This window comes from Somniosus microcephalus, unplaced genomic scaffold, assembly GCF_052327205.1.
Source record: "Somniosus microcephalus isolate GS21.2 unplaced genomic scaffold, FLI_Smic_1.0 unresolved_chr1, whole genome shotgun sequence".
NCBI classification, from domain to species: domain Eukaryota; kingdom Metazoa; phylum Chordata; class Chondrichthyes; order Squaliformes; family Somniosidae; genus Somniosus; species Somniosus microcephalus.
Window position 1 is genome coordinate 10,858,271 of NW_028225179.1, and position 144,179 is coordinate 11,002,449.

General features: G+C 48.2%; 3 protein-coding genes across 3 annotated transcripts; 2 read left to right on the forward strand and 1 right to left on the reverse strand.

Moving 5' to 3' along the window:
* The first annotated feature begins 13,584 nt into the window (after window positions 1-13,584).
* On the forward strand, window positions 13,585-54,105 carry LOC147093425 (uncharacterized). The gene is made up of 3 exons (XM_085973899.1): window positions 13,585-13,780; window positions 52,776-53,507; window positions 53,585-54,105. The coding sequence occupies exons 2-3, from the start codon at window positions 52,882-52,884 to the stop codon at window positions 53,997-53,999; spliced, it is 1,041 nt and encodes a 346-aa protein (XP_085830025.1). The 5' UTR covers window positions 13,585-13,780; window positions 52,776-52,881; the 3' UTR covers window positions 54,000-54,105.
* A 4,419-nt stretch (window positions 54,106-58,524) lies between these two features.
* Window positions 58,525-65,999, reverse strand: LOC147093426 (uncharacterized). Its single transcript, XM_085973901.1, has 2 exons — window positions 65,910-65,999; window positions 58,525-59,907 (listed from the first exon to the last, which is right to left on the reverse strand). Exon 2 carries the CDS (start codon window positions 59,092-59,094, stop codon window positions 58,780-58,782), a length of 315 nt encoding a protein of 104 aa, XP_085830027.1. The 5' UTR covers window positions 59,095-59,907; window positions 65,910-65,999; the 3' UTR covers window positions 58,525-58,779.
* Window positions 65,782-76,192, forward strand: LOC147093427 (uncharacterized). Its single transcript, XM_085973900.1, has 2 exons — window positions 65,782-65,855; window positions 74,336-76,192. Exon 2 carries the CDS (start codon window positions 74,602-74,604, stop codon window positions 75,724-75,726), a length of 1,125 nt encoding a protein of 374 aa, XP_085830026.1. The 5' UTR covers window positions 65,782-65,855; window positions 74,336-74,601; the 3' UTR covers window positions 75,727-76,192.
* Window positions 76,193-144,179: the final 67,987 nt, after the last annotated feature.

Genomic DNA, 144,179 nt, shown 5'->3' on the forward strand with positions numbered 1-144,179 from the left:
ATCCCCACGTACAGTCCCAGGGTTAGAATCCCCATGTACAGTCCCAGGGTTAGAATCTCCATGTACAGTCCCAGGGTTAGAATCCCCATGTACAGTCCCAGGGTTAGAATCCCCATGTACAGTCCCAGGGTTAGAATCCCCATGTACAGTCCCAGGGTTAGAATCTCCATGTACAGTCCCAGGGTTAGAATCCCCATGTACAGTCCCAGGGTTAGAATCCCCACGTACAGTCCCTGGGTTAGAAACCCCATGTACAGTCCCAGGGTTACAATCCTCATGTACAGTCCCAGGGTTAGAATCCCCATGTACAGTCCCAGGGTTAGAATCTCCATGTACAGTCCCAGGGTTAGAATCCCCATGTACAGTCCCAGGGTTAGAATCACCAGGTACAGTCCCAGGGTTAGAATCTCCATGTACAGTCCCAGGGTTAGAATCCCCACGTACAGTCCCAGGGTTAGAATCCCCACGTACCGTCCCAGGGTTAGAATCCCCACGTACAGTCCCAGGGTTAGAATCCCCACGTACAGTCCCAGGGTTATAATCCCCATGTACAGCCCCAGGGTTACAATCCCCACGTACAGTCCCAGGGTTAGAATCCCCACGTACAGTCCCAGGGTTAGAATCCCCATGTACAGTCCCAGGGTTAGAATCCCCACGTACAGTCCCAGGGTTATAATCCCCACGTACAGTCCCAGGGTTACAATCCCCACGTACAGTCCCAGGGTTAGAATCCCCACGTACAGTCCCAGGGTTATAATCCCCATGTACAGTCCCAGGGTTAGAATCCCCATGTACAGTCCCAGGGTTAGAATCCCCATGTACAGTCCCAGGGTTAGAATCCCCACGTACAGTCCCAGGGTTAGAATCCCCATATACAGTCCCAGGGTTAGAATCCCCATATACTGTCCCAGAATTGGAATCCATGCATTGGCAGTGAGCTTGTGCCCCAGCATATGCTCATCGGAAAACCCAGGCCAAGGGCAAAGCCAGTGTGCCCGCTCTGAACCCGGTTTGCTGCTCCCTCATGCCCAGCACTGCCTGCTCCCCCGGAGCATGGAAATGGAATTTCAGCCTCAGTGTTACAAGTTTTTTCGGTTACAGGTTGGAGAGAGGAATAATTCAAACTGACCCAGAGCTGTGTGATTGGTTCAGTCTGTATATCACTGACGGGCCCTTTTAAATTTGAGTGGTCAGGTATTTCTTCCAAAATTCTGTAGACTCTGGAACAGTTCCCATGGATTGAAGGGTAGCTAATGTAACCCCACTATTCAAAAAAGGTGGTAGAGAGAAAACGGGGAATTATAGACCGGTAAGCCTGACATCGGTAGTGGGGAAAATGCTAGAGTCCATTATAAAAGATGTAATAGCAGAGCACTTGGAAAGCAGTGACAGGATCGGACAAAGTCAACATGGATTTACAAAAGGTAAATACCCCTTGATCCCTTTAGCTTTAAGAAATATATCCAACTCCTTCTTGAATATATTTAATGAATTGGCCTCTACTGCCTTCTGTGGTAGAGAATTCCACAGGTTCACCACTCTCTGGGTGAAGAAATTCCTCCTCATTTCAGTCCTAAAAGGCCTACCCCTTATCCTTAGACTGTGACCCCTGGTTCTGGATTCCCGACCATCAGGAACATCCTCCCTGCATCTAGTCTGTCCAGTCCTGCCAGAATTTTATAAGTTTCAATGTGATTCCCTCTCATTCTTCTAAACTCCAGCGAGTACAAGCCCAATCGCCCCAGCCTCTCCTCAAACGTCACTCCTGCCATCCCAGTTATCAGCCTGGTGAATCTTCGCTGATCTCCTTCCATGGCAAGAATATCCTTCCTCAGATAAGGCGACCAAAACTGCACACAATAGTCAAGATGTGGTCTCACCAAGGCTCTGTACACCTGCAGCAAGACATCCTTGTTCCTGGACTCAAACCCTCTCACTATGAAGGCCAACATACCATTTGCCTTCTTAACCGCCTGCTGCACCTGCATGCTTACCTTCAGCGACTGGTGCACAAGAACACCCAGGTCTCGTTGCACTTCCCCTTCTCCCAATCTATTGCCATTCAGATAATAATCTGCCTTCCTGTCTTTGCCACCAAAGTGGATAACCTCACATTTATCCACGTTATTTTGCATCTGCCATGCTTCTGCCCAAGCACCCAACCTGTCCAAATCATCCAGAAGTTTCTCGGCATCCTCCTCACAGCACACACCCCCACCCAGCTTTGTGTCGTCTGCAAATTTGGAGATATTACATCTAGTTCCCTTGTCTAGATCATTAATATATATTGTGAATAGCTGGGGTCCAAGGACCGATCCCTGCGGTACCCCACTAATCACTGCCTGCCACTTGGAAAAAGACCCGTTTATTCCAACTTTTTGCTTTCTATCTGCCAACCAGTTCTCTATCCAAGTCAATACCTTGCCCCCCATCCCATGTGCCTTAACTTTACATGCTAATCTCTTATGTGGGACCTTATCGAAAGCCTTCTGAAAGTCAGTATAAATAGACCAGTGTTAGTGCAAGCAGCATGGAGTGCTAGCAGCAGAGAGTGCCTTTTGGGAGTTTGGTCTCAGGATTAGCAGACATTGTGGAGGCAGAGCAGCGAGGCGAAGCCCAGTCGAGGCAGCCGGGAGCAGCAGCGGGTGTCGAGTCGAGTCGGAGCAGCGAGGCGAGGCACTAAACAGGCTCCACAGGCAACATTCCAAAGGGAGGTCAGAATTCAAAAGTGACAGCACAGCCAAGCTGGTAGGTGATTGGCTGGTTGGTGAGTACTTTTCCTTCCCTTTTAAACCTTTATAAGTTGGTAAGTTCAATTAAATAGAGGTGTGATATTCATCATCTAGAATCGGGGCAGAGGGTATTTAAAAATAATAATAATTAATTTAATTAATTACATAGAATGGCAGAGCAGGTGATGTGTTACTGCTGCAATATGTGGGAGCTGGTGGACACCATTGATGTTCACGTTGATCACATTTGCAGTAATGCTGGCTGCTCAAGGAACTCCGGCTCCGTGTTGATGAGCTGGAGTCCGAGCTTCAAACACTGCGACACATCAGGGAGGGGGAGAGTTACCTGGACTCTGTGTATCAGGAAGTAGTCACACCAATTAGATTAACTAATTCAGATGTAGTCTGTGGTCAGGGACAGGAAGGTGTGACTATGAGTGAGGCAGGTACGGGGATCCAGGAGGTAGTGTTGGAGGAGCAGCAGAACTTGCTCTTGTCCAACAGGTTTGAGGCTTTTACTCCCTGTGGGGACGGGAGCGGTGATTGCAGGGAGGATGAGCAACCTGGCCACAGCACCGTGGAACGGGGGGCCATTCAAGTGGGAGGAGTAAAAAGAAATGTTGTAGGGGATAGTATCATTAGGGGGATAGATAGGGTTCTTTGCAGCCGAGAGCGAGAGTCCCGAAGGCTGTGTTGCCTGCCCGGTGCCAGGGTTAAGGGCATCTCCTCTGGGCTGGAGAGAAACTTGGAGTGGGAGGGGGAGGATCCAGTTATCGTGGTCCATGTTGGTACCAACGACATAGATAGGACAAGGAAAGAGGTTCTGCTGAGGGAATATGAGCAGCTAGGGGCCAAATTAAAAAACAGAACCACTAGGGTAATAATCTCTGGATTACTACCTGTGCCACGAGCAAATTTGGCTAGGACAAATAAAATCAGAGAGTTAAATGCGTGGCTCAAAGACTGGTGTGGGAGAAATAGGTTTTGCTTCTTGGGACACTGGCACCAGTACTGGGACAGGAGAGAGCTGTTCCGTTGGGACGGACTTCACTTGTCCAGTGCTGGGACTAGAGTCCTGGCGAATCGAATAACTAGGGCTGTAGAGAGGGCTTTAAACTAATTAGTGGGGGGGAGGTTTCAAGAGAGCAAAAAATAAAAATGTCAGCGGAGAAGGCAATAGAGCAAGGTGGGGGAAATAAAAACCAGAGCGTGTCAGGAAGGGACAGAATGTATAAAGATAAAGGTAAAGTAGTAAAGAGGTAAAATCAGGAATAAATTGTCACAAAGCATATTTAAAAGTTCTTTATCTGAATGCACGCAGCATTCGTAACAAAATAGACGAGTTGACGGTACAAATAACTACACATGGGTATGATCTGGTGGCCATTACAGAAACATGGCTGCAAGGTGACCATGACTGGGAACTAAACATCCAGGGGTATTTGACAATTAGGAAGGACAGACAGGAAGGAAAGGGAGATGGGGTGGCTATGTTAATAAAGGATGGAATCACTGCAATAGTGAGAAATGATATTGGGTCAAAGGATCACGATAGTGAAACAGTTTGGGTGGAGATAAGGAATAATAAGGGGAAAAAGTCACTAGTGGGCGTAGTCTATAGGCCTCCTAACAGTTGCAACTCTGTTAGTCGGAGTATAAATCAGGAAATAGTTGGGGCTTGCAATAAGGGAACAGCTATAATCATGGGGGATTTTACCTTTCATATTGACTGGACAAATCAAATTGGGCAGGGCAGCCTTGAGGAAGAGTTCATAGAGTGCATTCGGGATGGGTTCCTTGAGCAGTATGTTACTGAACCAACCAGGGGGCAGGCAATCTTAGATCTGGTCCTGTGTAATGAGACAGGATTAATAAAAAACGTCCTAGTGAAGGATCCCCTTGGAATGAGTGACCATAACATGGTTGAATTCCAAATTCAGTTGGAGGGTGAGAGAGTTGGATCTCAAACCAGCGTACTAAACTTAAATAAAGGAGACTATGAAGGTATGAGAGCAGAGTTGACTAAAGCAGACTGGGAAAATAGATTAAGGTGTAAGACGGTACATGAGCAGTGGTGTACGTTCACGGAGATATTTCACAACTTGCAAGAAAAATATATTCCACTGAGGAAAAAGGGGCGTAAAAGAAAAGACAGCCATCCGTGGCTAAGTAATAAAGGATAGTATCCGACTGAAAACAAGGGCATATAAAGTAGCCAAATCTAGTGGGAGGATAGAAGATTGGGAAGCATTTAAAAGCCAGCAAAGAATAACTAAAAGATTAATTAAGAAAGGGAAGATAGATAATGAAAGTAGACTAGCAAAAAATATAAAAACAGATAGCAAGAGTTTCTACAGTTATATAAAAAGAAAAAGGGTGGCTAAAGCAAATGTTGGTCCCTTAGAGGACGAGACCGGGAAATTAGTAGTGGGGAACATGGAGATGGCAGAAACGCTGAACAAATGGTTTGTATCAGTCTTTACAGCAGAGGAAACTAAAAATATTCCAACACTGGACAAACAGGGGGCTATAAGGGGGGGGGGGAGGAGCTAAATACGATTAAAATCACGAAGGAGATGGTACTCAGTAAGATAATGGGACTTAAGGCGCATAAATCCCCTGGACCTGATGGCTTACATCCTAGGGTCTTGAGAGAAGTAGCGGTAGGGATTGCAGATGCATTGGTGGTAATTTTCCAAAACTCCCTGGATTCAGGCAAGGTCCCAGCAGATTGGAAAACTGCTAATGTAACGCCCTTATTTAAAAAGGGAGGTAGACAAAAGGCTGGAAACTATGGACCAGTTAACCTAACATCTGTGGTTGATAAAATGTTGGAGTCTATTATTAAGGAAGCAGTAACAGGACATTTGGATAAGCATAATTTAATCGGACAGAGTCAGCATGGTTTTATGAAGGGGTAGTCATGTTTGACAAATTTGCTCGAATTCTTTGAGGATGTAACAAACAGGGTGGATGAAGGGGAACCAGTGGATGTGGTGTATTTGGACTTCCAAAAGGCATTTGACAAGGTGCCACACAAAATATTACTGCACAAGATAAAAGATCATGGGATTGGGGGTAATTTACTGGCATGGGTGGAAGATTGGCTACCTAACAGAAAGCAGAGAGTTGGGATAAATGGTTCATTCTCGGGTTGGCAATCAGTAATTAGTGGTGTTCCGCAGGGGTCAGTGCTGGGACCCCAACTCTTTACAATCTATATTAATGATTTGGAGGAGGGGACCAAGTGCAACACATCCAAGTTTGCCGACGATACAAAGATGGGAGGGAAAGCAGTGAGTGAGGAGGACATAAAAAACCTGCAAAAGGACATAGACAGGCTAAGTGCGTGGGCAGAAATTTGGCAGATGGAATATAACGTTGGAAAGTGTGAGGTTATGCACCTTGGCAGAAAAAATCAAAGAGCAAGTTATTATCTAAATGGAGAGAAACTGCAAAGTGCTACAGTACAAAGGGATCTGGGGGTCCTGGTGCATGAAACACAGAAGGTTAGTATGCAGGTACAGCAGGTAACCAGGAAGGCCAATGGAATCTTGGCTTTTATTGCAAGGGGGATGGAGTATAAAAGCAGGGAAGTCTTGCTTCAGTTATACAGGGTACTGGTGAGGCCACACCTGGAATACTGCGTGCAGTTTTGGTTTCCATATTTAAGAAAAGATATACTTGCTCTCGAGGCAGTTCAGAGACGGTTCACTCGGCTGATTCCGGAGATGAGAGGGTTGACTTATGAGGAAAGGTTGAGTAGGTTGGGCCTCTACTCATTGGAATTCAGAAGAATGAGAGGCGATCTTATCGAAACATATAAGATTGTGAGGGGGCTTGATCGGGTGGATGCGGGGAGGATGTTTCCACTGATGGCTGAGACTAGAACTAGGGGGCATAATCTTAGAATAAGGGGCTGCCATTTCAAAACTGAGATGAGGAGAAACTTCTTCACTCAGAGGGTAGTAAATCTATGGAATTTGCTACCTCAGAGAGCTGTGGAAGCTGCGACATTAAATAAATTTAAAACGGAGATCGACAGTTTCCTAGCTGATAAGGGAATTAGGGGTTATGGGGAGCGGGCAGGGAAGTGGACGTGAGTCTAGGTTCGGATCGGCCATGATCCTATTGAATGGTGGAGCAGCTCCGAGGGGCCGTATGGTCTACTCCTGCTCCTACTTCTTACGTTCTTATGTTCTAAATTCCCCTGATTCTGACTGTAAAGGACCTACGCTTGACTTCACCAATCTTTTTCTCTTCACATATGTATGAAAAGCTTTTACAGTCAGTTTTTATGTTCCCTGCAAGCGTACTCTCATATTCAATTTTCCCCTTCTTAATTAATCCCTTTGTCCTCCTTTGTTGAATCCTAATCTGCTCCCAATCCTCGGGTTTACTGCTTTTACTGGCCAATTTATATGTCCTCTCCTTGGATCTTATGCTATCCCTAATTTCCCTTGTTAGCCACGGTTGAGTCACCTTTTTTGTTTTATTTTTATGCCAAACTGGGATGAACAAATTCTGTCGTTCATCCATGCGGTCTTTGAATGTTTGCCATTGCCTATCCACCGTCAACCCTTTGAGTGACATTCCCCTATCAATCCTACCCAACTCGCGCCTCAGAAGTTATGCTAAACCTTTATAAAGCGCTGGAGTATTGTGTCCAGTTCTTGTCACCACACTTTAGGAAGGCTGTGAAGGCCATTGAGAGGGTGCAGAGGAGATTTACCAGAATGGTCCGGGGATGGGGGACCTTAGCTACAAGGACAGATTGGAGAAGCTGGATTTGTTTTCCTTAGAGCAAAGGCGTTTGAGGGGTGATTTGATAGAGGTGTACAAGATTATGACGGGTTTGAATAGGCTAGATGGGGAAAGACTGTTCCCACTAGTTGATGGTACAAGGACTAGGGGACACAGATTTAAGGTTTTGGGCAAGAGATACAGGGGGGACGTGAGGAAAAACTTTTTTACGCAGCGAGTGGCGAGGACCTGGAGCTCGCTGCCGACGGAAGTGCTGGAAGCGGAGACACTCAATGTTTTCAAGGGGAGACTGGATAGGCACTTGAGGGAAATAAACTTGCAGGGCTATGGGGATAGAGCGGGGGAATGGGACTGACTGGATTGCTCTGCAGAGAGCCGGCACGGACTCGATGGGCCGAATGGCCTCCTTCTGTGCCGTTATGACTCTATGACTATGACTAGAACAGTGTGAACTCGCTGGTGTCTCAGCAGGTTGGAGAACTGAGCGAATCCCTTCTCACACACGGAGCAGGTGAACGTCTTCTCCCCAGTGTGAACTCTCTGGTGTACCTTCAGATTCCTGGAGCTTTTAAAGCTCTTCCCACAGTCAGAACATGTAAACGGCCTCTGATCGGAGTGAACTCGTTGGTGCTGCTTCAGATCCCCAGAGGTTTTAAAGCTCTTCCCACAGTCAGAACATTTAAATGGTCTCTCATCACTGTGAACTCGCTGGTGTTCGAGCAGAGTCAAGGACTGGGTGAATCCCTTCCCACACACGGAGCAGGTGAACGGCTTCTCCCCAGTGTTAAATTGCTGGTGTCTCTTCAGCTCCTTGGACCTTTTAAAGCTCTTCCCACAGACAGAACATTTAAATGGTCTTTCATCAGTGTGAACTTGCTGGTGTACCTTCAGATCCCCAGAGGTTTTAATGCTCTCCCACAGTCAGAACATTTAAATGGTCTCTCATCAGTGTGATATCGCTGGTGTTTCAACAGGGTGGATGACTGAGCAAATCCCTTCCCACACACAGAGCAGGTGAATGGCCTCTCCCCAGTGTGAACTCGCTGGTGTGTCAGCAGGTTGGATGACTGAGTGAATCCCTTCCCACACATGGAGCAATTGAACGACCTCTCCCCAGTGTGAACTTGCTGGTGTACCTTCAGATCCCCAGAGGTTTTAAAGCTCTTCCCACAGTCAGAACATTTAAATGGTCTCTCATCAGTGTGATATCGCTGGTGTTTCAACAGGGTGGATGACTGAGCGAATCCCTTCCCACACACAGAGCAGGTGAATGGTCTCTCCCCAGTGTGAACTCGCTGGTGTGTCAGCAGGTGGGATGGCTGAGTGAATACCTTCCCACACACGGAGCAGGTGAATGGTCTCTCTCCTGCTCCCTCCAGCTGGTGTCCCTTCAGCTCCTGGGAAATTTGAAAGCTTTTCCCACAGTCGGAATGTTTCACCAGCCTCTCCCCAGTGTGAACTCGCTGGTGTGCCAACAGATTCGAGGACTGAGTGAATCTCTTCCCACACACGGAGCAGGTGAACAGAATCTCTCCTGCTCTCTCCAGCTGGTGTCTCTTCAGATCCTGGGACCTTTTAAATCTCTTCCCACAGTCAGAACATTTAATGTGAACAAGCTGGTGTCTCAGGAGGGTGGCAGAATGAGAAAATCACTTCAAAAACATGGAGCAGGTCAACGGTCTCTCATCAGCGTGGACAAGCTGGTGTCTCAGCAGCACGGATGGTGCAATTAATCCCTTCCCACACACGGAGCGGGTTAAAGGTCTCTCTCTAGTGTGAATTTGCTGGTGTATCATTGGAGTGGATGGCTGAGTGAATCCCTTCCCAGACACGGGGCCCGGGTTTCCCCCAGTGTGTGGCCATTGGTGTTGCTTCAGGTATTTGTAGATTTTGAAGCTCTTTCAGAACATTTAAAAGTTCTCTCCCCAGTGTGAACTCACAGGGGTGCCAGCAGATTGGAGGAGCGATTGAATCAGGTCCTGAGGAATCGCATAACTCTCAGATCTTGAGGTGATGTTTTGATTGAGCTTCCTGTCTGTAAATGCTCCACTTCTATAACCCTGTAAAAGGAGTATAGAAAGGGTAAGGGGGGGAGCAGGAACTTTTTTGGCTTATTTTGCCTCAAAGAACAAACAGGGTAGAGCCGGTCTCACTGGTGTCCAGCCATGCCCACAATAACCAGCGGGCCAGAAACAGCCCAATCCACCTCACTGACTTGGCCCTGAAGTCAAATCAAGTCTCATCAAATGACATCCTTTGTGACTGTGACAAAGGTAAACTATCCCTCCTCACCCTTCCTGACTTGTCTGCAGCCTTTGACACGGTTGACCACTCCATCCTTCTCCCAACGCCTCACCACCGTCGTCCAACTGGGTGGGACTGCACTCGCCTGGTTCCATTCTTATCTATCTAATCATAGCCACAGAATCACCTGCAACTGCTTCTCTTCCCGCTCCCGCATCGTTACCTCTGGTGTCCCCCAAGGATCTATCCCTGGGCCCCTCCTATTTCTCATCTAAATGCTGCCCCTTGGTGACAATCTGAAAGCACGACGTCAGTTTCCACATGTACGCTGACGACACCCAGCTCTACCTCACCACCACTTCTCTCGACCCCTCCACGATCTCTAATCCAGTTCTGGGTGAACAGAAATTTTCTCCAATTAAATATTGGGAAGACTGAAGCAAGACGGAGGGTCAGAGGGATCTGGGTGTGCAAGTACACAGATCCCTGAAGGCGGCAGAACAGGTGGATAAGGTGGTAAAAAAGGCATATGGGATACTTGCCTTCATTAGCCGAGGCATAGAATATAAGAGCAAGGAGGTTATGATGGAGCTGTATAAAACACTGGTTAGGCCACAGCTGGAATACTGTGTGCAGTTCTGGTCGCCACACTACAGGAAGGATGTGATAGATTTGGAGAGGGTGCAGAGGAGATTCACCAGGATGCTACCAGGGCTGGAACGCTTCAGCTATGAAGAGAGACTGGGCAGATTGGGTTTGTTTTCCTTGGAGCAGAGGAGGCTGAGGGGGGACATGATTGAGGTGTACAAAATTATGAGGGGCATAGATAGGATGGATACTAAGGAGCTTTTTCCCTTAGTAGAAGGGTCAAAAGCTAGGGGGCATAGATTCAAGGTAAAGGGCGGGAGGTTTAGAGGGGATTTGAGAAAGAACTTTTTCACCCAGAGGGTGGTTGGAGTCTGGAACTCACTGCCCGAAAGGGTTGTGGAGGCTGGAACCCTCACAACATTCAAGACGCATTTGGATGAGCACTTGAAATGCCATACATACAAGGCTACGGACCAAATGCTGGAATATGGGATTAGATTAGACATGGCGCGATGGCCAGCACGGACACGATGGGCCGAAGGGCCTCTATCCGTGCTGTATAACTCTATGACTCTATGACTAATTGTTTTCAGTCCCTGCCACAAACTCTGTTCCCTAGCCACTGACTCCATCCCTCTCCCTAACATCTCTCTGAGGCTGAACCACACTGTTCACAACCTTGGTGTCATATCTGACCCTGAAATGAGCTTCCGAACACATATCCGCAGCATAACAAAGACCGCCTATTTCCACCTCGGGAACATCGCCCGTCTCCACCCCTGCCTCAGGTCATCCGCTGCTTTGTTACCTCTAGACTCGACTATTCCAACACACTCCTGGCTGGCCTCCCACATTCTACCCTATGTAAACTTGAGGTGATCTAAAACTACCCGTGTCGTAACTCAACGCCAAGTCCCGTTCACCCATCACCCCTGTGCTCACTGACCTACATTGGCTCCCAGTTAAGCAATGCTTCGATTTCAAAATTCTCATCCTTGTTTTCAAATCCCTCCATGGCCTCGCCCCCTCCCTATCTTAGTTATTCCCTTCAGCCTCACAACCGCCCGCCCCCCGCGATAGAATCATAGAAATTTACAGCACAGAAGGAGGCCATTCGGCCCATCTTGTCCGTGCCGGCCGATTAAGTGCTATCCACACTAATCCCACTTCCCAGCACTTGGTCCATGGCCTTGTAGGTTACGGCACTTCAAGTGCACATCCAAATACTTTTTAAAATGTGATGAGTGTTTCTGCCTCTACCACCCTGTCAGGCAGTGAGTTCCAGACCCCCACCACCCACTGGGTGAAAACATTTCTCCTCAACTCCCCTCTAAAGCTCCGACCAATTACTTTAAATCTATGCCCCCTGGTTGTGGACCCCTCTGCCAAGGGAAATAGATCGTTCCTAGCTCAGCCCCTCAGAATTTTATACACCTCAATCAGGTCTCCCCTCAGCCTCCTCGGTTCCAAAGAAAGCAACCTCCTCCCCCGCCCCCCCCCCGAGACATCTGCATTCCTCCAATTCTGCCCTCTTGAGCATCCCTGATTATAATCGCTGCACCATCAGTGGCCGTGTCTTCTGTTGCCTCGGCCCAAAGCTCTGGAATTCCCTCCCTGAACCTCTCCGCCTCTCTTTCATAGAAAATAGGAGCAGGAGTCGGCCCCTCGAGCCTGCTCCGCCATTCAATGAGATCATGGCTGATCAAAACCCACCTCTGTGACCAAGCTTTTGGCCATCTGCCCAAATTTCTCCTCATGTGGCTCGGGGTCACATTTTTCAATGTCTTACAATACTCCAGTGCAGCACCTTGGGACGTTTTCCTATGTTAAAGGCGCTATAGAAATACAGGTTGTTGTTGTTCTCATTGTTGGAGGTGAGCTCTGAACAGGCCCCGCCCCCTCCCCCTACTCCGCATGCACCGCTCCAAGGTGAGCGCGGGCTCTGAACAGGCCCCGCCCCCTCCCCCTACTCCGCATGCACTGCTCCAAGGTGAGCGCGGGCTCTGAACAGGCCCTGCCCCCTCCCCCTACTCCGCATGCACTGCTCCAAGGTGAGCGCAGGCTCTGAACAGGCCCCGCCCCCTCCCCCTACTCCGCATGCACCGCTCCAAGGTGAGCGCAGGCTCTGAACAGGCCCCGCCCCCTCCCCCTACTCCGCATGCACTGCTCCAAGGTGAGCGCGGGCTCTGAACAGGCCCTGCCCCCTCCCCCTACTCCGCATGCACTGCTCCAAGGTGAGCGCAGGCTCTGAACAGGCCCCGCCCCCTCCCCCTACTCCGCATGCACCGCTCCAAGGTGAGCGCAGGCTCTGAACAGGCCCCGCCCCCTCCCCCTACTCCGCATGCACTGCTCCAAGGTGAGCGCGGGCTCTGAACAGGCCCTGCCCCCTCCCCCTGCTCCGCATGCGCCGCTCCAAGGTGAGCGCAGGCTCTGAACAGGTCCCGCCCCCTCCCCCTACTCCGCATGCACCGCTCCAAGGTGAGCGCAGGCTCTGAACAGGTCCCGCCCCCACCCCCTACTCCGCATGCACCGCTCCAAGGTGAGCGTGGGCTCTGAACAGACCCCGCCCCCTCCCCCTACTCCGCATGCGCCGCTCCAAGGTGAGTTCGGGCTCTGAACAGGCCCCCCCTGCTCCGCATGCGCCGCTCCAAGGTGAGCGCCGGCTCTGAACAGGCCCCGCCCCCTCACCCTACTCCGCATGTGCCGCTCCAAGGTGAGCGTGGGCTCTGAACAGGCCCCGCCCCCTCCCCCTACTCCGCATGCGTCGCTCCAAGGTGAGCGCCGGCTCTGAACAGGCCCCGCCCCCTCACCCTACTCCGCATGTGCCGCTCCAAGGTGAGCGTGGGCTCTGAACAGGCCCCGCCCCCTCCCCCTACTCCGCATGCGTCGCTCCAAGGTGAGCGCCGGCTCTGAACAGGCCCCGCCCCCTCACCCGACTCCGTACGCGCCGCTCCAAGGTGAGCGCGGGCTCTGAACAGGCCCCGCCCCCTCACCCGACTCCGTACGCGCCGCTCCAAGGTGAGCGCGGGCTCTGAACAGGCCCCGCCCCCTCCCCCTACTCCGTACGCGCCGCTCCAAGGTGAGCGCCGGCTCTGAACAGGCCCCGCCCCCTCACCCTACTCCGTACGCGCCGCTCCAAGGTGAGCGCGGGCTCTGAACAGGCCCCGCCCCCTCACCCTACTCCGCACATGCTGCTCCAAGGTGAGCGCGTGCTCTGAACAGGCTCCACCCCTCCCTCTACTCCACTCGCGCCGCTCCAAGGTGAGCGCGGGCTCTGAACAGGCCCCTCCCCGACTCCGCCTGCGCTGCTCCAATGAGCACGGGCTCTGAACAGGCCCCTCCCCCTACTCCACCTGCGCCGCTCCCGAGGATGAGCCGCTACCGTGCCTACACAGGGCCTCACATTCTGGGTAAGCCCGGGCAAACGCGAGAGTCCGGATCACCGGCGGAAAGTGAGTTTTATCCGGGTTTTTTATACATATAGCGGAGAGAAGCGTGGGCGGGGAGATAAATAAACAGAAAATACAAACCGGACCGTCCCAGCGGCCTCCCGGCACCGAGCGGAGCGGATTGAGCGGCCGCAGCCCCTTATCTTCTGCAGGGAGCCGGACTGGGGCACGTCATCAACTCCACGGCGGTGACTGACGGGAGCTCCGACCAATAGGGAGAGAGCGGGCGGAACTCGGAGGACTGACGTTGCGGCGGGTCCTCCAACCAATCGGGGTGTCCGAGGGGCGGGACTTCCGCCGCCTGCTTCTCCCGCTGCTGAGGCAAGTGTAATGCAGCAGAGGGCGCTCTTCTGAGTTTGGGGCTCAGGCCTGTGAGTGGAGCAGTGCAGAGGGAACTTTACTCTGCACTGGGCTTTACTCCCTCAGCACTGCACTGGAGGGGCAGCACAGAGTATTAGACTCGAGTCTCTGGAGTGGGACTTCAACCCACAACCTTCTGACTCAGAGGAGAGAGTGCTGCCGCCTGAGCCACGGCTGACACTCTGTATCTAACCCATGCTGCACCTGCCCTTGGAGTGTTTGATGGGACAGTGTAGAGGAAGCTTTACTCTGTATCTAACCCGTGCTGTACCTGCCCTGGGAGTGTTTGATGGGACAGTGTAGATGGAGCATTACTCTGATTCTAACACATGCTGTACCTACCCTGGGAGTGTTTGATGGGACAGTGTAGGTGGAACTTTACTCTGTATCTAACCCGTGCTGTACCTGCCCTGGGAGTGCTTGATGGGACAGTGTAGAGGGAGATTTACTCTGTATCTAACGCCGTGCTGTACCTGCCCTGGGAGTGTTTGATGGGACAGTGTAGAGGGAGCTTTACTCTGTATCTAACCTGTGCTGTACCTGCCCTGGGAGTGTTTGATGGGACAGTGTAGAGTGAGCTTTACTCTGTATCTAATCCGTGCTGTACCTGCCCTGGGAGTGCTGGATGGGACAGTGTAGAGGGAGATTTACTCTGTATCTAACCCGTGCTGTACCTGCCCTGGGAGTGTTTGATGGGACAGTGCAGAGGGAGCTTTACTCTGTATCTAAGCCGTGCTGTACCTGCCCTCACGAGCAAATTTGGCTAGGGTAAATAAAATCAGAGAGTTAAATGCGTGGCTCTAAGACTGGTGTGGGAGAAATGGGTTTTGTTTCTTGGGACACCGGCACCAGTACTGGGACAGGAGAGAGCTGTTCCATTGGGACAGAGTTCACTTGGCCAGTGCTGGGACTAGAATCCTGGCGAATCAAATAACTAGGGCTGTAGAGAGGGCTTCAAACTAATTAGTGGGGGGGGGGAGGTTTCAAGATAGCGAAAAATAAAAATGTCAGCGGAGAAGGCAATAGAGCAAGATAGCAGTGGGGGAATTAAAAACCAGCGCGTGTCAGGAAGGGACAGAATATATAAAGATAAAGGTAAAGTAGTAAATGGGGTAAAAGCAGGAATAAATTGTCACAAAGCATATTTAAAAGTTCTTTATCTGAATGCACGCAGCATTCGGAACAAAATAGATGAGTTGACGGTACAAATAACTACACATGGGTATGATCTAGTGGCCATTACAGAGACATGGCTGCTGGGTGACCATGACTGGAAATTAAACATCCAGGGGTATTTGACTATTAGGATGGACAGACAGGAAGGAAAAGGAGGTGGGGTGGCTGTGTTAATAAAGGATGGAATCACTGCAATAGTGAGAAATGATATTGGGTCAAAGGATCAGGATATTGAAACGGTTTGGGTGGAAATAAGGAATAATAAGGGGAAAAAGTCACTAGTGGGCGTAGTCTATAGGCCTCCTAACAGTTGCAACTCTATTGGTCAGAGTATAAATCAGGAAATAGTTGGGGCTTGTAATAAGGGAACAGCTATAATCATTGGAGATTTTAACTTTCATATTGACTGGACAAATCAAATTGGGCAGGGCAGCCTTGAGGAAGAGTTCATAGAGTGTATTAGGGACGGGTTCCTTGAGCAGCATGTTACAGAACCAACCGGGGGACAGGCAACCTTAGATCTGGTCCTGTGTAATGAGACAGGATTAATAAAAAATGTCCTAGTAAAGGATCCCCTTGGAATGAGTGACCATAACATGGTTGAATTCCAAATTCAGTTGCAGGGTGAGAGAGTTGGATCTCAAACCAGCGTACTAAGCTTAAATAAAGGAGACTATGAAGGTATGAGAGCAGAGTTGACTAAAGTGGACTGGGAAAATAGATTAAGGTGTAAGACGGTACATGAGCAGTGGTGTGCATTCAAGGAGATATTTCACAACTTCCAAGAAAAATATATTCCAGTGAGGAAAAAGGGGCGTAAAAGAAAAGAAAGCCATCTGTGGCTAAGTAAAGTAATAAAGGATAATATCCGACTGAAAACAAGGGCATATAAAGTAGCCAAATCTAGTGGGAGGATAGAAGATTGGGAAGTATTTAAAAGCCAGCAAAGAATAACGAAATGATTAATTAAGAAAGGGAAGATAGATTATGAAAGTAAACTAGCAAAAAATATAAAAACAGATAGCAAGAGTTTCTACAGTTATATAAAAAGAAAAAGGGTGGCTAAAGTGAACGTTGGTCCCTTAGAGGACGAGACCGGGAAATTAGTAGTGTGGACATGGAGATGGCAAAAACGCTGAACAAATATTTTGTATCAGTCTTTACAGTAGAGGACACTAAAAATATCCCAACACTGGACAAACAGGGGGCTATAGGGGGGAGGAGCTAAACACGATTAAAATCCTTAAGGAGATGGTATTCGGTAAGATAATGGGACTGAAGGCGGATAAATCCCCTGGACCTGATGGCTTACATCCTAGGGTCTTGAGAGAGGTAGCGCTGGGGATTGCGGATGCATTGGTGGTAATTTTCCAAAACTCCCTGGATTCATGTAAGGTCCCAGCAGATTGGAAAACTGCTAATGTAACGCCCTTATTTAAAAAGGGAGGTAGACAAAAGGCTGGAAACTATTGACCAGTTAGCCTAACATCTGTGGTTGATAAAATGTTGGAGTCCATTATTAAGGAAGCAGTAACAGGACATTTGGATAAGCATAATTTAATCGGACAGAGTCAGCATGGTTTGATAAAGGGGAAGTCATGTTTGACAAATTTGCTCGAATTCTTTGAGGATGTAACAAACAGGGTGGATAAAGGGGAACCAGTGAATGTGGTGTATTTGGACTTCCAAAAGGCATTTGACAAGGTGCCACACAAAAGATCACTGCACAAGATAAAAAATCACGGGATTGGGGTAATATACTGGCATGGGTGGAAGATTGGCTACCTAACAGAAAACAGAGAGTTGGGATAAATGGTTCATTCTCGGGTTGGCAATCAGTAACTAGTGTTGTTCCACAGGGGTCAGTGCTGGGACCCCAACTCTTTACAATCTATATTAACGATTTGGAGGAGGGGACCGAGTGCAACATATCCAAGTTTGCCGACAATACAAAGATGGGAGGGAAAGCAGTGAGTGAGGAGGACATAAAAAACCTGCAAAAGGACATAGACAGGCTAAGTGGGTGGGCAGAAATTTGGCAGATGGAATATAATGTTGGAAAGTGTGAGGTTATGCATTTTGGCATAAAAAATCAAAGAGCAAGTTATTATCTAAATGGAGAGAAACTGCAAAGTGCTGCAGTACAAAGGGATCTGGGGGTCCTGGTGCATGAAACACAGAAGGTTAATATGCAGGTACAGCAGGTGATCAGGAAGGCCAATGGAATCTTGGCTTTTATTGCAAGGGGGATGGAGTATAAAAGCAGGGAAGTCTTGCTTCAGTTATACAGGGTACTGGTGAGGCCACACCTGGAATATTGCGTACAGTTTTGGTTTCCATATTTAAGAAAAGATATATTTGCTCTCGAGGCAGTTCAGAGAAGGTTCACTCGGTTGATTCCGGAGATGAGGGGGTTGACTTTTGAGGAAAAGTTGAGTAGGTTGGGCCTCTACTCATTGGAATTCAGAAGAATGAGAGGCGATCTTATCGAAACATATGATTGTGAGGGGGCTTGATCGGGTGGATGCGGGGAGGATGTTTCCACTGATGGCTGAGACTAGAACTAGGGCGCATAATCTTAGAATAAGGGGCTGCCGTTTCAAAACTGAGATGAGGAGAAACTTCTTCACTCAGAGGGTAGTAAATCTATGGAATTTGCTACCTCAGATAGCTGTGGAAGCTGCAACATTAAATTAATTTAAAACGGAGATAGACAGTTTCCTAGCTGATAAGGGAATTAGGGGTTACGGGGAGCGGGCAGGGAAGTGGACGTGAGTCTAGGTTCGGATCAGCCATGATCCTGTTGAATGGCGGAGCAGGCCCGAGGGGCCGTATGGCCTACTCCTGCTCCTACTTCTTATGTTCTTATGTTCTTATGTACTCGCTGGAGTTCAGAAGATTGACAGATCTCATTGAAACTTATAAAATTCTAACGGGACTAGACAGACTAGGTGCAGGAAGGATGTTCCCGATGGTGGTGGAGTCCAGAACCAGGGGTCACAGTCTAAGGATAAGGGGTAAGCCATTTAGGACAGGGATGAGGAGGAATTTCTTAACCCAAAGAGTGGTGAACCTGTGGAATTCTCTACCACAGAAGGCAGTTGAGGCCAATTCATTAAATATATTCAAGAAGGAGTTAGATATATTTCTTAAGGCTAAAGGGATCAAGGGATATGGGGAGAAGGCAGGGACAGGGTACTGAATTTGATGGTCAGCCATGATCTCATTGAATGGCGGAGCAGGCTCGAGGGGCCGAATGGCCTACTCCTGCTCCTATCTTCTATTTTTCTATGTTTAATGGAATGGACGGACACGTGGCAGATGAAATTTAACGCAGTGAAGTGCAAAGTGATACATTTTGGTAGGAAGAACAAGGAGAGGAAATATAAACTAAAGGGTACAATCCTAAAGTGGGTGCATGAACAGAGAGACCTGGGGGATGTGTGCACGAATCATTGAAGGTGGCAGGGCAGGTTGAGAAAGTGGTTCAAAAAGCATACGGGATCCTGGGCTTTATAAATAGAGGCAGAGTCCAAAAGCAAGGAAATTATGATGAACCTTAATAAAACACTGGTTCGGCCTCAACTGCAGTATTGTGTCCAATTCTGGGCACCGCACTTTACGAAGGATGTGAAGGCTTTAGAGAGGGTGCAGAAAAGATTTACCAGAATGGTACCAGGAATGAGGGACTTCAGTTACGTGGATAGACTGGAGAAGCTGGGGTTGTTCTCCTTAGAGCAGAGAAGGTTAAGGGGAGATTGACCAGAATGGTACCAGGGATGAGGGACTTCAGTTACGCGGAGAGACTGGGGAAGCTGGGGTTGTTCTCCTTGGAGCAGAGAAGGTTGAGAGGAGATTTGATAGAGGTGTTCAAACTCATGAGGGGTCTGGACAGAGTAGATAGAGAGAAACTGTTCCCATTGGCGGAAGGGTCGAGAACCAGAGGACACAGATTTAAGGTGATTGGCAGAAGGCTAGCCATCTCCTTTACCCTTTTTCTCAACTGGCCGACTTCATTGAAGCCGGAGGGGGTGAAGGATGGTTTGCATGGCTGAAAACATTGGGACAGAAATTACTGTATGGTTTGATTGTTATAAGTGGCGTAATTTTGGGAATTATTATTTTTGTAACTATTATCAAATGTTGTATAAGTCGTGCAGGAGCTACTATACTCCCTCGCCTCTCCCGAATTAGGGTAGAAGTAGACGCAGCAGAGGAGGGGGAACCCCCAGAGGAAGCCTGTTCGGTCCTACACAGTTATCTGTAAACTCGAAATCAAAACCCTTTTGGTTGTGTTCATGGCCAGAACACAAACAAAACGGAGCCACGGGGTATGGTCTTGATAAAGTGCACTATCAGGAGGATACCTTGTATATAATGATTCTTGGAGATTGTACAAAGAATCAAAGGGACGAATGTGGAAATGTGAATAAAATAGACGATGAATTGGCTTACAAAAATGGCTTCGCACAAGGAAAGTCTAGATTAGATTAAAGAGCAGCCCCAGCTTTGCAAAGTGCAAAGCTAGCAGAAAAGAGAGACACCTGCCCCAGCCTACGGCCAAGTGTTAATGATCAATAAAGGTCACTGAAAGGGCTTAACTGCTAGCTAGAAGATGATTGACTAGCTTTGTGCGGTGCCCAATCACGATCCGGTACTTCAGGAAGGCATATGCAGCAGTGAGACAAGTCAGGACTTGCCCGCCAGACTGAAGACCAGATCATGGTGATAAACCTATCAATTCAGTTCATGAAAAGCGACGAGTTAAGTTAGTAACTATAGGTTTTTATTGGCGAAATAACAGAGCCCACCCTCGTGGGTGATCGGATCCAACAAGGAGGAATACCAGCCAGTCGACCACTTTATACCTGGGCAAGCAGGCAGAGCCATGGGCGGAGTCAGCTGTGGTCAGCCCAGGTATAACAGTGTGGCAAGAGGTAACCTTGTGTAGTGATACAACAGTGTAAACAGTGATAACCATAGTGTAACAATATAAACAGTGATAACCATAGTGTAACGATAGTGAACGATAAAAGTGGTTTACCACACATGGCCAAACTGAAAGGGCTTAATTGATCCCCATTGGAGAACGCTTGTTGCCAGGGAAGTGATGTAATGACCCTTGTCCCACTGTATAAAAGGGGCTTCCCTACCGGTATTCGCTTTTAGCCAGAAGACGTGTGGATCATCAAGAGAGTCAGACACCTCCCGGGGACGTAAATGCTGGCAACATGTGCCTAACCCGGTGTGACTCTCGGGACATGAATGTACTGTAAAAGACCTCAATATACTATGTGACCACTGCGAACAGTTGGAAGTAATAAAATGTTGTTTTAACTCTCCGAACCCTCAAGCCTGAAATCATTCTTCGTACTACGGAACTCAAGACGAGGACCAGGAAAACCCGGTTCTAACAGGACTCTCTCTGACCTTTCTCCCCAGTCCATCTCCAGGACCAGTGTGTATCTGAGTCAATGGGACTCTCTCTGACCTTTCTCTCCAGTCCATCTCCAGGGCCAGTGTGCATCTGAGTCAATGGGACGCTCTCTGACCTTTCTCCCCAGTCCATCTCCAGGACCAGTGTGTATCTGAGTCAATGGGACTCTCTCTGACCTTTCTCCCCAGTCCATCTCCAGGACCAGTGTGTATCTGAGTCAATGGGACTCTCTCTGACCTTTCTCCCCAGTCCATCTCCAGGGCCAGTGTGCATCTGAGTCAATGGGACGCTCTCTGACCTTTCTCCCCAGTCCATCTCCAGGACCAGTGTATATCTGAGTCAATGGGACTCTGACCTTTCTCCCTAGTCCATCTCCAGGACCAGTGTATATCTGAGTCAATGGGACTCTCTCTGACCTTTCTCCCTAGTCCATCTCCAGGACCAGTGTGTATCTGGGTCAATGGGACTCTGTCTGACCTTTGTCCCCAGTCCATCTCCAGGACCAGTGTGTATCTGAGTCAATGGGACTCTCTCTGGCCTTTCTCCCCAGTCTATCTCCAGGACCAGTGTATATCTAAGTCAATGGGACGCTCTATGACTTTTCTCCCCGGTCCATCTCCAGGACCAGTGTATATCTGAGTCAATGGGACTCTTTTTGACCTTCCTCCTAAGTCCACCTCCAGGACCAGTGTGTATCTGAGTCATAGAAACATGGAAACATAGAAGATCGGAGGAGGATTAGGCCATTTGGCCCCTCGAGCCTGCTCCGCCATTCAATGAGATCATGGCTGATCATCCAAATTCAGTACCCTGGCCCTGCCTTCTCCCCATATCCCTTGATCCCTTTAGCCTTAAGAAATATATCCAACTCTTTCTTGAATATATTTAATGAACTGGCCTCCACCGCCCTCTGCGGCAGAGAATTCCACAGGTTCACCACTCTCTGGGTGAAGAAATTCCTCCTCATTTCAGTCCTAAATGGCTTACCCCTTATCCTTAGACTATGACCCCTGGTTCTGGACTCCCCGGACATCAGAAACATCCTTCCTGCATCTAGTCTGTCCAGGCCTGACAGAATTTTATAGGTTTCGATGAGATCCCCTCTCAATCTTCTAAACTCCAGTGAGTATAAGCCCAGTCGACACAATCTCTCCTCATACGTCATTCCTGCCATCCCAGGTAGTAGCCTGGTGAATCTTCGCTGCACTCCTTCCATGGCAAGAACGTCCTTCCTCAGGTAAGCCGACCAAAACTGCACACAATACTCAAGATGTGGTCTCACCAAGGCCCTGTACAACTGTAGCAAGACATCCTTGTTCCTGTACTCGAACCCTCTTGCAACGAAGGCCAACATACCATTTGCCTTCTTAACCTCCTGCTGCACCTGCATGCTTACCTTCAGTGACTGGTGCACAAGAACACCCAGGTCTCTTTGCACTTCCCCTTCTCCCAATCTATTGCCATTCAAATAATAATTTGCCTTCCTGTTTTTGCCACCAAAGTGGATAACCTCACATTTATCCACATTATAGTGCATTTGCCATGTTTCTGTCCAATCACCCAACCTGTCCAAATCATACTGGAGTTTCACAACATCCTCCTCACAGCCTACCCTCCCACCCAGCTTTGTGTCATCTGCAAATTTGGAGGTCTTCCATCCAATTCCCTCGTCCAGATCATTAATATATATTGTGAACAGCTGGGATCCTCGGACCGATCCTTGTGGTACCCGACTAGTCACTGCCTGCCACTCGGAAAATGACCCGTTTATTCCAACTCTTTGCTTTCTGTCCGTCAACCAGTTCTCTATCCAAGTCAATACCTTGCCTCCAATCCCATGTGCCTTAATTTTGCATGCTAATCTCTTATGTGGGACCTTATCGAAAGCCTTCTGAAAGTACAAATACACCACATCCACTGGTTCTCCCTTATCTATTTTACCAGTTACATCCTCAAAAAATTCCAGTAGCTTAGTCAAGCATGATTTACCTTTTGTAAATCCATGTTGACTTTGTCCGATCCTGTCACTGCTTTCCAAGTGCTCTGTTATTACATCTATAATAATAGACTGTAGCATTTTCCCCACTACCGATGTCAGGCTTACCGGTCTATAATTCCCCGCTTTTTCTCTACCCCCTTTTTTGAATAGTGGGGTAACATTAGCTACCCTCCAGTCCATGGGTACTGTTCCAGAGTCTATTGAGTTCTGGAAGATGACCAGCCATGCATCTACTATTTCTAGGGCCACTTCCTTAAGTACCCTGGGATGTAGATTATCAGGCCCTGGGGATTTATCGGCCTTCAGTCCCATCAATTTTCCTAACACCATTTCCCTACAAATACTGATTTCTTTCAGTTCCACCCTTTCATCAGACCCTATGTTCCCCGGCATCTCTGGGAGGTTATTTGTGTCCTCCTTTGTGAAGACAGAACCAAAGTATGTATTTAGTTGGGCTGCCATTTCTTTGCTTCCCATTATAAATTCCCCTGATTCTGACTGCAAGGGACCTACGCTTGACTTCACCAATCTTTTTCTCTTCACATAACTATAAAAGCTTTTAGTCAGTTATTATGTTCCATGCCAGCTTACTCTCATATTCTATTTTCCCTTTCTTAATTAATCTCTTTGTCCTCCTTTGTTGAATCCTAAACTGCTCCCAATCCTCAGGATTATTGCTTTTTCTGGCCAATTTATATGTCCTCTCCTTGGATCTTATGCTACCCCTAATTTCCCTTGTTAGCCACGGTTGAGTCACCTTTTTTGTTTTATTTTTATGCCAAACTGGGATGAACAAATTCTGTAGCTCATCCATTCGGTCTTTGAATGTTTGCCATTGCCTATCCACCATCAACCCTCTGAGTGCCATTCCCCAATCAATCCTACCCAACTCACTCCTCAGACCATCGTAGTTTCCTTTATTTAAATTGAGGACCCTAGTCTCTGAGTCAACTACTTCATTCTCCATCTTAATGAAGAATTCGATCATATTATGATCGCTCCGACCCAAGGGGCCTCGTACAACAAGATTGCTAATTAATCCCTTCTCGTCACATAATACCCAGTCTAAGATGGCCTGATCTCAGGTTGGTTCCTTGACATATTGGTCCAGGAAACCATCCCGTAAACATCCAGGAATTCCTCCTCCACAGTATTGTTACTAATTTGGTTGGCCCAATCTATATGTAGATTAAAGTCACCCACGCTGACTGCTGTGCCCTTATTGCACGCTTCTTTAATTTCCCTTTTAATGCCATCCCCAACCTCCGCCTTACTGTTTGGAGGTCTATATACCACTCCCACTAATGTTTTTTTCCCCTTAGTATTTCTCAATTCTACCCATACAGAATCCACATCATCAGAGCTAATATCCTTCATTACAATTGTATTAATCAATGGGACTGTCTCTGACCTTTCTCCCCAGTCCATCTCCAGGACCAGTGTTTATCTGAGTCAAAGGGGCTCTCTCTGACCTTTCTCCCCAGTCCATCTCCAGGACCAGTGTGTATCTGAGTCAATGGGACTCTGACCTTTCTCCCCAGTCCATCTCCAGGTCCAGTGTGTATCTGAGTCAATGGGACTCTGACCTTTCTCCCCTGTCCATCTCCAGGACCAGTGTGTATCTGAGTCAATGGGATTCCCTCTGACCTTTCTCCCCAGTCAATCTCCAGGACCAGTGTGTATCTGAGTCAATGGGGCTCTCTCTGACCTTTCTCCCCAGTCCATCTCCAGGACCAGTGTGTATCTGAGTCAATGGGACTCTGACCTTTCTCCCCTGTCCATCTCCAGGACCAGTGTGTATCTGAGTCAATGGGATTCCCTCTGACCTTTCTCCCCAGTCCCATCTCCAGGACCAGTGTGTATCTGAGTCAATGGGACTCTCTCTGACCTTTCTCTCCAGTCCATCTCTGGGACCAGTGTGTATCTGAGTCAATGGGACTCTCTCTGACCTTTCTCCCCAGTCCATCTCCAGGACCAGTGTGTATCTGAGTCAATGGGACTCTCTTTCATCTTTCTCCCCAGTCCATTTCCAGGACCAGTGTGTATCTGAGTCAATGGGACTCTCTTTCATCTTTCTCCCCAGTCCATCTCCAGGACCAGTGTGTATCTGAGTCAATGAGACTCTCTCTGACATTTCTCCCCAGTCCATCTCCAGGACCAGTGTGTATCTCAATCAATGGGACTCTTTCTGACCTTTCTCCCCGGTCCATCTCCGGGACCAGTGTGTATCTGAGTCAATGGGACTCTCTCTGACCGTTCTCCCCAGTCCATCTCCAGGACCAGTGTGTATCTGAGTCAATGGGACTCTCTTTCATCTTTCTCCCCAGTCCATCTCCAGGACCAGTGTGTATCTGAGTCAATGGGACTCTCTCTCACCTTTCTCCCCAGTCCATCTCCAGGACCAGTGTGTATCTGATTCAATGGGTCTTCTCTGACCCTCCTCCCCAGTCCATCTCCAGGACCAGTGTGTATCTGAGTCAATGGGGCTCTCTCTGACCTTTCTCCCCAGTCCCTCTCCAGGACCAGAGTGTATCAGAGTCAATGGGACTCTCGCTGGCCTTTCTCCCCAGTCCATCTCCAGGACCAGTGTGTATCTGAGTCAAAGGGACTCTCTGACCTTTCTCCCTGGTCCATCTCCAGGACCAGTGTGTATCTGAGTCAAAGGGACTCTCTGACCTTTCTCCCTGGTCCATCTCCAGGACCAATGTGTATCTGAGTCAATGGCACTCTCGGACCTTGCTCCCCAGTCTATCTCCAGGACCAGTGTAATCTGAGTCAATGGGATTCTCTCTGACATTTCTCCCCGGTCCATCTCCAGGACCAGTGTGTATCTGAGTCAATGGGACTCTCTGACCTTTCTCCCCAGTCTATCTCCAGGACCAATGTGTATCTGAGTCAATGAGACTCTCTCTGACCTTTCTCCCCAGTCCATCTCCAGAACCAGTCTGTATCTGAATCAATGGGACTCTTTCTGACCTTTCTCCCCGGTCCATCTCCAGGACCAGAGTGTATCTGAGTCACTGGGATTCTCTTTGTCCTTTTTCTGTGGTCCATCTCCAGGACAAGTGTGTATCTGAGTCAATGGGACTCTCTCTGACCTTTCTCCCCAGTCCATCTCCAGAACCAGTGTGTATCTGAGTCAATGGGACTCTCTCTGACCTTTCTCCCCAGTCCATCTCCAGAACCAGTCTGTATCTGAGTCAATGGCACTCTCTCTGACCATTCTCCCCAGTCCATCTCCAGGACCAGTGTGTACCTCAGTCAATGGGACTCTCTCTGCCCTTTCTCCCCAATCCAACGCCAGGACCAGTGTGTATCTGAGTCAATGGGATTCTCTCTCACCTTTCTCCCCAGTCCATCTCCAGGACCAGTGTGTATCTGAGTCAATGGGATTCTCTCTGACCTTTCTCCCCAGTGCATCTCCAGGACCAATTTGTATCTGCGTCAATGGGACTCTCTCTGACCTTTCTCCCCAGTCCATCTCCAGGACCAGTGTGTAACTGAGTCAATGGGGCTCTCTCTGACCTTTCTCCCCAGTGCATCTCCAGGACCAGTGTGTATCTGAGTCAATGGGATGCTCTATGACTTTTCTCCCCGGTCCATCTCCAGGACTAGTGTATATCTGAGTCAATGGGACTCTCCTTCATCTTTCTCCCCAGTCCATCTCCAGGGCCAGTGTGTATCTGAGTCAATGGGACTCTCTTTCATCTTTCTCCCCAGTCCATCTCCAGGACCAGTGTGTATCTGAGTCAATGGGACTCTCTCTGACCTTTCTCCCCAGTCCATCTCCAGGACCAGTGTGTATCTGATTCAATGGGTCTTCTCTGACCTTCCTCCCCAGTCCATCTCCAGGACCAGTGTGTATCTGAGTCAATGGGGCTCTCTCTGAACTTTCTCCCCAGTCCCTCTCCAGGACCAGAGTGTATCTGTGTCAATGGGACTCTCGCTGGCCTTTCTCCCCAGTCCATCTCCAGGACCAGTGTGTATCTGAGTCAAAGGGACTCTCTGACCTTTCTCCCTGGTCCATCTCCAGGAGCAGTGTGTATCTGAGTCAATGGCACTCTCGGACCTTGCTCCACAGTCCATCTCCAGGACCAGTGTAATCTGAGTCAATGGGATTCTCTCTGACCTTTCTCCCCAGTCCATCTTTAGGACCAGCGTGTATCTGAGTCAATGAGACTCTCTCTGACATTTCTCCCCAGTCCATCTCCAGGACCAGTGTGTATCTCAATCAATGGGACTCTTTCTGACCTTTCTCCCCGGTCCATCTCCAGGACCAGAGTGTATCTGAGTCACTGGGATTCTCTTTGTCCTTTTTCTGTGGTCCATCTCCAGGACAAGTGTGTATCTGAGTCAATGGGACTCTCTCTGACCTTTCTCCCCAGTCCATCTCCAGAACCAGTGTGTATCTGAGGCAATGGGACTCTCTCTGACCTTTCTCCCCAGTCCATCTCCAGAACCAGTGTGTATCTGAGTCAATGGGACTCTCTCTGAACTTTCTCCCCAGTCCATCTCCAGGACCAATGTGTATCTCGGTCAATGGGACTCTCTGACCTTTCTCCCCAGTCCATCTCCAGAACCAGTCTGTATCTGAGTCAATGGCACTCTCTCTGACCATTCTCCCCAGTCCATCTCCAGGACCAGTGTGCACCTCAGTCAATGGGACTCTCTCTACCCTTTCTCCCCAATCCAACGCCAGGACCAGTGTGTATCTGAGTCAATGGGATTCTCTCTGACCTTTCTCCCCAGTGCATCTCCAGGACCAATTTGTATCTGCGTCAATGGGACTCTCTCTGACCTTTCTCTCCAGTCCATCTCCAGGACCAGTGTGTATCTGAGTCAATGGGACTCTCTCTGACCTTTCTCCCAGTCCATCTCCAGGACCAGTGTGTATCTGAGTCAATGGGGCTCTCTCTGACCTTTCTCCCCAGTGCATCTCCAGGACCAGTGTGTATCTGAGTCAATGGGACGCTCTATGTCTTTTCTCCCCAGTCCATCTCCAGGACTAGTGTATATCTGAGTCAATGGGACGCTCTATGTCTTTTCTCCCCGGTCCATCTCCAGGACCAGTGTGTATCTGAGTCAATGGGACTCGCTCTGACCTTTCTCCCCAGTCCATCTCCAGGACCAGTGTGTATCTGAGTCAATAGGACTCTCTCTGACCTTTCTCCCCAGTCCATCTCCTGGACAAGTGTGTATCTGAGTCAATGGGACTCTCTCTGACCTTTCTCCCCAGTCCATCTCCAGGACCAGCGTGTATCTGAGTCAATGGGACTCTCTGACCTTTCTCCCCGGTCCATCTCCAGGACCAGTGTGTATTTGAGTCAATGGGACTCTCTCTGATCTTTCTCCCCAGTCCATCTCCAGGACCAGTGTGTATCTGAGTCAATGGCACTCTCTCTGACCTTTCTCCCCAGTCCATCTCCAGGACCAGTGTGTATCTGAGTCAATGGGACTCTCCCTGCCCATTCTCCCCAATCCAACGCCAGGACCAGTGTATATCTGAGTCAATGGGATTCTCTCTGACCTTTCTCCCCAGTGCATCTCCAGGACCAGTATGTATCTGAGTCAATGGGATTCTCTCTGTCCTTTCTCCCCAGTCCATCTCCAGGACCAGTGTGTATCTGAGTCAATGGGACTCTCTGACCTTTCTCCCCAGTCCATCTCCAGAACCAGTGTGTATCTGAGTCAATGGGACTCTCTCTGACCTTTCTCCCCAGTCCATCTCCAGAACCAGTGTGTATCTGAGTCAATGGGACTCTCTCTGAACTTTCTCCCCAGTCCATCTCCAGGACCAATGTGTATCTCGGTCAATGGGACTCTCTGACCATTCTCCCCAGTCCATCTCCAGAACCAGTCTGTATCTGAGTCAATGGCACTCTCTCTGACCATTCTCCCCAGTCCATCTCCAGGACCAGTGTGTACCTCAGTCAATGGGACTCTCTCTGCCCTTCCTCCCCAATCCAACGCCAGGACCAGTGTGTATCTGAGTCAATGGGATTCTCTCTGACCTTTCTCCCCAGTCCATCTCCAGGACCAGTGTGTATCTGAGTCAATGGGATTCTCTCTGACCTTTCTCCCCAGTGCATCTCCAGGACCAATTTGTATCTGCGTCAATGGGACTCTCTCTGACCTTTCTCTCCAGTCCATCTCCAGGACCAGTGTGTATCTGAGTCAATGGGACTCTCTCTGACCTTTCTCCCCAGTCCATCTCCAGGACCAATGTGTATCTGAGTCAATGGGGCTCTCTCTGACCTTTCTCCCAGTCCATCTCCAGGACCAGTGTGTATCTGAGTCAATGGGGCTCTCTCTGACCTTTCTCCCCAGTGCATCTCCAGGACCAGTGTGTATCTGAGTCAATGGGACGCTCTATGTCTTTTCTCCCCGGTCCATCTCCAGGACTAGTGTATATCTGAGTCAATGGGACTCTCCTTCATCTTTCTCCCCAGTCCATCTCCAGGACCAGTGTGTATCTGAGTCAATGGGACTCTCTCTGACCTTTCTCCCCGGTCCATCTCCAGGACCAGTGTGTATCTGAATCAATGGGACTCTTTCTGACCTTCCTCCTAAGTCCATCTCCAGGACCAGTGTGTATCTGAGTCATAGAAACATGGAAACATAGAAGATAGGAGCAGGAGTAGGGCATTTGGCCCGTCGAGCCTGCTCTGCCATTCAATGAGATCATGGCTGATCATCCAAATTCAGTACCCTGTCCCTGCCTTCTCCCCATATCCCTTTAGCGTTAAGAAATATATCCAATGCTTTCTTGAATATATTTAATGAACTGGCCTCCACCGCCCTCTGCGGCAGAGAATTCCACAGGTTCACCACTCTCTGGGTGAGGAAATTACTCCTCATTTCAGTCCTAAATGGCTTACCCCTTATCCTTAGACTATGACCCCTGGTTCTGGACTCCCCGGACATCAGAAACATCCTTCCTGCATCTAGTCTGTCCAGGCATGACAGAATTTTATAGGTTTCGATGAGATCCCCTCTCAATCTTCTAAACACCAGTGAGTATAAGCCCAGTCGACACAATCTCTCCTCATACGTCATTCCTGCCATCACAGGTATCAGCCTGGTGAATCTTCGCTGCACTCCTTCCATGGCAAGAACGTCCTTCCTCAGATAAGGCAACCAAAACTGCACACAATACTCAAGATGTGGTCTCACCAAGGCCCTGTAGAACTGCAGCAAGACTTCCTTGTTCCTGTACTCAAACCCTCTCGCTACGAAGGCCAACATACCATTTGCCTTCTTAACCGCCTGCTGCATCTGCATGCTTACCTTCAGCGACTGGTGCACAAGAACACCCAGGTCTCTTTTCACTTCCCCTTCTCCCAATCTATTGCCATTCAAATAATAATTTGCCTTCCTGTTTTTGCCACCAATGTGGATAACCTCACATTTATCCACATTATAGTGCATTTGCCATGTTTCTGCCCAATCACCCAACCTGTCCAAATCGTACTTGAGTTTCACGGCATCCTCCTCACAGCTTACCCTCCCACCCAGCTTTGTGTCGTCTGCAAATTTGGAGATCTTCCATCCAATTCCCTCGTCCAGATCATTAATATATATTGTGAACAGCTGGGGTCCTAGGATCGATCCTTTCGGTACACCACTAGTCACTGCCTGCCACTCGGAAAATGACCCGTTTATTCCAACTCTTTGCTTTCTGTCCGTCAACCAGTTCTCTATCTCAGTCAATACCTTGCCCCCAATCCCATGTGCCTTAATTTTGCACGCTAATCTCTTATGTGGGTCCTTATCGAAAGACTTCTGAAAGTCCAAATACACCACATCCACTTGTTCTCCCTTATCTATTTTACAAGTTACATGCTCAAAAAGTTCCAGTAGATTAGTCAAGCATGACTTACCTTTTGTAAATCCATGTTGACTTTGTCCGATCCTGTCACTGCTTTCCAAGTGCTCTGCTATTACATCTTTTATAATAGACTCTAGCATTTTCCCCACTACCGATGTCAGGCTTACCGGTCTATAATTCCCCGCTTTTTCTCTACCACCTTTTTTGAATAGTGGGGTAACATTAGCTACCCTCCAATCCTTGGGTACTGTTCCAGAGTCTATCAAGTTCTGGAAGATGACCAGCCATGCATCTACTACTTCTAGGGCCACTTCCTTAAGTACCCTGGGATGTAGATTATCAGGCCCTGGGGATTTATCGGCCTTCAGTCCCATCAATTTTCCTAACACCATTTCCCTACAAATACTGATTTCTTTCAGTTCCACCCTTTCATCAGACCCTATGTTCCCCGGCATCTCTGGGAGGTTATTTGTGTCCTCCTTTGTGAAGACAGAACCAAAGTATGTATTTAGTTGGGCTGCCATTTCTTTGCTTCCCATTATAAATTCCCCTGATTCTGACTGCAAGGGACCTACGCTTGACTTCACCAATCTTTTTCTCTTCACATAACTATAAAAGCTTTTAGTCAGTTATTATGTTCCATGCCAGCTTACTCTCATATTCTATTTTCCCTTTCTTAATTAATCTCTTTTTCTCCTTTGTTGAATCCTAAACTGCCCCCAATCCTCAGGATTATTGCTTTTTCTGGCCAATTTATATGTCCTCTCCTTGGATCTTATGCTATCCCTAATTTCCCTTGTTAGCCACGGTTGAGTCACCTTTTTTGTTTTATTTTTATGCCAAACTGGGATGAACAAATTCTGTAGCTCATCCATTCGGTCTTTGAATGTTTGCCATTGCCTATCCACCATCAACCCTCTGAGTGCCATTCCCCAATCAATCCTACCCAACTCGCTCCTCAGACCATCGTAGTTTCCTTTATTTAAATTGAGGACCCTAGTCTCTGAGTCAACTACTTCATTCTCCATCTTAATGAAGAATTCGATCATATTATGATCGCTCCGACCCAAGGGGCCTCGTACAACAAGATTGCTAATTAATCCCTTCTCATCACATAATGCCCAGTCTAAGATGGCCTGATCTCAGGTTGGTTCCTCGACATATAGGTCCAGGAAACCATCCCGTAAACATCCAGGAATTCCTCCTCCACAGTATTGTTACTAATTTGGTTGGCCCAATCTATATGTAGATTAAAGTCACCCGTGATGACTTCTGTGCCCTTATCGCACGCTTCTTTAATTTCCCTTTTAGTGCCATCCCCAACCTCCGCCTTACTGTTTGGAGGTCTATATACCACTCTCACAAATGTTTTTTTCCCCTTAGTATTTCTCAATTCTACCCATACAGATTCCACATCATCAGAGCTAATATCCTTCATTACAATTGTATTAATCAATGGGACTGTCTCTGACATTTCTCCCCAGTCCATCTCCAGGACCAGTGTGTATCTGACTCAAAGGGACTCTCTCTGACCTTTCTCCCCAGTCCATCTCCAGGACCAGTGTGTATCTGAGTCAATGGGACTCTCTCTGACCTTTCTCCACAGTCCATCTCCAGGGCCAGTGTGTACCTGAGTCAATAGGACTCTCTCTGACCTTTCTCCCCAGTCCATCTCCAGGACCAGTGTGTATCTGGGTCAAAGGGACTCTCTCTGACCTTTCTCCCCAGTCCATCTCCAGGACCAGTGTGTATCTGAATCAATGGGACTCTCTCTGACCTTTCTCCCCAGTCCATCTCCAGGACCAGTGTGTATCTGAGTCAATGGGACGCTCTCTGACATTTCTCCCCAGTCCATCTCCAGGACCAGTGTGTATCTGAGTCAATGGGACTCTCTCTGACCTTTCTCCCCATTCCATCTCCAGGACCAGTGTGTATCTGAGTCAATGGGACTCTCTTTCATCTTTCTCCCCAGTCCATCTCCAGGACCAGTGTGTATCTGAGTCAATGGGACTCTCTCTGACCTCTCTCCGGTTCATCTCCAGGACCAGCGTGTATCTGAGTCAATGGGACTCTCTCTGACCTCTCTCCGGTCCATCTCCAGGACCAGTGTGTATCTGACTCACTGGGACTCTCTCTGACCTTTCTCCCCAGTCCATCTCCAGGGCCTGTGTGTATCTGAGTCAATGGGACTCCCTCTGACCTTTCTCCCCAGTCCATCTCCAGGGCCTGTGTGTATCTGAGTCAATGGGACTCTCTCTGACCTTTCTCCCCAGTCCATCTCCAGGACCAGTGTGTATCTGAGTCAATGGGACCCTCTCTGACCTTTCTCCACAGTCCATCTCCAGGATCAGTGTCAATCTGAGTCAATGGGACTGCCTCTGACCTTCCTCCCCAGTCCATCTCCAGGACCAGTGTGTATCTGAGTCAATGGGACTCTCTGACCTTTCTCCCCAGTCCATCTCCAGGGCCTGTGTGTATCTGAGTCAATGGGACTCTCTCTGACCTTTCTCCCCAGTCCATCTCCAGGACCAGTGTGTATCTGAGTCAATGGGACCCTCTCTGACCTTTCTCCACAGTCCATCTCCAGGACCAGTGTGTATCTGAGTCAATGGGACTCTCTCTGACCTTTCTCCCCAGTCCATCTCCAGGACCAGTGTGTATCTGAGTCAATGGGACTCTCTCTGACCTTTCTCTCCAGTCCATCTCCAGGACCAGTGTGTATCTGAGTCAATGGGACTCTCTCTGACCTTTCTCCCCAGTCCATCTCCAGGATCAGTGTGTATCTGATTCAATGGGACTCTCTCTGACCTTTCTCCACAGTCCATCTCCAGGACCAGTGTGTATCTGAGTCAATGGGACTGCCTCTGACCTTCCTCCCCAGTCCATCTCCAGGACCAGTGTGTATCTGAGTCAATGGGACTCTCTGACCTTTCTTCCCAGTCCATCTCCAGGACCAGTGTGTATCTGAGTCAATGGGACTCTCTCTGACCTTTCTCCCCAGTCCATCTCCAGGACCAGTGTGTATCTGAGTCAATGGGACTCTCTCTGACCTTTCTCTCCAGTCGATCTCCAGGACCAGTGTGTATCTGAGTCAATGGGACTCTCTCTGACCTTTCTCCCCAGTCCATCTCCAGGACCAGTGTGTATCTGAGTCAATGGGACTTTCTCTGACCTTTGTCCCCAGTCCATCTCCAGGACCAGTGTGTATCTGAGTCAATGGGACTCTCTCTGACCTTTCTCCCCAGTCCATCTCCAGGACCAGTCTGTAGCTGAGTCAATGGGATTCTCTCTGACATTTCTCCCCAGTCCATCTCCAGGACCAGTGTGTATCTGAGTCAATGGGGCTCTCTCTGAACTTTCTCCCCAGTCCATATCCAGAGCCAGTGTGTATCTGAGTCAATGGGACTCTCTCTGTCCTTTCTCCCCAGTCCATCTGCAGGACCAGTGTGTATCTGAGTCAATGGGACTCGCTCTGACCTTTCTCCCCAGTCCATCTCCAGGACCAGTGTGTATCTGAGTCAATAGGACTCTCTCTGACCTTTCTCCCCAGTCCATCTCCAGGACCAGCGTGTATCTGAGTCAATGGGACTCTCTGACCTTTCTCCCCGGTCCATCTCCAGGACCAGTGTGTATTTGAGTCAATGGGACTCTCTCTGATCTTTCTCCCCAGTCCATCTCCAGGACCAGTGTGTATCTGAGTCAATGGCACTCTCTCTGACCTTTCTCCCCAGTCCATCTCCAGGACCAGTGTGTATCTGAGTCAATGGGACTCTCCCTGCCCATTCTCCCCAATCCAACGCCAGGACCAGTGTATATCTGAGTCAATGGGATTCTCTCTGACCTTTCTCCCCAGTGCATCTCCAGGACCAGTATGTATCTGAGTCAATGGGATTCTCTCTGTCCTTTCTCCCCAGTCCATCTCCAGGACCAGTGTGTATCTGAGTCAATGGGACTCTCTGACCTTTCTCCCCAGTCCATCTCCAGAACCAGTGTGTATCTGAGTCAATGGGACTCTCTCTGACCTTTCTCCCCAGTCCATCTCCAGAACCAGTGTGTATCTGAGTCAATGGGACTCTCTCTGAACTTTCTCCCCAGTCCATCTCCAGGACCAATGTGTATCTCGGTCAATGGGACTCTCTGACCATTCTCCCCAGTCCATCTCCAGAACCAGTGTGTATCTGAGTCAATGGGACTCTCTCTGACCATTCTCCCCAGTCCATCTCCAGGACCAGTGTGTACCTCAGTCAATGGGACTCTCTCTGCCCTTTCTCCCCAATCCAACGCCAGGACCAGTGTGTATCTGAGTCAATGGGATTCTCTCTGACCTTTCTCCCCAGTCCATCTCCAGGACCAGTGTGTATCTGAGTCAATGGGATTCTCTCTGACCTTTCTCCCCAGTGCATCTCCAGGACCAATTTGTATCTGCGTCAATGGGACTCTCTCTGACCTTTCTCTCCAGTCCATCTCCAGGACCAGTGTGTATCTGAGTCAATGGGACTCTCTCTGACCTTTCTCCCCAGTCCATCTCCAGGACCAATGTGTATCTGAGTCAATGGGGCTCTCTCTGACCTTTCTCCCAGTCCATCTCCAGGACCAGTGTGTATCTGAGTCAATGGGGCTCTCTCTGACCTTTCTCCCCAGTGCATCTCCAGGACCAGTGTGTATCTGAGTCAATGGGACGCTCTATGTCTTTTCTCCCCGGTCCATCTCCAGGACTAGTGTATATCTGAGTCAATGGGACTCTCCTTCATCTTTCTCCCCAGTCCATCTCCAGGACCAGTGTGTATCTGAGTCAATGGGACGCTCTCTGACCTTTCTCCCCAGTCCATCTCCAGGACCAGTGTGTATCTGAGTCAATGGGACTCTTTCTGACCTTCCTCCTAAGTCCATCTCCAGGACCAGTGTGTATCTGAGTCATAGAAACATGGAAACATAGAAGATAGGAGCAGGAGTAGGGCATTTGGCCCATCGAGCCTGCTCTGCCATTCAATGAGATCATGGCTGATCATACAAATTCAGTACCCTGTCCCTGCCTTCTCCCCATATCCCTTTAGCCTTAAGAAATATATCCAACGCTTTCTTGAATATATTTAATGAACTGGCCTCCACCGCCCTCTGCGGCAGAGAATTCCACAGGTTCACCCCTCTCTCGGTGAGGAAATTACTCCTCATTTCAGTCCTAAATGGCTTACCCCTTATACTTAGACTATGACCCATGGCTCTGGACTCCCCGGACATCAGAAACATCCTACCTGCATCTAGTCTGTCCAGGCATGACAGAATTTTATAGGTTTCGATGAGATCCCCTCTCAATCTTCTAAACACCAGTGAGTATAAGCCCAGTCGACACAATCTCTCCTCATACGTCATTCCTGCCATCACAGGTATCAGCCTGGTGAATCTTCGCTGCACTCCTTCCATGGCAAGAACGTCCTTCCTCAGATAAGGCAACCAAAACTGCACACAATACTCAAGATGTGGTCTCACCAAGGCCCTGTAGAACTGCAGCAAGACTTCCTTGTTCCTGTACTCAAACCCTCTCGCTACGAAGGCCAACATACCATTTGCCTTCTTAACCGCCTGCTGCATCTGCATGCTTACCTTCAGCGACTGGTGCACAAGAACACCCAGGTCTCTTTTCACTTCCCCTTCTCCCAATCTATTGCCATTCAAATAATAATTTGCCTTCCTGTTTTTGCCACCAATGTGGATAACCTCACATTTATCCACATTATAGTGCATTTGCCATGTTTCTGCCCAATCACCCAACCTGTCCAAATCGTACTTGAGTTTCACGACATCCTCCTCACAGCTTACCCTCCCACCCAGCTTTGTGTCGTCTGCAAATTTGGAGATCTTCCATCCAATTCCCTCGTCCAGATCATTAATATATATTGTGAACAGCTGGGGTCCTAGGACCGATCCTTTCGGTACACCACTAGTCACTGCCTGCCACTCGGAAAACGACCCGTTTATTCCAACTCTTTGCTTTCTGTCCGTCAACCAGTTCTCTATCTAAGTCAATACCTTGCCCCCAATCCCATGTGCCTTAATTTTGCACGCTAATCTCTTATGTGGGACCTTATCGAAAGCCTTCTGAAAGTCCAAATACACCACATCCACTTGTTCTCCCTTATCTATTTTACAAGTTACATGCTCAAAAAGTTCCAGTAGATTAGTCAAGCATGACTTACCTTTTGTAAATCCATGTTGACTTTGTCCGATCCTGTCACTGCTTTCCAAGTGCTCTGCTATTACATCTTTTATAATAGACTCTAGCATTTTCCCCACTACCGATGTCAGGCTTACCGGTCTATAATTCCCCGCTTTTTCTCTACCACCTTTTTTGAATAGTGGGGTAACATTAGCTACCCTCCAATCCTTGGGTACTGTTCCAGATTCCATCCAATGTTGGAAGATGACCAGCAATGCATCTACTATTTCTAGGGCCACTTCCTTAAGTACCCTGGGATGTAGATTATCAGGCCCTGGGGATTTATCGGCCTTCAGTCCCATCAATTTTCCTAACACCATTTCCCTACAAATACTGATTTCTTTCAGTTCCACCCTTTCATCAGACCCTATGTTCCCCGGCATCTCTGGGAGGTTATTTGTGTCCTCCTTTGTGAAGACAGAACCAAAGTATGTATTTAGTTGGGCTGCCATTTCTTTGCTTCCCATTATAAATTCCCCTGATTCTGACTGCAAGGGACCTACGCTTGACTTCACCAATCTTTTTCTCTTCACATAACTATAAAAGCTTTTAGTCAGTTATTATGTTCCATGCCAGCTTACTCTCATATTCTATTTTCCCTTTCTTAATTAATCTCTTTGTCCTCCTTTGTTGAATCCTAAACTGCCCCCAATCCTCAGGATTATTGCTTTTTCTGGCCAATTTATATGTCCTCTCCTTGGATCTTATGCTATCCCTAATTTCCCTTGTTAGCCACGGTTGAGTCACCTTTTTTCTTTTATTTTTATGCCAAACTGGGATGAACAAATTCTGTAGCTCATCCATTCGGCCTTTGAATGTTTGCCATTGCCTATCCACCATCAACCCTCTGAGTGCCATTCCCCAATCAATCCTACCCAACTCGCTCCTCAGACCATCGTAGTTTCCTTTATTTAAATTGAGGACCCTAGTCTCTGAGTCAACGACTTCATTCTCCATCTTAATGAAGAATTCGATCATATTATGATCGCTCCGACCCAAGGGGCCTCGTACAACAAGATTGCTAATTAATCCCTTCTCGTCACATAATACCCAGTCTAAGATGGCCTGATCTCAGGTTGGTTCCTCGACATATAGGTCCAGGAAACCATCCCGTAAACATCCAGGAATTCCTCCTCCACAGTATTGTTACTAATTTGGTTGGCCCAATCTATATGTAGATTAAAGTCACCCATGATGACTTCTGTGCCCTTATCGCACGCTTCTGTAATTTCCCTTTTAATGCCATCCCCAACCTCCGCCTTACTGTTTGGAGGTCTATATACCACTCTCACAAATGTTTTTTTCCCCTTAGTATTTCTCAATTCTACCCATACAGATTCCACATCATCAGAGCTAATATCCTTCATTACAATTGTATTAATCAATGGGACTCGCTCTGACCTTTCTCCCCAGTCCATCTCCAGGACCAGTGTGTATCTGAGTCAATGGGAGTCTCTCCGACCTTTCTCCCCAGTCCATCTCCAGGACCAGTATGTATCTGAGTCAATGGGACTCTCTCTGACATTTCTCCCCAGTCCATCTCCAGGGCCAGTGTGTACCTGAGTCAATGGGACTCTTTCTGACCTTTCTCCCCATTCCATCTCCAGGACCAGTGTGTATCTGAGTCAATGGGACTCTCTTTCATCTTTCTCCCCAGTCCATCTCCAGGACCAGTGTGTATCTGAGTCAATGGGACTCTCTCTGACCTTTCTCTCCAGTCCATCTCCAGGACCAGTGTGTATCTGAGTCAATGGGACTCTCTCTGACCTTTCTCTCCAGTCCATCTCCAGGACCAGTGTGTATCTGAGTCAATGGGACTCTCTCTGACCTTTCTCCCCAGTCCATCTCCAGGACCAGTGTGTATCTGAGTCAATGGGACTCTTTCTGACCTTCCTCCAAAGTCCATCTCCAGGACCAGTGTGTATCTGAGTCAATGAGACTCTCTGACCTTTCTCGCCAGTGCATCTCCAGGACCAGTGTGTATCTGAGTCAATGAGACTCTCTGACCTTTCTCCCCAGTACATCTCCAGGACCAGTGTGTATCTGAGTCAATGAGACTCTCTGACCTTTCTCCCCAGTACATCTCCAGGACCAGTGTGTATCTGAGTCAATGGGATTCTCTCTGACCTTTCTCCCCAGTCCATCTCCAGGACCAGTATGTATCTGAGTCAATGGGATTCTCTCTGTCCTTTCTCCCCAGTCCATCTCCGGGACCAGTGTGTATCTGAGACAATGGGACTCTCTCTGACCTTTCTCCCCAGTCCATCTCCAGGACCAGTGTGTATCTGAGTCAATGGGACTCTCTCTGACCTTTCTCCCCAGTCCATCTCCAGGACCAGTGTGTATCTGAGTCAATGGGACTCTCTCTGACCTTTCTCCCCAGTCCATCTCCAGGACCAGTGTGTATCTGAGTCAATGGGATTCTCTCTGACCTTTCACCCCAGTCCCTCTCCAGGACCAGTGTGTATCTGAGTCAATGGGACTCTCTCTGACCCTTCTCCCCAGTCCATCTCCAGGACCAGTGTGTATCTGTGTCAATGGGACTCTTTCTGACCTTCCTCCAAAGTCCATCTCCAGGACCAGTATGTATCTGAATCATAGAAACATGGAAACAAAGAAGATAGGAGCAGGAGTAGGCCATTTGGCCCGTCGAGCCTGCTCCACCATTCAATGAGATCATGGCTGATCATCCAAATTCAGTACCCTGTCCCTACCTTCTCCCCATATCCCTTGATCCCTTTGGCCTTAAGAAATATATCCAACGCTTTCTTGAATATATTTAATGAACTGGCCTCCACCGCCCTCTGCGGCAGAGAACTCCACAGGTTCACCACTCTCTGGGTGAAGAAATTCCTCCTCATTTCAATCCTAAATGGCTTACCCCTTATCATTAGAATATGACCCCTGGTTCTGGACTCCCCGGACATCAGAAACATCCTTCCTGCATCTAGTCTGTCCAGGCATGACAGAATTTTATAGGTTTCGATGAGATCCCCTCTCAATCTTCTAAACTCCAGTGAGTATAAGCCCAGTCGACACAATCTCTCCTCATACGTCATTCCTGCCATCCCAGGTATCAGCCTGGTGAATCTTCGCTGCAGTCCTTCCATGGCAAGAATGTCCTTCCTCAGATAAGCCGACCAAAACTGCACACAATACTCAAGATGTGGTCTCACCAAGGCCCTGTACACCTGTAGCAAGACATCCTTGTTCCTGTACTCGAACCCTCTTGCAACGAAGGCCAACATACCATTTGCATTCTTAACCACCTACTGCACTTGCATGCTTACCTTCAGCGACTGGTACACAAGAACACCCAGGTCTCTTTGCGCTTCCCCTTCTCCCAATCTATTGCCATTCAAATAATAATTTGCCTTCCTGTTTTTGCCACCAAAGTGGATAACCTCACATTTATCCACATTATAGTGAATTTGCCATGTTTCTGCCCAATCACCCAACCTGTCGAAATCGTACTGGAGTTTCACGACATCCTCCTCACAGCCTACCCTCCCACCCAGCTTTGTGTCGTCTGCAAATTTGGAGATCTTCCATCCAATTCCCTCGTCCAGATCATTAATATATATTGTGAACAGCTGGGATCCTAGGACTGATCCTTGCGGTACCCCACTAGTCACTGCCTGCCACTCGGAAAACGATCCGTTTATTCCAACTCTTTGCTTTCTGTCCATCAACCAGTTCTCTATCCAAGTCAATACCTTGCCCCCAATCCCATGTGCCTTAATTTTGCATGCTAATCTCTTATGTGGGACCTTATCGAAAGCCTTCTGAAAGTCCAAATACACCACATCCACTGGTTCTCCCTTATCTATTTTACCAGTTACATCCTCAAAAAATTCCAGTAGCTTAGTCAAGCATGATTTACCTTTTGTAAATCCATGTTGACTTTGTCCGATCCTGTCACTGCTTTCCAAGTGCTCTGTTATTACATCTATAATAATAGACTGTAGCATTTTCCCCACTACCGATGTCAGGCTTACCAGTCTATAATTCCCCGCTTTTTCTCTACCACCTTTTTTGAATAGTGGGTACTGTTCCAGAGTCTATCGAGTTCTGGAAGATGACCAGCCATGCATCTACTATTTCTAGGGCCACTTCCTTAAGTACCCTGGGATGTAGATTATCAGGCCCTGGGGATTTATCGGCCTTCAGTCCCATCAATTTTCCTAACACCATTTCCCTACAAATACTGATTTCTTTCAGTTCCACCCTTTCATCAGACCCTATGTTCCCCGGCATCTCTGGGAGGTTATTTGTGTCCTCCTTTGTGAAGACAGAACCAAAGTATGTATTAGTTGGGCTGCCATTTCTTTGCTTCCCATTATAAATTCCCCTGATTCTGACTGCAAGGGACCTATGCTTGACTTCACCAATCATTTTCTCTTCACATATCTATAAAAGCTTTTAGTCAGTTTTTATGTTCCATGCAAGCTTACTCTCATATTCTATGTTCCCTTTCTTAATTAATCTCTTTGTCCTCCTTTGTTGAATCCTAAACTGCTCCCAATCCTCAGGATTATTGCTTTTTCTGGCCAATTTATATGTCCTCTCCTTGGATCTTATGCTATCCCTAATTTCCCTTGTTAGCCACGGTTGAGTCACCTTTTTTGTTTTATTTTTATGCCAAACTGGGATGAACAAATTCTGTAGCTCATCCATTCAGTCTTTGAATGTTTCCCATTGCCTATCCACCATCAACCCTCTGAGTGCCATTCCCCAATCAATCCTACCCAACTCGCTCCTCAGACCATCGTAGTTTCCTTTATTTAAATTGAGGACCCTAGTCTCTGAGTCAACTACTTCATTCTCCATCTTAATGAAGAATTCGATCATATTATGATCGCTCCGACCCAAGGGGCCTTGTACAACAAGATTGCTAATTAATCCCTTCTCATCACATAATACCCAGTCTAACATGGCCTGATCTCAGGTTGGTTCCTCGACATATTGGTCCAGGAAACCATCCCGTAAACATCCAGGAATTCCTCCTCCACAGTATTGTTACTAATTTGGTTGGCCCAATCTATATGTAGATTAATGTCACCCATGATGACTGCTGTGCCCTTATTGCACGCTTCTTTAATTTCCCTTTTAGTGCCATCCCCAACCTCCGCCTTACTGTTTGGAGGTCTATATACCACTCCCACTAATGTTTTTTTCCCCTTAGTATTTCTCAATTCTACCCATACAGATTCCACATCATCAGAGCTAATATCCTTCATTACAATGGTATTAATCAATGGGACTGTCTCTGACCTTTCTCCCCAGTCCATCTCCAGGACCAGTGTGTATCTGAGTCAAAGGGACTCTCTCTGACCTTTCTCCCGAGTCAATCTCCAGGACCAGTGTGTATCTGAGTCAATGGGACTCTCTCCGACCTTTCTCCACAGTCTATCTCCAGGACCAGTGTGTGTCTGAGTCAATGGGACTCTCTCTGACATTTCTCCCCCGTCCATCTCCAGGACCAGTGTGTATCTGAGTCAATGGGATTCTCTCTGACCTTTCTCCCCAGTCCATCTCCAGGACCAGTGTGTATCTGAGTCAATGGGATTCTCTCTGACCTTTCTCCCCAGTCTATCTCAAGGACCAGTGTGTATCTGAGTCAATGGCACTCTCTCTGACCTTTCTCTCCTGTCCATCTCCAGGACCAGTGTGTATCTGTGTCAATGGGACTCTCTCTGACCTTTCTCCCCAGTCCATCTCCAGGACCAGTGTGTATCTGAGCCAATGGGACTTTCTCTGACCTTGCTCCGCAGTCCATCTCCAGGACCAGTGTGTATCTGAGTCAATGGGCTCTCTCTGAACTTTCTCCCCGGTCCATCTCCAGGACCAGTGTGTATCTGAGTCAATGGGACTCTCTGGCCTTTCTCCCCAGTCCATGTCCAGGACCAGTGTGTATCTGAGTGAATTGGACTTTCTCTGACCTTGCTCCGCAGTCCATCTCTGGAAGCTCTTTGAATCGGAAGGGTTCTCTGGTTGGTGCTCACAATCCTGTGCTGGTTCACCTGCTGTCGTTCCTCATTCTACAATCCCTGTTTACTTCGAGCTGAGCACCTTCCTCAATCACAGCATCATTCACCTGGACATCTAATTGTGGCAGAGCAGAAAATAAGAAGAATATTTAAAGCATGAAGTAATATAATGTAGACTTTTAATCTGCTTACTAATAATTCAATTTCAAGGCCGAGTATTTGTTTGATTTTGTCCCTTTCCTGAGATCCCCAGTTCGAGGGCTGTGTGCATAGTTTGGAGATTTTCCTCACAGTCAATTTCCGGCCCCCTGAGACTCCCCCAGTTTCACTGCTCTGGGCGGAAATGTGCCATTTTCTGTGCGGAGTTACTGCCCGGAGCGGTGACCCTGTGAGCCTCCCTCGCTGTGATCTAAACTCGGGGCTGAGCAGCCACTGTCGGGCCGGGTGCTGAATGGAGCCGAGTTCCCTCAATCACAGAGCGGGCCCTGTAACCTGGGCAACCAGCCTGTTTCTGACCCTCACTCACCGATCAACCCGCGCCACCCAGCACTGCATGGGACAGCAGCGGAGTGGCACTGCGCCTGCGCGGGAGAGAAAGGGAGCAGCACTGCGCCTGCGCAGGAGAGAAAAAGGGAGCGGCATTGCGCCTGCACGGGAGGAAGAGAAAGGGAGTGGCACTGCGCCTGCGCGGGAGAGAGTAAGTGAGTGACACTGCGCCTGCGCGGGAGTACAAGGAGCGGCACTGCGCCTGCGCGGTGGGCAGGAGTGCGGCACGGCGCCTGCGTGGGAGAGAGAAAGGAAGCGGCACTCTCAGTGGTGGGAGGACTACATCGGAACATATTAATATGTTCCGATGCAGTTCTCCCACCACTGGGAGCGATAATGATGCGTTCGTGCGACATCGCTGTCCCGCGCAGGCGCAGTGCCGCACTCTATCTCTCCCGCGCAGGTGCAGTGCCACTCCCTTTTTCTCTCCCGTGCAGGTGCAGTGCCGCTCCGCTGCCGTCCCACGCAGATGCAGTGCCGCTCCCTTGTTCCGCGCCGGTGCAGTGCCGGGCGGCGCGGGTTGATCGGTGAGTGAGGGTCAGAAACAGGCTGGTTGCCCGGGTTACAGGGCCTGCTCTGTGACTGCGGGAACTCGGCTCCATTCAGCACCCGGCCTGACAGCGGCTGCTCAGCCCCGAGTTTAGATCACAGCGAGGGAGGGTCACCGCTCCAGTTAGTAATTCCGCACAGAAAATGGCCCATTTCCGCCCAGAGCAGTGAAAATGGGGGATTCTCAGGAGGCCGGAAATTTACAGTCAGGAAAATCTCCAAACTAAATACACCGCCCCGAACTGGGGATCTGAGGAAAGGGACAAAATCAAACAAATACTCGGCCTTGAAATTGAATGATAAGTAAGCAGATTAAAAGCCTACATTACATTATTTCACGCTTTCAATATTGTTCTTATTTTCTGCTCTGTCACAGTTAGATGTCCCGGTGGATGATGGTGTGATTGAGGAAGGTGCTCAACTCGAAGTAAACAGGGATTGTAGACTGAGGAACAACAGCCGGTTAACCAGCACAGGATTGTGAGCACCAACCAGAGAGAACCCTTCCGATTCAAAGAGCTTCCAGAGATCAACTGGGGAAAAAGGTAAGAGAGAGTCCCATTGACCCAGATACACACTGGTCCTGGAGATGGACTGGGGAGAAGGGTCAGAGAGAGTCCCAGTGACTCAGATACACACTGGTCCTGGTGATGGACTGGGGAGAAAGGCCAGAGAGAGTCCCATTGACTCAGATACAAACTGGTCCTGGAGATGGACTGTGGAGAAAGGTCAGAGAGTCCCATTGACACAGATACACGCTGGTCCTGGAGATGGACTGGGGAGAAAGGTCAGAGAGAGTCCCATTGACTCAGATACACACTGGTCCTGGAGATGGACTGGGGAGAAGGGTCAGAGGGAGTCCCATTGACCCAGATACACACTGGTCCTGGAGATGGACTGGGGAGAAAGGTCAGAGAGAGTCCCAGTGACTCAGATACACACTGGTCCTGGAGAGGGACTGGGGAGAAAGGTCAGAGAGAGTCCCATTGACTCAGATACACACTGGTCCTGGAGATGGACTGGGGAGAAAGGTCAGAGAGAGTCCCATTGACTCAGATACACACTGGTCCTGGAGATGGACTGGGGAGAAAGGTCAGAGAGTCCAATTGACTCGGATACACACTGGACCTGGAGATGGACTGGGGAGAAAGGTCAGAGAGAGTTCCATTGACTCAGATACACAATGTTCCTGGAGATGGACTGGGAAGAAATGTCAGAGAGAGTCCCATTGACTCAGATGCACACTGGTCCTGGAGATGGACTGGGGAGAAAGGGCAGAGAGAGTCCCATTGAGTCAGATACACACCGGTCCTGGAGATGGACTGGGGAGAAAAGTCTGAGAGAGTCCCATTGACTCAGACACACACTGGTCCTGGAGATGGACTGGGGAGAAAGGTCAGAGAGTGCCATTGACTCCGATACACACTGATCCTGGAGATTGACCCTCCCGCACTCGCCCCCTGACCCTCCCGCACTCGCCCCCTGACCCTCCCGCACTCGCCCCCTGACCCTCCTGCACTTGCCCCCTGACCCTCCCGCAATTGCCCTGATGGGGCTCTTCTCAAGTAAACCAAGCGGTGCAATAAAACACCCCCAGAATCAAGGCCCTGCTCCTGGTGAAGGTGATCAGGCCCCAGGAACCAGTACAAGTGAGCAAAGTCAGGGTCAAGGCCCTGCTCCTGGGTAAGGTGATCAGGCCCCAGGAACCAGTACAAGTGAAGCGACTCCTTCTCCCGGAGATTTATTAAACGTGAATACTCAGGAGTTGACCAAAAATCAGGTTCGTAATATTAATCAAGGAGTCAATTTCTGCTGTAAGGAGAGATGATTCCTTAGCAGGTTCCTCTAATGAGGCCATATGGGTAGAACTTAAAGACAAAAATGGGGAAAGCACTTTGCTGGGAGTGTACTATAGGCCCCCAAACAGTAAGGGGGAGATAGAGGAACAGATATGTAGGCAAATCTCAGAGAAGTGTAGAAATAATAGGGTAATAATTGTTGGGGATTTCAACTTCCCCAATATTAACTGGGATAGTCAGAGTGTGAAAGGCTTAGAGGGTGTGGAATTCTTAAAGTGCATCCAGGAGAGCTTTTTCAGCCAACATGTAGAAAGTCCTACAGGAGATGGGGTGGTTCTGGACCTAATTCGAGGGAATGTAGCAGGGCAAGTGGTAGAAGGGTTAGTAGGAGAGCATTTTGGTGACAGTGACCATAATTCGGTGAGATTTAAAGTAGTTATGGAAAAGGACAAAGATGGACCGGAAATAAAGGTTCTAAATTGGGGGAAGGCCGATTTTAATATGATAAGGCAGGATCTGGCCAAAGTGGACTGGGATCAGCTACTTGTAGGAAAATCCACATCAGAGCCGTGAGAGTCTTTCAGAAAGGAAATAGAGAGAGTACAACGCCAACATGTTCTCGTAAAGGTCAAGGGTGGGACCAACAAGCCCAGGGAACCCTGGATGTCAAGGGACATACAAGAATGGTTTAGGAAAAAAGGGGAGGCTTTTGGCAGATACAAAGGACTAAAAACAGTGGAAGCCCTAGAGGAGTATAGAAAGTGCAGGGGGGTACTTAAAAAAGAAATTAGGAGAACGAAGAGAGGTCATGAAAAAACACTGGCAGGCAAAATAAAGGAAAATCCCAAGGTGTTTTATTAGTATATTAAGGGCAAGAGGATAACCAGGGAAAGAGTAGAGCCCATTAGGGACCAAAGTGGCAATCTGTGTGTAGAGCCAGAAGATGTAGGTGAGGTTTTAAATTAATATTTTGCATCTGTGTTCACTATGGAGAAGGACGATGCAGGCATAGAAATCATGCAGGGGGATTGTGATATACTTGAACAAATTAGTATTGAGAGGGAGGAGGTACTAGTGGTTTTAGCGGGTTTAAAAGTGGATAAACCCCCAGGCCCAGATGAGATGTATCCCAGCCTGCTGTGTGAGGCAAGGGAGGAGATTGCAGGGGCTCTGACACAAATTTTCAGAACCTCTCTGGTCACAGGGGAGGTTCCAGAGGACTGGAGAACAGCTAACGTTGTACCATTATTCAAGAAGGGTAGTAGTAGGGATAAACCAGGGAATTACAGGCCAGTGAGCCAAACATCAGTGGTAGGGAAATTATTGGAAAACATTCTGAGGGACAGAATTAGTCTCCACTTGGAGAGGCAAGGATTAATCAAGGATAGTCAGCATGGCTTTGTCAGGGGGAGATCATGTCTAACCAATTTGATTCAATTTTTCGATGGGGGTGACTAGGTGTGTAGATGAGGGCAGTCCAGTTGATGTAGTCTACATGGACTTCAGTAAGGCTTTTGACAAAGTCCCACATGGGAGACTGGTCAAGAAGGTAAGAGCCCATGTGATCCAGGGCAATTTGGCACATTGGATCCAAAATTGGCTTAGTGGCAGGAGGCAGAGGGTGATGGTCGAAGGTTGTTTTTGTGACTGGAAGCCTGTGTCCAGTGGTGTACCACAGGGTCTGGGTCCTTTGCTGTTTGTAGTGTACATTAATTATTTAGATATGAATGTAGGAGGTATGATCAGTAAGTTCGCAGATGACACGAAAATTGGTGGAGTGGTAAATAACGAGGAGGGAAGCCTCAGGCTACAGGAGAATATAGACAGGTTGGTTAGATGGGCAGCACAGTGGCAAATTAAATTTAACCCTGAAAAGTGTGAGGTGATGCATTTTGGGAGGACTAACTAGGGAATACACAATGAATGGTAGAACCCTAGGAAGGACAGAGGATCAGAGGGACCTTGGTGTGCATGTACATAGATCCCTGAGGGCAGCAGGGCAGCTAGATAAGGTGGTTAAGAAGGCATATGGGATACTTGCCTTCATTAGCCGAGGCATAGTATATAAGAGCAGGGGGGTTATGATGGAGCTGTACAAAATGCTAGTTAGGCCACAGCTGGAATACTGTGTGCAGTTCTGGTTGCCACACTATAGGAAGGATGTGCTTGCATTGGCGAGGGTGCAGAGGAGATTCACCAGGGTGTTACCTGGGCTGGAGCGCTTCAGCTATGAAGAGAGACTGGACAGGCTGGGGTTGTTTTCCTTAGAGCAGAGAAGGCTGAGGGGGGACCTGATTGAGGTGTACAAAATTGTGAGGGGCATAGATAGGGTAGATAGAAAGGAACTTTTCCCCTTAGTAGAGGGGTCAATAACCAGGGGGCATAGTTTCAAGGTAAGGGGCAGGAGGTTTAGAGGGGTTTTGGGGAAAAGCTTTTTTACCCAGAGGGTGGTTGAAATCTGGAACTCGCTGCCTGAAAGGGTGGTAGAGGCAGGAACCCTTAGAGCATTCAAGAAGCATTTAGATGAGCACTTGAAACGCCATAGCATACAAGGCTGCGGACCAAGTGCTGGAAAATGGGATTAGAATAGACAGGGCTTGATGGCCGGCGCGGACACGATGGGCCAAAGGGCCCCTTTCTGTGTTGTATAAATCTATGACTCAGGCACAAGGTTGTGGGTTCAAGCCCCACTCCAGAGACTTGAGCACAAAAATTCAGGCTGACACTCCAGTGCAGTACTGAGGCACTGTCAGAGGTGGCGTCTTTCGGATGAGATATTAAACTGAGGCCCTGTCTGCTCTCTCAGGTGGATGTAAAAGATCCCATGACGCTATTTTGAGAAAGAAAGACTTGCATTTATATAGTGCTTTCATGACCAGCAGACGTCTTGAAGTGCTTTACAGCCAATGAAGTACTTTTGAGGCGTAGTCACTGTTGTAATGTGGGAAAGAGCAGGGGAAATATCCCCGGTGTCCTAGCCAATGTTTATCCCTCAATCAATGTAACAAAAGGATAATAGCAAAATACTGCGGATGCCGGAAATCTGAAATAACAACAGGAAATGCTGGAAACACTCGGCAGGCCAGGCAACATCCGTAGAGAGAGAAACAGAGTTAACAAAAAGATAGATTATCTGGTCATTATCACATTGCTGTTTGTGGGAGCTTGCTGTGTGCTATTTGACTGCCGCATTTCCTACATTACAACAGTGACTACACTTCAAAAGTACTTCATTGGCTGTAAAGCACTTTGGGACGTCCGGTGGTGGTGAAAGGCGCTATAGAAATGCAAGTCTTTCTTTCTTCACTGGTCTCACCAGCGACCTCTTCTGGCTGATGGTTGATTGACAGATGATAGTCCGCGCATGCGCACAGGGAGCGGCGGTTTGGGCTGAGGGTAATAACCGCGCATGCCCAGAGGACACCAACCCCCCTCCCCCCACTCGGAGCTGCGCCTGCGCACTCGGATCCTGCCGGACGGAGTCGGCGCGGGCCATTCCGGGGAAAGGCCTTGGTGTCGGGTCCAGAGTCGCGATCGGTGATGCAAAGTGAGTTTTCTCCGCTCCGATTGGGTGGAGAATCACGCGGGGTGGGGGGAGGGGTGGATCGGGAGAGAATAAAGAGAAATAGAAAAACCTGAGAGTCCGTGAGGCCCCGGACCGAGCGGCATCAGTTGGATGGAGCACGTGACCTCCTCGGGGACACGTGACCCGGGCCCAGGGCCTGTGATGGGAGCTTCCAACCAATAGGGAGCGAGTGGGGCGGGGCTGGAGGAGCGAGCCGGCGGCGGGTCCTCCAACCAATCGGGGAGCCCGAGGGACGGGACTGGCGCCAGCTGATTGTCTGATCCACAGGGCAGCGAGTTTCTCCAGTCCCTTGTTCAGGGTCCGGGGCCAGGGGAGGCTGTGGGCCTTTATTCCCCTCACTGGACACAAGGCTCTTTGGCTCACAACACACTGGCTCCGGTTTTAATAGAGACATTTTAAATTCATCAATAAAAGCAGATAAACCTTGTGCTTCTGTGGAACAAACTTTCTAATATTTTATAGAATCAGAGAATGGTTACAGCACAGAAGGAGGCCATTCGGCCCGTCGAGCCCGTGCCGGCTCTCTGCAGGACCACTTCAGCTAGCCCCACTCCCCGCCCTTTCCCTGTAACCCTGCAAATGTCTTTACTTCAGGCACTTATACAATTCCCTTTTGAAAGCCATGATTGAATCTGCCTCCACCTCCCTCTCAGGCAGTGAATTCCAGATCCTAACCACTCACTGAGTAAAAAAGTTTTTCCTCATGTCGCCTTTGGTTCTTCTGCCAATCTCTGTTACCTCATCAAAAACTCAATCAGATTCAGAACGGCCGGGCCCTGCAGACGTGCGGCCAGGGCCCTGGCACCTCGAAACCCAGGGTGCAGCGCCTCCCCCATCCGAGCCGCCGCTTCCCGGTTTCTTCAGCAGGTTCCACCAAGCCTGAATTGGGAAAAGGACAGGAGCCAGGCTCCCAGAATGGCCTGCGGCCCCGGGGAGCATGCGCACTCTCAGCGGGGAAATCGGCACGTTGGATAGAGCGGTTTCTGGGGCGCGGGGAATTGTGGGTGCTGCGGCCGCCATTAGTCAGCAGCTGTGGGGAAGAGTTTTATTGCAGGCTGACGGAAGGTAGGTCCCTGGCCGCCTGTGTAGGACTTTTTGTTGCTTCATTGTTGAGGATGTAACTAGTAAAATAGATAAGGGAGAACCAGTGGATGTTGTGGATTTGGACTTTCAGAAGGCTTTCGATAAGGTCCTGCATAAGAGATTAGTGTATAAAGTTAAGGCACCTGGGATTGGGGGCAAGGTATTGGCTTGGATAGAGAACTGGTTGGCAGACAGAAAGCAAAGAGTTGGAATAAATGGGTCTTTTTACGAGTGGCAGGCAGTGACTAGTGGGGTGCCATAGGGATCGGTCCCTGGACCCCAACTATTCACAATATATATTAATGATCTAGACAAGGGAACTAAATGTAATATCTCCAAATTTGCAGATGACACAAAGCTGGGTGGGCGTGTGTGCTGTGAGGAAGGTGTCGAGAAACTACAGGATGATTTGGACAGGTTGGGTGATTGGGCAGAAGCATGGCAGATGCAATATAACGTGGATAAATGTGAGGTTATCCACTTTGGTGGCAAAAACAGGAAGGCAGATTATTATCTGAATGGCAATAGATTGGGAGAAGGGGAAATTCAATGAGACTTGGGTGTCCTTGTGCACCAGTCGCTGAAGGTAAGCATGCAGGTGCAGCAGGCGGTTTAGAAGGCAAATGGTATGTTGGCCTTCGTAGCGAGAGGGTTTGAGTACAGGAACAAGGATGTCTTGCTGCAGTTGTACAGGGCCTTGGTGAGACCACATCTTGAGTATTGTGTGCAGTTTTGGTCGCCTTATCTGAGGAAGGATGTTCTTGCCGTGGAAGGAATTCAACGAAGATTCACCAGGCTGATACTTGGGATGGCAGGAATGACGTATGAGGAGAGATTGGGACGTTTGGGCTTGTACTCGCTGGAGTTTAGAAGAATGAGAGGAGATCTCATTGAAACTTATAAAATTCTGACAGGACTGGACAGACTAGATGCAGGAAGGATGTTCCCGATGGTCGAGGAGTCCAGAACCAGGGGTCACAGTCTAAGGTTACGGGGTAAGCCATTTAGGACAGAAATGAGGAGGAATTCCTTCACCCAGAGAGTGGTGAACCTGTGGAATTCTCTACATCAGAAGGCAGTAGAGGCCAATACATTAAATATATTCAAGAAGGAGTTGGATATATTTCTTAAAGCTAAAGGGATCAAGGGGTATGCGGAGAATGCGGGGACCGGGTACTGAATTTGGATGATCAGCCATGATCGCATTGAATGGCAGAGCAGGCTCGAGGGGCCGAATAGCCTACTCCTGCTCCTATCTTCTATGTTTCTATGTTTGTATGTTTCTATGCTTCAGTTTGAGCTGGATTGGAGATGGAGGAGAAGCTGCTGGGTTTAACCCCCCAGTACTTCTGAGCCCAGGAGGACCCAACAATTTCCAATGTGAGACTGTCAAGGGAGGTGGATTCTAGGGGAGATTAGGTTGTTACACAGACACTGTCCGTACCATGTAAAAGAGTATTGTTTTAGGAACAAGTATTTCTGTACAGGCTTTTAATCCAGTTTACATCTACAGATTTGTTTTAATTAATTCTTGGGATGTGGGCGTAGCTCGCAAGAGCAGCAAATACAGGAAACTTTCTGGTATCCGGCACTGACGGGACCGAGCTGGTGCCGGTCGATCAACACTGCCGGAGAAACGCGCGCTATAGTTAAAAGATACGGAGCTTCTGAGTTCCGTCTGAAGCAACAAACCCTGTAGCTAAGCAACAGCTTCAGCTAGACGCTTGCAGAGCCACAAATGGAGAAAAAAAGCAGCTAAAATTAAAAAATGTTATCTGAACTGACTCCTGAATTTTGCCGGTGGATAGAGCATTCCGGATATTTAACCTCCGTTTAAACGAAAGTTTCCTGTATTGCCAATCCCCAGTTTCCCGTTGAGAAGGGGGTGGTGAGTCACCTTCTTGAACTACTGCAGTCCGTGTGGTGAAGGTATTCCCACAATGTTGTTCGGTAAGGAGTTCCAGGATTATGACCCAGCAATGATGAATATATCTGAGTCAGGATGGTGTGTGACTTGGCGGGGAACTTGGAGGTGATGGTGCTCCCATACAACAGCTGCCCTTGTCCTTCTAGGTGGTGGAGGTTGCGGGTTTTGGAGGTTCTATCAAAGTTCTGGTTGAGTTGCAGATGTATAAAGTTCCTTTCCTTCGCCCCCTCCCCCTCCCACACCCACCTCTCTCTCTCTCTCGCTCTCTCTCTCCTCCCATAGAGGCCAGAGTCTTGTGTAGGCCCAGACCAGGTGGTGGATTCCCTTCCCTGAAGGGCATCAGTGAACCAGTTGGGTTTTTATGACAATCCGGCAGCTTTCATGGTCACTTTTTTCTAGTGCCGGCCCAACAATTGACCAGATTCATTGAGCTCAATTTCACAACCTGCCTTTGTTTTCTTGTGGGTTGTCTCTCATGCTCCCTGTTTAATATTAATTTTATAGGACACTGGAAGGGGAGGATTTGCAGAGAGGAAACTCAAACCAAACATCACGTCAAGATCTGACAGTCACTCGACTCATCAGATCTGAATATCATCGGCCTCTGAACATGGAAGCAAAAAGCACCGTTCACAGCGGGGAGAAACCGTACACGTGTTCTGTGTGTGGACAAGGCTTCAGCCGACCCTCTGGCCTATCGAGACACAAGTGCATTCACACCGGGGAGAGGCCATTCACCTTCCCTGAGTGTGGGAAGGGATTCACTCAGTCATCCCACCTCCTGACACACCAGCGCACTCACACCGGGGAGATGCCATTCACCTGCTCTGAGTGTGGGAAGGGATTCACTCGGTCATCCAACCTGCTGATACACCAGCATGTTCACACCGGGGAGAGGTCATTCACCTGCTCTGAGTGTGGGAAGGGATTCACTCAGTTATCCAACCTGCTGATACACCAGCGTGTTCACAGTGGGGAGAGGCTGTTCACCTGCTCTGAATGTGGGAAGGGATTCACTCAGTCATCCACCCTGCTGACACACCAGCGTGTTCACACTGGGGAGAGGCCGTTCACCTGCTCTGTGTGTGGGAAGGGATTCACAGAGTTATCCCACCTGCTAAGACACCAGCGAGTTCACACTGATGAGAGACCTTTTAACTGCTCGGACTGTGGGAAGTGCTTTAAAAGTTCCAGGGAACTGATGCGCCATCAACATGTTCACACTGATGAGAGACCGTTCAGGTGCTCGCACTGCGGGACTGGGTTCAGGCGATCATCTGAGCTCACAATAGACCAGCGCACTCACACTGGAGGACGTTCACCTGCTCCATGTGTGGGAAGGGATTCACTCGTTCATCCACCCTGTTGATACACCAGCGAGTTCAAACTGGGGAGAGGCCGTTCACCTGCCCTGAGTGTGGGAAGGGATTCGCTCAGTCATCCCACCTCCTGACACACCAGCACACTCACACCGGGGCGAGGCCATTCACCTGCTCTGAGTGTGGGAAGGGATTCACTAATTTATTCCACCTGCTGACACACCAGCGAGTTCACACTGGGGAGAGGCCGTTCACCTGCTCCATGTGTGGGAAGGGATTCACTCGCTCATCCAACCTGCTGACACATCAGCGCGTTCACACCGGGGAGAGGCCATTCACCTGCTCCGTGTGTAGGAAGGGATTCACTCGCTCATCCCACCTCCTGACACACCAGCGAGTTCACAAGTGACTGCAGGGGTTGGATTCTGTTGTTGCTGCTGTTAATCACATCCAGGACTGAACCATGTTCATTCTGACAGGTGGGGATTGTTTCTGCTGATGTTAATAACTCCGGGAACTGGGCTGGAGTTTAATATTCTGGATATATGTCCAATAAATCAACTTTGTTTTAAACACATTGTTGTAGATTTTTGTCTTTCCCACCTGAGTGTTTAGCATCACCTGGCTGAAGCTCAGAAAGGACAATCTGGGGGAGGATCGTACGATGGGAACAGAACTCTAGCCTGGACACAGTCCTTCAGGGCCACACTGAGAGGGGCAAATGGCACTTTGGTCTTTCTTGTCTCTCTTCACTGACGGCAAAGTTGCCGTGCGGGTTAATCTCGAGGTGTGTGAGAAACGTGTCCTAGCCGCTCTCTGCCATGGTTCAGAGCTCCTAGGCACGGAACAGAAGGCTCCGTTAGGAATGTACCCCAGTGCTTTTTTTTTAATGGCCTTATTAACGTGTGTCGCTACTTTTAGTGATTTGTGTATCTGTGTCCCTGGATCTCTGCTCCTCCAGTCCATTTAGACTCTTGGGGGGAAATTTGGTGGTGCCCCCTTTGGGTCGCTAACGTGACCAGGACTAATTTTAGCACCCCAAAAAAGTTAGCACCCTGTGCATTATATTCAACTGTAGCACCCCAAGCAGGAGGCAGGGTGCTACTGGAAGCACTCCCCTCCATCTTGAGGTGCTACCAGTGAATTTCACGGCTCTTCATGTAACAGCGCCACGCCCGTCGGCACAAAGCACCGTGTCATAGCAGACCTCCCTTCCTGATTAAAGGGGAGGGGCCTAGCACTGCGCACACCGAGGCTCTGCTGGACCACCGGGGAGTGGGGTGTCGGATCAAGAGGAGCGCCGGGCTGTGCGATCGCGTCCGACACCCCGAAGAAGAAAGGGGAAGGGGGCAGGTGCTGGCAGTCGGCCAAAATAAAAAGTTGCCGCCAGCCACCTGCCCTTTAAGTGGCGTCGCCGCGGCTGCAGAAATTACCCCTGACCCTGTCGGTCATATCGTCTGGCGATAGGTCAGGGGTCGCAACCCAAGGTTGCAGCCGGGGTGCTGCGCGTGGCGATGACGTCATTGCCGGCGGTGCAGTGCCGCGGGGAGCTACCGACTACCTTTGCCGCTAACCTCCCGCTGAATATCACAGGAGGCACAAAGCAACCCTATTTCACCCCCTTGTCCAAGTAGTGAGTGCCCTCCTCATTCTTCCCACCAAAACACACCGCCTCACACTGATCTACAGTGAAATTCATTAACCCACCGCCTCACACTGATCTATAGTGAAATTCATTAACACACCACCTCACACTGATCTATAGTGAAATTCATTAACCCACCACCTCACACTGACCTATAGTGAAATTCATTAACACACCACCTCACACTGATCAAGTGAAATTCATTAACACACCACCTCACACTGATCTATAGTGACATTCATTAACACACCACCTCACACTGATCTACAGTGGAATTAATTAACACACCACCTCACACTGATCTACAGTGAAATTCATTAACACACCAACTCACTGATCTATTGTGAAATTCATTAACACACCACCTCACACTGATCTATAGTGACATTCATTAACACACCACCTCACACTGATCTACAGTGAAATTCATTAACACACCCCCTCACACTGATCTACAGTGTAATTCATTAACACAGCACCTCGCACTGATCTACAGTGAACTTCATTAACACACCACCTCACACTGATCTACAGTGAAATTCATTAACACACCCCTCACACTGATCTACAGTGAAATTCATTAACACACCACCTCACACTGATCTACAGTGAAATTCATTAACACACCACCTCACACTGATCTATAGTGAAATTCATTAAAACACCACCTCACACTGATCAATAGTGAAATTCATTAACACACCAGCTCACACTGATCTACAGTGAAATTCATTTGCCAATTACATGCCCATTCTGAAATTTATTAATGTCTTCTTGCATTTTGTCTTCTTCAGTATTAACTCTACCTCCCAATTTGGTGTTATCGACAAACTTTGAAATTGTTCTTCTGATTCACGAGTCCAAATCGTTTATGTAAATGGTGAACATTAGTGATACCAGCGCCGATCCCTGTGGAACACCACTTCCCACCTTTTGCCAGTCTGAGTAGCTACTCTTAAACCCCACTCTCTGTTTTCTGTTTTGTGACCAGCTTGCTATCCATAACAGTATGTAAAATCGACAAGATGACCAAGGGCAGGCCATGTGGAGGGAAGGGCCAGGCAGCAGAATGGATGGAAAGCTGGCTACAAAACAGAAATCAGAGGGTTGGAGTTAAGGGAAGTTTGTAGCGATCTTTCCATCCATTCTGTTGCCTGGCCCTTGACTCCACACGGCCTGACCATGGTCACCTTGTAGACCGTACATACTGCAGACACAGTGCACCAGTGGTGGAAGGGGTGGATATTGAGTCCTGTGGCAGGGGCGCTGATGAAGTGGATTTCTCTGTCCGTGAGTTTTGAGGCATCGCTAGTTGCATTTTTCACCTTTCCACCTTTAAAAAAAACCTTGCTGCCAGTTTATTAAAGCTATTAACAGCCGCTCGGGTGGGACACACCAATAAATGAGGCCTTGTTTCCCTCAGAATGACAGGCCTGAACCCGAGTTAGAAAACATTTAGTAATTAAACCAGGCTGGGCGGGGCCTAAGGTGCGAGTTAGTAACGGAAAATTGGTGGCCAGCGTACTTCACACCAGGGCTGAGGATCTGGGGACTCGGGTTTCTGTGTCATTTATTGATTAATTTTGTTTATTGCCGAATTTCAATCAGACTGGCGGGTCATCTTGCTGTCTGATGGAGGCGAGGGTCCCCAATGGAGGGCTCTCTATGTGGGAGTCCTTCCCAGCACCATTGGGGATCTGGGGTGGAGACTGTTGCAGGGAGCTGTCATGTGCAACAGTTTAAGATCCTTTATGGACTCCAAGCTCAGATGTGTTTTCTGCGGCCTAGAGGAGTCCCCGGGCCGTGTATATATTCAGTGTGAGAGGTTGCAGCCCCTGTATAGTTACCTGAAGGGGCTGCTCCTCAACTCTTGGTTACACTTTAGCCCCACGCTCCTAATCTTTGGCCGCCCGGTGCGGAGGGGGGTGGGTAAGTCGGAGGATCTTCTGTTGGACCTACTCTTGGGCCTGGTGAAAACAGCAATTTGTAGGGCCTGGATGGGTGGGGCCCATGGGGGGTTCACTCTGGCTGCCTGCCTCTCTCCCATGGTCTTGTCCCTGCCCGGGTGGCCCTGGAGAGGGAGCAGGCGGTGTTCACCAGTTCAATTGATACCTTCCTCGACTGGTGGACACGGAAGTTATCAAGAGGCGATAATCGATCCTCAAAATCACATTGTGATTTAATGATTAATTGTGTGTGTGTCACAAATACATTTCTTCTATTTTGCTACAAAAGCTCTACTAGACATGTTAAACTACTAGTTATTTAATCAGGGCTGCAGCTGCTGAAAGGTTGTCTGCACTGAGGTTTGTGGCCAGAGCTGGCAGACGTGTTGTTCTGAAGTCTGATGTCTCACACCTGAAGAGTCTGTTTATGTCGTGTTGTAATGACCTTTTTCTGTTGCCTGGTGTCAGAAATAGAAATCAAAGGAAGATGATGCCCCACTCTGTTAATCAACTCTTTGACACATTTCCATTTCTTAATTTACAAAGATCACAACTCCATTAGTGAACAATGGATTGCCAGTCTGCCACTTTTTAGTGAGGCTTGAAAGGATTCGCTGTGAAGCTACACCTGCCCATCTGTCTGTGTGTCACTGTGTTTGGATTGTGTTAGACAACAGTCCTGATATCTCGCCTACATCCATTACAATTTTTGAAATGTTAGATTGTACTTGGAAGAAGTTGAGTTTGAATCTAACAATTCTGAAATTGGGAGATTTTAATGATTTCTGTTTTTCACATAACTATATAGCGATGTGATCAGTCAAAGCGAATTAACAGATGGTGCTATTTACTGAACACAACTGAATAATTCTACAAGGATGCTATCGCAGTCTTCCTCAGTATTAACTACACCCCCCAATTTAGTGTCATCAGCAAATTTTGAAATTGTACTTCTGATTCCCAAGTCCAAATCATTCATGTAAATGGTGAACAACAGTGGTCCCAGCACTAATCCCCGTGGAACACCACTTCCCACCTTCCGCCCATCTGAGTAAATACCTTTAACTCATCCCATCACTATAACTGGACTTGTCTCCATTCCCGTGCCGAGGGGATTGCTGTACCAGATGGGAGGGGCAACATTTGGGGACTCTCGATTCTCCACCAATTCCCATTCCCCTTCTTTCTGGTGGATAATGGAGGTGCCACTGTGTGTAATGTGCAAGTCAGTAAGAGTTGTCAGTGAGGATTAATCAGCACTTTCTAATTGGAGATGATAATCAATGGAATCTTTCAGACAATGAATTGTAGATTTTATAGCAAAGATTAATATACGATTGAAGTAAAAGTTCATAATTTTATTGTAAAATATTTCAGGGACACACATCAGAAATTAAGGGGAAAGATCAGACAGCAGTACTTAAAGGGACACTGTTGCCCCGACAACTCAATCAGCTATATATCCAGAATATTAAAATCCAGCCCAGTTATAGGGGTTATTAACATCAGCAGAAACAAACCCCAACTGTCAGAATCAACATGGTTCAGTCCTGGATGTGACTAACAGCAGCAATAACAGCAGAATCGAACCTCTGCAGTCACTTGTGAACTTGCTGGTGTCTCAGCAGGTTGGATGACTGATTGAATCCCTTCTCACACACTGAGCAGGTGAACGGCTTCTCCCCGGTGTGAACTCGCTGGTGTGCCAGCAGGTTGGATGAATGATTGAATCCCTTCTCACACACTGAGCAGGTGAACGGGCTCTCCCCGGTGTGAACGCGCTGGTGTGTCAGCAGGGTGGATGACTGATTGAAGCCCTTCTCACACACTGAGCTGGTGAAAGTCCTCTCCCCAGTGTGAACTCGCTGGTGTGTCAGCAGGTTGGACGATTGAGTGAATCCCTTCCCACACATGGAGCAGGTGAACGGCCTCACCCCAGCGTGAGCTCGCAGGTGTGTCAGCTGGTTGGATGACTGATTGAATCCCTTCCCACACACGGAGCAGGTGAATGGCCTCTGCCCAGTGTGAATGCGCTGGTGTCTGAGAAGGTCAGAGGAATTAGTGAATCCCTTCTCACACACGGAGCAGGTGAAGGGCCTCTCCCCAGTGTGAATGTGCTGGTGTCTCAGAAGGTCAGAGGAATTAGTGAATCCCTTCTCACACACGGAGCAGGTGAATGGCCTTTCCCCAGTGTAAAGCGCTGGTGTCTCAGAAGGTCAGAGGAATTAGTGAATCCCTTCTCACACATGGAGCAGGTGAATGGCTCTCCCCAGTGTGAATGTGCTGGTGTATCAGCAGGTTGGATGAATTAGTGAATCCCTTCTCACACACGGAGCAGGTGAATGGTCTCGCCCCAGTGTGAATGTGCTGGTTTATCAGCAGGTTGGATGAATTAGTGAATCCCTTCCCACACTCAGAGCAGGTGAACGGCCTCTCCCCGGTGTGAACTCGCTGCGTTGATGAGTTTCCAGCTGGGACATGGAGCTGAATCAGTTGAAGCCTCATCCACACACACACACATGTACGGTTTCTCCCCACTGTGAACGGTGCGATGTTTTTTCAGACTGAGTAACTGTTTAAAGCTCTTTCCACAGTCAGTGCACTGGAACACTCTCACTCGGGTGTGTGTGTCTCGGTGCTTTTCCAGTCACACCAATCTTCGAAATCTTTTCCCACAGACAGAACAGGCAAACATTTCTCCTTCCACATTCAAAGGCCGATATTCCCTGTAAAAGCAGTTTACAAAAGAGAGCACTGTAAGTTCAGGATTAAAATTTGGAACAGATAATTCTAGTTTCTATGGAACATTCTCTCTTCTCTTATTACATAGAATTACACAGATTGTACAGTACAGAAACAGGCCATTTGGCCCAACTGGTCCATGTGGTGTTTATGCTCCACACGAGCCTCCTCCCATCTCTCTTCATCTCACCCTATCAGCATCTCCTTCTATTCCTTTCTCCCATGTGTTTATCCAGCTTCCCCTTAAATACATCCATGCTCTTCACCTCAACTACTCCCTGTGGCAGCAAGTTCCACATTCTTAGCACCCTCTGGGTGAAGGACTTTAATCTAAATAGGACTTCCCTGGGCAGCCAATCAGCACTGCTGCCTCTTTTGTGCATTTCCTGGTGAGGCGAAACAGTTGATATTTTCTGATCAAAAAGAGCTGAGCTCGGCAGCATTAGTCCTGTTTTGCCTCCTTTGGAGACCAGGGCCTAGAAATTCAGTGGGTTGCGCCAGCCGCTAACGCCATAAAAGGGCTATATTTCCGGCGCTAGACACTTAGCGCCTGAACGCAGACCGATCTGCGCCGACGCCCAAATTCAGTTGACATTTAGCGCCGGCGCAAAGTGTTTGCGCCCGTTCAGGTGCGCGCGCAGCTTATGATGTCATATCATCACGCAATGCTGTTTGTGCGCCCCAAACTGGAAATTCAGTGGCGCCCGCCCAATGTGGGCGTGGCGCTGCTAAGAACTGTGAGGTGGAACGCAAAAGAGGCCCTGTGGGCCTCGGGGAGCGCAAATTAAAGGGCACTTACACTGACCTATAAAGCCCAGCCATTTTGCTGCAATTACTTTACTGCTTTGGATTTCTGGACAGAGACCAAGGGACAGAGGTTACAGATTTGGGACAACATAGGAGAGGTATTTTTGGCTTCTGGCCAGTGCTTTGACATTTGATTCATTGTGATTTATCTGTTCTCCACTTTATTATGGGGGCTGTATGGGGGGCCAACCCTCAGATGCAGCATTATGTGCGAAGGGCTCGCAGACGCTGTGAGAGAGGGCCAGCCATGCCTAGACGCAGATGGGCCATCAGGCATCGGCAACGTAGGCCTTACCCACTCAGGCAATACCGGCAGCAGGTGTCCTATCTCACCATGACTGCGGCGCATTGTGTGAAGAGGCTGCGCTTCAGAAGGGAGGTGGTTGCAAAGATCTGCCAGCTGCTTCACACAGATCTGCGTCCACAGCTGATGTGCAGGACGTCTCTGTCGGTGGAAGTGAAGGTCACGGTGGCTCTGAACTTTTATGCAAGCGGCTCCTTCCAAGCCGCTGCTGCGGACATAGTGAACATCTCCCAGTTCGCCGCGCATCGCTGCATCCGGCAGGTCATTGATGCACTTTACGCGAGGAGACACAATTCATCTCCTTCCCCATGACCCGACAGAGGCAGGAGCAGCGTGCAGTTGGATTTGGCAGGATCGCGGGCTTCCCCATGGTGCAGGGCGCCATTGACTGTACGCATGTGGCTATGCGGGCACCTATCCACAATGCCGAGGATTACCGCAACTGGAAGGGCTACCATTCCCTAAATGTACAGCTGGTGTGTGACCACAGGCAGCGCATCCTAGCTGTTAATGCCCGCTTCCCAGGAAGCAGCCACGATGCATTTATCCTGCACCAGACTACTGTGGCTGACATGTTCGAGGCACAGCCTCCACCAAGGGGATGGCTTATCGGGGACAAGGGCTACCCTTTGTGTACATGGCTCATGACCCCGCTCCGCGCGCCCAGGACCCCAGCGGAGGAGGCATACAACGAAAGCCATCAAGCCACAAGGAACATCATCGAGCAAACGATAGGCATCCTCAAGCAACGGTTCCGCTGCCTGGATCATTCCAGAGGATCTCTTCAGTATTCGCCGGATAGAGTCTCCCAGTTCGCCGTCGTGTGCTGCATGCTGCACAACCTGGCTATCCGCAGGACTCAGGCACTGCCACCTGGCATTGCACCACCACCTCAGGAGGACGAGCAGGAGGAGGAGGAGGAGGAGGAGGACCAGCCCAGGAGGGAGCGACAAGGGCCAAGGGCCGTCCGCCGGGGGCTTATTGATCGACACTTCTAGGCCCCCTGTCAGGGAATGGCCTCTGGCAATGAACGCACCTGAGGCAGCCGCTCCGCAAGCCCTCAGCCGGTTAATGCGACAACCACTTCAAACATGACACCTGGACATGCTGAATAAATCAAAAGCTTTATTTCACAAACTCAGGGCCCTTCCCACATGAAACAGAAAAACAGACAAGACCCCCAAAAAACAGTCAAAAACATCTGTCACTCCCAAAACCTGGGGAGGACTAACAAAACTTGCCCATCCAAGAGGCCTTCAACAGCGGCCTTACAAAAATAAGCCCCCCCTCCACAACAGAGACACCCCCATGAAAACAAAAAATGCCTTGATCCTCGGCCTTAACAAAATAATGCCCCCCACAACACAAGTCCCCCAATATAAAAGAAACCGCTGTCACCACACTCTAATGGGTGTTCCAAGAGGGCGAGTCCTTAGACAGGCTTCTCCGGCCCCTGGCCGACCTGCTGCTCCACCTCAACCTGGGCCCTGTGGGTGTGGCGAGGCTGGGGGAAGGCTCATGAGGGCCACAAAGCGTGTCGGCAGACGCCCTTGGGGGTCGGCCTAGACGAGGCCTGGCCCGGGAGGGGCCGGCTGCTGACTGCTGCAGCTGTGGCTGGGCAGCATCAGTCTTAGCAGCAGCTCGTCGCACCTTGACTGGGGGAGTGGCAGTGTCGGCAGCACCATTGGGGGCAAGCTGGCTGATGGCAGGTGCACGCTGCTCGCCAGAGACACTGGCACTCGGCCGGGCTGGCAGTGCAGCAAGCGCAGCAATGTGGGGGAGGCCAGACCGCTGTGCTGCAGCAGGGTGATGGGTGCCATGGCGATGCCTCCGTGCCACAGCGAGTGTGACAGAAGTGAGTGCCCGAACTGCCCTGGTATGTGCCCGCATCAGCTCTGCCAGTGTGTGGACGGCACCACTCATCTCGCGAGTCGCGTCCTGCGCTGCCGCCAGTTGCTGCACACCCGCGTCCTGCGCTGCCGCGAGTTGCTGCACACCCCTGTCGTGCGCTGCGGCCAGTTGCTGGACACCCCCGTCGTGCGCTGCCGTGAGTTGTTCGAACCCCCTGGCCTGTGATTCCCCGAAAGCCACCACACTCTGAGCCAGGGACTCAATGGCGTGAGGCATCTGTTCGACCACCCCCATGAACTCTTGGTGGCGCCGCTCAGACGCCGCCGACATCTCATCGAGGACGCGCACCTCCTGGGCGAGGACCGTGTCCGGACTGGAGGGCGGACTCTCCCTCCGGGGAGAAGGCCGCTGAGCTGGCCGACCCTTCCCGCATGCGTCGACCCCACTTGGGCCAGGTTCAGCCCTCCCCTCCAACACCTCCCCCTGGCTCTCCTGCAGGCCAGATGTCTCCCCTCCATTGCCATCCCCTGGCGCGGAGGAGGGTTCCCCCGATGTGCCGCCTTCCTCCTGGTCCTCGACGTCCTCCTCCTCCAAGGGCCTGGCTCTCTGCGCTTCAGGGACCACCTCCTCCTCAGCAGCTGAAAGCAGGAAGGCACAAGAGTAGCTTTAGAGTGAGGACAGGCCGTCAGTGAGGGAGGCCTGAGTGGTGCATTATGCGCATTTGTTGGTCAGTGGGAAAGGATGTAGGTCTGAAGCGTGAGGGCAACGAGAGAGGTGCAACCGGTCATGTCCTTACCAGTGGGTACCAGTACAGGGTCCGCCTCGCCGATCGCGACAGGGCCAGTCACCCGGCCACGCAGGAGTCATGCCACGCTCTCCTCCAGATCAGTGAGCGCCTGGTACTCGGGATGGCCTCCACCAGTGACAGCCTGGCTCCTTACATTGCTTGCCAGCTTGGCCTGCAAGAGAAAGGACGGCCTCTAAGTACAGTGTGGTGCCCTGTCGCTGTGTGCACTGCCTCCCATGGTGGAATAGCTTGGCCAGTGTGGTGCCCTGTTGCTGGGTGCACTGCCTCCCATGGTGGAATAGCTTGGCCAGTGTGGTGCCCTGTTGCTGGGTGCACTGCCTCCCATGGTGGAATAGCTTGGCCAGTGTGGTGCCCTGTTGCTGGGTGCACTGCCTCCCATGGTGGAATAGCTTGGCCAGTGTGGTGCCCTGTTGCTGGGTGCACTGCCTCCCATGGTGGAATAGCTTGGCCAGTGTGGTGCCCTGTTGCTGGGTGCACTGCCTCCCATGGTCGAATAGCTTGGCCAGTGTGCTAAGTGCAGAAAGTGCTATTGATGAACATGCAAGTGCCATTGATGCGGGTGGAGGGCTGGCCATTAGGCCTTTGAGGTCCCTTTGCCCATAATGTGAGGTGCACATGCAAGGATGAGGGGGACACTGGAAAGGGTACTCACCCTGACCAACCGAGTGAGGTCATTGAACTTCTTGCGGCATTGGTCCGCACTCCTGGGGACATCACAGGTGGATGACACCCTGCGGGCGATTTTGCCCCAGGCTCTCCTGTACTGGCTCCTGGGAGCCTTCCTGCCACTGTCCGGGCACAGGATCTCTCTTCTCTTCTCCACACCATGAATGAGCACACTCAGAGCATGCTCTGAGAAGCGCTGCACTCACTCACGGGCCCTCTCCATTGCTCCAGGTGCTATTTTGCCACACCAGTAGTGCTGAGGCCTAGCTGCAGGGCTCCAGTATGCAGGGCGTGGCAGCAGTCAAAGTTGACCCTTCCCCCTTTAAGAGCTGGCCGGCGTCAGGGTGTCTGCTGTCAATCAAAACATGACCGCACCTGCGCTGCGCCCGGCTTCGGCATTATTAGGCCGCATCGCCGGCTTAGCGCCGGAACACAGCATTTCAACGCTAGTTTCAGCGCTCGGCCAAACTTAGGGCCAACTCTACTGAATTTCGGCGATGTGGCCTACACTTTCCGGCGGCCGCTAACTTTAGCGAGCGCCCGACTTTAGCGCCCCAAAAGTGTCCAGACTGAATTTCTAGGCCATTATCTGGTGATTATCACATTGCTGTTTGTGGCAGCTTGCTGTGCGCTGCCGCATTTCCCACATTACAACAGTGACTCCACTTCAAAAAGTACTTCATTGACTGTAAAGCGCTTTGAGATGTCTGGTGGTCGTGAACGGCGCTATATAAATGCAAGTCTTTCTTTAATTATGCTACTCTCTTCCTTTTTGATGCTTCTGAATTAATTTTTAAACATTTAATAAATTATTGCAGTGACAAAGGCTGTCTCTGAAACTGCAGGGAATTTGTCTTTAAATAAGCTTTTTAAAAATTTATTATATATATATTTTTTTTCGTGAAGCTGCTGTCACTCTGGCCCTTTGCCAGGCCCACTGCCTGCAGCCCCTCTCCCAGATACCAGCCCTAGCTCTGTGCTGACTGTGGCCCCTCTCCCAGATTCCAGCCCCAGCTCTGTGCTGACTGTGGCCCCTGTCCCAGATTCCAGCCCCAGCTCTGTGCTGCCTGAGCTGCTCTCACCTGGGGACAGCGCGTCACAATCGGCCCCAGCGCACCTGAGCTGGAGAGGAGGCCCCGCCCTCTTGCCGCGCCACCATTGGTTGGAGGACCCGGGCCCGCCCCCATCCTATTGGCCAGAGTTCCCGTCAGTCACAGGCCGGGTCGAGCCTTCATCCACCTGATTGGGCCTCTTCCTCTGAAGACGTCACAATCGGGCCCCAGCCTCAGCGCAGGGGAGGAAGGTCCCGCCCCCTTGCCGCGCCGCCATTGGTTGGAGGACAAGGCCGCCTAGTTCAGTCCTCCCAGCTCAGCCCTCTTCCTATTGGTCCGCACTCCCGTCAGTCAGAATCACACTGCTCCGGGTCACACTGCCACCCCGCGCGACTCAACCGCTGCGTTCGGCGTTCGCGGAGGTCCCGCCCGCCCGACTCTCAGGTTTGGTTTTTCTCGTATTTTACTTTATAATCTCGCTCTCCGCTCCCCCCTCACCTCGATTTAAATCGATTCCCCAACAGTTTACCCGGCCGCTGATTCTGCTTCCTCCCGGGCCTGGCTTTCCGTGTGCTCGCCGGAGGACCCGCGCAGGCGCACTGGCAGCCTGGTTTTTGATGGGGCCGAATGAGCATGCGCGGCCCCGCCTCTCCACATTTAAAGGGACACCCACCCACTCCCCATTTAAAGGGATACAAACCCCCTCCACATTTAAAGGGACACCCACCCCTCCATATTTAAAGGGACACCCACCCCCTGCACATTTAAAGGGACAGCCACCCCCTGCACATTTAAAGGGACTCCCTCCCGCCCTCTCATGTCCTCTACTGTGGAGGAGGAATTCCTGGAGTGCTTACGGGATGGTTTCCTGGACCAATATGTCGAGGAACCAACCAGAGATCAGGCCATCTTAGACTGGGTATTATGTAACGAGAAAGGATTAATTAGCAATCTTGTTGTATGAGGCCCCTTGGGTCGGAGCGATCATAATATGATCGAATTCTTCATTAAGATCGAGAATGAAGTTGTTGAGTGAGAGACTAGGGTCCTAAATTTAAATAAAGGAAATTACGATGGTCTGAGGAGCGAGTTGGGTAGGATTGATTGGGGAATGTCACTCAAAGGGTTGACGGTGGATAGGCAATGGCAAACTTTCAAAGACCGCATGGATAAACTACAGAATTTGTTCATCCCAGTTTGGCATAAAAATAAAACAAAAAAGGTGACTCAACCGTGGCTAAAAAGGGAAATTAGGGATAGCATAAGATCCAAGGAGAGGACATATAAATTGGCCAGAAAAAGCAGTAAACCTGAGGATTGGGAGCAGTTTAGGATTCAACAAAGGAGGACAAAGGGATTAATTAAGAAGGGGAAAATAGAATATGAGAGTAAGCTTGCAGGGAACATAAAAACTGACTGTAAAAGCTTTTATAGATATGTGAAGAGAAAAAGAACATAAGAACATAAGAAGTAGGAGCAGGAGTAGGCCATATGGCATCTCGGGCCTGCTCCGCCATTCAATAGGATCATGGCTGATCCGAACCTAGACTCACGTCCACTTCCCTGCCCGCTCCCCGTAACCCCTAATTCCCTTATCAGTTAGGAAACTGTCTATCTCCGTTTTAAATTCATTTAATGTCACAACTTCCACAGCTATCTGAGGTAGCAAATTCCATAGATTTACCACCCTCTGAGTCTAGAAGTTTCTCCTCATCTCAGTTTTGAAACAGCAGCCCCTTATTCTAAGATTATGCCCCCTAGTTCTAGTCTCACCCATCAGTGGAAACATTCTCCCCGCATCCACCTGATCAAGCCCCCTGATAATCTTATATGTTTCGATAAGATCGCCTCTCATTCTTCTGAATTCCAATGAGTAGAGGTCCAACCTACTCAACCTTTCCTCATAAGTCAACCCCCTCATCTCCGGAATCAACCGAGTGAACCTTCTCTGAACTGCCTCGAGAGCAAGTATATCTTTTCTTAAATATGGAAACCAAAACTGTACGCAATATTCCAGGTGTGGCCTCACCAGTACCCTGTATAACTGAAGCAAGACTTCCCTGCTTTTATACTCCATCCCCCTTGCAATAAAAGCCAAGATTCCATTGGCCTTCCTGATCACCTGCTGTACCTGCATACTAACCTTCTGTGTTTCATGCACCAGGACCCCCAGATCCCTTTGTACTGTAGCACTTTGCAGTTTCTCTCCATTTAGATAATAACTTGCTCTTTGATTTTTTCTGCCAAAGTGCATAACCTCACACTTTCCAACATTATATTCCATCTGCCAAATTTCTGCCCACTCACTTAGCCTGTCTATGTCCTTTTGCAGGTTTTTTATGTCCTCCTCACTCACTGCTTTCCCTCCCATCTTTGTATCGTCGGCAAACTTGGATATGTTGCACTCGGTCCCCTCCTCCAAATCGTTAATATAGATTGTAAAGAGTTGGGGTCCCAGCACTGACCCCTGCGGAAAACCACTAGTTACTGATTGCCAACCCGAGAATGAACCATTTATCCCAACTCTCTGTTTTCTGTTAGATAGCCAATCTTCCACCCATGCCAGTATATTACCCCCAATCCCGTGATTTTTTATCTTGTGCAGTAATCTTTTGTGTGGCACCTTGTCAAATGCCTTTTGGAAGTCCAAATACACCACATCCACTGGTTCCCCTTTATCCACCCTGTTTGTTACATCCTCAAAGAATTCGAGCAAATTTGTCAAACATGACTTCCCCTTCATAAAACCATGCCGACTCTGTCCGATTAAATTATGCTTATCCAAATGTCCTGTTACTGCTTCCTTAATAATGGACTCCAACATTTTACCAACCACAGATGTTAGGCTAACTGGTCTATAGTTTCCAGCCTTTTGTCTACCTCCCTTTTTAAATAAGGGCGTTATATTAGCAGTTTTCCAATCTGCTGGGACCTTGCCTGAATCCAGGGAGTTTTGGAAAATTACCACTAATGCATCCGCAATCCCCACCGCTACCTCTCTCAAGACCCTAGGATGTAAGCCATCAGGTCCAGGGGATTTATCCGCCTTAAGTCCCATTATCTTACCGAGTACCATCTCCTTAGTGATTTTAATTGTGTTTAGCTCCTCCCCCCTTATAGCCCCCTGTTTGTCCAGTGTTGGGATATTTTTAGTGTCCTCTACTGTAAAGACTGACACAAAATATTTGTTCAGTGTTTTTGCCATCTCCATGTTCCCCACTACTAATTTCCCGGTCTCGTCCTCTAAGGGACCAACATTCACTTTAGCCACCCTTTTTCTTTTTATATAACTGTAGAAACTCTTGCTATCTGTTTTTATATTTTTTGCTAGTTTACTTTCATAATCTATCTTCCCTTTCTTAATTAATCTTTTAGTTATTCTTTGCTGGCTTTTAAATGCTTCCCAATATTCTATCCTCCCACTAGATTTGGCTACTTTATATGCCCTTGTTTTCAGTCGGATACTATCCTTTATTACTTTACTTAGCCACGAATGGCTGTCTTTTCTTTTACGCCCCTTTTTCCTCAGTGGAATATATTTTTCTTGAAAGTTGTGAAATATCTCCTTGAATGTACACCACTGCTCATGTACCGTCTTACACCTTAATCTATTTTCCCAGTCCACTTTAGTCAACTCTGCTCTCATACCTTCATAGTCTCCTTTATTTAAGCTTAGTACGCTGGTTTGAGATTCACATCGCTCACCCTCCAACTGAATTTGGAATTCAACCATGTTATGGTCACTCATTCCAAGGGGATCCTTTACTAGGACATTTTTTTAAAATCCTGTCTCATTACACAGGACCAGATCTAAGATTGCCTGCCCCCTGGTTGGTTCAGTAACATACTGCTCAAGGAACCCGTCCCTAATGCACTCTATGAACTCTTCCTCAAGGCTGCCCTGCCCAATTTGATTTGTCCAGTCAATATGAAAGTTAAAATCTCCCATGATTATAGCTGTTCCCTTATTACAAGCCCCAACTATTTCCTGATTTATACTCCGACCAATAGAGTTGCAACTGTTAGGAGGCCTATAGACTATGCCCACTAGTGACTTTTTCCCCTTATTACTCCTTATTTCCACCCAACCCGTTTCAATATCCTGATCCTTTGACCCCATATCATTTCTCACTATTGCAGTGATTCCATCCTTTATTAACACAGCCACCCCACCTCCTTTTCCTTCCTGTCTGTCCTTCCTAATAGTCAAATACCCCTGGATGTTTAGTTCCTAGTCATGGTCACCCTGCAGCCATGTCTCCGTAATGGCCACCAGATCATACCCATGTGTAGTTATTTGTACTGTCAACTCATCTATTTTGTTACAAATGCTGCGTGCATTCAGATAAAGAACTTTTAAATATGTTTTGCGACAATTTATTCCTGCTTTTACCCCCTTTACTACTTTACCTTTATCTTTATATATTCTGTCCCTTCCTGACACGCTCTGGTTTTCAATTCCCCCACTGCTACCTTGCTCTATTGCCTTCTCGGCTGACATTTTTATTTTTCACTCTCTTGAAACCTCCCCCCCACTAATTAGTTTAAAGCCTTCTCTACGACCCTCGTTATTCAATTCACCAGGATTCTAGTCCCAGCACTGGCCAAGTGAAGTCCGTCCCAACGGAACAGCTCTCTCCTGTCCCAGTACTGGTGCCAGTGTCCCAAGAAGCAAAACCCATTTCTCCCACACCAGTCTCTGATTTTATTTACCCTTGCCAAATTTGCTCGTTAGGGCAGGTACAGCACGGGTTAGATACAGAGTAAAGCTCCCTCTACACTGCCCCATCAAACACTCCCAGGGCAGGTACAGCACGGGTTAGATACAGAGTAAAGCTCCCTCTGCACTGTCCCATTAAACACTCCCAGGGCAGGTACAGCATGGGTTAGATACAGAGTAAAGCTCCCTCTATATTGTCCCATCAAAAACTCCCAGGGCAGGAACAGCACGGGTTAGATACAGAGTAAAGCTCCCTCTACATTGTCCCCATCAAACACCCCCAGGGAAGGTACGGCACGGGTTAGATACAGAGTAAAGCTCCCTCTACGCTGTCCCATCAAACACTCCCAGGGCAGGTACAGCACAGTTTAGATACAGAGTAAAGCTTCCTCTACACTGTCCCATCAAACACTCCCAGGGCAGGTACAGCATGGGTTAGATACAGAGTAAAGCTCCCTTTACAATGTCCCATCAAACACTCCCAGGGCATAAAGAGCACGGGTTAGATACAGAGTAAAGCTCCCTCTACACTGTCCCATCAAACACTCCCAGGGCAGGGACAGCACGGGTTAGAATCAGAGTAAAGCTCCGTCTACACTGTCCCATCAAACACTCCCAGGGCAGGTACAGCACGGGTTAGACACAGAGTAAAGCTCCCTCTACACTGTCCCATCAAACACTCCCAGGGCAGGTACAGCACGGGTTAGATACAGAGTAAAGCTTCCTGTACACTGCCCCATCAAACACTCCCAGGGCAGGTAGAGCACGGGTTAGATACAGAGTAAAGCTCCCTCTACACTGTCCCATCAAACACTCCCGGGGCAGGTACAGCACGGGTTAGAAACAGAGTAAAGCTCCCTCTACACTGTCCCATCAAACACTCCCAGGGCAGGTACAGCACGGGTTAGATACAGAGTAAAGCTCCCTCTACACTGTCCCATCAAACACTCCCAGGGTAGGTACAGCACAGCTTAGATACAGAGTGAAGCTCCCTCTACACTGCCCCATCAAACACTCCCAGGGCAGGTACAGCACGGGTTAGATACAGAGTAAAGCTCCCTCTACACTGTCCCATCAAACACCCCCAGGGCAGGTACAGCACGGCTTAGATACAGAGTGAAGCTCCCTCTACACTGCCCCATCAATCACTCCCAGGGCAGGTACAGCATGGGTTAGATACAGAGTAAAGCTCCCTCTACACACTGCCAGGGCAGGTACAGCACGGATTAGATACAGAGTAAAGCTCCCTCTACAGTGTCCCATCAATCACTCCCAGTGCAGGTACAGCATGGGTTAGATACAGAGTGTCAGCCGTGACTCAGGCGGTCGCCCTCCTCTGAGTCAGAAGGTTGTGGCTTGAAGTCCCACTCCAGAGACTGGAGTCTAAAACTCTGTGCTGCCCCTCCAGTGCAGTGCTGAGGGAGTAAAGCCCAGTGCAGAGTAAAGTTCCCTCTGCACTGCTCCACTAACAGGCCTGAGCCCCAAACTCAGAAGAGCGCCCTCTGCTGCATTCCACTTGTCTCAGCAGTGGGAGAAGCAGGCGGCAGAAGTCCCGCCCCTCGGGCACCCCGATTGGTTGGAGGACCCGCCACCACCTCAGTCCTCCCAGCTCCGCCCGCTCTCTCCCTATTGTCAGAGTTCCCGTCAGTTGATGACGTGCCCCAGTCCGGCTCCCTGCAGAAGACACGGGGCTGCGGCCGCTCAATCCGCTCTGCTCGGTGCCGGGAGGGCGCTGGGACGGTGCGGTTTGTATTTTCTTTTGATTTATCTCCGCACTCACACTTCTCTCCGCTATATATAGAAAAACCCTGATAAAACTCACTTTCCGGCAGTGATCCGGACTCTCGCGGTTGCCCGGGCCAACACAGAATGCGAGGCCCTGCGCAGGTGCGGTAGCAGCTCATCCTCGGGAGCAGGGCCCGGCGGAGTAGGGGGAGGGGGCGGGGCCTGTTCAGAGCCGGCGCTCACCTTGGAGCGGCACATGCGGAGTAGGTGGAGGGGGCAGGGCCTGTTCAGAGCCCACGCTCACTTTGGAGTGGCGCATGCGGAGTAGGGGGAGGGGGCGGGGCCTGTTCAGAGACCGCGCTCACCTTGGAGCGGCGCATGCGGAGTAGGGGGAGGGGGCGGGGCCTGTTCAGAGCCCACGCTCACCTTGGAGCGGCGCATGCGGAGTAGGGGGAGGGGGCGGGGCCTGTTCAGAGCCCGCGCTCACCTTGGAGCGGTGCATGCGGAGTAGGGGGAGGGGGCGGGGCCTGTTCAGAGCTCACCTCCAACAATGAGAACAACAACAACTTGTATTTCTATAGCGCCTCTAACGTAGGAAAACGTCCCAAGGTGCTGCACAGGAGTATTGTAAGACTTTGAAGAATGTGACCCCGAGCCACAAAAGGAGAAATTAGGGCAGATGGCCAAAAGCTTGGTCACAGAGGTGGGTTTTGATCAGCCATGATCTCACTGAATGGCGGAGCAGGCTCGAGGGGCCGAATGGCCGACTCCTGCTCCTATTTTCTATGAAAGAGAGGTGGAGAGGTTCAGGGAGGGAATTCCAGAGCTTAGGGCCGAGGCAACAGAAGACACGGCCACCGATGGTGCAGCGATTATAATCAGGGATGCTCAAGAGGGCAGAATTGGAGGAGCACAGATATCTCGGGGGGAAGGAGGTTGTTTTCTTTGGAACCGAGGAGGCTGAGGTGAGACCTGATTGAGGTGCATACAATTCTGAGGGGCTGAGAAAGGAAGGACCTACTTCCCTTGGCAGAGGGGTCCACAACCAGGGGCATAGATTTAAAGTAATTGGTTGGAAGTTTAGAGGGGAGTTGAGGAGAAATGTTTTCACCCAGTGGGTGGTGGGGGTCTGGAACTCACTGCCTGACAGGGTGGTAGAGGCAGAAACTCTCATCATATTTTAAAAAGTACTTGGATATGCACTTGAAGTGCCGTAACCTACAAGGCTACGGACCAAGTGCTGGAAAGTGGGATTAGTGTGGATAGCACTTAATCGGCCGGCACGGACAAGATGGGCCGAATGGCCTCCTTCTGTGCCGTAATTTTTCTGTGATTCTATCGCGGGCGGCGGGTGGTTGTGAGGCTGAAGGGAATAACTAAGATAGGGAGGGGCGAGTCCATGGAGGGATTTGAAAACAAGGATGAGAATTTTGAAATCAAAGCCTTGCTTAACCGGGAGCCAATGTAGGTCAGCGAGCACAGGGGTGATGGGTGAACGGGACTTGGCGTTGAGTTACGACACGGGTAGTTTTGGATCACCTCAAGTTTACGTAGGGTGGAATGTGGGAGGCCAGCCAGGAGTGCATTGGAATAGTCGAGTCTAGAGGTAACAAAGGCCCGGGTGAGGGTTTCAGCAGCGGATGAGCTGAGGCAAGGGCGGAGACGGGCCATGTTACGGAGGTGGAAATAGGCGGTCTTTGTTATGCTGCGGCTATGTGTTCGGAAGCTCATTTCTGCGTCAAATATGACACCAAGGTTGCAAATAGTGTGGTTCCGCCTCAGACAGATGTTAGGGAGAGGGATGGAGCCAGTGGCTAGGGAACAGAGTTTGTGGCAGGGACCGAAAACGATTGCTTCAGTCTTCCCATTATTTAACTGGAGAAAATTTCTGCTCACCCAGAACCGGATTAGAGACCGTGGAGAGGTCAAGAGAAGTGATGGTGAGGTCGACCTGGGTGTCGTCAGCGTACATGTGGAAACTGATGTCGTGTTTTCAGATGATGTCGCCAAGGGGCAGCATTTAGATGAGAAATAGGAGGGGCCCAAGGATAGATCCTTGGGGGACACCAGAGGTAACGATGCGGGAGCGGGAAGAGAAGCCATTGCAGGTGATTCTGTGGCTATGATTAGATAGATAAGAATGGAACCAGGCGAGTGCAGTCCCACCCAGCTGGACGACGGCGGAGAGGCGTTGGGAGAAGGATGGAGTGGTCAACCATGTCAAAGGTTGCAGACAAGTCAGGAAGGATGAGGAGAGATAGTTTACCTTTGTCACAGTCACAAAGGATGTCATTTGATGAGACTTTGATTTGACTTCAGGGCCAAGTCAGTGAGGTGGATTGGGCTGTTTCTGGCCCGCTGGTTATTGTGGGCACGGCTGGACACCAGTGGGACCAGCTCTGCCCTGTTTGTTCTTTGAGGCAAAATTAGCCAAAAAAAATCCTGCTCCCCCCTTACCCTTTCCACATTCCTTTTACAGGGCTTCAGAAGTGGAGCATTTACAGACAAGAAGCTCAAACCAAACATCACCTCAAGATCTGACAGAGTTCCGCGATTCATCAGGACCTGATTCAATCACTCTTCCAATCTGCCTGTACACCCGTGAGTTCACACTGATGAGAGACATTTTAAATGTTCTGAAAGAGCTTCAAAATCTACAAGTACCTGAAGCGACACCAGTGGCCACACACTGGGGGAAATCTGGGCCCCGTGTGTGGGAAGGGATTCACTCAGTCATCCACTCCGATGATAGACAAGCAAGTTCACACAAGGGACGGACCTTTAACCCACTCCGTGTGTGGGCAGGGATTAATTGCACCCTCCGTGCTGCTGAGACACCAGCTTGTCCACACCGATCAGAGACCGTTGACCTGCTCCGTGTCTTTGAAGCGATTCTCTCATTCTGCCACCCTCCTGAGACACCAGCTTGTTCATAGTGATGAGAGACTGATTAAATGTTCTGACTGTGGGAAGAGATTTAAAACATCCCAGGATCTGAAGAAACACCAGCTGGAGAGAGCAGGAGAGATTCTGTTCACCTGCTCAGTGTGTGGGAAGAGATTCACTCAGTCCTCGAATCTGCTGGCACACCAGCGAGTTCACACTGGGAAGAGGCTGGTAAAACATTCCGACTGTGGGAAAAGCATTAGAAGGTCCCAGGAGCTGAAGGGTCACCAGCTGGAGACATTAGGAAAGAGACCGTTCACCTGCTGTGTGTGTGGGAAGGGATTCACTCAGCCATCAAGCCTGGTGAGACACCAGCAATATCACACCGGGGAGAGGCCGTTCACCTGTTCTGTCTGTGGGAAGGGACTCACTCAGTCATCCCACCTACTGACACACCAGCGAGTTCACACTGGGGAGAGACCGTTCACCTGCTCTGTGTGTGGGAAGGGATTCACTCAGTCATCCCACCTGTTGAGGCACCAGCGATATCACACTGATGAGAGGCCATTTAAATGTTTCAACTGTGGGAAGAGCTTTAAAACCTCTGGGGATCTGAAGGGACACCAGCGAGTTCACACCGATGAGAGACCATTTAAATGTTCTGACTGTGAGAAGAGCTTTAAAAGCTTCAGGGATCTGAAGCAACACCAGCGAGTTCACACTGATGAGAGACCATTTAAATGTTCTGACTGTGAGAAGAGCTTTAAAAGCTCCGGGAATCTGAACGGACACCAGCGAGTTCACACCGGGGAGAGGCCATTCACCTGCTCTGTGTGTGGGAAGGGACTCACTCAGTCATCCCACCTGTTGGCACACCAGCGGGTTCACACTGATGAGAGACCATTTAAATGCTCTGACTGTGGTAAGAGCTTTAAAAGCTCCGGGGAGCTGAAGAGACACCAGCGAGCTCACGTTGTTCTGTAGCACAGGGCACTGTAGACAGTTGGGGTGACATGAACGTGGAATGGATGAATGTTTTATAAATTCTTGGATTGCTGTTTAATCTTTAAGACTGTTGTGCTGATGATTCCCTTTGATTGACTGTTCATGGTGTTACTTAGAATGTACAGCACAGAAACAGGCCATTTGGCCCAACTGGTCCATGGCAGTGTTTATGCTCCACACCCACCCTACTTCAATTAACCCAATCAACACACCCTCCCATTCCTTTCTCCCTCATATGCCTTCCCCATAAATGCATCTGTGCTGTTTACCTCAACTGCTCCTTGTGGTAGCGAGTTCCCCATTCTCACCATTCTCTGGGTAAAAAAGTTTCTCCTGAATTCCCTCCTGGATTTATTAGTGACTATTTTAAGTTTGTGGCCTCATAAATATGATGAGATTCTGTTAATCTGACCAGTATGTTGTTGTACTTTGTCTTTTTCTGATGAATTAAACATTACTGAGCCCTTGTACGCGTGTTATGGGATGACTTTTTTATGCGTTCATGGGATGTGGGCGTCGCTGGCAAGGCCAGCATTTATTGCCCATCCCTAATTGCCCTCGAGAAGGTGGTGGTGAGCCGCCGCCTTGAACCGCTGCAGTCTGTGCAGTGAAGGTACTCCCACAGTGCTGTTAGGGAGGGAGTTCCAGGAGTTTGACCCAGCGACGATGAAGGAATGGCGATATACTTCCAAGTCAGGATGATGTTTGACTTGGAGGTGGTGGTCATAGAGTCATAGAGCTATAAGCACAGAAAGTGGCACTTCAGCTCATCGTGTCCGCGCTGGCCATCAAGTCCTGTCTATTCTAATCCCATTTTCCAGCACTTGGTCCGTAGCCTTGTATGCTTGGCGTTTCAAGTGCTCATCTAAATGCTTCTTGAATGTTGTGAGGGTTCCTGCCTCTACCACCCTTTCAGGCAGTGAGTTCCAGATTCCAACCACCCTCTGGCTGAAAAGATTTTTCCTCAAATCCCCTCTAAACCTCCTGTCCCTTACCTTGAATCTATCCTCCTGGTTATTGGTCCCTCTACTAAGGGGAAAAGTTCCTTTCTATCTACCCTATTTATGCTCCTCATAATTTTGTACACCTCAATCAGGACCCCCCTCAGACTTCTCTGCTCCAAGGAAAACAACCCCAGCCTGTCCAGTCTCTCCTCATAGCTGAAGCGCTCCAGCCCAGGTAACATCCTGGTGAATCTCCTCTGCACCCTCTCCAATGCAATCACATCCTTCCTATAGTGTGGTGACCAGAACTGCACACAGTATTCCAGCTGTGGCCTAACTAGCATTTTGCACAGCTCCATCATAAACTCCCTGCTCTTATATTCTATGCCTCAGCTAATGAAGGCAAGTATCCCATATGCCTTTTTAACCACCTTATCTACCTGTCCTGCCGCCTTCAGGGATCTATGTATTCTATCAGGTGTTCCCAGGCACCTGCTGCCCTTGTCCTTCTAGAAACATAGAAACATAGAAGATAGGAGCAGGAGTAGGCCATTCGGCCCTTCGAGCCTGCTCCGCCATTCAACGAGATCATGGCTGATCATCCAAACCCTAGCACCCGGTCCCTACACCAACAGCCATCCCACCCAAGCCCTATCCCCGTAACCCCACGTATTTAATCCCCCCTAACACTAAGGGCCATTTTTTTTTTATCATGGCCAATCAACCTAACCCACACATCTTTGGACTGTGGGAGGAAACCGGAGCACCCGGAGGAAACCCACGCAAACACGGGGAGAATGTGCAAACTCCACACAGACAGTCACCCGAGGCCGGATTTGAACCCGGGTCCCTGGCGCTGCGAGGCAACAGTGCTAACCACTATGCCACCATGCTGCCCATAAGGTGGAAGAGGTCGCGGGTTTGGTAGGTGCTGCCGAAGAAGCCTTGGCGATTTGCTGTAGTGCATCTTGTAGATGGAACACACTGCAGCCACGGTGCGCCGGTGGTGGAGGGAGTGAATGTTTGAGGTGGTGGATGGGGTGCCAATTAAGCGGGCTGCTTTGTCTTGGGTGGTGTCGAGCTTCTTGAGATCCCCTCTCATTCTTCTAAACTCCAGCGAGTATAAGCCCAATCGACCCAATCTCTCCTCATACGTTATTCCTGCCATCCCAGGTATTAGCCTGGTGAATCTTCGCTGCCCTCCCTCCACGGCAAGAACATCCTTCCTCAGATAATGTAAGGGGGGGCTTCTTTTAACTGGTTTATGGTAATTTACCTGGCCTCTTCAGCCTTTGCCTCTGAGCTCTGACCAATTCCAACCTTTTACCTGGTTTACGGTAATTCACCTGGTCAGCAGGCTTTTGCTGCTGCACTCTAAACCAATTTACAAACAGCGGTTTTGAATCGCTACACCTCCTTCAGTTCTGAGTGGAGGAACTTATAATTAATGATATTAAAATGGACAAGTGGTTTGGATGAGAGATAAATCAAGTTTTATTACCTAAATAAAGTACAATCAAAAGAATAAACTATACCAGACGAACACAGTAATTACAGTAAAACTATATAACAGGGGGTTGCAGACGGCGAAAACGAGGGATAAAATGACTCCAATGTTACTTAAACAATCTTAGCAATCACCCTCAAATCACCACCCCCTAACTCCTGCTAGGTTGCCTTGCCGAGGAGTCAGAACACCCTGCTCACCTGTGGTCCAGCGAAGTAAAGAGAGAGTGATAGCTTCTCAGCAGCTATCTTTTATACCTGGTGAGGTCCTGCCGTTCTGCCCTGCAAGGGCTGTGTGCAAAATTCCCCGCCCAAAGGGTCCAATACACAAGAGAAAGCTGTGATTGGCTAACTCAAAGTGGTTGGACTGGGTTAGAGTCTGCACTGTGGGGCCGAAATGACCCCGCCCACATCCGGAGTTCACCTGGGCTAAAACAAAAGAGAATGCAACAGCCCTATTGTCCAGTGCTGGGTGATTTAAAAACCCATTCAATTCTTAAACGGTTCCCATTCAAGATACAAAAGTCTCTTTTGCAGTTTAGATGTATCCACTCGATATACAAATAAATGCTAATAGCATTCAATTGCTTTGTAAACAAAGCATTGTCCTGTGGTAACGTTTTGTAAACAGACATCGATTGTCCTGCTGCAGGGCGGGTGGGGACACCCCTTTAATTGGCTCCATTGAACCTTACTTCCAGACACAGAAAGCTGCATTCCAAGCCTCTTTGTCTTCGGCCATGTGGTGCAACAGCCATTTTTTATCCCTGGAAATTTAAAAGCACAACACCCAGGGATTCTTTAATCAAAAACATTGATCTTCAGAACTGTAAATTATTGCGAATTCTTACAGTCCGCCCTTGGATACTTCCAGCTTGCTTGTAGTATCCTCTTGAAGAAATGAGCAATAATTTCTGACCCCTCACAAACAACCATCCCCTGTATTTACCTAATAGCTATCTGCCACTGATCCCCATCCCGTCTATTCCCCTTAAATTCAAGAAAAAAAACCATGGTACGGTAGGCATCTTACAGATACTTCAGTTTTCAACACGGGGTCTCATACCCCTACACGCTTGTAAAATTATACAGTGTAAACCAAATTTACAATCACTTTTTTACATCATAAGTTATTACAAAATGTTGCAATCTTAGTTACACAATGTAATCAAAATGATCCCAAGCACGGAGAGGGTCCTCCGCCTCTGCTCAACTTGGGGCTGCAACACAAAATACAAAAAATCATTAAACAACATGCTTAAATGAACCCCGATCATCACGTGCCGATGATGGGTCGTGAAATTCGAGTGGGCATTGCTCCTCCCACTTGGGCAGTAAAAGTACCTTCCACCTCCTTTTGATTGTCTTTAACTTTAAAACAGGCAGAATGGATTACAGACCAGCCTGCTCCGCCAGCCCCGAGCCGTTCCCTTGTCCTTTTGTGGAGGCGGGGTACCCCTCACGTTTAAAATTACCTTGGCACAAACCGAGACTGAGGAGTATGGGATCATGACTCCCAGTCCCTCCCCCTCCCGTCTTCCCTCGACTGGCTGCAGGAAAAATGATGGGTGCCTGTGTGGCGGCTCTCCCTGGCCCCACCCAGATTCGGCCACCCACTCATCCTTCCCAGCCACACTTACCCTCTTTGCCCGTGGGCCCCCGGGTGAGTTCCTCCCTTCCCCGAACACACCCACGCGACTCTTGGGTCTCCCCCTCCTCTATACAATCTTTCCCGGGCCATCACCACCCACCCCCGGGGAACGCGTCCCTATGACCAGGCGCCCGCGCTTCCCCATCATGACTCCTCAACAGCGAGGTCTCCCGCAAGTGAACTTCGGTCAGGATAGTGCTGGGTTGGGGGCCATGCCCCACCCAGCTGGGGCCATCTCCTCCCCGTAGGAGGAGTAGGCAAGTTCCTCCGGACCCTGTCCGGTTTTTCCCGAAGATCGCTGCGGGGTCTCCTGGATTCGTCCAGTGGCGAGGTGATCCCCAATATTCCGTATCCGTATCTTCATTCGATGCCCAGCTCGGGCTGGGCGAACATGGCTGCTTCATTTTCCAATCTCCTGCAAAACTTAAAAGGACATGCAGCCAGGTCTCACTAACCTGCTGCCTTAGGTGGAGACATGGTCGGGTCCCTGACCTTGGACCAAAATACAAACATTCGGCACGCATGTAAACTTAAACTCTTTAAACTTAAGCTTAAAACTAGTTATATCAACAAAACTTAAAATACACCTTAAAGCAAGCTATATACACACACATAGCTATAATACAAATGCCGCCCGTCTCCGGACGGCCAGGCTAATCTCTGGCACTGTCGCAGATTGCTGCTGGCTGCAGCGAAGCTGGACTGCCTCCTGTCTCTGGTGCCTCGCAGCTTATGGCTGTTGAGTGGGGGCCTCTGTTCTTTGGCTTCTCCCCGGTTCGGGAGACCGCCTTACTCCACTGTAAAGTGGGTGACCATCTTTTTTCGGGCTTGCGGGCCCACGGAGACCTTCTGAGGGGTGTCTCAGTGGGGGAAACTTTGGCTGGCGGACCCTGAGCTTGGGTCACAGCCCTAGCTGGCTGGGAGCCTTCTCCCCCATGTCCAAATAGCCCGCACTGTATAATGTACCTGGCAGCCTGCCGGTGTAAATCTCTCTCTGGGTTTGTCTGCTCTTCCCTGCCCACTCCTGTGCTGGGGGCAGGTCTACTCTCACCACCTGCTGCTGGTGGCTGGAAATTTTCCTCCCCATGTTTAAAACCTGGTGTTAGCTCCCTCCCTATGTCTCCTGCAAGAGCGATTGCTATCCCTGCCCCCCCAGGGTCCCACATCATGGGGGGCACCACTCTAGAAGTGGGCTGGGAAGCTGGTCCCTTTAAACAGGCCACAGTGCCTGTCTTTACAGGCGGTGAACTTGAACTTGCATGGACAGCAAACTCATGTTCCCTCACCCAGGTGGCTTTAACTGGGGAATTTTGGACCTGCCTTTTTTCTGGGGCCAAAACTATCCCCTGTGTGCCTCCCTTGTCCCGGATTTCTGCTACTGGACCTGCTCTACAGGGGTCCCAGAACTCTCCTTCCCTGTTCCCTGGCTTAAACAGCTTACTCTGAACATGAATGGCTCCTCCCCCCACACAAGCCACAGTGCTTGCCTGTGAACTCGAACTTGCTGTGGGCTGAGGATTCCTATTCTCAGGCTCACTCCTCACGGGCGGACCGTACCTCCGTTGTTGGAGGGGGTACACTGGTCCTGGTCCCCACCTGCCTAGCAGGACCTGCTGGCATTCTCCTACCACCCCATTGTCTGCCCCATCTTGCCGCCAGAGCCCCTGGAGACTCGGGGCTGTGGGCTGCGGTCTTGGGATCTCTAATTCCCTATCCAGCCCCGTTCTGGGTGCTGCCTGTGGGATGGTTTCACTTGGGCTGCCAGTAAAATCCGGCTGACCTGCCTTTGGGATGATCATGCAAATCATTCCCTTTGATGCCTTTAAAGCCATGTTAAGGCTTTCTATCTCTGCCCTACAGGGGCCATGATCTGCTTCCTCAAACCTTTCCTCCTGCTCTTTTACTTCTGAGATGAGGCGGTCATTCTCTTCCCGCAGTCTCATCTCACTGTCTCTGGCCTCAGTGACTTCCTGCACAAGGTGCTCTATAACCTCCTCCTGCTCTCTCTTCACATCCTTTCTAACCCAGCCACCTATACCATGATAGGTCAGCCTACACACTGCTGCTAACATCCGCAGGGCTACCCACATACTGAAAACGAGAGAAACAAGAGCTGATGCTTTCTCCAGATCCAGACCACTTATTAAATCAAAAACTGCCTCCACTCCTACCTGGCTCGCCATTTGTAAGGGGGGGGGGCTTCTTTTAACTGGTTTAAGGTAATTTACCTGGTCAACAGCCTTTTGCTGCTGCACTCTAAACCAATTCACAAACAGTGGTTTCTAATCACTACCCCTCCTTCAGTTGTGAGTGGAGGAACTTATAATTAATGATATTAAAACGGACAAGTGGTTTGGGTGAGAGAAAAATCAAGTTTTATTACCTAAATAAACTACAATCAAAAGAATAAACTATACCACACGAACACAGTAATTACAGTAAAACTATATAACAGGGGGTTGCAGACGGCAAAAACGAGGGATAAAATGGCTCCAATGTTACTTAAACAATCTTAGCAATTACCCTCAAATCACCACCCCTAACTCCTGCTAGGTTGCCTTGCCGAGGAGTCAGAACACCCTGCTCACCTGTGGTCCAGCGAAGTAAAGAGAGAGATAGCTTTATACCTGGTGAGGTCCTGCCGTTCTTGGATAGTGATGGCCTGTTCTGGGACTATTTTGAGGGGGTGCAAGAGCAGAGGGACCTGGGGGTCCATATTCACAAGTCTTTGAAAGTGCCACGGCACGTTGGTGAGGCAGTTCAGAAAGCGTATGGGATACTTCGCTTTGTAAATAGTGCCATTGAATACAAAAACAAGGAAGTTACACTAAACCTTTACAAATCACTAGTTAGGAACATAGGACAGGAGGAGGCCATTCAGCCCCTTGAACCTGTTCCGCCATTCAACGAGATCATGGCTGATCTGTGACCTAACTCCATACACCCACCTTTGGCCCATATCCCTTAATACCTTTGGTTAACAAAAACCTATCAATTTCAGATTTAAAATTAACAATTGATCTCGCATCAATTGCTGTTTGCGGAAAAGAGTTCCAAACTTCTACCACCCTTTGTGTGTAGAAGTGTTTCCTAATTTCACTCCTGAAAGGTCTGGCTCTAATTTTTAGACCATGCCCCCAGTCCTAGAATCCCCAACCAGCGGAAATAGTTTCTCTCTATCTACCCTATCTGTTCCCCTTAATATCCTGTAAACTTCGATCAGATCACCCCTTAACTTTCTAAATTCTAGGGACGACAACCCTAATTTATATAATCTCTCCTCGCAACTTAACTGTAGTATATACTTTAGTTTATGTTAGAATATGTATAAGGTAGCACCAGTGTACAGGGTGGAGGTAGCAAATTAATTCATACCTTGAGTTAAACGGTAGATAGGTCTGAATTTATTGTATTTATCCAGCTAAACTCTAAAAGACAAGTACTGAGATGATGGAAATTAAACTGCGGAGTCAGCTGCAAAGTCTGGCTCGTGGGAAGATTCAGCCAGGCCGGGTAGCACGCATACAAGATAACATACATAAGAATTGAGTAACAAGGCGGTCTTCGCTTGCTTGTGAAGCTACAACATGGTTGTCTAAAAGACAAAATGGCTTACATCAAAGTCTGGTGGAACTAATTACACATATGCTTGCCTTGCAGAAGTAACATGAGCAGGTTACAAGGTCAGAATCTGTGCTTTGCAGAGATAGTTCGGACCAGTAGGCCGATTGAACAAGATCTGTTACCTTGTGAAAATATGTTACTGAGCCAGACCATCTGGCAGAGATAATGGACGGCTGTGGCTCCAGGCTACAAGAGTAGATAAGAAGAAGGCCACGGTGATAGAGGAGTTGGAATAAGTCAAACAAGCAAAAAACATGATTAACTGCGGGATATGGGGAGAAGCGTAAAAATGTCACGCGGTAGAAGCAATGGATATAATGGAAAACTCGAGACTATGATTGATAGATTTGTATCCGCCCCTAGGGCAGGATATGACTGATAAGATTATGTATAAGAATGTAACTCACTAAACTTTCGGTGGAGTCAGATCTGAGAGCGGTCTCAGAAGGTTCTCCCTAGGCCTGTGAATAAAGACCGTTTTCAACCTCCGATCGAAGTCTGTCATCTGTACTATAGCTCAGCGTCGACCTTGGATATCACTTGGTCTGCCTGTAGCTTACATCATTAACCCTTGGAGTCCAGGTATCATTCTGGTAAACCTACGCTGCACTCCCTCCAAGGCCAATATATCCTTCCTAAGGTGTGGTGCCCAGAACTGCTCACAGTACTCCAGATGTGGTCTAACCAGGGTTTTGTACAGCTGCAGGGTTTTGAGGATGTAACTAGCAGGGTATATAAAGGGGAACCAGTGGATGTAGTATATTTGGATTTCCAAAAGGCATTCGACAAGGTGCCACATAAAACGTTATTACACAAGATTAGGGCTCACGGGGTTGGGGGTAATATAGTAGCATGGATAGAGGATTGGTTAATGGGCAGAAAACAGAGAGTAGGGATAAACGGATCTTTTTCATGTTGGCAGGCTGTAACTAGTGTGGTGCCGCAAGGATCAGTGTTGGGGCCTCAGCTATTTACAATCTATATTAATGACCGAGATGAAGGGACCGAGTGTCATGTATCCAAGTTTGCTGATGATACAAAGCTAGGTGGGTCAGTAAGCTGTGAGGAGAACACAGAGTCTGCAAAGGGATATAGATAGACTGAGTGAGTGGGCAGTAAGGTGGCAGATGGAGTATAATGTGGGGAAATGTGAGGTTATTCACTTTGGTAGGAAAAATAGAAAAACAGAATATTTTTTAAATGGTGAGAAACTTTCAAATGTTGGTTTTCAGAGAGATTTGGGTGTCCTCGTGCAAGAAACACAGAAAGCTAGCATGCAGGTACAGCAAGCAAGAAGGAAGGCAAATGGCATGTTGGCCTTTATTGCAAGGAGGTTGGAGTATAAGAGTAAGGAAGTCTTGCTCCAATTGTACAGGGCCTTGGTGAGACCACACCTGGAGTACTGTGCACAGTTCTGGTCTCCTTATCTAAGGAAGGATATACTTGCCTTGGAGGCGGTGCAACGAAGGTTCACTAGATTGATTCCTGGGATGAGAGGGCTGTCCTATGATGAGAGATTGTGTAGAATGGGCCTATACTCTCTGGAGTTTAGAAGAATGAGAGGTGATCTCATTGAAACATATAAGATTCTGAAGGGGATTGACAGGGTAGATGCTGAGAGGTTGTTTCCCCTGGCTGGAGTGTCTAGAACTAGGGGTCACAGTCTCAGGATAAGGGGTCGGCCATTTAAGACCGAGATGAGGAAGAATGTCTTCACTCAGAGGGTTGTGAATCTTTGGAATTATCTGCCCCAGAGGGCTGTGAATGCTGAGTCTTTGAGTATATTCAAGGCTGAGATCGATAGATTGTTGGACTCTAGGGGAATCATGGGACATGGAGATCAGGTGGGAAAGTGGAGTTGAGGTCGATGATCAGCCATGATCTTATTGAATGGCGGAGCAGGCTCGGGGGGCCATGTGGCCCACTCCTGCTCCTATTTCTTATGTTCTTATGGACTTTCAAAAGGCATTTGATAAAGTACCACGTAAGAGACTTACTCGGAAAAGAGAAGCACATGGTATTAAAGGGCTGATGGTAATTTGGGTATATAATTGACTGAGGGATAGGAGACAGTGAGCAGTGCTGAGGGATGTTTTTCTGACTGGAGGGAAGTATGCAGTGGGTTCCCCCAGGGGTCGGGATTAGGACCATTGCTTTTAGAGTCATAGAGTCATACAGCACGGAAAGAGGCCCTTTGGCCCATTGTGTCCGCGCCGGCCATCAAGCCCTGTCTAATCTAATCCCATTTTCCAACATTTGGTCCGTAGCCTTGTATGCTATGGCATTTCAAGTGCTCATCCAAATGCTTCTTGAATGTTGTGAGGGTTCCTGCCTCTACCATCCTTTCAGGCAGTGAGTTCCAGATTCCAACCACCCTCTGGGTGAAAAAGTTTTTCCTCAAATCCCCTCTAAACCTCCTGCCCCTTACCTTGAATCTATGCCCCCTTGTTATTGACCCCTCTACTAAGGGAAAAAGTTCCTTTCTAGCTACCCTATCTATGCCCCTCATAATTTTGTACCCCTCAATCAGGTCCCCCCTCAGCCTTCTCTGCTCCAAGGAAAACAACCCCAGCCTGTCCAGTCTTTCTTCATAGCTGAAGTGCTCCAGCCCAGGTAACATCCTGGTGAATCTCCTCTGCACCCTCTCCAAAGCAATCACATCCTTCCTATAGTGTGGCTACCAGAACTGCACACAGTACTCCAGCTGTGGCCTAACTAGCGTTTTGTACAGCTCCATCATAACCTCCCTGCTCTTATATACTATGCCTCGGCTAATGAAGGCAAGTATCCCATATGCCTTTTTAACCACCTTATCCACCTGTTCTGCTGCCTTCAGGGATCTATTTACATGCACACCAAGGTCCCTCTGCTCCTCTGTCTTACCTAGGGTCTTACCATTCATTGTGTATTCCCTTGCCTTGTTAGTCCCTCCAAAATGCATCACCTCACACTTTTCAGTGTTAAATTCCATTTGCCACTGTTCCGCCCATCTGACCAACCCATCTATATTGTCCTGCAGACTGAGGCTACCCTCCTCGCTATTTACCACCCCACCAATTTTCGTGTCATCTGCGAACTTACTGATCATACCTTTTACATTCACATCCAAATCATTAATGTAGACCACAAACAGCAAGGGACCCAGCACCGATCCCTGCGGTACCCCACTGGACACAGGCTTCCAGTCACAAAAACAACCTTCGACCATCACCCTCTGCCTTCTGCCGCTAAGCCAGTTTTGGATCCAATGTGCCAAGGCACCCTGGATCCCATGGGCTCTTACCTTCTTGACCAGTCTCCTATGCGGGACTTTATCGAAAGCCTTGCTGAAATCCATGTATACCACATCCACTACACTACCCTCATCCACACACCAAGTCACCCCCTCAAAAAATTCAATCAAGTTAGTCAGACATGATCTTCCCTTGACAAAGCCATGCTGACTATCCCTGATTAATCCTTGCCTCTCCAAGTGGAGACTAATTCTGTACCTCAGAATTTTTTCCAATAAATTCCCTACCACTGATGTTAGGCTCACTGGCCTGTAATTCCCTGGTTTATCCCCACTACCTTTCTTGAATAATGGTACTACGTTAGCTGTTCTCCAGTCCTCTGGCAAATCCCCTGTGGCCAGAGAGGTTCTGAAAATTTGTGTCAAAGCCCCTGCAATCTCCTCCTTTGCCTCACACAGCAGCCTGGGATACATCTCGTCCGGGCCTGGAGATTTATCCAATTTTAAGCCTGCTAAAACCGCCAGTACCTCCTCCCTCTCGATGCTAATATGTTCAAGTATATCACAGTCCCTCTGCCTGATTTCTATGTCTGCATCGTCCTTCTCCATAGTGAACACAGATGCAAAAAATTCAGTTAAACCCCACCTACATCTTCTGGCTCCACACACAGATTGCCACTTTGGTCCCTAATGGGCCCTACTCTTTCCCTAGTTATCCTCTTGCCCTTAATATACTTATAAAACACCTTAGGATTTTCCTTTATTTTGCTCGCCAGTGTTATTTCATGGCCCCTCCTCGCTCTCCTAATTTCTTTTTTAAGTATCCCCCTGCACTTTTTATACTCCTCTAGGGCTTCCTCTGTCTTTAGTCCTTTGTATCTGCCAAAAGCCCTCCTTTTTTTCTTAATCCATTCTCGTATATCCCTTGACATCCAAGGTTCCCTGGGCTTGTTGGTCCCACCCTTGACCTTTACGGGAACATGTTGCCATTGTACTCTCTCAATTTCCCTTCTGAAAGACTCCCATTGCTCCGATGTGGATTTTCCTACAAGTAGCTGATCCCAGTCCACTTTGGCCAGATCCTGCCTTTTCATATTAAAATCGGCCTTCCCCCAATTTGGAACCTTTATTTCCGGTCCATCTCTGTCCTTTTCAATGACTACCTTATATCTCACCGAATTATGGTCACTGTCACCAAAGTGCTCACCTACTAACACTTTTTCCACTTGCCTGGCCACATTCCCTAGAATTAGGTCCAGTACCGCCCCCTCTCTTGTAGGACTTTCTACATGCTGGCTCAAAAACCTCTCCTGGATGCACTTTAAAAATTCTGCACCCTCTAAGCCTTTCACACTCTGACTATCCCAGTTAATATTGGGGAAGTTGAAATCCCCCACTATTATTACCCTATTATTTGCACATTTCTCTGAGATTTGCCTACATATCTGTTCCTCAATCTCCCCCTGACTGTTTGGGGGCCTATAGTACGCTCCCAGCAAAGTGCTTACCCCCTTTTTGTTTTTAAGTTCTACCCATATGGCCTCATTACAGGAACCTGCTAATATATCATCCCTCCTTATAGCAGTAACTGACTCCTTAATTAATATTGCGACACCCCCTCCTTTTACGCCCCCCCCCCGTCTCGCCTGAAGATTCTATACCCCGGAATATTGAACTGCCAGTCTTGCCCCTCCCTCAACCATGTCTCTGTGATAGCAACAATATCATACTCCCATGTGTTCATCAACACCTTCAGTTCATCCACCTTATTCGCAAGACTCCTTGCATTAAAATAAATGCCATCCAGCCTTGCCCTACTCCCTTGTGCCGTTACATATTTGCTCTGCCTTCCAAGCTGACTTGTTTTTTCCTCTATATTTGGCTGTACATCACCCCCTATTATCGCTCCACTCTGTATCCCATCCCCCTGCCAAGTTAGTTTAAACCCCCCCCAACAGTGCTAGCAAACCTCCCCGCAAGGATATTTGTCCCACTCCGGTTCAGGTGCAACCCATCCGAATTGTACAAGTCCCACCTTCCCCAGAAGCAGACCCAGTGATCCAGGAAACTAAACCCTCCCTCCTGCACCAACTCTTTAGCCATGCATTCATCTGCTCTATCCTCCTATTCCTATACTCACTAGCACGTGGCACCGGGAGTAATCCAGAGATTACAACCTTTGAGGTCCTGCTCTTTAATCTGCTACCTAGCTCCCTAAAATCTTGCTGCAGGACCTCATCCCTCTTCCTACCCATGTCGTTGGTCCCAATGTGAACCACGACCTCTGCCTGTTCACCCTCCCCCTTCAGAATGCCCTGCAGCCGTTCAGTGACATCCTTGACCCTGGCACCCGGAAGGCAACAAACCATCCTGGAGTCACGTCTACAGCCACAGAAATGCCTATCTGTTCCCCTTACGATAGAATCCCCTACCACTATTGCTCTCCCACTCTTTTTCCTCCCTTCCTGAGCAGCAGAAGCACCCCTGGTGCCAGGAAGTTGGCTGCTGCTGCCTTCCCCATGTAAGGCATTCCCCTCAACAGTATCCAAATCGGTATACCTTTTTGAAAGGGGGATGGCCACAGGGGTCCCCTGCACTACCTGCCTGCTTTTATAGCTCCGCCTGATGGTCACCCATTTCCCTTCTGCCTGTGCAGCCCTAACCTGCGGTGTGACCAACTCACTAAACGTGTTATCCATGACCCTCTCAGCATCGCGAATGCTCCAAAACCCATCCATCCGCAGCTCCAGCGCCTCAATATGGTCTGCTAGTAGCTGCAGCTGGATGCATTTCTGGCACACATGGCCGTCAGGGACACTGGCAGCGTCCCTGAATTCCCACATAGAGCTAGAGGAACATAACACGGGGCTGGGCTGTCCTGACATGACTTACCCTTTAATTTTCTTGTTATATATAACTGACCTGGACTTCGGTATAGGTGTACAAGTTTGAAGTTTACAGATGATACATAGATACATAGATACATAGAAGATAGGAGCAGGAGTAGGCCATTCGGCCCTTCGTGCCTGCTCCGCCATTCAATGAGATCATGGCTGATCCTTTAATTCAGTATCCCGTCCCCGCCTTCTCTCCGTAACCCTTAACCCCTTTTGCCCGTAGAAATATATCTAATTCCCTCTTAAATATATTTAATGAGCTGGCGTACACTGCCCTCTGTGGCAATGAGTTCCACAGGTTCACCACTCTCTGAGTGAAGAAATTCCCCCTCATCTCTGTCCTAAATGGTTTAGCCCTTATCCTTAAATTATGTCCTCTAGTTCTGTTCTCACCCGCCAAGGGAAACATTCCTTCTGCATCCAGTCTGTCTAGACCTGTCAGAATTTTATACACTTCTATGAGGTCCCCTCTCAATCTTCTAAACTCCAGCGTGTACATCCCTAAACTACATAGTCTCTCCTCATAGGTCATTCCCGCCATTCCTGGTATCAGCCTGGTGAATCGCCGCTGCACCCCCTCCATGGCAAGAACATCCTTCCTCAGATGAGGCGACCAAAACTGTACACAGTACTCGAGGTGTGGTCTCACCAGTGCCCTGTACAGCTGCAGCAAGGTATCCCTGTTCCTGTATTCTAACCCTTTTGCTATGAAGGCCAGCATACCGTTTGCCTTCTTGACCGCCTGTTGCACCTGCATGCTCGCCTTCAGTGACTGGTGTACAAGAACACCCAGGTCTCTCTGTACTTCCCCCTCTCCCAATCTATTGCCATTTAAATAATAATTTGCCCTCCCGTTCCTGCACCCAAGGTGGATAACTTCGCACTTGTCCACATTATAGTGCATCTGCCATTTATCCGCCCAATCGCCCAGTCTGTCCAAATCGCTCTGGAGCTTCCTGGTCTCTTCCTCTGAGCCCACCCCCCCTCCTAGTTTAGTGTCGTCTGCAAATTTGGAAATGCTGCATCCGACTCCCTGATCCAGGTCATTAATGTAAATTGTGAACAGCTGGGGGCCCAGGACAGATCCCTGTGGTACCCCACTTGTTACTGCCTGCCATTCAGAAAATGAGCCGTTTATTCCAACTCTCTGTTTTCTATCTGACAGCCAGTTCCCTATCCACGCCAATACTTTCCCCTTTATCCCATGAGCCTCAATTTTCCATGCTAATCTTTTATGTGGGACCTTATCGAAGGCCTTTTGGAAGTCCAGGTACACCACATCTACTGGCTCTCCCCCATCTATTCTACCAGTTACTCCCTCAAAAAATTCCAATAGATTAGTCAAGCACGATTTACCCTTTGTAAATCCATGTTGACTCTGTCCTATCCTGTCCCCATTTGCTAAGTGCTCCGCTATTTCATCCTTAATGATGGACTCCAGCATTTTGCCCACAACTGATGTAAGGCTTACAGGTCTGTAATTACCTGCTTTTTCCCTACCCCCCTTTTTGAATAGTGGGGTAACGTTAGCTACCCTCCAATCCATGGGCACTGTTCCCGAGTCTAATGAATTCTGAAAAATCATCCTTAGTGCATCCGCTATCTCTAGGGCCACCTCCTTCAGTACCCTAGGATGCATGTTATCAGGCCCTGGGGATTTGTCCACCTTCAATCCCTTTAGCTTCCTTAACACCATATCCTTAGAGATATTGATTTGCGTCAGTTCCTCCTTTGCCAATGTCCCTATTTTTCCCGATATCCCAGGGAGGTTTTTTGTGTCTTCCTTCGTAAAGACTGACCCAAAGTATGCATTTAGTTGATCTGCCATTTCCTTATTTCCCATTATATATTCCCCCGTATCTGACTGCAATGGACCAACTTTGGTTTTCACCAGTCTTTTCCTTTTGATATACTTATAAAAGCTTTTGGAGTTAGTTTTTATATTTTCCGCCAGCTTGTTTTCGTAAGCTATTTTGCCCCTCTTGATTATGCCCTTTGCCCTCCTTTGCTCTATCTTAAACTGTTCCCAATCTTCCGCTCTGGTGCTTTTTTTGGCTATTTTATACGCCCTATCTTTGGATTTTATGCTGTCTCTAATTTCCCCTATTATCCACGGTTGAGTCACCTTTTTAGATTTCCTTTTATGCCAGATTGGTATAAACAATTTTTGCAATTTTGTCATTCTATCTTTAAATGTTTGCCATTGTTTATCTACCTCCAGTCCTCCCAGGAACGTTGTCCAATCAGACCTACTCAGTTCCCGTCTCATGGCATCATAATTCCCCTTGTTTAAATTCAGGACCTTAGTCTCTGAGTCAATTTCTTCGCTCTCCATTTCGAGTGAGAAATCGATCATGTTATGATCGCTCTGACCCAAGGGTCCCCGTACAACAAGATTACTGATTAGTCCCTTCTCATTGCACAGTACCCAGTCCAATATAGCCTGTTCCCGAGTTGGTTCCTCGACATATTGATCCAGATAACCATCCCTTAAACACTCAAGGAATTCCTCCTCCTCATTATTTTTACTGATTAGGCTAGTCCAATCTATATGTAAGTTAAAGTCACCTATGATGACAGCTGTGCTCTTATTGCACGCTTCTCTAATTTCCCTCGTGATGCCCTCCCTAACCTCTATTTTACTATTTGGAGGCCTATATACCACTCCTATTAATGTTTTTCGCCCCTCGCTATTTCTTAGCTCCACCCATATAGATTCTGTATTAACTGAGTTAATATCCTTCCTTTCAATTGCATTTATCCCCTTTTTTACTAGCAATGCTACCCCTCCTCCCTTTCTTTTTTGTCGATCCTTCCTAAATACTGAATACCCCTGTATGTTAAGCTCCCAGCCCTGCTCACCCTGCAACCATGTTTCCGTAATCCCAATTAGATCATAATTATTAACCTCTATTTCCACAGCTAATTCATCTACCTTGTTCCTGATGCTTCTCGCATTAAGGTATAAAACCCTCAGGCTTTTTTTATGCTCACATTTTTTATGAATTAGTTTGGCCCTTTGTTTTTTGTTCCTCACCCTTTTACCATTTATTTCTGTCTGCCTTTCACTTTCCTCTATTTCACTACATAGGTTTCTAGCCCCCTGCCATACTAGTTTAAATGCTCCCGAACTGCTTTATCAAAAATTACCCCGAGAACATCAGTTCCATCTCTGCACAGGTGTAGACCGTCCCTTTTGTATAGGTCACACCTACCACAAAACTGGTTCCAATGCCTCAAAAATTTAAAACCCTCCCTCTTACACCACTGCTCAAGCCACGTATTTAGCCTAACTATCCTGTTCTCTGTACTCTTACTAGCACGTGGCACTGGTAGTAATCCAGAGATTACTACCTTCGAGGTCCTACTTTTTAGTTTGGCTCCTAACTCCCTAAATTCTACTTGTAGGACCTCTTCCCTTTTTTTAGCTACGTCGTTGGTACCAACATGTATCATACAAAACTTGGCAACGTAGTAAATAGTGAGCATAGTAGTAGCAGACTTCAGAAGGACAGAGACAGACTGAAATGAGCAGACGCAAGTCAGATTTAATTAAATGAGGGTAAGTGTGAAGTGATGCAGTTTGGGAGCAACAACAGGGAGAGGTCGTCTAATCTAAATGGGACTATTTTGAGTGGGTGCAAGAGCAGAGGGACCTGGGGGTCCATATTCACAAATCTTTGAAAGTGCCACGGCACGTTGGTGAGGTGGTTCAGAAAGCGTATGGGATACTTGGCTTTGTAAATAGGGCCATTGAATACAAAAACAAGGAAGTTACACTAAACCATTACAAATCACTAGTTAGGAACATAGGACAGGAGGAGGCCATTCAGCCCCTCGACCCTATTCCACCATTCAATGAGATCATGGCTGATCTGCGATCTAACTCCATACACCCGCCTTTGGCCCATATCCCTTAATACCTTTGGGTAACAAAAACCTATCAATCTCAGAATTAAAATTAACAATTGATCGAACATCAATTGCCATTTGCAGAAGGAAGTTCCAAACTTCTACCACCCTTTGTGTGTAGAAGTGTCTTCTAATTTCACTCCTGAAAGGTCTGACTCTAATTTTCAGACTATGCCCCCAGTCCTAGAATCCCCAACCAGCGGAAATAGCTTCCCTCTATCTACTCTATCTGTTCCTCTTAATATCCTGAAAACTTTGATCAGACGACCCCTTAACTTTCTAAATTCCCAGGAATACAACCCTAATTTGTGTAATCCCTCCTCGTAACTTAACCCTTGAAGTCCGGGTATCATTCTGGTAAACCTATGCTGCACTCCCTCCAAGGCCAATATATCCTTCCTAAGGTGTGGTGCCCAGAACTGCTCACAGTGCTCCAGGTGTGGTCTAACCAGGGTTTTGTACAGCTGCAGGGTTTTGGCCTCAGCTGGAGTCTTGTGTACAGTTCTGGGCACCACACTTTAGGAAGGGTGTCAAGGCCTTGGAGAGGGTACAGAGGAGGTTGACCAGGATGGTACCAGGGATGAGGGACTTCAGTTATGTGGAGAAATTGGAGAAGCTGGGATTGTTCCCCTTAGAGCAGAGAAGGTTAAGAGACCTAATAGAGGTGTTCAAAATGATATGGGGTTTTGATCGAGCAAGTAGAGAGAAACTGTTCACTCTGGTAAGTGGGTTGGTAACCAAAGGTCACAGATTTAAAATAGTTACTAAAAGAACTAGAGGGGAAATGAGGAGAATTGTTTTCACACAGAGGGTTGTTAAAATCTGGAACGCACCATCTGAAAGGATGCTGGAGTCAGGTTTCACAGGAACTTTCAAACGGTAATTGGACATGTCCTTGAAGAGGACTAGTTTGCAGAGTTCTGGGGATAAAGCTGGGGTTTGGGACTAAATTGGACAGCTCTTTCAAAGAGCCGGCACAGACACGATGGGCCGAATCACCTCCTTCTGTGCTGTTAGATTCTATGATCAGTGTGAAGACACTGGTGTCCCTTAAGGCTCTTCAAGATTTTAAAGCTCTTTCCACATTCCGAACATTTAAAGGGTCTCTCGTCAGTGTGAACAAGCTGGTGTGACAGGAGGGTGGATGACTGAGTGAATCCCTTCCCACACACGGAGCAGGTGAACGGCCTCTCACCAGTGTGGAGGAGCCGATGTAGCATTCATAACAAAATGAATGAGTTAACGGCACAAATAATGACATATGGGTATGATCTTGTGGCCATTACAGAAACATCGCTGCAGGGTGACCATGACTGGGAATTAAACATACCAGGTTATTTAACAATCAGGAAGGACAGGCAGGAAGGGAGAGGAGGTGGGGTGGCTATGTTAATAAAGGAAGGAATCACTATAATACAGAGAAATGATATTGGGTCAAAGGAGCAGGATAGTGAAACAGTTTGGGTGGAGGTAAGGAATAATAAGGGGAAAAAAACACTAGTGGGTGTAGTCTATAGGCCTCCGAACAGTTGCAACTCTGTTGGACGGAGTATTAATCAGGAAATAGTTGAGGCTTGTAATAAGGGAACAGCTATAATTATGGGGGATTTTAATTATCATATTAACTGGACAAATCAAATTGGGCAGAGCAGCCTTGAGGAAGAGTTCATTGAGTGTATTAGGGATGGGTTTCTTGAGCAGTATGTAACTGAACCGACCAGGGGGCAAGCAACCTTAGATTTGGTCCTGTGTAATGAGACAGGATTAATTAAAAATGTCCTAGTAAAGGATCCCCTTGGAATGAGTGACCATAACATGGTTGAGTTCCATATTCAATTAGAGGGTGAGAAGGTTGGATCTCAAACAAGCGTGCTGAGCTTGAATAAAGGAGACTATGAAGGTATGAGAGCGGAATTAATTAGAGTGGACTGGGAAAATAGATTAAAGGGTAAGACGGTACATGACCAGTGGTGTACATTTAAGGAGTTATTTTACAACTTCCAAAAAAAATATATTCCACTGAGGAAAAAAGGGTGTAAAAGAAAAGATAGCCATCCGTGGCTAAGTAAAGTAATTAAGGATAGTATCCGACTAAAAACAAGGGCATATAAGGTAGCCAAATCTAGTGGGAGGATGGAAGATTGGGAAGTCTTTAAAAGACAGCAAAAAATAACAAAAAGATTGATTAAGAAAGGGAAGATAGATTATGAAAGTAAATTAGCAAAAAATATAAAAACAGACAGTAAAAGTTTCTATAGTTATATAAAAAGAAAAAGGGTGGCTAAAGTAAATGTTGGTCCCTTAGAGGATGAGACCGGGAAATTAATGGTGGGAAACATGGAGATGGCAAAAACACTGAACAATTATTTTGTATCAGTCTTTACAGTAGAGGACACTAAGAATATACCAACACTGGACAAACAGGGGGCTCTAGGGGGGGAGGAACTAAATACGATTAAAATCACTAAGGAAGTGGTACTTGGTAAAATAATGGGACTCAAGGCGGATAAATCCCCTGGACCTGATGGCTTGCATCCCAGGGTCTTGAGGGAAGTAGCGGTAGGGATTGTGGATGCATTGGTAATAATTTTCCAAAACTCACTGGACTCAGCAAAGGTCCCGGCAGATTGGAAAACTGCTAATGTAACACCCTTATTTAAAAAGGGTAGTAGGCAGAAGGCTGGAAACTATAGACCTGTTAGCCTAACATCTGTGGTTGGTAAAATGTTAGAGTCCATTATTAAGGAGACAGTAACGGGACATTTGGATAAACATAATTTCATAGGGCAAACTCAGCATGGTTTCATGAAGGGGAAGTCATGTTTGACAAATTTGCTTGAGTTTTTTGAGGAAGTAACATACAGGGTGGATAAAGGGGAACCAGTGGACGTAGTGTATTTAGACTTCCAAAAGGCATTTGACAAGGTGCCACACAAAAGATTATTGCTCAAGATAAAAAATCACGGGATTGGGGGTAATATTCTGGCGTGGGTGGAGGATTGGCTCTCTAACAGAAAGCAGAGAGTTGGGATAAATGGTTCGTTCTCAGATTGGCAACCAGTAACTAGTGGTGTTCCGCAGGGGTCAGTGCTGGGTCCTCAACTCTTTACAATCTATATTAACGATTTGGAGGAGGGGACCGAGTGTAACATATCAAAGTTTGCAGATGATACAAAGATGGGAGGGAAAGTAGTGAGTGAGGAGGACATAAAAAACCTGCAAAGGGACATAGACAGGCTAAGTAAGTGGGCAGAGATTTGGCAGATGGAATACAATACTGGAAAGTGTGAGGTTATGCACTTTGGCAGGAAAAATCATAGAGCAAGTTATTATCTTAATGGCAAGAAACTGGAAAGTACTGTAGTACAAAGGGATCTGGGGGTCCTGGTGCACGAAACTCAAAAAGTTAGTATGCAGGTGCAGCAAGTGATTAAGAAGGCCAATGGAATGTTGGCTTTTATTGCTAGGGGGTTGGAATATAAAAACAGGGAGGTATTTCTGCAGTTGTACAAGGTATTGGTGAGGCCGCACCTGGAATACTGCATACAGTTTTGGTGTCCATACTTAAGAAAAGACATACTTGCTCTCGAGTCAGTACAAAGAAGGTTCACTCGGTTAATCCCGGGGATGAGGGGGTGGTCATATGAGGAGAGGTTGAGTAGATTGGGACTCTACTCATTGGAGTTCAGAAGAATGAGAGGCGATCTTATTGAAACATATAAGATTGTGAAGGGGCTTGATCGGGTGGATGCGGTGAGGATGTTCCCAATGATGGGTGAAACTAGAACTAGGGGGCATAATCTTAAAATAAGGGGCTGCTCATTCAAAACTGAGATGAGGAGAAACTTCTTCACTCAGAGGGTGGTAGGTTTGTGGAATTTGCTGCCCCAGAAAGCTGTGGAAGCTACATCATTAAATAAATTTAAAACAGAAATAGATAGTTTCCTAGAAGTAAAGGGAATAAAGGGTTACGGGGAGCGGGCAGGAAATTGGACATGAGTCTGGGTTCGGAATGGTCATGGCCCTGTGGGTAGTGGAGCGGGCCCAGGGGCCGTGTAGCCTTGTTCTGCTCCTACTGTGTTCTAATTCTGTTAGATTTCAGGAGATGGTTTTATTCCTGTTCCTGGCTGGGGTGGAGATCGCCTTTACAGAAGGTAAGTACTGTAGAAAATATAGGGACAGAGTGATCTCCTGGAAGAATTTCGATCGCCTAGATGGGTCGGAGAGGAATTTCCCAGATTTTTTTCTCCCAAATTGGCCATTGGGTCTTTATCTGGTTTTTCGCCTCTCCCGGGAGATCACATGGGTTCGGGTGGATGCAGAGTGATAGAAGATTTGAGGTTAGGATCAGATCAGCCATGATCTTATTGAATGGTGGAGCAGGCTCGAGGGGCCGATTGGCCTACTCTTGCTCCTATTTCTTATGTTCTTATGTTCTTATGTTCTTCAGCTCCCTGGAACTTTTAAAGATCTTTCCACAGTCAGAACATTTAAAGGGTCTCTCGTCAGTGTGAACTCGCTGATGTTCCAGCAGGTGGGGATGACTCAGTGAATCCCTTCCCACACACGGAGCAGGTGATCGACCTCTCACCAGTGTGAACTCGCTGGTGTCTCTTCAGCTCCCCGGAGCTTTTAAAGCTCTTCCCACGGTCAGAACAGTTAAATGGTCTCTCATCAGTGTGAACAAGCTGGTGTCTCAGCAGGGTGGAGGACTTCAGGAATCCCTTCCCACATACGGAGCATGTGAACAGACTTTCCGCAGTGTGAACAAGCTGGTGTCCCTTCAGATCCCCAGAGCTTTTAAAGCTCTTCCCACAGTCAGGACAGTTAAACGGCCTCTCATCAGTGTGAACAAGTTGGTGTCTCTTCAGCTCCCCGGAGCTTTTAAAGCTCTTCACACAGTCAGAACATTTAAAGGGTCTCTCATCAGTGTGAACTCGCTGGTGTCACACCAGATCCCTGGGGCTTTTAAAGCTCTTCCCACAGTCAGGACATTGAAATGGTCCCTCATCATTGTGAACGTGCTGGTGTCCCTTCAGATACTGGGGGCTTTTAAAGCTCTTTCCACAGTTAGGACACTGAAATGGTCTCTCATCAGTGTGAACAAGCTGGTGGTGTCTCTTCAGTTCCCCGGGGCTTTTAAAGCTCTTCCCACAGTCAGAACATTTAAATGACCTCTCCCCAGTGTGAACAAGCTGTTGTCCCTTCAGATCCCCGGGGCTTTTAAAGCTCTTCCCACAGTCAGAACACTGAAATGGTCTCTCATCAGTGTGAAGTCGCTGGTGTGTTTGCAGGTGGGATGAACAAACAAATCCCTTTCCACACACGGAGCAGGTGAATGGATTGTCCCTGTTGCGACTGCGCCGTTGAACTTCTATTGCAGATGGGGAACTGAATCCATTCCCCCCGTCCCCACCTTTACCCGGTTTTTCCCTGGTATGACGGTGCACGTGTCTCACCAGGTCAGGCAATTGGCTGAATCTGCGTCCACACACCGAACACGTGTGCGGTTTGTCTGCGCTGTGATCGCTGCTGTCTCCTTCCATATGCAAAGGCCGATGATATTCAGGTCCTGATGAACCGAGTGACTCTGTCTGATCTTGACGTGATGTTTGGTCTGAGCTTCCCACCTGTAACTGCTCCACTTCTATAACCCTGTAAATTGAGATCAGAAAATGATCAGAGGCAAACTGTTGTTTAATTTTCCCCTTTCCGAACGTAGGGGCAGTGAAGCTGATTTTCAGGCTCCAGCTGCTGCAGAGGTTGGTTGAAAGGATCAGCAGTAATGGCAGCTGTATTACCCACAAGCCCCCGCGCTCCAGAAAGCACTCTGTTGACTCTGAGTCCCGCGCATGCACCTCATGGCCCCCGCACTTTCCCTCCTGCTCCACAATCGCCCGTCCCATTCGGTCCGCAATGCGCATGCTCAGCACACAAAACCCCACGGTGCATAGGCAATGGCAGAATTTGTTCATCCCTGTTTGGCATAAAAATATAACAAAAAAGGTGACTCAACCGTGGCTAACAAGGGAAATTAGGGATAGCATAAGATCCAAGGAGAGGACATATAAATTAGCCAGAAAAAGCAGTAAACCTGAAGATTGGGAGCAGTTTAGGAATCAGCAAAGGAGGACAAAGGGATTAATTAAGAGGGGGAAAATAGAGTATGAGAGTAAGCTTACAGGGAACATAAACACTGACTGTAAAAGCTTCTATAGATATGTGAAGAGAAAAAGATTGGTGAAGTCAAGCGTAGGTCAGAATCAGGGGAATTTATAATGGGGAACAAAGAAATGGAACACCAAGTAAATACATACTTTGGTTCTGTCTTCACAAAGGAGGACACAAATAACCTCCCAGAGATGCCGGGGAACATAGGGTCTAATGAAAGGGAGGAACTGAATGAAATCAGTATTTGTAGGGAAATGGTGTTAGGGAAATTGACGGGTTTGAAGGCCGATAAATCCCCAGGGCCTGATAATCTGCATCCTAGGGTACTTAAGGTAGTGGCCCGAGAAATAGTAGATAAATTGCTGGTCATCTTCCAAAATTCGATAGACTCTGGAACAGTTCCCATGGATTGGAGGGTAGCTAATGTTACCCCACTATTCAAAAAAGGTAGTACAGAGAAAATGGGGAATTATAGACCGGTAAGCTTGACATCGCTAGTGGGGAAAATGCTAGAGTCCATTATCAAAGATGTAATAGCAGAGCACTTGGAAAACAGTGACAGGATCGGACAAAGTCAACATGGATTTACAAAAGGTAAATCGTGCTTGACTAATCTACTGGAATTTTTTGAGGATGTAACTGGTAGAATAGATAAGGGAGAACCAGTGGATGTGGTGTATTTGTACTTTTAAAAGGCTTTCGATAAGGTCCCGCATAAGAGATTAGCGTGTAAAGTTAAGGCAAATGGGATTGGGGGCAAGGTACTGACTTGAATAGAGAACTGGTTGGCAGACAGGAAGCAAAGTGTTGGAATAAACGGGTCTTTTTCTGAGTGGCAGGCAGTGACTCGTGGGGTACATCAGGGATCGGTCCTAGGACCCCAGCTATTCACAATATATATATAAATGATCTAGACGAGGGAACTAGATGTAATATCTCCAAGTTTGCAGACGACACAAAGCTGGGTTGGCGTGTGTGCTGTGAGGAGGATGCCGAGAAACTCCAGTATGATTTGGACAGGTTGGGTGATTGGGCAAATGCATGGCAGATGCAGTATAATGTGGATAAATGCGAGGTTATCCACTTTGGTGGCAAAAACAGGAAGGCAGATTATTATCTGAACGGGAATAGATTGGGAGAAGGGGAAGTGCAATGAGACCTGGGTGTCCTTGTGCACCAGTCGCTGAAGGTAAGCATGCAGGTGCAGCAGGCGTTAAGAAGGCAAATGGTACGTTGGCCTTCGTAGTGAGAGGGCTTGAATACAGGAACAAGGATGTGTTGCTGCAGTTGTACAGGGCCTTGGTGAGACCACACCATGAGTATTGTGTGCAGTTTTGGTCGCCTTATCTGAGGAAGGATGTTCTTGCCATGGAGGGAGTGCAGCGAAGATTCACCAGGCTGATACCTGGGATGGCAGGAATGATGTATGAGGAGAGATTGGGTCGCTTGGGCTTATGCTCGCTGGAATTTGGAAGATTGAGAGGGGATCTCATTGAAACTTATAAATTTCTAACAGGACTAGACAGACTAGATGCAGGAAGGATGTTCCCGATGGTCGGGGAGTCCAGAACCAGGGGTCACAGTCTAAGGATAAGGGGTAAGCCATTTAGGACAGAGATGAGGAGGAATTACTTCACCCAGAGAGTGGTGAACCTGTGGAATTCTCTATCAAAGAAGGCAGTTGAGGCCAATTCATTAAATATATTCAAGAAGGAGTTAGATATATTCCTTAAGGCTAAAGTGATCAAGGGATATGGGATGAAGGCAGGGACAGGGTACTGAATTTGGATGATCAGCCATGATCTCATTGAATGGCGGAGCAGGCTTGAGGGGCCGAATGGCCTACTTCTGCTTCTATCTTCTATGTTTCTATGTTTCTATGAACATCGGGCGCGCATGCGGAGCTGCAACATTTGGTACTGGTGCCCGGCTCAGGTGGGGGCGAGTCGGTGTTTTGCCTCAGCCGCCAGGGACGTGCGCATGCACAGGACGACCCAACATTCTTCCTGTCAGCAATCACTCCCTCATTTCTTTAATAAAAACAGAAAATGCTGGAAATACTCAGCAGGTCAGGCAGCATCTGTGGAGAGAGAAACAGAGTTAACGTTTCAGGTCGATGACCTTTCGTCAGAACTGCTTGTTCTTTAGTGTCAGCCAGTGGCTCAGTGGGCAGCACTCTCTTGGTGGGAGGGGCTAGGAGGGAGCCAGGTGTTACTGGTTGCCTGATTGCAGCTGGGAGTTGGAGGGAGTTTTGTAAAAAGTTGGTGGTGGGTTTTGGGGTTTTGTTTTTAGGTTTTAGTGCCTTTTTGACCCACAAAAAACAGCCAGATGGCTGCTGAGGGATCCGGAGTGCCAGGCCCCTCAGAGGACAGTGTTCCCGAGAGGAATTTAATTAGGGAAGAAACTGTGGTGGGAAAGGAAAAAAGAAGGCCCAAAGATTTGGGCCGTGACCCCAGGAGGTTTGGTAACGAAAACACGGTGGTGGTGCAGTGTGAGGATAAGAAGATTCGAGCTTGGGATATTATCCAGGCGGTTCATGAGGACTGTGGCGAGGGAAGCTGCTTTGCCTGCCGACCAAAGCTGAATGTGGGATTTGAGGTGACGGTCAGTGGCCGTGAGGAGGTGGAAAGACTGTTACTCAGTCTGAAAGTTGGTGAGAAATTCTTGGAGGTGACTCTGCTATATTCAGAGGAGGTGGTGGTTTCATTTTTGAACTTGCCAGTTTACATCGAAGACGAAGTGCGGAGCAAAAAGTTGGAGTCGTAGGACATTAAAATCTGTTCTGAAATAAAGAGGAGGTACTATCCTGGAACACGGGTAGCAGACGGAACCCAGTATGTAAAGGTGCAGTTCCCAGAGGGGGTGAGGTCTTTGCCGTACACTATGAAGTTCGAGACACTGGAAGGAGTGCAGTACTTTCGTGTGCTGCACGATAACCAAGTAAAGGTGTGCTATTATTGTCTGGGACATGACCATCTCGTAAGAAACTGTCCAGATTTGTATTGTTACAATTGCGGTGAGTCAGGACATATTGCTCAGAGCTGCAAGGCGGAGAGCTGTGGGGTGTGTCACAAAGGCCCCACCCGCTGTGAGTGTGTGGCAGAAGGGAGCGATATGAGTGATGAGGAGATGAGAGAAGGAGAAGGAGATGAGAGTGGGACGGCCGGAGGAGCGGTGCAGTCAGAGGACACAGCTGTTAAATAAAGGAGAAAGGACCACAGGAAGAGGCAGAGGATGGCGGAACGGAGGATGGGATGGAGGTGGCGGAAAACACGCCGAGTGCTGTGGAGGGGAACAAAGACAGCAGCGGGCAGCGAGGGTCGAGTGTAGACTCGAGCCTTAGTGTGGTTCGGCTTCCCCTGGGGAGTCTGGTGGCTGCGGAGGGAGAGGAGGCGGGAGCGGGGTGTGTGGTGGAAGTGAGTGCTCCGGGGAGAGGCGGGGAGTCTGATATCTTGGTAAGTGGGAGGGGGCAGGACGGGGAGAGGGAGCAAGAGGCAGGAGCCTTAAAGGGACAGCAGGATGGGATCGGTGAGATAGAGACATCAGAAGGGAACAATTTAGGTGCGCCATTGTCCCATGGAGAGAGGGAACAGGGTGCAAGGGTCAGAGGTAGAGACGTGGTTGAAGGGAGCGGCACAGTGGGAGAAACTGCGATAGCAGGAAGACTCTCTGTGGGAGATGAAGTATCTGACGGGAGGCAGGATTATGTATCTGACGGGGAGCAGGCACGGGGTTGCAGAAGAGCTTGAGTGTGAGGAATTAGAGGGGGACAGAGACATGGAAGTTGGGGGTGGGGTGGCATCATGTGGAAAGGGAAAGATTAGTGAGGGGCAGAAGGAGGGAGGAAGGGCAGCTCCTGGGCCCAAACTTAATGCAAGGAAGAGGCTGAAACAGCAGGGAAAGTTTCAACAGGAGGCGAAAAAGAGTCGGAGGCCGCAGGAAAAAGCAACAGCTGCCCGAGAAGTTGGGAAGGAGCATATGAGGAGGGAAGGGCCAGAGATTAAATGATGGGGGGATTATCAGGCATACTTCCCTTCTTTGGAGCCATGATTACATTGGTCTCGATTAATGTGAACGGACTGAGGGGTGAGAAGAAATTGCAGCAGTTGTTGCAGGGTTTTAAAGGTACGGACTTGCTGTGTCTGCAAGAAACCTTTTGGGATGAGGATATCCTAGAAAGAGTTCAGAAGGTTTGGAAAGGAGAGGTATTTGCAAGTTGTGCAAACAATAACCGTAGAGGGGTGGCTGTTTTGGTGAGTCCGTCCATAAAAGAGAACATTGCCTTGATGGATGAGGACGCTGAGGGGAGATTTTTACGGCTAAGGGTAAAATTGGAGGGATTTAATTGTGATCTCTTTAATATCGATGCACCGAACGACCATTGCAAGCATCGCGAGTTTTTTCGGGGGTTATTCACTGAAGCGGCAGAGGTGGAAAATCCTTGTGTAGTGGGGGATTTTAATGTATTTTTATCTTGGATGGACATTTCAGCCCAGATGACCTTTAAGGATGATAACTCCAGAGGGATGATTGTAAAAATGACAGCAAATTTAAATTTGAGAGACTTATGGAGGGACCGGAACCCCATAAAAAGGGAGTTCTCCAGAGCAGGTTGGGTGGCTGATGTTTTAAAACAGAGCCGAATAGATTTTGTGTTAATGCGGGAAGGGTTAAGTTCTGTGTTGATTGGAGATTTATTATAAAAAAAGTATTTTTTAGTGATCACTCGGCTTTGGTTCTTAGAATTAGGAACAGCAGAGTTAAGATCGGTTCAGGGGTGTGGATTTTAAACAATCAATACCTGGAAGAAATTGCTTATAAAGAAGGGATTATAAATATAATAAAGGATGCTTGGAAGGAACCTTTGTTCTTGAAAGAAAGAAGAGTTTGGTGGGATAATTTCAAATATGAGGTAAAAGTTTTTTCGGTATGTTATGGGAAAAAGAGGGCGGCAGCTAACCAGCGTCGAGAAGAGAATATAAATAAAAGGTTTACGGATGTCTGTAAAGCAGTTGACGGAGGGGATAAGGGAGCAGAGACTAAGTTCCGGGTGCTAAAGGAAGAGTGGGAATTATTGCAAGCTGAAATAACTTTTCAAGAAAAATATATTCCACTGAGGAAAAATGGGAGTAAAAGAAAAGACAGCCATCCGTGGCTTAGTAAAGTAATAAAGGATAGTATCCGACTGAAAACAAGGGCATATAAAGTAGCCAAATCTAGTTGGAGGATAGAAGATTGGGAAGCATTTAAAAGCCAACAAAGAATAACTAAAAGATTAATTAAGAAGGGGAAGATAGATTATGAAAGTAAACTAGCAAAAAATATAAAAACAGATAGCAAGAGTTTCTACAGCTATATAAAAAGAAAAAGGGTGGCTAAAGTAAACGTTGGTCCCTTAGAGTATGAGACCGGGAAATTAGTGGTGGGGAACATGGAGATGGCAAAGACGCTGAACAAATATTTTGTATCAGTCTTTACAGTAGAGGACACTAAAAATATCCCAACACTGGACAAACAGGGGGCTATAAGGGGGGAGGAGCTAAACACAATTAAAATCACTAAGGAGATGGTACTCGGTAAAATAATGGGACTTAAGGCGGATAAATCCCCCAGACCTGATGGCCTACATCCTAGGGTCTTGAGAGAAGTAGCGGTAGGGATTGTGGATGCATTGGAGATTATTTTCCAAAACTCCCTGGACTCAGGAAAGGTCCCGGCAGATTGGAAAACTGCTAATGTAACACCCTTATTTAAGAAGTGAAGTAGACAAAAAGCTGGAAACTATTGACCAGTTAGCCTAACATCTGTGGTTGGTAAAATGTTGGAGTCCGTTATTAAGGAAACAGTAACAGAGCATTTGGATAAACATAATGGCCCAGAAATTCGTGTCGGGGGCTTCCCGCGGGTGCAAGCCCCCGACCTACACTTACCTAGCGCGCCGGCCGTTGAGGCCTGGGCCTGCGTGGATTTCCTGTCTGTGGCCCGGTCCAGCTCCCGGCGCGCTGTGCTTGCGTGATCCAGCGGCGTAGTTAGTGCGATACGTCCGCTGGGATCACGTGAGCCACGGGCAACCAATCGGAGGAGGGAAAAGTCCATTCATGAGTTTGACAGAAAGAACTGTCAAACTAATGAAAACTCCGGCCCCCAAAACAGTACTTAACCTTGAAATACATTGTTTAAAAAATCACACTTTTTAAATAAACTATAAATAACATTAAATAACTATTTTAAACAATAATTTAAATTTTTGAAAAAAATAATTTTATAAAAAACAGGGCTAAAAATACACTTACCTTACTTTAAAGTATTTAAAAATAATAAGCCTGTGGAAAAAATGTTCTAATTTTAATTAATTGACCACTTACCTTTTAAAATGAAGTCCTTACGCCTGGTTTTTAAATGTGTAAAATGTAGAGGCCCTTCACGCACGGACAAACCTGTAAAAAAAGAGGAAGTTCAACGCACACGCGCAGACTCCCGCGCGCACGCATTCGACCTCTGAACCCCTTGGTTCAGAGGATCGGAAATGCCGGTTTCCCGCGCATGCGTAGTGCATGCAAGAAACCGGCACTTCCATCGGGTCCACGCGTGAGTACTCCGTGCGTACTCACGCGTTGGGACCCGAATTTCTGGGCCATTTTAATAGGACAGAGTCAGCATGGTTTTATGAAGGGGAAGTCATGTTTGACAAAATTGCTCGAATTCTTTGAGGATGTAACATGCAGGGTGGATAAAGGGGAACCAGTGGATGTAGTGTATATGGACTTCCAAAAGGCATTTGACAAGGTGCCACACAAAAGATTACTGATCAAGATAAGAAATCACGGGATTGGGGGTAACATACTGGCATGGGCGGAAGATTGGCTATCTAACAGAAAACAAAGAGTTGGGATAAATGGTTCGTTCTCGGGCTGGCAATCAGTAACTAGTGGTGTTCCGCAGGGGTCGGTGCTGGGACCCCAACTCTTTACAATTTATATTAATGATTTGGAGGAAGGGACCGAGTGCAACATATCAAAGTTTGCCGACGATACAAAGATGGGAGGGAAAGCAGTGAGTGAGGAGGACATAAAAAACCTGCAAAAGAACATAGACAGGCTAAGTGAGTGGGCAGAGATTTGGCAGATGCAATATAATGTTGGAAAGTGTGAGGTTATGCACTTTGGCAGAAAAAATCAAAGAGCAAGTTATTATCTAAATGGAGAGAAACTGCAAAGTGCTACAGTACAAAGGGATCTGGGGGTCCTGGTGCATGAAACACAGAAGGTTAGTATGCAGGTACAGCAGGTGATCAGGAAGGCCAATGGAATCTTGGCTTTTATTGCAAGGGGGATGGAGTATAAAAACAGGGAAGTCTTGCTGCAGTTATACAGGGTACTGGTGAGGCCACACCTGGAATACTGCGTACAGTTTTGGTTTCCATATTTACGAAAAGATATACAGGAAACTTTGTGCTATCCGGAGGTTGTATGTCCGGCAACTTCGAGCTAATGGCAGAAATCAGCAGCCATTTTTGTTAGGTTTTTTTTCTCCCCCTAGCATCTTTTTTAAACAGCCAGGCTCTGGAAAGTGTCTCTGTAACTTAGCAACAGCTTCAGAGATGCTTCCAAGGTACGGGCCAAGTGTTGACAAGCTGTTGCTAAGCAACAGTCTTTGTTGTCAGATACGGAGATGAAAAGCTCCGTATCTGATAACATTGCCGCTGGTCTATCCGGAAGTTTTGAGGCAACGGCAGCAGCTCGGTCCCGTGGGTGCCGGATAGCACAAAGTTTCCTGTGCTTGCTCTCGAGGCAGTTCAGACAAGGTTCACTCGGTTGATTCCGGAGATGAGGGGGTTGACGTATGAGGAAAGGTTGAGTAGATTGGGCCTCTACTCATTGGAGCTCAGAAGAATGAGAGGCGATCTTATCGAAACATAATAGATTGTGAGGGGGATTGATCGGGTGGATGCGGTGAGGATGTTTCCACTGATGGGTGAGACTAGAACTAGGGGGCATAATCTTAGAATAAGGGGCTGCCCTTTCAAAACTGAGATGAGGAGAAACTTCTTCACTCAGAGGGTGGTGAATCTATGGAATTTGCTACTCCAGAGAGCTGTGGAAGCTGCAACATTAAATAGATTTAAAATGGAGATAGACAGTTTCCTAGCAGATAAGGGAATTAGGGGTTCCGGGGAGAGGGCAGGGAAGTGGACGTGAGTCTAGGTTCGGATCAGCCATGATCCTATTGAATGGCGGAGCAGGCCCGAGGGGCCGTATGGCCTACTCCTGCTCCTAGTTCTTATCTTATGTTCTTATAAATGCAAGGGGGCCATTCTCCGTGCAAAGGCTAGGGATGCATTGGAGGGCGAAAGATGCACTGGATATTTTCGAGAGCAAGAAAAGCTGCGACAGAGATTATCGTTAATTGAAGAGTTGAAGATCATTCATGAAAGTGGGGAGATTTTAGAGGCGGCTAGCAGCTTTTATCAAGATTTATATACTAAAGAAGACATTTCCAATTTGGCGATGGAGAAGGTTACTGCTTTTATTGAAGAGGGTTTAAAGGAGGATGAGAGAAGCATGTGTGACAAAGAAGTAGGATTAGCGGAAATAAAAGTAGCAATAAGTGGAATGAAGGGGGGGAAAAGTCCAGGGTCCGATGGACTAAGTGCAGAATTTTATAAAAAATATTGTGAGATTTTAACTCTTAGAAGTTTTTAAGGAAATTAAAATTGAGGGAAGCCTGGCCCCATCTATGAGGAGAGGGATCATAAGCTTAGCTTATCTATCTATATATATAAATCGGTCGATCTGTCATTCTGTCATTCTGTCTGTCATTCTGTCATCGCCTGTGCGTCTGTCGGGCTATGCGCTCGAAAGTTACAGGGCGTACCTATGTGCGCATTACCTCCAAAGAAAGCTTAGGCTTCCGAGACGGTTTTAAGCGTATTTATGTTTCGGCCGGGCTAAAATCCCGCCCGCGGTATCCCAAAAACCTTCAACGTTCCGCTCATTAGCATCTCATTATCCGCTCATTAGCGACAGAGTGACCTCGAGCTCGACCAATCGTACGCCGGGTTGCTGGCGTGTGCCGCCGGGCCAATCGGTGTGCGTGTGGCCGGGCCTTATCCTTCTGAACCAAGGTGAGTCGCCGCCATCTTGATTCCAAACTTTTCCTTTCTTTTTCCCGCTTTCTGCGTCTTAAAAAAAAACGTTGCTTTTAAAACACATATTGTTTTTTAAAAAAATGATTTAGAAAGTAATTAACTTATCTAACCTCATTAATTTTCCTACCTTTCCCCGTTTTTCCAGGTAGGCCTAGAAGCCTCGGCGTCTCCTCCGCACCCACGCCCGAGCAATGCACCTCCCGGCCCCACTCGAAGGCTGGAGGGCCGAGCCTCAGCCCAGCGCCACTAGGGTGCGCGCGCAGCAGGAGCTGAGACGCGGCATCTCTCTCTGGCTCGGCCGGGGGGGGCGGGGCTTGCTGAGCGTCAAGCGTTACCCTGGCAACCCCGGCCGGCCGTCTCGCACAGCCGCAATCGGCGGTCTTCACCTCGGGCGGGGGGGGTGGGCGGTCGCGACCCTCGGGGGGGGGGGCCGCGACCCTCGGGGGGGGCCGCGACACTCGGCGGGGGGGGGCCGCGCGCGCAGCAGGAGCAGCTGAGATGCGGCGTCTCTCTCTCTCTGGCTCGGCCCGGGGACGGGGCTTGGTCAGCGTCACGGTTACCCTGGCAACCGGGCCCGCCAGCCGAGCCAGAGACGCTGCGTCTCAGCTCCTGCTGCGCGCGCAATCGGCGGTCTTCACCTCGGGGGGGGCGCGACCCTCGGGGGGGCGCGACCCTTGGGGGGGGCGACCCTCGGGGGGGCGCGACACTCGGGGGGGCGCGACCCTCGGGGGGCCCCCCCGCCCTCCCTTCTCCCCCCCGCCCTCCCTTTCACCCCCTTTTCCCTCCCCCCTCCCTTCCCCCCGCCCTCCCTTTCCCCCCTCCCTTCCCCCCCGCCCTCCCTCCCCTCCCCCCCGCCCTCCCTTCCCCGCCCTCCCCTCCCCTCCTCCCCCTCCCCCCTCGCCTCCCCCTCCCCTCCTCTCCCCCCCTCCCCTCCCCCCCTCCCCTCCCCTCCACTCCCCTCCCCCCTCCCCCTCCCCTCCCCCTCCCCTCCCCCCCTCCCCTCCCCTCCCTCTCTTCTCCCCAGTCGCTCTCTCTCTTCCCCCCAGTCGCTCTCTCTCTCTCTTCCAACAACAACATTCCCTCGAAAAAGCCTCGGCACCGCCGGGCACTTCAGCTAGTATAAAAATAAAGGGGATAGATGGGATCTGAAGAATTGGAGGCCCATCACATTATTAAATGTGGATTATAAGATCTTGGCGAGGGTTATGGCAAATTGTTTGGAGGAGGTGTTACCGCAGATAGTTTGGCCCTCTCAGTCCTATGGAGTCATAGGCCGGGACATCGCAGACTCTGTGGTCTCAATCCGAGATGCGATAGAGCTCATGGAAGAGAGTGGGAGGGAGGCTTATATGTATTAATTAAAGATAGATCAAGAGAAAGCCTTTGATAGGGTCTCTCATGAGTTTTTATTGAAGGTTTTGGAAACATTTGGTTTCAAGGAAAATTTCATTCAGTGGATAAGGATTTTTTATTCAAACATATTTAGCTGTGTTAAATGTAATGGTTTTTTATCCAAGTATTTTCCGATATAGAGATCAGTGAGACAGGGTTGTCCCCTGTCCCCATTGTTGTACACATTGGTAGCAGAACCATTAGGTTACATGATGCGAAAGAAACAAGGTGTAGTTGGGATTGTGGTCCCCAGTTCTGGGCTGGTGTCGGTGATACACCAATATGCAGATGACACAACCTTAACATTGAGAAATGGGGAGTCAGTGAGGAAAGCTATGGATGTAGTGGAGGAATATTGTAGAACTTCAGGAGCCAGAGTGAATTATAGTAAGTCCCAATGCCTGGTTGCAGGGAGGGGTAGGGGGGAATGATTGGGGGAATGTCCCTTTAAGGTGGTGGAGGTTTTGGAAGTTCTGGGGTTGCATATGGGGTGCAAGAAAGACAGGGATGAAGTGGATCGATTAAATTGGGAACCGAAGGTTATGAAAATTAAAAAGATTTTGGGAAGATGGGAAAGAAGGTGGTTGAAAGTGCAAGGAAGAGCTACAGTGGTGTTTGCTCTCCTGCTATCTAAGCTATGGTACTTATTGACGGTGGAGGATATTCCTGAGTGGGCGGAAAAGTCCATCCGAGAGGCTTGTGTGAGGTTTTTATGGGAAGGGAAACCAGCCTTGGTGGCTTACAATACCATCATTGGACGGAGAAATCAGGGAGGACTCAATTTCCCAGATATTGATATGAAGAAAAAATCCTTTAGAATCAAATGGGTGAAGAGATTTCTTCAGAAGTCAAATACAAGTTTTTGGAAGAGTTGTTTTGAGCATTTTTTAAAACGAAGTGGGATAGGAGGGCAGGGGATATTGTATATGGAATACAATAATATGTTTTTGAAATCGATTAAACTTCTCCCTAGGTTTTATAAGGGGGTTGTCGAGACTTGGGCCCCATTTTTAAAAAGTGTGCAGTTTATGCCCAAGGGGGCTGAGGAATTTTTAGAACAGCCCTTATTTTTGAACAGGTGGGTCAACATCGAAGGAGAGGTTTTATTTAATCAAGCTTTTATAAAAGCTGGGATTATATCTGTGAAAGATGTATTATACGAGGTGATTCCAGGTTGGTTGCCAGAAGCGATAGTGAGGGGCATGGTGTGGGAGGAGGATCAGGAGGTAGAGGAAAAAGCAATAGGAATTATGTATGAAAAGATTGTGAGGGCAATGCCACAGGATTGAATGGAAGAAATAAATGTGGAAATCTCCAAAGGAAGTAAAATGCGTCCTGCTTTTCCAAGCTTAGTACTGGAGAAAGGGGGAGAGTTGGTCCAATTTGACAACTGTAATACTCGAGATTTCTATGAGGTATTCAGAGAATGGAGATTCAAGACACCTGCTGGTCAGGAGTTTTGGCAGAATATATACCCACAGCTGAACTTCAACAGAATTTGGAAGGGAGTGTGGGCGAACTTTAAATGTCCAGAGTGGATTGAACTGGATTTCAAACTGGCTCATAACTGAATTTTTACCATGACGGTCTTGTGCAAGATTGGGCGAGTGGAGGCGGCAACTTGCCCAGTGTGTGGGACATGGGATGAGACTCTGTCCCATTTACTGGTGTTATGTCCGCAGTTAAATGACTTTAAGTACTATGTTCGACAGTTGTGTGAAGCTTTTTTGCTGGGTGGGGACCGAAGAGCAAGAATGGGAATCCCGTGGGACTCAATTTTGAGATGGGGATTGCAGGAGAGTCTGCCCGAGTCTAGCGGAGCGGCAATTCATTTAATGTTCAGTTTGGCTAGATTCGTGATTGTGCAAAGAAGGAATGCTCTGTTTTTTAAGGGGAGGAGAATCAATCTAAAAGAGTATTTTAAATATAAGCTAAAAGATCATTATAAGGTTCTGTGGATGTTTTATTCAGAAAGGAATTTAAGGATGGTATTTTACAACCAATTTTTAAAGTACAATCGATTAATATATGTTATGGGAGACAAATTAAACTTCAGGTTTTGATGTTAAAATGTGGTGGCGGAATGGCTGTGCAGAGCGGCGGAATTGATTTGTATCATACAATGAAATGATCAAGATGTTGTAAATGTTCTTAATGTTCAATAAAGTATACTCATTAAAAAAAAGTGGGTCTCACTCTCGCCTCTGAGTCAGAAGGTTGTGGGTTCAAGACCCACTCGAGACTTGAGCACCAAAATCCAGGCTGACACTCCAGTGCAGTGCTGTGGGAGTGTGGCACTGTCGGAGGTGCCGTCTTTTGGATGAGACATTAAACTGAAGTCCCGTCTGCTCTCTCAGGTGGATGTAAAAGATCCCATGGCACTATTTCAAGAAAGAAACAGAAACATAGAAACATAGAAGATAGGAGCAGGAGTAGGCCATTCGGCCCTTCGAGCCTGCTCCGCCATTCAATGTGATCATGGCTGATCATCCAAATTCAGTACCCTGTCCCTGCCTTCTCCCCATATCCCTTGATCCCTTTAGCCTTAAGAAATATATCTAACTCCTTCTTGAATATATTTAATGAACTGGCCTCCACCGCCCTCTGTGGCAGAGAATTCCACAGGTTCACCACTCTCTGGGTGAAGAAATTCCTCCTCATTTCAGTCCTAAATGGCTTACCCCTTATCCTTAGACTATGACCCCTGGTTCTGGACTCCCCGGCCATCAGAAACATCCTTCCTGCATCGAGTCTGTCCAGACCTGACAGAATTTTATAGGTTTTGATGAGATCCCCTCTCAATCTTCTAAACTCCAGTGAGTATAAGCCCAATCGACACAATCTCTCCTCATATGTCATTCCTGCCATCCCAGGTATCAGCCTGGTGAATCTTCGCTGCACTGCTTCCATGGCAAGAACGTCCTTCCTCAGATAAGGCGACCAAAACTGCACACAATACTCAAGGTGCAGTCTCACGAAGGCCCTGTACAACTGCAGCAAGACATCCTTGCTCCTGTACTCGAACCCTCCTGCTACGATGGCCAACATACCATTTGCCTTCTTAACTGCCTGCTGCACCTGCATGCTTACCTTCAGCGACTGGTGCACAAGAACACCCAGGTCTCTTTGCACTTCCCCTTGTCCCAATCTATTGCCATTCAAATAATAATCTGCCTTCCTGTTTTTGCCACCAAAGTGGATAACCTCACATTTATCCACATTACAGTGCATTTGCCATGTTTCTGCCCAATCACCCAACCTGTCCAAATCATACTGGAGTTTCATGACCTCCTCCTCACAGCATACCCTCCCACCCAGCTTTGTGTCATCTGCAAATTTGGAGCTATTACAACCAATTCCCTCGTCCAGTTCATTAATATATATTGTGAACAGCTGGGGTCCTAGGACCGATCCTTGCGGTACCCCACTAGTCACGGCCTGCCACTCGGAAAACGACCCGTTTATTCCAACTCTTTGCTTTCTGTCCGCCAACCAGTTCTCTATCCAAGTCAATACCTTGCCCCCAATCCCATGTGCCTTAATTTTGCACGCTAATCTCTTCTGCGGGACCTTATCGAAAGCCTTCTGAAAGAGCACATCCACTGGTTCTCCCTTATCGATTTTACCAGTTACATCCTCAAAAAATTCCAGTAGATTAGTCAAGCATGATTTACCTTTTATAAATCCATGTTGACTTTGTCTGATCCTGTCACTGCTTTCCAAGTGCTCTGCTATTACATCTTTTTTAATGGACTCTAGCATTTTCCCCACTACCGATGTCAGGCTTACCGGTCTATAATTCCCCGCTTTTTCTCTACCACCTTTTTTGAATAGTGGGGTAACATTAGCTACCCTCCCATCCATGGGTACTGTTCCAGATTCCATCCAATGTTGGAAGATGACCAGCAATGCATCTACTATTTCTAGGGCCACTTCCTTAAGTACCCTAGGATGTAGATTATCAGGCCCTGGGGATTTATCGGTCTTCAGTCCCATCAATTTTCCTAACACCATTTCCCTACAAATACTGATTTCTTTCAGTTCCACCATTTCATCAGACCCTATGTTCCCGGCATCTCTGAGAGAAAGACTTGCATTTGTATAGTGCTTTCATGACCACCAGATGTCTTGAAGTGCTTTACAGCCAATGAAGTACTACAATGAAGCAGTCACTGTTGTAATGTTGTAAAGAGCAGAGGAATTATCCCCAGTGTCCGAGCCAATGTTTATCTCTCAATCAACATAAAAAGATAGATTATCTGGTCATTATCACATTGCTGTTTGTGGGAGCTTGCTGTGCGCTAATTGACTGCTGTGTTTCTTACATTACAACAGTGAGCACACTTCAAAAGTACTTCATTGGCTGTAAAACACTTTGGGATGTCCGGTGGTGGTGAAAGGTGCTATATAAATGCAAGTCTTTGTTTCTTCACTGATCTCACCAGCGACCTCTTCTAGCTGATGGTTGATTGACATTACAAGAGGATTTGAGTACAGGACTAAAGAAGTCCTACTCCAATTGTACAGGGCCTTGGTGAGACCACACCTGGAGTACTGGGTACAATTGTGGTCTCCTTACCTAAGGAAGGATAAACTTGCCATAGAGGGAGTGCAACGAAGGTTCACGAGATCGATTCCTGGGATGGCGGGAATGTCGTATGAGGAGAGATTGAGTAAACTAGGCCTGTATTCTCTTGAATTCAGAAGAATGAGAGGGGATCTTATTGAAGCATACAAAATTATTACAGGGCTTGATAGGGTGGATGCTGGGAGAATGTTTCCCTTGGCTGGGGAGTCTAGAACCAGGGGCCACAGCCTCAGGATAAAGGGTTGGCCATTCCGGACTGAGATGAGAAGACATTTCTTCACTCAGAGGGTGGTGAATCTTTGGAATTCTCTACCCCAGAGGGCTGTGGAGGCTCAGTCATTGGGTATATTCAAGGCTGAGATCGATTTTTGGACTCTAGGGGAATCAAGGGATGTGGGGATCGGGCCGGTGAATGGAGTTGAGGTGGATGATCAGCCATGATCTCATTGAATGGTGGAACAGGGTCGAGGGGCCGAATGGCCACTCCTGCTCCGACTGGGGACAGCCGAGAGTCCGCGCATGCGCACGCAGGGCGGCGGTTTGGGCCGAGTCCGGCACAGCGACCCCTCCCGGTCACCAAGGGTAATAACCGCGCATGTCCAGAGGAGGCCAACCCCCTCCCCCACTCGGAGCTGCGCCTGCGCACTCGGATCCTGCCGGACGGAGTCGGTGCAGGGCATTCCAGGGAGAGGCCTTGGTGTGAGGTTCAGAGTCGCGATCGGTGACGCAAAGTGAGTTTTCTCCGCTCCGATTGGGTGGAGAATCGCGCGGGGTGGGGGGGGAGGGGTGTATCGGGAGAGAATAAAGAGAAATAGAAAAACCTGAGAGTCCGCGAAGCCCCAGACCGAGCGGCGTCAGTTGGATGGTTCACGTGATCTCCTCGGGGACACGTGACCCGTGCCCGCGGGCTGAGTGACGGGAGCTTCCGACCAATAGGGAGCGAGCGCGGCGGGGCTGGAGGAGTTAGCTGGTGGTGGGTCCTCCAACCAATCGGGGAGCCCGAGGGGCAGGACTAGCGCCGGCTGATTGTCTGATCCGCAGGGCAGCGAGTTTCTCCAGTCCCTTGTTCAGGGCCCGGGGCCAGGGGAGGCTGTGGGCCTTTATTCCCCGCATTGGACACAAGGCTCTTTGGCTCACAACACACTGGCTCAGGTTTTAATAGAGACTTTTTAAATTCATCAATAGAAGCAGATAAAATCCCGTGCTTCTGTGGAACAAACTTTCTAATATTTTATAGAATCAGAGAATGGTTACAGCACAGAAGGAGGTCATTCAGCCCGTCGAGCCCGTGCCGGCTCTCTGCAAGACCACTTCAGCTCGTACCACTCCCCGCCCTTTCCCCGTAACCCTGCAAATTTCTTTACATCAGGTACGCGAGGGGGCGAATGGCCAACTCCTGCTCCTATCTTCTATGTATCTATTATCCGAGGCGCAGGTAGGCCCCACAGCGGGGGCGGACCTGTGTGGAGCGAGGTGGCGGTGATATAAAGAGCGAGGCGGCGGAGCAGGTAGGCCCCACAGCGGCGGCGGACCTGTGAGGAGCGAGGCGGTGATATAAAGAGTGAGGCAGCGGAGCAGGTAGGCCCCACAGCGGGGGCGGACGGTGATATAAAGGGGGGAAAATTCTCCATTGGTTGGAATCATACCTAGTACAAAGGAAGTTGGCTGTGGTTGTTGGAGGTCATTCATCTCAATCACATGACATCACTGCAGGAGTTCCTCAGGGCAGTGTCCTAGGCCCAACCATCTTCAGCTGTTTCATCAATGACCTTCCCTCCATCATAAGGTCAGAAGTGGGGATGTTCGCTGATGAGTGCACACTGTTCAGCACCATTCGAGACTCGTCAGATAATGACGCAGTCCGTGTCCATATGCAGCAAGACCTGGACAACATTCAGACAGGCAAGTAACATTCGCACCACACAAGTGCCAGGCAATGACCATCTCCAACAAGCGAGACTCTAACCATCTCCCCTTGACATTCAATGGCATTACCATCGCTGAATCCCCCACTATCAACATCCTGGGGGTTACCATTGATCAGAAACTGAACTGGACCAGCCATATAAATACTGTGGCTACAAGAGCAGGCCAGAGGCTGGGAATTCTGCAGCGAGTGTCTCACCTCCTGACTCCCCAAAGCCTTTCCACCATCTACAAGGCACAAGTCAGGAGTGTGATGGAATACTCTCCACTTGCCTGGATGAGTGCAGCTCCAACAACACTCAAGAAGCTTGACACCATTCAGGATAAAGCAGCCCGCTTGATTGGCACTCCTCCACCACTGGCGCACTGTGGCTGCAGTGTGTACCATCTACAAGATGCACTGCAGCAACTCGCCAAAGCTCCTTCAAAAGCACCTTCCAAACCCGCGACCTCTACCACTTAGAAGGAAAAGGGCAGCAGACGCATGGGAACATCACCACCTACAAGTTCCCCTCCAAGCCACACACCATCCTGAGTTGGACCTGTATCGCTGATCCTTCACTGTCGCTGGGTCAAAATCCTGGAACTCCCTTCCTAACAGCATTGTGGGTGTACCTACACCATATGGACTGCAGCGGTTCAAGAAGGCGGCTCACCACCATCTTCTCAAGGGCAATTAGGGATGGGCACTAAATGCAGGCCTAGCCAGCGACGCCCACATCCCATCAATGAATTTTAAAAACTTTAAAAAAAATATAAAGAGCGAGGCAGCGGAGCAGGTAGGCCCCACAGCAGCGGTGGACCTGTGAGGAGCGAGGTGGCGGTGATATAAAGAGCGAGGCGGCAGAGCAGGTAGGCCCCACAGTGGCGGCGGACCTGTGAGGAGTGGCGGCGGTGATATAAAGAGCGAGGCGGCGGAGCAGGTAGGCCCCACAGTGGGGGCGGACCTGTGTGGAGCGAGGCGGCAGTGATATAAAGCGAGGCGGCAGAACAGGTAGGCCCCACAGCGGGGGCGGACCTGTGTGGAGCGAGGCGGCAGTGATATAAAGTGAGGCGGCGGAGCAGGTAGGCCCCACAGCGGGGGCGGACCTGTGAGGAGCGAGGCGGCAGTGAAATAAAGCGAGGCGGCGGAGCAGGTAGGCCCCACAGCGGGGGCGGACCTGTGTGGAGCGAGGCGGCAGAGATATAAAGCGAGGCGGCGGAGCAGTTAGGCCCCACAGCGGGGGCGGACCTGTGAGGAGCGAGGTGGCAGTGATATAAAGCGAGGCGGCAGTGATATAAAGCAAGGCGGCGGAGCAGGTAGGCCCCACCAAACTCAGAGCTCCGAGAGCGTGAGAGAGAAGTAAAAAGTAATCGAACTGTAACGTCACCAGAAAGCAGGTACGTGATTGGTTGGTGAGTATTTCTCTCTTTCTCCTTTTTTACAAACTTAAATTTTGTGGTTTTTAGTTTATCGGGTGTCTGTGGTGTAGCAGGGACTGCTGGTAAACAAGGGCCCTTGAGTATATCATTTAATTGTTGTGTAATTGGTGGGATTGATTTGATTTAATTTAATTTGAATTAATTAAAGGGTAAGTCATGGCAGGAGAGCTCAGCCCCGTGGTATGCTCCTCCTGCGCTATGTGGGAAATCTGGGACACTTCCTGTTTCCCTGATGACCATGTGTGCGGGAAGTGTATCCAGCTGCAGCTACTGACAGACCGCATTGCGGCACTGGAGCTGCAAGTGGATACATACTGGAGCATTTGAGATGCTGAGGAGGTCGTGGATAACACGTTTAGGGAGTTGGTCACACCACAGGTAAAGGCTGCACAGGCAGGAAGAGACTGGGTGACCACCAGGCAGAGTAGTAGGCGCAGGCAGGTAGTGCAGGAGTCCCCTGTGGCCATCCCCCTCTCAAACAGATATACCGCTTTGGATATTGGTGAGGGAGATGGCTTATTAGAGGATGGCAGCAGCAGCCAACTTCCTGGCATCAGGGGTGTTCTGCTGCACAGGACGGGAGGAAAAAGAGGGGTGGAGCTATAGCAATAGGGGATTCTATTGTAAGGGGAATAGATAGGTGTTTCTGTGGCCGCAAACGAGACTCCAGGATGGTATGTTGCCTCCCTGGTGCAAGGGTCAAGGATGCCTCAGAATGGCTGCAGAACATTTTGGAAGGGGAGGGTGAACAGCCAGTTGTCATGGTGCATATAGGTACCAACGATATAGGTAAAAAATGGGATGAGCTCCTAAAAGCTGAATATAGGGAGTTAGGAGGTAAATTAAACAATAGGACCCCAAAGGTAGTAATTTCAGGATTGCTACCAGTGCCACGTGCTAGTCAAGAGTAGAAATAGAAGGATATTTCAGATGAATATTGGCTAGAGGAATGGTGTAAGGGAGAGGGATTCAAATTCCTGGAACATTCGAAACGGTTCTGGGGGAGGTGAGACCAGTACAGACCGGACGGTTTGCACCTGGGCAGGACCGGGACTGCTGTCCTAGGGGGAGTATTTGCTAGTGCTCTGGGGGAGGGTTTAAACTAAAATGGCAGGGGGTTGGGAACCTGAGCAAGGAGACAGAGGAAAGGGAAACCAGGATAGAAGCAAAAGAAAGGAAGGAGAAAAACAAAGGCGGCAGTCAGAGAAATCAAGGGTTTAAATCAAACATGGCCACAGTAAATAATAATTCTAAAAGGTGTAAGAGTGTTAAAAAAAAACAAGCCTGAAGGCCTTGTGTCTTAATGCGAGAAGCATTCGTAATAAGGTGGATGAATTATCTGCGCAAATAGAGGTAAACGGATATGATATCATTGGGATTACGGAAACATGGCTCCAGGGTGACCAAGGCTGGGAACTCAACATCCAGGGGTATTCAATATTCAGGAAGGATAGGCAAAAAGGAAAAGGAGGTAGGGTAGCATTGCTGGTTAAAGAGGGGATTAACACAATTGAAAGGAAGGATATTAGCTCCGATGATGTGGAATCTGTATGGGTAGAACTGAGAAATACCAAGAGGCAGAAAATGTTAGTGGGAGCGGTATACAGACCTCCAAACAGTAATGCGGAGGTTGGGGATGGCATTAAATGGGAAATTAGAGATGCGTGCAATAAGGGCACAGCAGTTATCATGGGTGACTTTAATCTACATATAGATTGGGCTAACCAAATTAGTAACAATACTGTGGAGGAGGAATTCCTGGAGTGTATACGGGATGGTTTCCTGGACCAATATGTCGAGGAAGCAACTAGAGATCAGGCCATCTTAGACTGGGTATTATGTAATGAGAAAGGATTAATTAGCAATCTTGTAGTGCAAGGCCCCTTGGGTCGGAGCGATCATAATATGATAGAATTCTTCATTAAAATGGAGAGTGAAGTAGTTGACTCAGAGACTAGGGTCCTGAATTTAAATAAAGGAAACTACGATGGTCTGAGGTGCGAGTTGTCTAGCATGGATTGAGGAATGTTACTTAAAGGGTTGACGGTGGATAGGCAATGGCGAACATTTAAGGATCGCATGGATGAACTACAGAATTTGTTCATCCCAGTTTGGCATAAAAATAAAACAAAAAAGGTGACTCAACCGTGGCTAACAAGGGAAATTAGGAATAGCAGGACATATAAATTGGCCAGAAAAAGCAGTAAACCTGAGGATTGGGAGCAATTTAGGATTCAACAAAGGAGGGTTAAGGGATTAATTAAGAAGGGGAAAATAGAGTATGAGAGTAAGCTTGCAGCGAACATAAAAACTGACTGTAAAACCTTTTACAGATATGTGAAGAGAAAAAGATTGCTGAAGTCAAGCGTAGGTCCCTTGCAGTCAGAATCAGGGGGATTTATAATGGGGAACAAAGAAATGGCAGACCAATTAAATACATACTTTGGTTCTGTCTTTACAAAGGAGGGCACAAATAACCTCCCAAAGGTGTTGGGGAACATAGGGTCTAATGACAGGGAGGAACTGATAGAAATGGTTTTAGGGAAATTGATGGGATTGAGGGCTGATAAATCCCCAGGGCCTGATAATCTACATCCTCGGGTACTTAAGGAAGTGGCCCTAGAAATAGTAGATGCATTGCGGGTCATCTTCCAAAATGCGATAGACTCTGGAACAGTACCCATGGATTGGCGTGTAGCTAATGTTACCCCACTGTTCAAAAAGGGTGGTAGAGAGAAAACGGGGAATTACAGACCGGTAAGCCTGACATCGGTAGTGGGGAAAATGCTGGAGTCAGTTATAAAGGATGTAATAGCAGAACACTTGGGAAAAAAGTGACCGGATTGGACAAAGTCAACATGGATTTACAAAAGGTAAATCGTGCTTGACTAATCTACTGGAAATTTTTGAGGATGTAACTGGCAAAATAGATAAGGGAGAACCAGTGGATGTGGTGTATTTGGATTTTCAAAAGGCTTTCGATAAGGTCCCGCATAAGAGATTAGCGTGTAAAATTAAGGCACATGGGATTGGAGGCAAGGTATTGACTTGGATAGAGAACTGGTTGGCAGACAGAAAGCAAAGAGTTGGAATAAACGGCTCTTTTTCTGAGTGGCAGGCAGTGACTAGTGGGGTACCGCAGGGATCGGCCCTTGGACCCCAGCTATTCACGATATATATTAATGATCTGGATGAGGGAACTAGATGTAATATCTCCAAGTTTGCAGACAACACAAAGCTCGGTGGGCGTGTGTGCTGTGAGGAGACCAAGAAACTCCAGTATTATTTGGTCAGGTTGGGTGATTGGGCAGAAGCATGGAAGATGCAATATAACGTGGATAAATGCGAGGTTATCCACTTTGGTGTCAAAAACAGGAAGGCAGATTATTATCTGAATGGCAATAGATTGGGAGAAGGGGAAGTGCAATGAGACCTGGGCATCCTTGTGCACCAGTCGCTGAAAGTAAGCATGCAGGTGCAGCAGGCGGTTAAGAAGGCAAATGGTATGTTGGCCTTCGTAGCAAGAGGGTTTGAGTACAGGAACAAGGATGTCTTGCTGCAGTTGTACAGGGCCTTGGTGAGACCACACCTTGAGTATTGTGTGCAGTTTTGGTCACCTTATCTGAGGAAGGATGTTCTTGCCATGGAAGGAGTGCAGCGAAGATTCACCAGGCTGATACCTGGGATGGCAGGAATGACGTATGAGGAGAGGTTGGGTCGATTGGGCTTGTACTCACTGGAGTTTAGAAGAATGAGAGGGGATCTCATTGAAACGTATAAAATTCTAACAGGACTACACAGACTAGATGCAGGAAGCATGTTCCCGATGGTCATGGATTCCAGAACCAGGGTTCGCATAGAAACATTGAAGATAGGAGCAGGAGTAGGCCATTCGGCCCCTCAAGCCTGCTCTGCCATTCAATGAGGTCATGGCTGATCATCCAAATTCAGTACCCTGTCCCTGTCTTCTCCCCATATCCCTTGATCCCTTTAGCTTTAAGAAATATATCTAACTCCTTCTTGAATAAATTTAATGAATTGGCCTCAACTGCTTTGTGTGGTAGAGAATTCCACAGGTTCAACACTCTCTGGGTGAAGAAATTCCTCCTCATCTCTAAGTCTAAGGATAAGGGGTAAGCCATTTAGGACAGAGGCCATAGGCAGTAGGCCAATTCATTAAATATATTCAAGAAGGAGTTAGATATATTTCTTAAGGCTAAAGGGATCAAGGGATATGGGGAGACAGCAGGGACAGAGTACTGAATTTGGATGATCAGCCATGATCTCATTGAATGGCGGAGCAGGCTCGAGGGGCTGAATGGCTGACTCCTCTTCCTATCTTCTATGTTTCTTCTTTGTTTAATCTGAAGAACACATGAGAGAGGGGGAGGGAGTCCCTTTAAATGTAGAGGAGGTGGGTGTCCCTTTAAATGTGGAGGGGTGGGTTTCCCTTTAAATGTGGAGGGGGTGGTTGTCCCTTTAAATGTGGAGGGGTGGGTGTCCCTTTAAATGTGGAGGGGGTGGGTGTCCCTTTAAATGTGGAGGGGGTGGGTGTCCCTTTAAATGTGGAGGGGGTGGGTGTCCCTTTAAATGCAGAGGGGGTGGGTGTCCCTTTAAATGTGGAGGGGGTCCATTTAAATGTGGAGCGGGTGGGTGTCCCTTTAAAAGTGGAGGGGGTCCCTTTAAATGTGGAGGGGGTGGGGGTCCCTTTAAATGTGGAGGGGGTGGGTGTCCCTTTAAATGTGGAGGGGGTGGGTGTCCCTTTAAATGGGGAGAGGCGGGGCCGCGCCTGCTCATTCGGCCCCCTCACCACACCACCAGGCTGCCAGTGCGCCTGCGCGGGGCCTCGTGGGACCGGATGGAAGGCCGGGCCCGGGAAAAAGGCGGAATCAGCGGCCGCGGTAAAGTCAAGTGTTGGGGAATCGATTTAAATCGAGGTGAGGGGGGAGCGGAGAGCGAGATTATAAAGTAAAATACGAGAAAAACCAAACCTGGGAGTCGGGTGGGCGGGACCTCCGCGGACGCCGAAAGGAGCGGATTGAGTTGCGCGGGGTGGCGGTGTGAGCCGGAGCAATGTGATTCTCACTGACGGGAGCGCTGACCAATAGGAAGAGGGATGTGTTGGGAGGACTGAACTGGGCGGCCTGGTCCTCCAACCAATGGCGGCGCGGCAAGGGGGCGGGGCCTCCTCTCCAGCTCAGGTGCGCTGGGGCCGATTGTGACGCGCTGTCCCCAGGTGAGAGCAGCTCAGGCAGCACAGAGCTGGGGCTGGAATCTGGGAGAGGGGCCGCAGTCAGCACAGAGCTGGGGCTGGAATCTGGGAGAGGGGCCGCAGTCAGCACAGAGCTGGGGCTGGAATCTGGGAGAGGGGCCGCAGGCAGCACAGAGCTGGGGCTGGAATCTGGGAGAGGGGCCGCAGGCAGCACAGAGCTGGGGCTGGAATCTGGGAGAGGGGCCGCAGGCAGCACAGAGCTGGGGCTGGAATCTGGGAGAGGGGCCGCAGGCAGCACAGAGCTGGGGCTGGAATCTGGGAGAGGGGCCGCAGGCAGCACAGAGCTGGGGCTGGAATCTGGGAGAGGGGCCGCAGGCAGCACAGAGCTGGGGCTGGAATCTGGGAGAGGGGCCGCAGGCAGCACAGAGCTGGGGCTGGAATCTGGGAGAGGGGCCGCAGGCAGCACAGAGCTGGGGCTGGAATCTGGGAGAGGGGCCGCAGTCAGCACAGAGCTGGGGCTGGAATCTGGGAGAGGGGCCGCAGGCAGCACAGAGCTGGGGTTGGAATCTGGGAGAGGGGCCGCAGGCAGCACAGAGCTGGGACTGGAATCTGGGAGAGGGGCCGCAGGCAGCGGGCCTGGCAATGGGGCACAAGCTTCACAATACAAGCTTCCTTCAAATGCACAATTGTTTCCAACAGACAGCCTTGGTCACTCTGCAAAAAAAACTGTTTGACAATTCATCATAACTCCCCTGCTTTTGGAGAGGCGGAGAGTGCAAAAGCAAGGAAGTTATGATGAAACTGTGTAAAAGACTGGAGTCAGCTGTGGCTCAGTGGATAGCAGAGTCAGAAGGTTGTGGGTTCAAATCCCGCTCCAGGGACTTGAGCATATAAAGTGAGGCTGACACTCCAGTGCGGTGCTGAGAGAGCGCTGCACTGTTCGAGGAGCAGTACTGAGGGAGCGCCGCACTGTTGGAGGGGCAGTGCTGAGGGAGCGCCGCACTGTCGGAGGGGCAGTGCTGAGGGAGCGCCGCACTGTCGGAGGGGCAGTACTGAGGGAGTGCCGCACTGTCGGAGGGGCAGTACTGAGGGAGTGCTGCACTGTCGGAGGGGCAGTACTCAGGGACCGCTGCACTGTCGGGGGGCAGTACTGAGGGAGCGCCGCACTGTCGGAGTGGCAGTAAGAACATAAGAAATAGGAGCAGGAGTAGGCCAATCGGCCCCTCGAGCCTGCTCCGCCATTCGATAAGATCATGGCTGATCTGATCCTAACCGCCAATCCACTATCACAGAACCATCTCCTGAATCTAACAGAATTAGACACACGAAATAGGAGCAGGATCAGGCTACACGGCCCCTGGGCCTGCTCCGCCACCCACAGGGCCATGACTGATCCGAACCTAGACTCATGTCCAAATTCCTGCCCGCTCACCATAACCCCGAATTCCCTTTACTTCTAGGAAACTGTCTATTTCTGTTTTAAATTTATGTAATGATGTAGCTTCTACAGCTTTTTGGGGCAGCATATTCCATGGACCTACCACCCTCTGAGTGAAGTAGTTCCTCCTCATCTCAGTTTTGAAAGAGCAGCCCCTTATTCGAAGACTATGCCCCCTAGTTCTAGTTTCACCCATCATCGGGAACATCCTCCCCACATCCACCCGATCCAACCCCTTCACAATCTTATATGTTTCAATAAGATCGCCTCTCATTCTTCTGAACTCCAATGAGTAGAGTCCCAATCTACTCAACCTCTCCTCATATGTCCATCCCCTCATCCCCGGGATTAACCGAGTGAACCTTCTTTGTACTGACTCGAGAGCAAGTATGTCCTTTCTTAAGTATGGACACCAAAACTGTACGCAGTATTCCAGGTGCGGTCTCACCAATACCTTGTACAACTGAAGCAATACCTCCCTATTTTTATATTCTATCCCCCTAGCAATGAAAGCCAACATTCCACTGGCCTTCTTAATCACTTGCTGCACCTGCATACTAACCTTTTGAGTTTCGTGCACCAGGACCCCCAGATCCCTTTGTACTTCAGTACTTTCAGTTTCTTGCCATTAAGATAATAACTTGCTCTACGATTTTTCCTGCCAAACTGCATAACCTCACACTTTCCAGTATTGTATTCCATCTGCCAAATCTCTGCCCACTTACTTAGACTGTCTATGTCCCCTTGCAGGTTTTTTATGTCCTCCTCATTCACTACTTTCCCTCCCATCTTAGTATCATCTGCAAACTTTGATATGTTACACTCAGTCCCCTCCTCCAAATCGTTAATATAGATTGCAAAGAGTTGGGGACCCAGCACTGAACCCTACGGAACACCACTTGTTACTGATTGCCAGTCTGAGAATGAACCATTTATCCCAACTCTCTGCCTTCTGTTAGATAGCCAATCCTCTATCCATGCCAGAATATTACCCCAATCCCGTGATTTTTTATCTTAAGCAATAATCTTTTGTGTGGCACCTTGTCAAATGCCTTTTGAAAGTCTAAATACATTACGTCCACTGGTTCCCCTTTATCCACCCTATATGTTACTTCCTCAAAGAACTCCAGCAAATTTGTCAAACATGACTTCCCCTTCATAAAACCATGCTGACTTTGTCCTATTAAATTATGATTGTCCAAATGTCCTGTTACTGTCTCCTTAATAATGGACTCCAAAATTTTACCTACCGCAGATGTTAGGCTAACTGGTCTATAGTTTCCAGCCTTCTGTCTACTGCCCTTTTTAAATAAGGGTGTTACATTAGCAGTTTTCCAGTCTGCCGGGACCTTTGCTGAGTCCAGGGAGTTTTGGAAAATTATTACCAATGCATCCACAATCCCTACCACCACTTCCCTCAAGACCCTAGGATGTAAGCCATCAGGTCCAGGTGATTTATCCGCCTTGAGTCCCATTATTTTACCGAGTACCACTTCCTTAGTGATTTTGATCGTGTTTATCTCCTCCCCCCCTTTAGCCCCCTGTTTGTCCAGTGTTGGGATATTCTTAGAGTCTTCTACTGTAAAGACTGATATAAAATATTAATTCAGTGTTTTTGCCATCTCCATATTTCCCACCATTAATTTCCCGGTCTCATCCTCTAAGGGACCAACATTTACTTTAGCAACCTTTTTTTTTTATATAACTATAAAAACTCTTACTCTCTGTTTTTATATTTTTTGCTAATTTACTTTCATAATCTATCTTCCCTTTCTTAATCAATCTTTTTGTTATTTTTTGCTGTCTTTTAAAGTTTTCCCAATCCTCTATCCTCCCACTAGATTTGGCTACCTTATATGCCCTTGTTTTTATTCGAATACTATCCTTAATTTCTTTACTTAGCCACGGATGGCTGTCTTTTCTTTTACACCCTTTTCTCCTCAACTATTTCCTGATTGATACTCTGTCCAACAGAGTTGCAACTGTTCGGAGGCCTATAGACTACGCCCACTAGTGTTTTTTTCCCCTTATTATTCCTTATCTCCACCCAAATTGTTTCATTATCCTGCTCTTTTGACCCAATATCATTTCTCTTTATTACAGTGATTCCTTCCTTTATTAACATAGCCACCCCACCTCCCCTTCCTTCCTGCCTGTCCTTCCTGATCGTTAAATAACCTGGTATGTTTAATTCCCAGGCATTGTCACCCTGCAGCCATGTTTCTGTAATGGCCACAAGATCATACCCTTATGTAGTTATTTGTGCCATTAACTCATCTATTTTGTTACGAATGCTACGTGCATTCAGATAGAGAACTTTCAAATATGATTTGTGACACTTAGTTCCTGCTTTTGCCCTTTTTATTACTTTACCTTTTACTCCATACCTTCTACCCCTTCCTGACACGCTCTGGTTTTTAATTTCCCCACTGCTACCTAAGTCTATGACCTTCTCTGTTGTCATTTTTATTATTTGCTCTCTAGGAACCTCCCCCCAACTAGTTAGTTTAAAGCCCTCTCTACAGCCCTAGTTATATGATCCGCCAGGACTCTATTCCCAGCACTGGCCAAGTGAAGCCCGTCCCAAAGGAACAGCTCCCTCCTGCCCCAATACTGGTGCCAGTGTCCCAGGAAGCAAAACCCATTTCTCCCACACCAGTCTTTGAGCCACGCATTTAACTCTCTAATTTTATTTGTCCAAGCCAAATTCGCTCATGGCTCAGGTAAGTGGTTCTGCTTTTTAATTTGGCCCCTAGCTGCTCAAACTCCCTCAGCAGAACCCCCTTCCTTGTCCTATCTATGTCGTTGGTACCAACATGGACCATGACAACTGGATCCTCCCCCTCCCACTCCAAGTTTCTCTCCAGTCCAGAGGAGATGTCCTTAACCCTGGCACCGGGCAGGCAACACAGCCTTCGGGACTCTCGCTCTCGGCTGCAAAGAACTCTATCTATCCCCCTAACGATACTATCCCCTACCACTACAACATTTCTTTTAACTCCCCCCACTTGAATGGCCCCCTGCTCCACGGTGCTGTGGCCAGGTTGCTCATCCTCCCCGCAGTCCCTGTTCTGAGGGAGCGCTGCACTGTCGGAGCGGCAGTACTGAGGGAGCGCCACACTGTCAGAGGGGCAGTGCTCGGAGCGCCGCGCCATCGGAGGGGCAGTACTGCGGAAGCGCCGCACTGTCGGAGGGGCAGTAATGAAGGAGCGCCGCACTGTCGGAGGTGTAGTACTGAGGGAGGACTGCACTGTCGGAGGGGCAGTACTGAGGGAGCGCCGCACTGTCGGAGGGGTAGTACTGAGGGAGCGCCGCACTGTCGGAGAGGCAGTACTGAGGGAGCACTGCACTGTCGGAGGGGGAATACTGAGGGAGCGCCACACTGTCGGAGGGTCAGTACTGAGGGAGCACTGCATTGTCGCAGGGGCAGTAATGAAGGAGCGCTGCAGTGTCGGATGTGCCATCCTACGGACGAGACGTTAAACCGAGGCTCCCGTCTACCCCCTCAGGTGGATGTAAAAGATCCCGTGGTGCTATTTCGAAGAAGTTATCCCCGGTATTTTGAACCCAATATTTATCCCTCAATCAACATGACGAAAAAACAGATACCTGGTCATTATCACATTGCTGTTTGTGGGAGCTTGCTGTGCGCAAATTGGCTGCTGCGTTTCCCACATTACAACAGTGACTACACTTCAAAAGTACTTCATTGGCTGTAAAGCGCTTTGGGACGTCCGGTGGTCGTGAAAGGCAGTTAAGAAGGCAAATGGTATGCTGGCCTTCATTACAAGAGGATTTGAGTACAGGAGTAAAGAAGTCTTACTCCAATTATATCTTCTTCTTTCTTCTTAGGCAGTCCCTCGGAACCTAGGATGACTTGCTTCCACATTAAAAATGAGTTCTCGGGTGTAAGGGTAAACCGGAAGAGCTTCTTCTCCCCGAGACGGACCCTCTGATATAAAGGGTCGACTGGATCCATGTTTATCCGTAATTTAAACAGAGGTCTGGTCATCTTCCGAGCTCTTTCCCCTAGAGGAGAGGGTAGAATGGGGGTCTTTAGTGTTAAATGGTTTTACCTGGGTCCATTGCTTCCATCGCATACCCATCGGTTCCTGTAGACAAACACACGTATCACTTGTCATTAATACAGTACATGGCCCCATCCAACGGGCCCCATTCCCTTTCTTCCGATAACTTGTGTCATTACTTGTTGACCTATTCTGGGCATCTCATCTGGTTTAAGTCCAGCATTCTGCCTTTCTAGATCTTTAATCTGTTGTTGGTTCCTTACTTCTTTATTTAGTGCTTGTACCTCCTGATTTAGTTGTACTAAGTATCGCCTTAATCTATCTTGTACTGGTCCTGGTTCTCCCACCCCTCCAGCCAAATCCTCTGGTAGTCTCATAGCTCGTCCTGTCATTAACTCATAGAGGGTCAGTCTGGTCGTTCGTCCTGGGGTGGCTCGCAGCCGGATTAGTATGCTGGGTAATAATTCCGACCATCCCTTCCCTGTTTCTTGGATGGCTTTTGTCGGCGCGTTTTTCAGTGTCCTATTCATTCTTTCTACCATCCCCGAGCTCTGGGGGTGATATGGTATGTCATATTTTTGTGTCACATGTAGCAGTTTACAGATTTCTTTCATTATTTTGCCAGTGAAATGAGTGCCGTTGTCTGAGTCAATTTGCAGAGGCACTCCCCAATGGGGTATAACCTCGGTAGCCAATATTAGTGCAACTGTTTTTGCAGAGCCGTCTCGGGTGGCAAAGGCTTCCACCCACCTGGTAAATTGGTCAATTATTACCAGGCAATATTTCTTCCCCCGGTCCTGCGCTAAGGGGCCGGTAAAGTCAATTTGTAAGTTTTCCCAGGGTCCTTGGGGCCTGGGTTGGTTTGCTGCTCTAACTCGACATCTCTGTCCTACATTATTCTTGTGCATATTAAACAGCGGTGGCAATATTTCGCTACTTCCTGACCTATCTTTGGTCACCACCAGTACTGTGTCAGTAGGTGCAACATGTTCCTTCTGCCAGTATGTGTTACACCATGGTATAGCGCCATCAGTTGTTGTCGACAACATTCCGGTGCCATCACCTGGTTACGTGGGCCCCATTTCCAAATTCCATCTTGTAATTGCGCGCCAGCTTGTCTCCATTTCTCCTTTTGCTCTTTACTAGTATTTTCTTGTAGCTCCATTATATTCACTTCCTGTACCCCACTGACTATCATGACCATATTCATTTCGTTTTTGAACGCGTCATCTGGTTGCATTTCTTCCGCAGCTAGCTTTGCGCCTAGATCTGCATACCTATTCCCCATAGGGGCCTGGTCCTGGGGGTCATAGAAACATAGAAGATAGGAGCAGGAGTAGGGCATTCGGCCCCTCGAGCCTGCTCCGCCATTCAATGAGATCATGGCTGATCATCCAATTTCGGTACCCTGTCCCTGCCTTCTCTCCATATCCCTTGATCCCTTTAGCCTTAAGAAATATATCCAACTCCTTCTTGAATATATTTAATGAATTGGCCTCCACTGCCTTCTGTGGTAGAGAATTCCACAGGTTCATCACTCTCTGGGTGAATACATTCCTCCTAATCTCTGTCCTAAATGGCTTACTCCTTATCCTTAGACTGTGACCCCTGGTTCTGGACTCCCTGGCCATCGGGAACATCCTTCCTGCATCCAGTTTGTCCAGTACTGTTAGAATTTAACAAGTTTCAATGAGATCCCCTCTCATTCTTCTAAACTCCAGCGAGTATAAGCCCAATCGACCCAATCTCTCCTCATACGTCATTCCTGCCATCCCAGGTATATCATGGTGAATATTCGCTGCACTCCCTCCATGGCAAGAACATCCTTCCTCAAATAAGGCGACCAAAACTGCACATAATACTCAAGGTGTGGTCTCACCAAGGCCCTGTACAACTGCAGCAAGACATCCTTATTCTTGTACTCGAACCCTCTCGCTATGAAGGCCAACATACCATTTGCCTTCTTAACCACCTGCTGCACCTGCATGCTTACCTTCAGCGACTGGTGCACAAGGACACCCAGGTCTCGTTGCACTTCCCCTTCTCCCAATCTATTGCCATTCAGATAATAATCTGCCTTCCTGTTTTTGCCACCAAAGTGGATAACCTCGCATTTATCCACATTATACTGCATCTGCCATGCTTCTGCCCAATCACCCAATCTGTCCAAATCATCCTGTAGTTTCTCAGCATCCTCCTCACAGCACACACGCCCACCCAGCTTTGTGTCGGCGGTAAACTTGGAAATATTTCATTTAGTTCCCTCGTCTAGATCATTTATATACATTGTGAATAGCTGGGGCCGTAGGACCGATCCCTGCGGTACCCCACTAGTCACTGCCTGCCACTCAGAAAAAGAGCCGTTTATTCCAACTCTTTGCTTCCTGTCTGCCAACCAGCTCTTTATCCAAGTCAGTACCTTGCCCCCAGTCCCATGTGCCTTAACTTTACACGCTGATCTCTTATGCGGGACCTTATCGAAAGCCTTCTGAAAGTCCAAATACACCACATCCACTGGTTCTCCCTTATCTATTCTACCAGTTACATCCTCAAAAAATTCCAGTAGATTAGTCAAGCACGATTTACCTTTTGTAAATCCATGTTGACTTTGTCTGATCCTGTCACCGTTTTCCAAGTGCTCTGCTATTACAATTTTTATAATGGACTCTAGCATTTTCCCCACTACCGATGTCAGGCTTACCGGTCTGTAATTCCCTGTTTTCTCTCTACCACCTTTTTTGAATAGTGGGGTAACATTAGCTACCCTCCAATCCATGGGAACTGTTCCAGAGTCTATCGAATTTTGGAAGGTGACCAGCAATTCTGTCCCTCTGGTGCTACTTGTCTCTCCCAGTCCTCTCTGCACCCTGTTTCTCCTCTCTAATGTTTCATCCTGGTGCCCATCCCCCTCTCAAATTAATTTAAACCCTCCCCCACAGCACTAGTTAACCGTCCCATCAGGACATTGGTCCCAGCTCTGTTGAGGTGCAACCCGTCCACCTTGGACAGGTCCCTCCTGCCCCAGAACTGGTCCCTCCTGCCCCAGGAATCTGAAGTCCTGCAATATTTCTCCTTCAGGTACTTGTCCAATTCCCTTTTGAAAGCGGTGATTGAATCTGCCTCCACCACCCTTTCAGGCAGTGCATTCCAGATCCTAACCACTCGCTGCGTAAAAAAGCTTTTCCTCATGTCGCCTTTGGTTCTTTTGTCAATCACCTTAAATCTGTGTCCTCTGGTTCTCGACCCCTCTGCCAATTGGAAGAGTTTCTCTCTATCTACTCTGTCCAGACCCCTCTTGATTTTGAACACCTCTATCAAATCTCCTCTCAATCTTCTCTGCTCCAAGGAGAACAACCCCAGCTTCTCCAGTCTATCCATGTAACTGAAGTCCCTCATCCCTGGAATCATTCTCATAAATCTTTTCTGCACCCTCTCTAAGACCTTCACATCCTTCCTAAAGTGCGGTGCCCAGAATTGGACACAATACTTCAGTTGAGGCTGAACTAGTGTTTTATACAGTTTCTTCATAATTTCCACACTTTTGTACTCTATACCTCTATTCATGAAGCCCAGGTTTCCATCAGCTTTTTTAACTGCTTTCTCAACCTGCCCTGCCACCTTCAATGATTTGTGCACATATACCCCCAGGTCTCTCTGTTCATGCACCCACTTTAGGATTGTACCCTTTAGTTTAGATTTCCTCTCCTCATTCTTTCTACCAAAATGTATCACTTCACATTTTTCTGCATTAAATTTCATCTGCCACGTGTCCGACCATTCCACCAGCCTGTCTATGTCCACTTGAAGTCTATCACTATCTTCCTCACTGTTCACTATACTTCCAAGTTTTGTGTCATCTGCAAATTTTGAAATTGTGCCTTGTACACCCACATCCAAGTCATTAATATATATCAAGAAAAGCAGTGGCCCTAGAACCGACCCCTGGGGAACACCACTGTGTACCTTCCTCCAGTCCAAAAAACAACCGTTCACCACTACTCTCTGTTTCCTGTCACTTAGCCAATTCCTTATCCATGCAGCCACTGTCCCTTTTATTCCATGGGCTTCAACTTTGCTGGTAAGCCTATTATGTGGCACTTTGTCCAACGCCTTTTGGAAATCCATGCACACCACGTCAACCGCATTGCCCTCATCAACCCTCTCTGTTACCTCATCAAAAAACTCGATCAAGTTGGTTAAACACTACTTACCTTTAACAAATCTGTGCTGGCTTTCCTTAATTAATCCACACTTGTCCGAGTGATTGTTAATTTTGTCCCTGATTAATGTTTCTAAAAGTTTCCCCACTACCGAGGTTAAACTGACTGGCCTGCAGTTGCTGGGTTTTGTATCTGTCTTCACAGTAGAAGACACACAAAGCATACCAAAAATGGTGGGGATCCAAGGGCCTAATGAGGGTGAGGAACATAAGAAGTAGGAGCAGGAGTAGGCCATATGGCCCCTCGGGCCTGCTCCGCCGTTCAATAGGATCATGGCTGATCCGAACCTAGACTCACGTCCACTTCCCTGCCCGCTCCCCGTAACCCCTAATTCCCTTATCAGCTAGGAAACTGTCTATCTCCATTTTAAATGTATTTAATTAATGTTGCAGCTTCCACAGCTCTCTGAGGTAGCAAATTCCATAGATTTACTACCCTCTGAGTGAAGAAGTTTCTCCTCATCTCAGTTTTGAAAGGGCAGCCCCTTATTCTAAGATTATGCCCCCTAGTTCTAGACTCACCCATCAGTGGAAACATCCTCACCGCATCCACCCGATCAAGCCCCCTCACAATCTTATATGTTTCGATAAGATCGCCTCTCATTCTTCTGAATTCCAATTCCAACCTACTCAATTTTTCCTCATATGTCAACCCCCTCATCTCCGGAATCAACCGAGTGAACCTTCTCTGGACTGCCTCGAGAGCAAGTATATCTTTTCTTAAATATGGAAACCAAAACTGTACGCAGTATTCCAGGTGTGGCCTCACCAGTACCCTATATAACTGAAGCAAGACTTCCCCCTTGCAATAAAAGCCAAGATTCCATTGGCCTTCCTGATCACCTGCTGTACCTGCATACTAACCTTCTGTGTTTCATGCACCAGGACCCCCAGATCCCTTTGTACTGTAGCACTTTGCAGTTTCTCTCCATTTAGATAATAACTTGCTCTTTGATTTTTCCTGCCAAAGTGCATAACCTCACACTTTCCAACATTATATTCCATTTGCCAAATTTCTGCCCACTCACTTAGCCTGTCTGTGTCCTTTTGCAGGTTTTTTATGTCCTCCTCACTCACTGCTTTCCCTCCCATCTTTGTATCGTCGGCAAACTTGGATATGTTGCACTCGGTCCCCTCCTTCAAATCGTTAATATAGATTGTAAAGAGTTGGGGTCCCAGCACTGACCCCTGCGGAACACCACTAGTTACTGATTGCCAACCCGAGAATGAACCATTTATCCCAACTCTGCTTTCTGTTAGATAGCCAATCTTCCACCCATGCCAGTAAATTACCCCCAATCCCGTGATTTTTTATTTTGTGCAGTAATCTTTTGTGTGGCACCTTGTCAAATGCCTTTTGGAAGTCCAAATACACCACATCCACTGGTTCCCCTTTATCCACCCTGTTTGTTACATCCTCAAAGAATTCGAGCAAATTTATCAAACATGACTTCCCCGTCATAAAACAATGCTGACTCTGTCCGATTAAATTATGCTTATCCAAATGTCCTGTTACTGCTTCCTTAATAATGGACTCCAACATTTTACCAACCACAGATGTTAGGCTAACTGGTCTATAGTTTCCAGCCTTTTGTCTACCTTCCTTTTTAAGTAACGGCGTTACATTAGCAGTTTTCCAATCTGCTGGGACCTTTCCTGAATCCAGGGAGTTTTGGAAAATTACCACCAATGCACCCGCAATCCCTACCGCTGCTTCTCTCAAGGCCCGAGGATGTAAGCCATCAGGTCCAGGGGATTTATCCGCCTTAAGTCTCATTATCTTACCGAGTACCATTTCCTTAGTGATTTTAATCGTGTTTAGCCCCTCCCCCCCCCTATAGCCCCCTGTTTGTCCAGTGTTGGGATATTTTTAGTGTCCTCTACTGTAAAGACTGTAAGGCACTCTGCAGCCTTCCGGACTCAATATCGAGTTCAACAATTTCAGATCATAACCTCGGCCCCTATTACACATTTTTTCTTGTAATTTTTCCAGTCCTTTCTCCCCCCCCTTTTCCTTTTGTTTCTCTCTCACACCTGGCAGCTATCTCTTGCCCTGCCAGTACACTTCACACCTAATCTCAGCCTATTACCATCTCGTCTAGCTCTTTTGTTTCTTTCACTTCTTTTGTCCAATCGCAGCCCAGCCTTCGATCTAATTTCTTTTCTTTCCAGTTTTGAAGAAGGGTTCGACCCGAAACGTCAACTCAAATTTCTCTCCACGGGTGTTGCCTGACCTGCTGAGTTTTTCCAGCATTTTCTGTTGTTATTTCGGATTTCCAACATCTGCAGAATTTTGCTATCGATACAAAATATTTGTTCAGCGTTTCTGCCATCTCCATGTTCCCCACCACTAATTTCCCAGTCTCGTCCTCTAAGGGACCAACATTCACTTTAGCCACCCTTTTTCTTTTTATATAACTGTAGAAACTCTTGCTATCTGTTTTTATATTTTTTGCTAGTTTACTTTCATAATCTATCTTCCCTTTCTTAATTAATCTTTTAGTTATTCTTTGCTGGCTTTTAAATGCTTCCCAATCTTCTATCCTGCCACTAGATTTGGCTACTTTATATGCCCTTGTTTTCAGTCGGATACTATCCTTTATTACTTTACTTAGCCACGGATGGCTGTATTTTCTTTTACGCCCCTTTTTCCTCAGTGGAATATATTTTTCTTGGAAGTTGTGAAATATCTCCTTGAATGTACACCACTGCTCATGTACCGTCTTACACCTTAATCTATTTTCCCAGTCCACTTTAGTCAACTCTGCTCTCATACCTTCATAGTCTCCTTTATTTAAGCTTAGTACGCTGGTTTGAGATCCAACTCTCTCACCCACCAACTGAATTTGGAATTCAACCATGTTACAGTCACTCATTCCAAGGGGATCCTTTATTAGGACATTTTTTATTAATCCTGTCTCATTACACAGGACCAGATCTAAGATTGCCTGCCCCCTGGTTGGTTCAGTAACATAGGGAATTGGATGTAATATCTCCAAATTTGCAGATGACACAAAGCTGGGTGGGAGGGTATGCAGTGAGGAGGATGTCGTGAAACTCCACTACGATTTGGACAGGTTGGGTGATTGGGCAGAAACATGGCAAATGCAGTATAATGTGGATAAATGTGAGGTTATGCACTTTGGTGGCAAAAACAGGAAGGCAGATTATTATTTGAATGGCAATAGATTGGGAGAAGGGGAAGTGCAAAGAGACCTGGGTGTTCTTGTGCACCAGTCGCTGAAGGTAAGCATGCAGGTGCAGCAGGCGGTTAAGAAGGCAAATGGTATGTTGGCCTTCGTAGCAAGAGGAGTACAGGAACAAGGATGTCTTGCTACAGTTGTACAGGGCCTTGGTGAGACCGCACCTTGAGTATTGTGTGCAGTTTTGGTCGCCTTACCTGAGGAAGGACATTCTTGCCATGGAAGGAGTGCAGCGAAGATTTACCAGACTGATACCTGGGATGGCAGGAATGAAGTATGAGGAGAGATTGGGTTGATTGGGCTTATACTCACTGGAGTTTAGAAGATTGAGAGGGGATCTCATCGAAACCTATAAAATTCTGTCAGGCCTGGACAGACTAGATGCAGGAAGGATGTTTCTGATTGCCGGGGAGTCCAGAACCAGGGGTCATAGTCTAAGGATAAGGGGTAAGCCATTTAGGACTGAAATGAGGAGGAATTTCTTCACCCAGAGAGTGGTGAACCTGTGGAACTTTCTGCCACAGAGGGCGGTGGAGGCCAGTTCATTAAATATATTCAAGAAGAAGTTGGATATATTTCTTAAGGCTAAAGGGATCAAGGGATATGGGGAGAAGGCAGGGACAGGGTACTGAATTTGGATGATCAGCCATGATATCATTGAATGGCGGAGCAGGCTTGAAGGGCCGAATGGCCTACTCCTGCTCCTATCTTCTATGTTTCTATGCTGCTCAAGGAACCCATCCCTAATGCACTCTATGAACTCTTCCTCAAGGCTGCCCTGCCCAATTTGATTTGTCCAGTCAATATGAAAGTTAAAATCCCCCATGATTATAGCTGTTCCCTTATTACAAGCCCCAACTATTTCCTGATTTATACTCCAAGCAACAGAGTTGCAACTGTTAGGAGGCCTATAGACTATGCCCACTAGTGACTTTTTCCCCTTATTATTCCTTATCTCTACCCAAACTGTTTCACTATCCTGATCCTTTGACCCAATATCATTTCTCACTACTACTTCTGAATTAGTTAATCTAATTGGTGTGACTACTTCCTGGAACACAGAGTCCAGGTAACTCTCCCCCTCCCTGGTGTGTCGCAGTGTTTGAAGCTCGGACTCCAGCTCATCAACACAGAGCCGGAGTTCCTCGAGCAGCCAACACTTACTGCAAATGTGATCACTGTGAACATCAATGGTGTCCACCAGCTCCCACATATTGCAGCAGAAACACATCACCTGCTCTGCCATTCTATGTAATTAATTAAATTTATTATTATTTTTAAATGATATATTTAAAGGCCCTGGTTTACAAACTGTCCCGCTACACCACAGAGACCTTAAAAACTATAAACCACAGAGTTAAAGTTTTAGAAAAGAGAGAAATACTCCCAACCAATCACTTACCTGCTTTGTGGTAACGTCACACCTCTATTACTTTTTACTTCTCTCCCTCTTAGATTGGAGATTGGTGAAACCTACCCACGCTCGGGCTCACCTTTTATAGGTCGCTGCCGCTCGAACTGCTCCCGCCGCTCTGAGGCCTACCCACGCTCGGGCTTACCTTTCATAGGTCACTGCCGCTCGGATTCCCGCCGCCGCTCTGAGGCCTACCCACGCTCGGGCTCACCTTTTATAGGTCGCTGCCGCTCGGATTCCCGCCGCCGCTCTGAGGCCTACCCACGCTCGGGCTTACCTTTTATAGGTCACTGCCGCTCGGATTCCTGCCGCCGCCGCTCTGAGGCCTACCCATGCCTCGGGCTCACCTTTTATAGGTCGCTGCCGCTCGAGTTCCCGCCGCTGCTGTGAGGCCTACCCACGCCTCAGGCTCACCTTTTATAGGTCGCTGCCGCTCGAGTTCCCGCCGCTGCTGTGAGGCCTACCCACGCCTCAGGCTCAATTTTTATAGGTCGCTGCCGCTCGAGTTCCCGCCGCTGCTGTGAGGCCTACCCACGCCTCAGGCTCACCTTTTATAGGTCGCTGCCGCTCGAGTTCCCGCCGCCGCTCTGAGGCCTACCCACGCCTCAGGCTCACCTTTTATAGGTCGCTGCCGCTCGGATTCCCCCCGCCGCCGCCGCTCTGAGGCCTACCCACGCTCGGGCTCACCTTTTATAGGTCGCTGCCGCTCGAGTTCCCGCCGCTGCCGCACTCATCTCTCTCCTGAATGGCTTACCCCTTATCCTTAGACTTAGAGATGAGGAGGAATTACTTCACCCAGACTGTGGTGAACCTGTGGAATTCTCTACCATAGAAGGCCGTTGAGGCCAATTCATTAAATATATTCAAGAAGGAGTTAGATATATTTCTTAAGGCTAAAGGGATCAAGGGATATGGGGAGAAAGCAGGGACAGGGTACTGAATTTGGATGATCAGCCATGATCTCATTGAATGGCGGAGCAGGCTCGAGGGGCCGAATGGCCGACTCCTGTTCCTATCTTCTATGTTTCTTCTTTCTTTAATCTGAAGAACGCATGAGAAGGGGGGAGGGAGTCCCTTTAAATGTAGAGGAGGTGGGTGTCCCTTTAAATGTGGAGGGTGTGGGTGTCCCTTTAAATGTGGCGAGGGTGGGTGTCCCTTTAAATGTGGAGGGTGTGGGTGTCCCTTTAAATGTGGCGAGGGTGGGTGTCCCTTTAAATGTGGAGGGGGTGGGTGTCCCTTTAAATGTGGAGGGGGTGGGTGTCCCTTTAAATGTGGAGAGTGTGGAAATATGATTTTGCCCTTACTAGTGCATGATGGGATACTTGACATCTAATGTATTTTTGTACCATTGCCTGTGGACTATAACCAAGTCAGCAGCAACTAACGTAATCTTCTGACCTATTGCAATTAAGTTAATCACAACGTGCCAGAGCAATACATTGCAGAACTATTGGGTAACCGCACTGCTAATGACATCTGGCCAAAGAATGAAAACAATTCTGTTAAAGGTCAATCTCGTTTCTCTTTATACATGATCATATTGAACTTGTGTTCTTCACTGTATAAATATGATAATCAGACATGAGTGAGCAAATCATTTTTTGGTAACAAGATTCAAACAAAACCTCCTGACAGAATATAATTAACTAACTTTGTCTGAAGACATTTCTGTCCTGCTGACCTTTTTATTGTCCTTGTTTAAACTCTGAATGTGTTTAAGATGATACAATACCATTACACGTGATCTATGGAACGCTTGCTTGTTTGAGTGTATAAATATGTTGCATTTGCTGATGTCCTTTAGAGATGTTGGCCTAGCCTTTGTCCAGGCATCTCTCTCCTTGTATACACTTGTAAGCAAGTAAAATAAGGCTTTGCTTATCTGACGGTACAGTTTGTTTCAGAGTCTTACTCGGAGTCGAGACTTCGACAGTATTTCTTGGAGGTTCCACCGAGATCGCTTGCTGTACCGGTGAGTAAACGGACGAAGACACGGTATCTTTCTGGGAACGAATCCTAACTGGCCAGTTATAAGTGGCATTAGCCACCAAAGGGATTCCCTCTCAGTCTGAAAACTAGTGTCTTCTGTTTGCTATTGGCTACAGTACTGCGATCAGTTGAGACTCATTTTTCCAGGGTTGAGTTGTCATTTTTGTAATTATTTCCTCTTTCAGCCTATCAGAAAAGGAGACGATTTCGGAAACCTGAGCCCTGAAATAGACCGTCCAGATAAGACACAGTAAAGTCGGGTGATTCTGGATTAAGAAAGGTACCAAGGGTAAAAGGAAAAGCGCTAGAAGTTTGATACTGCAGTGGGGGGTGGGTCCCCCCGGAGATTAAGTTAAGACTATAGTAGGGGGTGGGTCCCCTGGAGATTAAGAAGCCGGAGAGAGAGTCTTGCGGCAGAAGGCAGGAGACCTTCAGAGATAGTAGGGGGTGGGTCCCCCGGAGATTAAGAAGCCGAAGAGAGAGTCTTGCGGCAGAAGGCAGGAGACCTTCAGAGATTTCATTAAAGTATAAGGACTCAGTTCTGCAGTGGCGAATAACAGACTGAGAATTGTCTATTGTTCAGTATATAGTATAAGATTATAATGAGTTACCTAATTTGTTTACCTGTGTGGTCTGTCGCGTTAGTTATTATTAGTCTTGTTATTGTTAGTACGTGTTTCTTTTCCTCTCTTACAGCAACTTGGTTGCAAAATCGCAAAGGGGAAACGGGTTATTGCGATCCAGAGAAATTACGCCTAGTTGAGACTAACCAACAGGAAAGTCCCAATTAAGTAAAAAAAAAAGGGTGCCAAATCTAGTAAAATCCCAGAGAAAGGCACCCCTGCTTGTTATATTTTTCAAAACTGCGGTCAAGTTTCAATCAATGACCTGCCAAGGTGGTCCAGAGGGACCCGAAATGGGAAATACCCATTTCCACCAGATGGCACCTTTAACAGAGACAGAATTACCTGTCTCGAGGAACGCCTCATAAAAACAAAGGGACCCAACTAGAAAAGGAAAAAAAGTCAATTGGTCAGCCTTCTCAGATTGGAAAAAGGAAGCAGAGAGGCGACGCGAACGAAGTATAGAAGTTAGTAAACATAATAAAAAGAGGGATGAGATTAATCAGGAACAGAATAAACAACAAAAAGTTAAACAAATCAGGGTTGGCAGGGTCCACAAAATTTATCCGGAAACAGAAATACCCGAGCCCAGGTTCACACTCGTCCACAGACTAATTGGACAACTAGCAATCCCTGGGGAAATCAACGTGGCCCAAACGAAGAGTTTGGACAAAATCCAAATTGTTCAGCATGACGTTACTTCGAGCCCACCCCAGACATTGCCCAGGAACAACAGGCTGTGGTACAATTGCCTGCAGTATCGTTAAATTCTAAAGAAGAGCCATTTATAAATTTAAATATGAATGGAACACAAGTTCCATTTTTTGGTAGACACTGGAGCAACTAATTCGGTCTTGACTAAACAATACGCAGTAGGAGCACCTTGTACCAATCAGTGTCAAGTGTGTAGGACTTTCAGGAACAACCCAGACTATGGTATGGCCCACTCCATTGGATGTACAGGTGAAAGACTTTCATGAACAGCATGCATTCTTATTATCTGAAGACGTTCCCATCAACTTATTAGGAAGAGATTTGTTGTGTAAAATGAAAGCAGTGATATCATGTACGGAAAAAGGACTGAAGGTATATGTTCCAACTGACAGATGCGGGATGTACCCATTGCAGGTCCACAATTCTCCTATTTTGTATTGTTGGACTAATCATGATGACCTCAGTAAACAATTACTGATGGCTGTGGGAGCATTGCAGTATGCCACAAGATCAGTATCAGAATACCAGAAGCAGTTTAATTTGGGACATTGGCATGATAAATTGCACTGTATAGCCTATTATGACAAAACGGGAGAAGATCTAGAAGTGGCAATTAATTACAAGTCCTTTCTGCATCAGAAATATTCACTTAAAATCCAAAGAATTTTAATTGGGCAAGAAGGAATAGCGTCACCAATCTTGTTGACCCAAACAGCATGGGAATTATTCAGGGTAAAAGACTCTAAGCCACACTGTACACTAGCAGTGGCGCATGAATTCAAATCTTCTGATCTAGGACAGATGGTCCTACGCCTATCAAAAGCTGCAGTTCAACAGGAGTGGAGAATAAGTCAGGGTTGGTTCAAGACCTAAGAGCAGTTAACGAGTCTGTTCTCCCTGCCTACCCGGTGGTCCCAAACCCAGCCACTATCCTGACCAGTATACCTCCTAATTCAAGGTATTATACGGTCATTGATCTCTGCTCAGCCTTCTTCAGCATTCCTATTCACCAAGATTTCCAGTTCCTGTTTGCCTTCACGTTCAAAGGAACCCAATACACATGGACCAGGCTGCCACAAGGCTATACAGAAAGCTCAACTCTCTTTTCGCAGTGCCTCAAACATGATTTACAGAACATTGTCTTAACCGATGGGTTAACCCTCATACAGTAAGTAGACGACCTGCTAATTGCATCACCTACCCAAGAGGCATTGTGAATCAGTGACTCAGCTTATCACTAAGCCTCGTATAGACATTGTAGAAACTCCTCTGGACAATAACGACTTTATATTTTATGTGGATGGATCAGCCCTCAGAGACGAAAAGGGCTCGCCAAAAAGTGCATATGCCATTTCCGATGATCATTCAATTATCGAAGTATGCTCACTACCATCTTTCTTTTCAGCACAACAAGCAGAACTGTTTGCCGTTACAAGAGCATGTATTTTAGCTACAGGAAAATCAGTGAATATTTATATTGACTCTCGGTATGCATTTGGAGTCACTCATAATTATGGTCAAATTTGGAAACTTAGAGGATTCCTGACTTTATCAGGATCTACAGTTAAAAATGCTGAACAAATTGATAACCTTTTAAAGGCTCTCCAGTGTCCTACAAAAATTGCTGTTATTAAATGCAAAGCACATACAGGCAATCAAGACCAGGCTTCTTTGGGCAATGATAGGGCGGATCGAGCAGCTAAGGCTGCTGCTCTATCTGATACAGGGTCACAAGTGTCTGCATATGTTCTTGGAAATCAAGATCCAGACAATCCGCCACCCACAATTGATGACGTTTTGGCCTATCAATTACAGGCCAGTCCGGACGAAGTGTTAGCTTGGGTGAATGATTCTTGTTTTAAAACACCTGAAGGAGTATGGGTCTACCATGACGGCCGCATGGTGGCTCCCAAGTCAATACTCCCATGGATTGCCTGATGTGTCTACATGTTCACATGCAGGCAAAGGGGGGATGGCAGACTATATCACACAAACTTGGTATTCACCAGGCAGTGACAATTACAAAACAAATTAGTGAACAACGCATTACCTGCCAAACAATGAACCCAGGTAAAACGGAAAAGGTACAGGCTGCCTCCCACCCAAATCCAACAGGGCCCTTTGTACATTTACAGATGGATTTTATTGAATTACCGGTATGTTTAGGATTTAAGTATGTATTAGTTATTGTAGATGTGTTTTCACGATGGATTGAAGCCTTTCCATGTAAAAAAAAAAAAATGATGCAGTTACTGTTGCAAAATGTTTGTTAAAAGAAATTGTACCACGATTTGGTATACCTGCACAACCTCCAAGTGACAATGGATCACATTTTACTGGGACAGTTGCGCGAGAAATGTGTAAGGCTTTACAGATCAACCAACACTTCTACTGCAGCTATCATCCACAGTCAGCGGGACTGGTAGAAAAATATAATGGTATGCTGAAAAACAAACTTTCCAAACTCTGCAGCGAGACAGGACTTAAATGGGTCGAACTGTTACCCTTGGCATTGATGGTAAGGCGATCAGCAACAAACAGAACGACGGGACTGTCACCACGTGAAGTAGTCATGGGACGACCTCAGAGACTGCCATTTTCTGCACCCTTCACTGCCAAGCAGATGGACATTCACAAGATGAATGAACATATGTTGAATTATTGCATTGCCTTAACTAAGTGTATTTCCAGTTTCCACCAACAGGTCAAGCAAGCCCAGGGTGAACCAGCTGAAGGAAGGTGCCATAACCTAGAACCAGGAGACAACGTATACGTGAAAGTATTCAAGAGAAAAGTATTCAAGAGAAAGAACGGTCTCCAACCCAGATTCGAAGGTCCGTACCAAGTACTCCTAGCAACGAATACTGCTGTAAAGGTGAAAGAGAGACCAACATGGATCCACGCTTCCCACTGCAAAAGAGCTCCAGAAAACAAGAAAAAGGAATCACCAACCCCATCAGTAAATGGGACTGGACATTAGGACTATGTTTCCTTGGGACACTTATAATACCTGCAATGCCCGAATTGTATATAAATACATTTTTGTATATGGCATACACGTACGCAACAACGGTAAGCGCTTCCAGCTGTTGGGTTTGTGCCCATGTTCCCATACATAGTAAAGGGGGAATTCCATTAAGACCTATCCCCTTCAATGAGTCAGGGACGATGGAATGGAT

Excerpts from the sequence above, each read along its gene's own strand:
- LOC147093426 (XM_085973901.1), bottom strand. The coding sequence starts at position 59,094 with ATGTGTGGGAAGGGATTCACTCAATCGTCCAACCTGCTGACACACCAG.
- LOC147093427 (XM_085973900.1), top strand. The coding sequence starts at position 74,602 with ATGATAGACAAGCAAGTTCACACAAGGGACGGACCTTTAACCCACTCC.
- LOC147093425 (XM_085973899.1), top strand. The coding sequence starts at position 52,882 with ATGGAAGCAAAAAGCACCGTTCACAGCGGGGAGAAACCGTACACGTGT. Across the intron at positions 53,508-53,584 it reads GTTCACACTGATGAGAGACC|GACGTTCACCTGCTCCATGT; the intron begins GTTCAGGTGCTC and ends CTCACACTGGAG.